Source organism: Schistocerca piceifrons, chromosome 7 (genome assembly GCF_021461385.2).
Source record: "Schistocerca piceifrons isolate TAMUIC-IGC-003096 chromosome 7, iqSchPice1.1, whole genome shotgun sequence".
In the NCBI taxonomy this organism is placed as follows: Eukaryota; Metazoa; Arthropoda; class Insecta; order Orthoptera; family Acrididae; genus Schistocerca; species Schistocerca piceifrons.
The window spans coordinates 28,720,133-28,842,028 of NC_060144.1; the positions used below are offsets into that span (position 1 = coordinate 28,720,133).

At 39.6% G+C, this 121,896-nt stretch overlaps 1 protein-coding gene across 2 annotated transcripts; it reads left to right on the plus strand.

The window, feature by feature from the left end:
* Positions 1–37,385: 37,385 nt before the first annotated feature.
* LOC124805230 (cyclin-dependent kinase 7) lies at positions 37,386–121,623 on the plus strand. 2 transcript variants are annotated; one of them, XM_047265732.1, is made up of 9 exons: positions 37,386–37,514; positions 37,655–37,714; positions 39,815–39,923; positions 52,772–52,944; positions 79,029–79,156; positions 89,299–89,476; positions 112,724–112,896; positions 119,586–119,707; positions 121,364–121,623. In XM_047265732.1, exons 1-9 carry the CDS (start codon positions 37,461–37,463, stop codon positions 121,390–121,392), a joined length of 1,026 nt encoding a protein of 341 aa, XP_047121688.1. In that variant the 5' UTR covers positions 37,386–37,460; the 3' UTR covers positions 121,393–121,623. The 2 variants fall into 2 exon arrangements, with proteins under 2 accessions (XP_047121688.1, XP_047121689.1); XM_047265733.1 differs by having other exon boundaries at positions 119,586–119,704.
* Positions 121,624–121,896: the final 273 nt, after the last annotated feature.

Sequence of the window (121,896 nt, forward strand, 5' to 3'; positions counted from 1 at the left end):
TCCATTAGAATCTAATGTGATGAAATAATAATGATTTATGGAATAAGAATATCAATCTATTTTTATTTTAGATGCAAGAGAAAGAATCCTTTTGCAAACATACATGAAGAGAATGAGGTAGATATTTTGATAAAATTACATGACCTAGAAACTTAAGATCAGCAGCACTTATTCCACCTATCATTGATTGATGTTCATATTGTAAAACAGCAAGGAGGATGTTGCATGGAAGAACAGTCACTCATTGAAGTATCTCATCTTATTGGTGACCAGCAAATTGAGGTTTGTCTTCATTTTACGTCTTATATCCCATCACAGTATAAAGAGAGTTAAAAAATAGTGGAACTGAAGGTTTTAGAGAAAATTCCAATGGACAATAGAGGTAAGCATGTTAAACGAACCCTTCCAGCAGAAACAAGAGAAGCTACCTGGCAACAAATTGAAAGTTTTCCACTTAAAGAAAGCCATTATGCTAGTAAGGATATAAAATATTTAGATTCTAGAGTTAATATTCTAGTCATGTATAAGTTGTTTAAGGAAAAACATTTCCAGATTATAATCAGCTATTAATTTTACATGAAGAGTTGGAGGTGAAAACGAGAAACCCTTGCCTTAATGATGGTCGAAGATGATGTGTCACTGGAGAGCTAAGGGCCAAAGAAATGTATACAAGTTTACAGAAGAAGCTAAGAGGACATACGAGTCCCATGTATTTGCTTTTAGCTTTGATTGCAAATGTCCAAATTCCACAGATTGCTGTCCAGGATACATTTTATCTGCAACAGTTGACAGCTCACATATTTTGTATTCATGACATTAAAAAAATAATGCATAGTCACTGAGGTGACAAAAGTTGTTGGATAGTGATATGCACATATACAGGTGGCTGTAGTGTCACATATACAAGATAGAAAAGAGCAGTGCATTGGTGGAGGTGTCATTTGTACTCCAGTGAGTGATACGAAAAGTTTGCAAAATGATTATGGCCACCCAACAGGATTTAACAGGATTTGAATACAGAATGGTAGTTGGAGCTAGACATATGAGACATTCCGTTTCAGAAATCATTGGGGAATTCAGTATTCAGAGATCCACAGTGTCAAGAGTGTGTTCAGAACACCAAATTTCAGTCATTACCTCTGGCTTATGGACAGCATAGTGGCCGATGGCCTTTACTTAATGACCAAGTGGTGTTTGCTTAGGGTTGTCAGTGCTGACAAGCAACACTGGATGGAACAACCAAAGAAGTCAATGTGGGATGTACAATGAACATACCTGTTAGGATAGTGCAGCGAAATTTGGCATTAATGGGCTATGGCAGCATAGGACCAGTGAAAGTGCTTTTGCTAAGATCATGACATCACCTGCAGTGCCTCTCCTGGGCTTGTGACCATATCTGCTGGATCCTAGACAAATGGAAAATTGTGGCCTGGTGAGACAAGTCCCAATTTCCATTGTTAAGAGCTGATGGTAAAGTTCAAGTGTGGCGCAGACCCCATGAAGCCATGGAACCAATTAGTCATTAAGGCAAGGTGCAAGCTAGTGGTTGTTCCACAAAAGCAGCAGCCCATGATGGGGGAAGCAAACTGGGTGGTGCAGGTAAGGAGGAGGCTGGCACAGAGAGGGGGAGGAATAGCAGGGTGAGGTGGGGGACAGTAAAGTGGTGCTTGTGGAAGCATACAGGGACGAGGTGGAGAAACAGTAGGGAAGTTAGGTGCAGTCACGAGGACAGATGGTAGGCAGGGGTGATGGGGTACGGCAATGGACTAGGAGAGAAGTAAAAAGACTGTGGCTGCATTGGTGGAATAGAGGGCTGTGTAGTCAGAATGAGAACAGGGAAGGAGATAGGTGGGTAAAGGATAATGAGTAACGAAGGTTGAGGCCAGAATGGTTACGGGAATGTAAGATACATTGTAGGGAGAGTTCTCACCTGCACAGTCCAGAAAAGCTGAAGTTTATGGGAAAGATCCAGATAGCACAAGCTGTTAAGCAATCATTGAAATGAAGAAAATGCCATGTTGGGTAGCGTGCTCAGAATCTGGTTGGTCCATCTGTTTCTTGGCCACAGTTTGTCAGTGGCCATTCATGCGAACTGGCAGCCTGTTGGTCATTAGGCTGACGTAGAATGCAGCACAGCACAGCTTAGCTAGTAGATCACATGACAGCAACCTGTGAAACCAGTCATGTGATCTACAAGCTAAGCTGCAACCGCTATGCTGCATTCTACGAGGGGATGACAATTAACAAGCTGCCTGTCTACATGAATGGCCACCGACAAACTGTGGCCTAGAAACAGCTAGTCCACTCAGTTGCTGAGCAGATTATGCGAAATGACATTCTTCATTTTAATGACTGCTTCAGCCTGTGCCATCTGGATCCTTCCCACCAACACCAGCTTTTCGGAATTGCGCACTTGGGAACTCTCCCTACAAGATATCCTACACTCCCGTAACCCTTTTCACCTCAACCTTCAGTAGTCATTACCCTTTACCCTCCTATCTCCTTCCCTGTTCCTATTCCAGCCCAACATAGTCTTCTACTCCACCAAAGCACCCATAGTCTTTTTATTTCTTTCCTTTTCTGCTGCCCCTGTCCTCCGTGCCATCTGTTTAACCTCCTGACCACACCTAGCTGTCCTACCCTATCCCCACATCATCTTGTCCCTGTGTGCTCCCACAAGCAGCCCTTTACTGCTCCCACCCCACCCTGCTATCTCTCCCCCTCCCAGCCCGACTCCTACTTGCCCCACCACCCAGTTTGCTTCTCCCATCATGCGCTGCTGCTCGCGGTCTGCCCTCGGCAACGAGAGACGGTGGTCATGTGCATGTGAGTTGCATTTGTGTATGTGTGTGTGTTGTCTATTCCTGATGAAGGCCTGTGTGGCCAAAATCTTTGTTTGACAGTCTTTTTGTTGTGCCTATCTTTAAAACTTTTCATTATTTATAAACATATTAGTATTTTCTGCAATATAGCGTAAGTATATAACTTTGTTGACTTCCTCTGTGTTTGCAAGATTATTGCCTAAATTAATGCAGGCTACTAATATTTATCACTGCTGTGGATTATTAATAATTTTTTTCTGTGTGATTTTACTGTTTCTACAAAAGCTGGTTACTATTATTATCTGTTATCATTACTGTATAATTACTCAGTTTTTATCTTTGTGTATTGCTGATAAATGTATAAGAAATTGTGTTCATTCTGTATAAAACATACAATATGACATGCCTTATATCATTGTAAAATATGATCTACGGACAAAACTACAAGGTGTACAATTTGCTTCCACCATTTGCCGATAGGTCGCAACAGTGGTAAGTAATGGTTGAAAGAAACAGATCGCAGACGTCAGGCAGTTAGCTTGGACCTTGGTCAACATAACCTTATTCAAACATTAGTCGATTTGTGTCTGCATCATAAAGTTGTTCTTGATTGACGAGCCTAACTCTTGTCATTTGTGGGAGGTGTTACTGTTTTGTTTCAATATGAAGAAAACAGTGGCTGAGTCTCATCGAATGCTCTCAAGCACACATGGTAAGGACGCTATTAGTAAAAGAATGTGTTGTGAGTGGTTTCAGTGCTTCAAGAATGGTGATTTTAATGTTGTAGACTGGCATAATGGTGGAAGAGAGAATATTTTTGAAGATGCAGAATTGGAGACATTGCTAAGTGAAGACTCGTATCAAACTCAAGAAGAATTGGCACGATTAGTGGGAGTGACACAGAAAGCCATTTCAAAACTTCTCAAGGCTATGGGTATGACTCAGAAAGAAGGAACTTCGGTCCCATGTGAGCTGAAACCAAGAGATGTTGAACGGCGTTTGTGAACAGTGGCTTCAGAGGCAAAAGCGGAAGGGATTTCTGAATCGCATTGTGACCGGGGATGAAAAATGGGTTCATTACGATAACCCTCATCATCATCATCATCATTTAAGACTGATTATGCCTTTCAGCGTTCAGTCTGGAGCATAGCCCCCCTTATAAACTTCCTCCATGATCCCCTATTCAGTGCTAACATTGGTGCCCCTTCTGATGTTAAACATATTACTTCAAAATCATTCTTAACCGAATCCAGGTACCTTCTCCTTGGTCTGCCCCGACTCCTCCTACCCTCTACTGCTGAACCCATGAGTCTCTTGGGTAACCTTGCTTCTCCCATGCGTGTAACATGACCCCACCATCTAAGCCTGTTCGCCCTGACTGCTACATCTATAGAGTTCATTCCCAGTTTTTCTTTGATTTCCTCATTGTGGACACCCTCCTGCCATTGTTCCCATCTACTAGTACCTGCAATCATCCTAGCTACTTTCATATCCGTAACCTCAACCTTATTGATAAGGTAACCTGAATCCACCCAGCTTTCGCTCCCATACAACAAAGTTGGTCGAAAGATTGAACGGTGCACAGATAACTTAGTCTTGGTACTGACTTCCTTCTTGCAGAAGAGAGTAGATCGTAGCTGAGCGCTCACTGCATTAGCCTTGCTACACCTCGCTTCCAGTTCTTTCACTATGTTGCCATCCTGTGAGAATATGCATCCTAAGTACTTGTAACCGTCCACCTGTTCTAACTTTGTTCCTCCTATTTGGCACTCAATCCGTTTATATTTCTTTCCCACTGACATTACTTTCGTTTTGGAGATGCTAATCTTCATACCACAGTCCTTACATTTCTGATCTAGCTCTGAAATATTACTCTGCAAACTTTCAATCGAATCTGCCATCACAACTAAGTCATCCGCATATGCAAGACTGCTTATTTTGTGTTCACATATCTTAATCTCACCCAGCCAGTCTATTGTTTTCAACATATGATCCATAAATAATATGAACAACAGTGGAGACAGGTTGCAGCCTTGTCTTACCCCTGAAACTACTCTGAACCATGAACTCAGTTTACCGTCAACTCTAACTGCTGCCTGACTATCCATGTAAAGACCTTTAATTGCTTGCAAAAGTTTGCCTCCTATTCCATAATCTTGTAGAACAGACAATAACTTCTTCCTAGGAACCCGGTCATATGCCTTTTCTAGATCTATAAAGCATAGATACAATTCCCTGTTCCACTCATAACACTTCTCCATTATTTGTCGTAAGCTAAAGATCTGGTCCTGACAACCTCTAAGAGGCCTAAACCCACACTGATTTTCATCCAATTGCTCCTCAACTAATACTCGCACTTTCCTTTCAACAATACCTGAGAAGATTTTACCCACAACGCTGATTAAAGAGATACCTCTGTAGTTGTTACAATCTTTTCTGTTTCCATGTTTAAAGATTGGTGTGATTACTGCTTTTGTCCAGTCTGATGGAACCTGTCCCGACTCCCAGGCCATTTCAATTATCCTGTGCAGCCATTTAAGACCTGACATTCCACTGTACTTGATGAGCTCCAACTTAATTTCATCCACCCCAGCTGCTTTATTGCACTGCAATCTATTGACCATTTTCTCCACTTCCTCAAACGTGATCCTATTTCCATCAACATTCCTATCCCATTCTACCTCGAAATCTGAAACATTACTGATCGTATTTTCACCTACATTGAGCAACTCTTCAAAATATTCCCTCCATCTGCCCAAGGCATCCACAAGATTCACCAGCAGTTTTCCTGACCTGTCCAAAATACTTGTCATTTCCTTCTTACCTCCCTTTCGAAGACTGCTAATTACACTCCAGAATGGTTTTCCAGCAGCTTGACCCAATGTCTCCAACCTGTTTCCAAAGTCTTCCCAAGATTTCTTCTTGGATGCTGCAATTATCTGTTTGGCTTTGTTTCTTTCTTCAACATAACTTTCTCTGTCTACCTGAGTTCTAGTATGTAGCCATTTTTTATACGCCTTCTTTTTCCTTTTACAGGCTGCCTTGACTGTGTCATTCCACCAAGCTGTTTGTTTCCTCCTACTTTTACACACAACTGTACCAAGACATTCTTTAGCCACTTCTAGTACTGTGTCCCTGTACCTTGTCCATTCCTTTTCCAATGACTGCAATTGACTACATTCAACTAACTGGTACCTTTCTGAGATCGCTGTTATGTACTTGTGCCTGATTTCCTTATCCTGAAGTTTCTCCACTCTTATCCTCCTACATACGGACCTGACCGTCTGCACTTTCGGCCTCGCAATCCCAATTTCACTGCAGATTAAATAATGATCAGTGTCATCAAAGAATCCCCTGAATACACGTGTGTCCCTCACAGCCTTCCTGAGTTCCTGATCTGTTATTATATAGTCAATGACAGATCTGGTTCCCCTGCTTTCCCAAGTATACCGGTGAATGTTCTTATGTTTGAAAAAGGAGTTTGTGATTACTAAGCCCATACTGGCACAGAAATCCAAGAGTTGCTGCCCGTTCCTGTTGGCCTCCATATCCTCTCCAAATTTACCCATAACCTTTTCATACCCTTCTGTTCGATTTCCAATCCTGGCGTTAAAATCACCCATGAGCAGAACACTGTCCTTGTCCTTTACTCTAACAACTACATCACTGAGTGCCTCATAAAAACTATCCATCTTATCTTGATCAGTCCCTTCACAATGCGAATATACTGACACAATCCTAATTTTCTTGCTAGACACTGTCAAATCTATCCACATCAGTCGTTCGTTTACATACCTTATTGCAACTACGCTGGGTTCCATTTCTTTCCTGATGTAAAGCCCTACACCCCATTGTGCTATTCCTGCTTTGACTCCTGACAAGTAGACCTTGTATTCTCCCACTTCTTATTCTTTCTCACCCCTTACCCGAATGTCAGTAACAGCTAAAACGTCCAGCCCCATCTTACTTGCAGCCTCTGACAGCTCTACCTTCTTCCAAGAGTAGCCTCCATTGATATTAATAGCTCCCCATATCATTACCATTTGTTTGCCAAGTCGTATCTTAGGAGTCCCTGGTTTGTCAGTTAGAGGTGGGACTCCGTCACCTCCAAAGGTCCGAGGCATTTTGCTCTGATTGTTGCCAGCATCATATTTAAAGTACCAGGGAAGCAGGTTGCTGGCCTTACTTGCCCCGAGTCCCATTGGGTTTTACCCCTAACGGCTGAGGAACTAACCGGTGGATTTGGTAGTCTTTGCCGTATGAGCACAAAGGTGACCACGACTCAGAATATGTCCGAGATGCCCAGCCTTATTCCAAAGTAACTGGTATCCCGACTGTCGGGACCACTTACTTGGCCACTCATACGTTGCCCGTGGTTCATGAACTAGGACATGACTACAGGAACCCACACCATGAACCACTACGATAACCCTAAATGCAAAAAATCTTGGGGATATCCCGGCCATGCTTCCACGTTGACGGCCAAAGCGAAAATTCATGACTCCAAGATCATGTCTGCATTTGGTGGGACCAGCTTGGTGTCGTGTACTATGAGGTGTTAAAACCAAGTGAAACAATCACAGGGCTCGTTATCGAATGCAATTAATGCATTTGAGCAGAGCATTAAAAGACAAAGAGCCACAGTACAGCGAGACGCACGATAAAATGATTTTGCAGCATGACAACACTCAACCCCACGTTGCAAAAGAGGTCAAAACGTACTTGGAAACATTAAAATAGGAAGTCCTACCTTACACATTATATTCTCCAGACATTGCTCCCTCTGACTATCACCTGTTTAGATCAATGGCACATGGCCTGGATGACCAACACTTCCGATCTCATGAAGAAGTCACAAATTGGATCGATTTGTGGATCGCTTCAATATATGAACAATTTTTTCGACGTAGGATTCATGCACTGCCCAAAAGATGGGAGAAAGTAGTGGCCAGCGATGGAAAATACTTTGAATGATACATACGTAACCAGTTTGTTTCATTATAGCCTCAAATGTTGGGGAAGAAATGGCAGAAGCAAACTTGTACACCTTTTAAACTAAATCATTTTCAAATACAATCGACGGACAAAAATAAACTAAAATAAACTCTTCTTCAGTTGTCACCTGCTAAGTGGAATGCAAGAAACTGAAATTTTATTTATTTAATTCACTGCTTAAGGGTTGGTTGATATTTGAAGGAATAGAAATGGGTGGAATGCAGTGTCAAAACTTTCCACAATGAATTTCAAATGGTGCCATTCACACAGGCTGCCAAGAGAACTAAACAGGATGGGACAGAACCTGCTGTCAAGGTCACAGTATGGAAGTTTTGACATTGATGGGCAGGGGAGGGAAAGGGAGGGGGCAGTTTCATTGTCTACTAACATCAGAAGCCAACTTGGTTTTGCCACATCCCCACTTTACAGCTGTGTATTTCATTCTTTTGTGGCTTCTTAGTGTTTATTTTATTATTGTGCTTTGTATTTGTATTTATTTACTTGTCCTGTCAATCATGATTTAGTATGCAGTTTATACAAACAATATAGGATAAGTTTTTGCGATATACTGGTATTAAATATGTTCCACAAGAGAAACCAGATATCTGAAAGCAAAAAATAATTCAGGTTTTACAATAACTGAATAGAGATTACACCTGCACTCAGGGATGTAGCCAGAATTTTGTCAAAGGGAGGTTCTGATTAGTTAAAGAGGATCGTACAAAGACTCACATTTTTCATTTATTCTGAAAATTTCCGTAAAGAACAGTAAACCATTATATTTGAATTTGATCTCGGAAGTTTACACCAAGCAGAGATACAGGGTGTTCATTTTAACTGGAGACACTGAAATATCTTGAAAACAACACATCAAATAAAAAAAAAGTTATAATTCAAATTTTTTTCTCTTGGATGGGAACATCTGACATGACATGATATGCCACCACACCCCATGCGTGGCTGACAGAAGGCAACTTTGAAGTCTTCAATGGGAACCCTGTTTTTATTGCAGATTACAATTCTATGGCAAAATCTACATATGTTCTGTCTGAAACATTTTCTTCATTTTGCCACAAATGGGGCTGTAATCACAGGAGTAGAAATGGATACAGAATTGTAATTTATGACATGCTAATCAATGGCCCTTGAATATCCAGTGGCACATGGGACTTCATCTGCATGCTGTGAGGATAGGACAGGCCAGTATTTCGTAACTTGTAATTGGAAACCCCATTTGTAACATTACATTCCTCCAACATATCAAACAGGGGACTATTCAATGCGGCACCGTGGCCATGTAGCAAACTACGACGTATCATAACAGGCAGTGCCCTGTGACTGGAGCTCACATATTGTGCAGACATAGAACAATAGCAGCTCTAAATATTATAGTACTTGTGTAGTGTTTATTGCCCGGATACCTACCTATAATTTGGAGAACAGACGTGCAAGTGGATGACGAACATTGCAACCACAAAAGAAAAAACTGAAATGATCCTGATTTACAGAGGACGTAGGAGAAATTTTGAAACTGCTGTTGCCTTGTATGTCAAGTGTTTTCCAGAGAAAGCTTGCTCTCATTCATTCTTTTATAAGGTTGTGAATACCTTTATGTCTGTTGGCAGTGTAGAGACTGGCAAAAGGAAACAAAGCAAACTTCTTATGGGAGAAGCTAGTGAAATAATTATATTAGTGGCAACCCATGGATAAGCACATTGCAAATACTTCATGATTCCGGTATGTCCATATGTAATATTGTCACAATACTGCATCATCATAAGTATCATTCATACCTTATGTCACTGCGTCAAGAACTTCATGGTGCCAATTTCCATAACTGGGTACTTTGTTGATAGACATGTCAACAAATGTAAATGAACCCAACATTCTTTGCTGAGGTACTATTTTTTGATGAGTCTACAGTCACGAAGCATGGTAGCGTTAACAGACATAGCCTGAATTATTGGAGTGTAGACAAACCCCACTGGTTACAACAAGTTGACCATCAATGTCCTTGGTCGGTTAATATATGGCTTGGCATCACAGGGAACAAATTCATTGATCTATATTTTATTGAAGGCAAACTGAATGGACACAAATATCAATTGTTTTTGGAATAGGAACTACTTGCACTATTGCAGGATGTTACCCTGGATGTTCGACAATGTATGTGGTTTCAGAATGACGGTTACCCAGCACATTACGCAACTAATGCACGGGAAGTGTTAGACCTCATTTACACTAGTCAGTGGATCAGCAGAGGTAGTCCCCCTATTAATTGGTCCACTAGGTCTCTGGATCTGATGTCGCCAGATTTCTTTCTGTGGGGATAGTGTGGATATTTAAAAGATAATGTGTACTATTAAGAGCCAACAGGCTGTAAAGACACGGTTGACTGCATCAAAAATGCCTGTGCTGATATTCCTGCAGATATGCTTCCGTCCTGTGAATGGTCAGTTAAAAAGCAGAAGTTGGCAGTACTGCGATTGAACACTACTCTAATTGAAAAAGTTGAGCAGCGTTCTTCTCGAGACATGGCCACAGTGGCACATTGAGTAGTGCTCTGTTCGAAATGTTGGAGGGATACAACATTGTGAAAGGAGTTTCCAACTAGAAGTTATGAAATGCTGCCCTGTTCTACTCTCACAGCATGGAGGTGGGGTTGCACAAGCCATTGGATATTCAAGGGCCATCAAGTAGTATGTCGTAAATTATGATTGTATGCCCAGTTGTATTTCTTCGATTACAGTGCCATCTGTGGTGAAACAAAGAAAAAGCTTCAGACAAAAGTATGTAGATTTTGGTATAGAATCTTAATCTTCGTTAAAAAAACGAGGGTTCCCATTGAAAATTTCAAAGTTTCCCCCTGCCCTCTACACACGGGGTGCGATGAGGATTGAGTGTGGTATCATTGGATGTCCCCCTCTTGAGACAAACAAATTGGAATTATAACATATTTTTGATCCAGCACGTAGTTTTTGAGATATTTCAATATCTTCATTTAAAATGAACACCCTGTACAATCTTGTTACTTGGGAGTGCTGTTTGTTGGCAAACCACTTAGAAGCAGTTGTGCTCCAATCTCCTTTCACCATCCAAAATCATTTTACAATCTTTCTCTTTCAGTCTGGATATTAGCTGAGGAAATGGCCAGGAATGCACAAGCGCTAATTTTTTGGGACACTGCGATTGTTACTGACAGGGCTTTTGGAATAAAGAGATCTCTGTTTGACAGGGAAGCTGGAATAATTTTTGGTCAAAGGATCTGGAATTGTTCAACCTTGCACTTTCCCCAATTTCCTCATTTAAGTACGCATCTATCACTTTTTGCAACGTAAGAAAGATCATTTCCTGCATTAAATAATGTCTCGGTAGACAGATACACAAACGTAAATGAGGAGCATTTGGATTATTATTTATTTATCAAATGGCTTTTAGTGCCAGGAGTCTCCGAAGACATGCTTAGCTCATTTTAATGCAGTTCTTTTACTTCAAGCAGAGGGACTGCATCTTTAAGGGAATTGGAATTTGCCAGGAAAGAAAGGTGTTTGGAAGGAACTGGCTGTGGGATATAGTAAGGGAACACTCTCAGCATTTGCCTAAACTGAAAACAGGAAGCCACTGAAAATTACCTTCAAGGTTACTGGTGGATGGATTCAAACCACCTTGCCTCCTGAATCCAGGGATTGTCCGTGCAGCAGCTTAACACTTAGAGCTACCCAAAGGTGGTGGAGAATTTGGAAAAATTGGGTGTTGTAGATTGTTGTAAAATAAAATAAAATGCATCATAACAAAAACTGAATTCTCACATTGCATGTTTCTCCTTTAATTGTGCATGGTTAGTCATTTGATAGTGCATGAATAAGGGCATATTTTAAGGTTTAATAGTATATGAATTGCTGGATTCATTTATTGTAGTATAAAAAGAACATAAATAGATTTTGAACGAAAGGGGGAGGGAGGGATAATAATAATGGTTTATAATAATTTGTCCATAATAACTTTTACAGTCGTGGACATAGTCAGTCAGCACATACATGAACAATAATAATAGTTTAGTAGTAGAAATAAAGTACATATGACATTAAAAATCCTTGATGGAGTACAAACATTTAGCAATTAACAGCTGCTTTAATTTTATTTTAAATATGTTTCCTTTTAACATTTTTATGGTATTTGGCAGTCTGTTGTAAAAAAATCTTCCAGCAGAAAATGGATTATGATCGACTGCTTTTTTATTTCTGAATTTTATGTGGTAATCCTCTTTCTTCCTTGTATTATAACTATGGATATCACTATTTATTATACTGTGCTCCATATTTTCTTTTATAAACAGTATAGCCCTTAGAACATATAATGAATACACTGTTAGTATATTATACTTAATGAGGTATTCTATACATGATTGACATTTACTAATATTCGCTATTATCCTAATTGCTCTCTTCTGGGCTCTAAAAGCCCTATCCATGAATACCGTTGGTGCCCCACCCCAAATCTCAATACCGTATTGTAGGTGGGAGTGTATAATACCAAAATAGATTTGTCTTAAGACTGGTGACGCATTTTAGCAGGTAGGTATGAGACGAGATTTTTTTACACATGTAGCTGATGTGCTCCTTCCATGTAAGATGTTCATCAACTATAATACCCAGGAATTTATGTTTATCAATTGTTTTAATTGATAACTCTGGCTCAGTATCCACTTGTCTTGATTTATAACTTAGCAAAAACTCCATTAGAATTGTCTTTTCCTTATTTAATGCCAATTTATTTTTAGTCATATATTCTGTGATGAGGCTAGTGTTATTCATATTATTTTGCACTGCTAGCTGTTTTGTAGGGCCCCAGCTTACGAAGGAGGTGTTGTCGGCATAATTCACAAGGTCTGCATTTTTTGGAATTATTATATCATTGATGTACACAATGAACAGAAAAGGCCCAATAATACTTCCCTGAGGCACTCCACAGTTAAGAATTTTATAAGATGATTTTACTGTTTGTATAAGTCCCCCAGGTGTATGATACAACTTAACACATTGTCTCCTGTCAGCAAGGTACGATCTTAACAAATCTAATGCCACTCCTCTGACTCCATAAGTCTTTAACTTATGTAGAAGAATGGAGTGATTTACAGTATCAAAAGCCTTAGATAGGTCTAGAAAGGTGCCAATAACTTTGTTTCCATTATAAAGTTATCCTACCCCCATGAACCATGGACCTTGCCATTGGTAGGGAGGCTTGCGTGCCTCAGCAATACAGATGGCTGTATCGTAGGTGCAACCACAACGGAGGGGTATCTGTTGAGAGGCCAGACAAACGTGTGGCTCCTGAAGAGGGGCAGCAGCCTTTTCAGTAGTTGCAGGGGCAACAGTCTGGATGATTGACTGATCTGGCCTTCCAACAACAACCAAAACGGCCTTGATGTGCTGGTACTGCGAACAGCTGAAAGCAAGGGGAAACTACAGCCGTAATTTTTCCCGAGGGCATGCAGCTTTACTGTATGGTTAAATGATGATGGCGTCCTCTTGGGTAAAATATTCCGAAGGTAAAATGGTCCCCCATTCAGATCTCCGGGCGGGGACTACTCAAGAGGACGTCGTTATCAGGAGAAAGAAAACTGGCATTCTACGGATCGGAGTGTGAAATGTCAGATCCCTTAATCGGGCAGGTAGGTTAGAAAATTTAAAAAGGGAAATGGATAGGTTGAAGTTAGATATAGTGGGAATTAGTGAAGTTTGGTGGCAGGAGGAACAAGACTTTTGGTCAGGTGAATACAGGGTTATAAATACAAAATCAAATAGGGGTACTGCAGGAGTTGGCTTAATAATGAATAAAAAAATAGGAGTGCGGGTAAGCTACTACCAACAGCATAGTGAACGCATTATTGTGGCCAAGATAGACATGCAGCCCATGCCTACTACAGTAGTACAAGTTTATATGCCAACTAGCTCTGCAGATGGTGAAGAAATTGATGAAATGTATGATGAGATAAAAGAAATTATTCAGGTAGTGAAGGGAGATGAAAATTTAATAGTCATGGGTGACTGGAATTCGAGAGTAGGAAAAGGGAGTGAAGGAAACATAGTTGGTGAATATGGATTGGGGGAGAGAAATGAAAGAGGAAGCCGTCTGGTAGAATTTTGCACAGAGCATAACTTAACACTTGGTTCAAGAATCATAAAGGAAGGTTGTATACCTGGAAGAATCCTGGAGATTCTAAAAGGTATCAGATAGATTATATAATGGTAAGACGGAGATTTAGGAACCAGGTTTTAAATTGTAAGACATTTCCAGGGGCAGATGTGGACTCTGACCACAATCTATTGGTTATGAACTGTAGATTAAAACTGAAGAAACTGCAAAAAGGTGGGAATTTAAGGAGATGGGACCTGGATAAACTGACTAAACCAGAGGTTGTACAGAGTTTCAGGGAGAGCATAAGGGAACAATTGACAGGAATGGGGGAAAGAAATACAGTAGAAGAAGAATGGATAGCTCCGAGGGATTAAGTAGTGAAGGCAGCAGAGGATCAAGTAGGTAAAAAGACTAGGGCTAGTAGAAATCCTTGGGTAACAGAGAAATATTGAATTTAATTGATGAAAGGAGAAAATATAAAAACGCAGTAAATGAAGCAGGCAAAAGGGAATACAAACGTCTCAAAAATGAGATCGACAGGAAGTGCAAAATGGCTAAGCTGGGATGGCTAGAGGACAAATGTAAGGATGTAGAGGCTTAACTCACTAGGGGTAAGATAGGTACTGCCTACAGGAAAATTAAAGAGACCTTTGGAGGAAAGAGAGCCACTTGTATGAATATCAAGAGCTCAGATGGAAACCCAGTTCTAAGCAAAGAAGGGAAAGCAAAAAGGTGGAAGGAGTATATAGAGGGTCTATACAAGGGCGATGTACTTGAGGACAATATTATGGAAATGGAAGAGGATGTAGGTGAAGATGAAATGGGAGATACGATACTGCGTGAAGAGTTTGACAGAGCACTGAAAGACCTAAGTCAAAACAAGGCCCCGGGAGTAGACAACATTCCATTGGAACTACTGACGGCCTTGGGAGAGCCAGTCCTGACAAAGCTCTACCATCTGGTGAGCAAGATGTATGAGACAGGTGAAATACCCTCAGACTTCAAGAAGAATATAATAATTCCAGTCCCAAAAAAAGCAGGTGTTGACAGATGTGAAAATTACCGAACTATCAGTTTAATAAGTCACAGCTGCAAAATACTAATGCGAATTCTTTACAGACGAATGGAAAAACTGGTAGAAGCCGACCTCGGCGAAGATCAGTTTGGATTCCGCAGAAATGTTGGAACACGTGAGACAATACTGACCCTATGACTTATCTTAGAAAATAGATTAAGGAAAGGCAAACCTACATTTCTAGCATTTGTAGACTTAGAGAAAGCTTTTGACAATGTTGGCTGGAATTCTTTCAAATTTTGAAGGTGGCAGGGGTAAAATACAGGGAGTGAAAGGCTATTTACAATTTGTACAGAAATCAGATGGCAGTTATAAGAGTCGAGGGGCATGAAAGGAAAGCAACGGTTGGGAAAGGAGTGAGACAGGGTTGTAGCCTGTCCCCGATGTTATTCAATCTGTATATTGAGCAAGCAGTAAAGGAAGCAAAAGAAAAGTTCGGAGTAGGTATTAAAGTCCATTGAGAAGAAACAAAAACGTTGAGGTTCACTGATGACATTGTAATTCTGTCAGAGACTTAAAGTAGTGAAGGAGTTTTGCTATTTGGGGAGCAAAATAACTGATGATGGTCGAAGTAGAGAGGGTATCAAATGTAGACTGCCGTAAGTACTTGGAGATGAAGAAGCTTGCACAGGATACAGTAGCATGGAGAGCTGCATCAAACCAGTCTGAGGACTGAAGACAACAACAACAACAACAACAACATCAAGTTTATTCAATACTGCTTGAATAAATGTGGCTATGGCTGTTATTGTTGACTTGCCCTTCCTGAAACCGTGTTGAGAACTTTTTAATATATTGATTCCATTTGATCAAGAAATAGTCTTTCCAACGACTTACGAAGTTCTGATGTCAATGAAATAGGCCTATAATTTTGTACATCAGTAGTTTTTCCCTTTTTAAGCACTGCTCTTATTTCAGTGACTTTTAACAAGTCAGGAAATGACCCCTGTCTGAAAGAGCTGTTTATTAAATGTTGCAGTGGCTTTATTAACTCATTACTGCATTCTTTCAGAAATTTTGCTGAGATGTCATCCCAGCCACTGGGTGTACTTGCTTTTAAGTTGGAAATGGTTCTCAGGATTTCCTGTTCTGTAACACACCTCAGGAAGAATGAATTACTGACATTACTGGGATTACTGGGATTTAGCACCTGCGGTGGGTTGATCACATCCTCCTTACTCATCTTACTAAATTGATCTATGAATCTCTCGCATACTTCTTTTGGGTCACTAACCAATTTTTCATTGCCCCTTAGTATTATGTTGTTACACAATGCCTTGTCATGCATAAGGGGCACTGTTGGCTCAGCCCACTGAAAAAATCTTTTAGAAATGAACAAACTACAGAATGTGCTGTCATCACACACCCTATTCACTCTCCACAAATCCCTCCCCATTGTTCTGTATCAGAACTGATTTTCATAACTGAGTACTGCTGGGTGACCAGATTGGATGATATTTTGCCATTTCAGCTACTAATGCTACATTATTGAACAAAATTTTTAAAGATATGCAAACAGTCACCATTTGGATGATATTTTTAGTGATCAACACAATTTTGGAGTGATACAGCCAAATCCAGTTGTATTTTTATGCACTAATTTTAATTTTATGTCATTTGTTATGCCTTGTGGAATACTGACATATTAGAATCTCAAAGTTCTATCAGCCTCCAAATAACAACTCCAATGCTAACATTAAACTGCTATAGATAGATAATTAGGCTATTATAATACTGCATACATAGTTTTAACTTATCATAATGGTAGTGGATGAATCAAAACTGGTTTTCCTCTTCTTTCTTGTTACAAACTTATCTATAATTAGAAACTATCACAACAATATGCAGCACAAAAACAGTAAAGAGTAACACTTACATTACATTAAAGTGGAAGTAAGAACTGAACTGATTAAAGAGAGAGACAGAGAGAGAGAGAGAGAGAGAGAGAGAGAGAGAGAGAGAGACTGAGCTCAAGCAAAGCAAACAATTGTTCTTGGGTAAAACAGGGGTGGGAGATAGCTGATGTGTAGATATGGATGTATAGATAGTTCAGATCTATTGTTGGCCTTGCTGACTATTGATAGTGCAAATTCCATTTCCATCATATGACTGAAAATCAAAAATCTTTCAATTTCACTTCATGGCAACTAGCTCTCGTGTAATTTTACGTAGTTGATGGGGGGCAGTCTGGACACCTTGGAACCCCAACCCCCCTTTGGCTTAGTCCTTGCACACTGAGAAGAAAAAGAGCATGGCGAAGCAGTTTTTATTAAAAACCTTTTTTAAGAGAAAAGTAGGTTGTATAAGAAATACTATGGTTTCTGAATTATATGCTACATAGGAAAAAAAAGACACAATTTATAAGATAAACAGGCTCTATGTATTCTCTCACAAAAGTTATTTGATGGATTCGTATGTAATCCTATACATTTTTACTGGCAAGTAAATGTTGAAAAGTTATTTCACTTCACATCAGTTACCGTACGAAATTGATCAAGAATATCCATTATGAAGTTCACTTATGCCATTAATAAACTTTATCATTTCTAGTTACTGTAGTTTGACGTTTTGTGTTACAAATGGTATCATCATAACATCACCTTTGCAGTATTGGGCTAAGCAGATTGACTTGTGTTGATGTTATTATCTGCTGTGGATGTGGTCTTCACAGCTGACTGCTGGTTAGTGTGCCTCAGTCGGGCACTGTCGGAAATGTTCATCAGCTCTTGAGGCTCGAAGTCCTTGTGCATCTGTGGAGAATCCTGTGTAGCCATTAAATTTACACAGGGAACATTATATTGTTGTTCTGCTCCCTGTCATTGTCATGGAATTTCATAAAGTCTGTCAGCCAAATACAAATTAATCTCCTTCGAATCATATTCCCTCGGCTGACCAAAGAGTGTTGTACAGCATGATACTTGGAGAGACAGCCTCTCATATGTGCTGCCACAGTTGTGAAAGTTTTTTTCCTACCAATTCTGTCTTACCATGTCGTTGAAGTAATTAAGATTTTCTGATGTTGAATTTTCCAATGGTTGGAGGAGCATGGATGATATCACTGATTACATGAGCATAGTTTGCAATTGTATTCCGTAAGGCCACAAACTTAGGTGTGTCTTCTATAATGCTATGGCTTTCTAAAATAAATTCAGGAATTTGAAGCCACAGTGCAGTATATTCTGGTTGAAAGGCCAGTAATTTAAGTATATCAGGAGGTCATAATGGAAATACATTAAAGTTCAGATTGCACTGTGATGGCATTTTCAGTCCAAGCTTGTGGCACATTCATGGTGCGGAAACAAATGTTGAATAGATCTTGTGAGGCCCAGCCGTCTGGACTGCGTATTGTGTAACGAATGGATTCGACTGGAATGGAACCAACATGTAAATATCCATATGTATTCCTTGCACTGTCATACTTTTGTCATCTGAACTGAATGCTGGTGATGAGTAATACTAAGAGTTTTGGGTGAGACATGGCTGAATAGGTCCATTTGATGTGAATGTTGTACTTATCTTTGTTCGGCATTTGTATTCTTGATAAAACGATGCTTTAGCACAACACATTCATGTTTCAGTTCTGTTCTTTGTTGTTCAGGTGGCCCAAAAATGTTTATCTTTTCACTGTGGAAGAGGTTACCCTGAAGCATCTGCACAAAGAATGGGTGTCCTCTTATATTCTCCATAGCTGGTGTAGACACTGGAGCTGTAGAGCATATTTGAAAGGTGGAGTCTAAATTTGTTGCACTTTCAGGTCTTATTTTATTGATCACTTTAGTATACTTTTATTGCATTATAATTAGATGTATGTAACAAACAAGGAAGTTCCTAGACAATAGAGTAGAACAAAAGACAAAGATAAATGATAACACACTTCACCAAAGCAAAGTGTGTTATTAATTTAAGAACTGTAATCTAAGATTAAAAGTGTTTTGTTGTTGGCTATCAGTTAAAAGTTTGGGAAAATTGCTTGCAATAAATAAGGAATTGTTGTCCTCAGCTTGTTGATGTCTTGAAAGCTCTGATTTACAACACTTCTTTTGTTTACTGTTTAAGCTTTGCTAGTGTAAGTTTATGTCATGGTCTTGCTTATGAATTTCTGCTTTTCGTTTCACAAAATCATTTTCCACACACTCCACATTGTTTTCAGAGGTTTTTTCACTTCATTTTACAAACCACTTAGATGACTGCAATTAGTATTTTTCTGATCTTGCATTTGAATTGAGGACTGTGTTTAGCTTTGTATTTATTGCTGAGCTATTTGATTGCTAGTTCACTTTTTAACTGAACAAGATTTTTTGCTAACTAGTAATTGTTAGCACAATTCTCTAACCTCTGTACCTTTTTCTCCAAAAAGTTTGTCTCACCTGCCCTTGCCGGGTTCACAATGAAACTTAATTCTCATGTCACAGCATGAATTTCACACACGTGTGTGAGTTGCATTTGCATGAGTGTGTGTACATGTGTCTGTTATTTATTTTTGACGAAAGCCTTGCTGACTGAAAGCTTATTTGTGACAGCCTTTTTGTTGTGCCTATCTGTGACTCATCATTTCTGCTATATGATGACTACCAACTTTCCTTTTCATAACAATAAAACTTACTATTAAATTCATATGCAATAAATTCTAGTTTAATACCTTTAGATCTCATCTCTAAATAACAGGTAGGTGAGTACATATTTTAACTTAAAAACTTTTAAAAAACTATATATGACAGGAAAAAGATAACTTTATTTATTTATTTATTTATTTTTTTCCGACATCTGTCTTGTGGCTGTTTTCATGGGGCGCATGAAGAGTTCCTCTTCTGTGCCAATCTTTTTACCTCAGGGTAACATTTGCAGTTTACATCCTCAATTATTTGCTGGATGTATTCCAATCTCTGTCTTGCTCTACAGTCTTTACCCTCTACTGTTCACTCCAGTAGACTGGTTCCAAACCTTTCTTAGAGCATTACCCCTGAGTGCAACCAGATATTAAATAGTACTCCTCCCTTCCCACCTTCCCCCTACAACCACTCTGCCCACCGTCACCAACTTTAGCACCTAAATAAACTTAAGAATGAAAAAGAACTTCCTTTGAACACTTTTATTTTAAAAAGAGCAAAAGATGAATGATAGTTTTGTGGGTGTTTTACAGTCACAAACTAATGAGTCAATGAGACAACTGATAATGCTTATGTTTAATAACCATTTTTATATTTGAGTTGCTTTCAGTAAGTGCACTTCATAAATCATGCTGCAGATCCATTCAGTTACTTGTTTTAACAAGAATATTGTTATTCAGTCCTGGGCATTGCAATTACTTGTTTTTATTTCCATTGCTGACATAGTCAAATAACTACTTTCACATCTATAAATCTTGGAATCCCACATTTCTTTTCCACGTGTCATGTGTCGTGTTTGGGTAGAGAGAGAGAGAGAGAGAGAGAGAGAGAGAGAGAGAGAGAGGTGAAGCAACTCCCAGTGTAATGCGAGTACTATCTGCTCCTCTTTCTCAGATAAGAAAGCTAACTAGTAAAGTGAGGGTAGGCACTTGTTACAAAACATGCTTTTCCTGTGCTACTACTTTCTCTAATGGCACTTGCTCCACTTGCATCTCCATTTAAAATGTGCCAAGTTAAACTGTATGCACTACACTTACTGTTTGTAACTCATTTGATTGCTGGATTCCTTAATTCTGAACTGGGAAATTGGAAGACTTCAGGCTGTTACTACTTTGTGTGTGCCCACTCTAATAATAATTAATAATAATAATAATACTGTGTACAGCACTATAGTAGCCCTTATGCAGGGTGTCCCAGGAGGAATGGCCAATATTCAGGTATGTGACAGGAATGATCATTTGAAGCAGAAAAGTCTAGTGAACATAGGCTCTAGCATGCATACCTTAAGAGCTACGAGCACTTCTTCATCTTAGATACTGTGAAGCAAATCTCTTCTACTGCAGGCTCCTTCTTTCCATATTTTGGGAGGAGACAGCATCAAGCAAAACAAGAAAAACTTGTTTAGTACACAGGGCTCTAGAATGCATAACTTGAAGCTCTATGGGCACTTGATCAGTGATAGAAGAGTGTGTTTGACACCAGTAAAGATGAACCAGTGCTCGTAGCCATTAGGTATGCAGTTTGCAGCCCATGTTTACTTGACTTTTTGTCTCATTTTGGTCCATACTACCTCTTCGCAAAATATGTGAAGGGGTTTGAAGTAGAAGAGATGTGCATCACAGTGTCGAAGATGAAGAAGTGCTGATAGTTCTTAAGGATGCATTTATACCCTATGTTTACTAGACTTTTTTTGCTTCAAATGATTGTTGCATTTATATCCCAGAAATTGACCATTCCTCCTAGGACACACTGCATATTGTTGTCCAACTGTCAATTAGTTTATTTATCTATTTTTAAGTGAGTAATGGAGTAATTTCTGGTCTATTGCAGAAGCTGTCTACAACTTGGAGAAGACGTTTTCATGAGATATTTAGCATTGGTTACATATCTGTCTCACTTTTACCATGATCAGTGTGTGGCACAAAGCACAAAGTATGTGTGTAGCAGGTGGACTATGTGTGAAACTTGTGATCTCCATAAACCCTAGTGATTGAGAAAAAAAATAATTATTGATATCTTACATATTCAACATTAATCTTACAAAATTGTGATAGTAGTAAAAATCCTATAAAAATAATTTACTTTAATCACTGAATCACAATCAAACCCTTTTGTTTTAATCCCTCAGAAAATTTCATTTTACCCCTGGGGATATATTACCTCTAGGTTGGGAACCACTTCTCAAGTAGCATGGAAGTATTATTTCCTATCATCCCATTCCTACTTCTTGTCAGTGTTTTCTATATATTCCTTTCTTCACTGATTCTGCAGAGGAACTCCTCATTCTGTACCTTATCAGCTCACGAAATGTCAACGTTCTTTTTGTAGCACCATAACCCAAATGCTTCAATCATTTTCTGTTTTGATTTTGCCACAGTCCATATTTCATGACCATAAAATGCTGAGTTTCAAATGTACATTTTCAGAGATTTCTTCATCAAATTCGGGCCTATGTTTGATATTAGAAGACTTTTCTTGGCCAGGAAAGCACTTTTTACCTTTGCTAGTCTGCTTTTTATGCCCTCCTTGCTCCATCCATCATGGGTTATTTTGCTGCCTGTTGTTGTTGTTGTGGTCTTCAGTCCTGAGACTGGTTTGATGCAGCTGTCCATGCTATCTATCCTGTGCAAGCTTCTTCATCTCCCAGTACCTACTGCAACCTACATCCTTCTGAATCTGCTTAGTGTATTGATCTCTTGGTCTCCCTCTACGATTTTTACCCTCCACGCTGCCCTCCAATGCTAAATTTGTGATCCCTTGATGCCTCAAAACATGTCCTACCAACCGATCCCTTCTTCTAGTCAAGTTGTGCCACAAACTTCTCTTCTCCCCAATCCTATTCAATACCTCCTCATTAATTACGTGATCCTACCCACCTTATCTTCAGCATTCTTCTGTAGCACCACATTTCGAAAGCTTCTATTCTCTTCTTGTCCAAACTGGTTATCGTCCATGCTTCACTTCCATACATGGCTACGCTCCATACAAATACTTTCAGAAACGACTTCCTGACACTTAAATCTATACTCGATGTTAACAAATTTCTCTTCTTCAGAAACGATTTCCTTGCCATTGCCAGTCTACATTTTATATCCTCTCTACTTCGACCATCATCAGTTATTTTACTCCCTAAATAGCAAAACTCCTTTACTACTTTAAGTGTCTCATTTCCTAATCTAATCCCCTCAGCATCACCCGATTTAATTTGACTACATTCCATTATCCTCGTTTTGCTTTTGTTGATGTTCATCTTATATCCTCCTTTCAAGACACTGTCCATTCCGTTCAACTGCTCTTCCAAGTCCTTTGCTGTCTCTGACAGAATTACAATGTCATCGGCGAACCTCAAAGTTTTTATTTCTTCTCCATGGATTTTAATACCTACTCCGAATTTTTCTTTTGTTTCCTTTACTGCTTGCTCAATATACAGATTGAATAACATCGGGGAGAGGCTACAACCCTGTCTCACTCCTTTCCCAACCACTGCTTCCCTTTCATGCCCCTCGACTCTTATAACTGCCATCTGGTTTCTGTACAAATTGTAAATAGCCTTTCGCTCCCTGTATTTTACCCCTGCCACCTTCAGAATTTGAAAGAGAGTATTCCAGTTAACATTGTCAAAAGCTTTCTCTAAGTCTACAAATGCTAGAAACGTAGGTTTGCCTTTTCTTAATCTTTCTTCTAAGATAAGTCGTAAGGTCAGTATTGCCTCACGTGTTCCAACATTTCTACGGAATCCAAACTGATCTTCCCTGAGGTCTGCTTCTACCAGTTTTTCCATTCGTCTGTAAAGAATTCGCGTTAGTATTTTGCAGCTGTGACTTATTAAATTGATAGTTCGGTAATTTTCACAACTGTCAACACCTGCTTTCTTTGGGATTGGAATTATTATATTCTTCTTGAAGTCTGTGGGTATTTCGCCTGTCTCATACATCTTGCTCACCAGATGGTAGAGTTTTGTCATGACTGTCTCTCCCAAGGCCATCAGTAGTTCCAATGGAATGTTGTCTACTCCCGGGGCCTTGTTTCGACTCAGGTCTTTCAGTGCTCTGTCAAACTCTTCACGCAGTATCATGTCTCCCATTTCATCGTCATCTACATCCTCTTCCATTTCCATAATATTGTCCTCAAGTACATCGACCTTGTATAAACCCTCTATATACTCCTTCCACCTTTCTGCCTTCCCTTCTTTGCTTAGAACTGGGTTGCCATCTGAGCTCTTGATATTCATACAAGTGGTTCTCTTCTCTCCAAAGGTCTCTTTAATTTTCCTGTAGGCAGTATCTATCTTACCCCTAGTGAGACAAGCCTCTACATCCTTACATTTGTCCTCTAGCCATCCCTGCTTAGCCATTTTGCACTTCCTGTCGATCTCATTTTTGAGACGTTTGTATTCCTTTTTGCCTGCTTCATTTACTGCATTTTTATATTTTCTCCTTTCATCAATTAAATTCAATATTTCTTCTGTTACCCAAGGATTTCTATTAGCCCTCATCTTTTTACCTACTTGATCCTCTGCTGCCTTCACTACTTCATCCCTCAGAGCTACCCATTCTTCTTCTACTGTATTTCTTTCCCCCATTCCTGTCAATTGTTCGCTTATGCTCTCCCTGAAACTCTGTACAACCTCTGGTTCTTTCAGTTTATCCAGGTCCCATCTCCTTAAATTCCCGCCTTTTTGCAGTTTCTTCAGTTTCAATCTGCAGTTCATAACCAATAGATTGTGGTCAGAATCCACATCTGCCCCTGGAAATGTCTTACAATTTAAAACCTGGTTCCTAAATCTCCGTCTTACCATTATGTAATCTATCTGATACCTTTTAGTATCTCCCGGATTATTCCAGGTATACAACCTTCTTTCATGGTTCTTGAACCAAGTGTTAGCTATGATTAAGTTATGCTCTGTGCAAAATTCTACAAGGCGGCTTCCTCTTTCAATTCTTCCCCCCAATCCATATTCACCTACTATGTTTCCTTCTCTCCCTTTTCCTACTGACGAATTCCAGTCACCCATGACTATTAAATTTTCGACTCCCTTCACTACCTGAATAATTTCTTTTATCTCATCATACATTTCATCAATTTCTTCATCATCTGCAGAGCTAGTTGGCATGTAAACTTGTACTACTGTAGTAGGCATGGGCGTTGTGTCTATCTTGGCCACAATAATGCGTTCATTATGCTGTTTGTAGTAGCTAACCCGCACTCCTATTTTTTTATTCATTATTAAACCTACTCCTGCATTACCCCTGCTGCCTAGATAGCAGAATTCTGTAACTTCGTGATCATCACTTGTGATATTAAGTTTCTCACTACTCTCATTTCTGTTACTTTCCATTACTTTCGTTTACTCTCAATCGATATATAATCATAAGACTGTTCACTCCATTCAGTAGATCTTGTAATTCTTCTTTACTTTTACTGACGATAGGTATGCCATCAATGAAATGTACGACTAATATATTTTCACCTTGAATTGCAATGCCACTCTTGAATTTTTCTTTTATTTCCATAAATAATTATTCAATGTATAGATTGAACAGTAAGGGCGAAAGACTACCTCCCTGTCTTACACAGTTTTCAATCGGAAAACTTTCTCTGGTATTTCAGCAGATATTTGCAATTTCATTTTTGCAATGTGTAGATAGAGGCAACCCAAGGAAATGCTGCTCAACACATCTTTCATGCGACGCCAGCATCAACGGAAAGCATGTTTGTTTCCCATTACAAACAAAATAATTTGCACTAGACTAACGTGGAACCGCTCTTTCGAATGAGCACATAAGATTCCGCTTTAAAAATAATTTTGTTTGTAATGGGAAACAAACCTACACTTTCTGCTGACACTGGGCATTGCATGAAAGACGAAATGAGCACTATTTATATGGAATAACCCGAGCTGCTCAACCCATGAACTAAATTTCAAATATCTGCTGTAACACTAGAGATTTTTCTCCTGAAATCTCTTATGAGTGACGGCCTGTGTAAGACTGTGCTCTCTCAATGAGTTCTTTCCTTTTTGTTGACTTCACACAGAATACGGCTCAAATTTCTGTGAGTAAAACGAAGGGAACTCATGTTTATTGTCTTACTTGTCACAAGTAATTTGCTGTTTATTTGGAACATTCCGCGACTTTCAATGGCGTGGTTAATAGGAACCTAACAGCACAACTTAGAGTCTAACGCAGACTGTGGCACAACTAGAGTGATTCCGCATCATACTGCAGTTGCATTTGTCAACTCTCAAGTTTTTAGTGGCGCAACTTACGAGACGCAACTTTTCTCCATGCCACAAAAAATTCAACTAGGTTGTACCACAGTCTAACATAACAGTCGCGACACTTCGCCTCGATTTTGTTGCCTACCGCGCCGGCAGCGCCCAAAGTGGCCAGTAACTTAAACTGTGAGTTCGGCGCGATCGTGAAAGCGAACAGTGGTTGCTTATTTTGATTTCTACAATGGCATTCACATGCGGGAGCGTCTGTAACGCAATAAATTGCAGCAACAACAGGAAGAAGACACCACAGCTGTCTTTTTTTAGGTTTCCTAAGGATCCTGAGAGGTATATACCATCATGTTACTGTGGCAGACCACAGCTGTCTCTTCTTAGGTTTCCTAAGGATCCTGAGAGGTATATACCATCATGTTACTAAACTGTATCGTCAGAATTCACTTGCAAACTACATGTGTGTTAATAATTAATGTTAATTTAATCCGGTATTTTTTGAAATTAAACGTGTTTTCCAGCCTCCAGCACGAGTGCAAACAAGGCTGGGCTCTGTTAAAGACAATCTCGGCCGGAGGAGACCAGGAATATATAAAATCCCGTGCCACTGTGGGAAGTCTTGTATTGGCCAGACGTGTCTTACGGTTAAAGACAGATGCGACGAACATAAACGTCACACGAGGTTGGATCAGCCAGAGAAATCTGCGTTTGCTGAACACTGCCTTGACACGAGACATGGCATGAACTATGAAGAAACCAAGATCCTCTCGTATGCTTTCACATACTGGAACTCCGTCATCAAAGAGGCGGTCGAAATACGTACAGGCAGTTACCTAATAAACAGAGACACGGGGTTTCACCTGAACAAAGCCTTGGAGCCAGCCTTGGCGGCACTAAGGAATCGTCAGCCACAGATTAGCAACTGCACCGAGTCAACACAGATGGGAAACCTTAGCGCAGATGCTTAAATCGCGCGCCAACACCTCGCGCGCGCAAACGGGTTCTGTCGCTCCCGGCCGCACTTTCCCGCGCCACCGCAGACCGAGACTCATTTCTCCAGCAGAGGGCTCTGGTATTCGACGCCGTCTACGATTGGCCTTCGATTATGTTATGACCCCGCTGGCGCCTGTGCTGTTCTAGAAAGCCAACATATAAATTGGCGAGCCTCTCAGCGACGCGACAGTAGAACCTGAAGATGGTGGGCAGTTGTCTCGCTGAAATATTGTGCGGTTTTTACAATACTATCCGGCGTAATTCCCGGGAACCTATTAAGCATGGTAATTGGATGCTTCTATAAGCCCCTGGCTCAGCAGGTGTTGTGGCAGAGCACCTGAAGGAAAATTTGGAAAATATTTCGAGTAGATTTCCCGATCATGTTATAGTTCTGGGTGGAGATTTTAATTTACCAGATATAGACTGGGAGACTCATACGTTTATAATGGGTAGGATGGACAAAGAATCCAGTGAATTTTTTTTAAAAGTACATTATCTGAAAACTACGTTGAGCAGTTAAACAGAGAACTGACTCGTGGCGATAACATATTAGACCTTGTGGTGACAAACAGACCCGAATTATTTCAAACAGTTAACTCAGGACAGGGAATCAGCGATCATAAAGCGGTTACTGCATCGATGATTTCAGCCATAAATAGAAATATCAAAAAAGGCAGGAAGATTTTTCTGTTTAGCAAAAGTGACAAAAAGCAGATTTCAGAGTACTTGACAACTCAACACAAAAGTTTTATCTCAAGTACAGATAGTGTTGAGGATCAGTGGACAAAGTTCAAAACCATCGTACAGTATGCATTAAATGGGTATGTGCCAAGCAAGATCGTATGATATGCAAAAGAGCCACCGTGGTAGAACAACGGAGTTAGAAAACTGCTACGGAAGCAATGGGAACTTTACAGCAAACATAAAAATAGCCAAAGTCTTGCACACAAACAAAAATTACACGAAGCAAAATGTAGTGTGAGGAGGGCTATGCGAGAGGCGTTCAACGAATTCGAAAGTAAAGTTCTATGTACTGACTTGGCAGAAAATACTAAGAAATTTTGGTCTTATGTCAAAGCGGTAGGTGGGCAAAAACAAAATGTCCAGACACTCTGTGACCAAAATGGTACTGAAACAGAGGATGATAGACTAAAGGCCGAAATACTAAATGTCTTTTTCTAAAGCTGTTTCACAGAGGAAGACTGCATTGTAGTTCCTTCTCTAGATTGTTGCACAGATGACAAAATGGTAGATATCGAAGTAGATGACAGAGGGATGGAAAAACAATTAAAATCGCTCTCTTGGGCTAACCTGATTATCAAATTGAGTAATAATGATGTCAGCTGCATCAATTCTTCCATTATCGTTTTCATTCAATATCGAAAGTGTGAAACCTCCTGGATCAAATCGTAGCCTCTGTAGAGCTTCTAGTCTGCCAAGATTAGCACAGTGAAACAATAAACATCACATGCTGCACCTTCGCCAGCAAACCATTACAGAGTTTACAAATGTGAGACTTGAAGGTTTTGACGAGAATGACTGTGTTACAGGCATACATTTAGACTTGTGCAGGACTTTAGACACTGTTAGCAATAAAAAAACTACTAAACAAATTGAGAAATTGTGAATGTTTAGTCAGTCTTGCCTGAAAAATAGGAAGTAAAATTTAGAGATAATTCTCATGTCTCTTGATGATAAATTTTTAGTAAAGCCATTGTGAGAGAAGAGAAATAAAACACTGACATGCCTCAGGGTAGTGTATTGAGCTCATTTCGGTTCTCAATGTATATCAGTGACATCCCAGACAGTGTGAGATATGGAAGAAAATTCTCTTCGCTGATGACAGTAACATCAAGTTCCCTGATAAAACACCAGAATTCCTCATAGAGACGACGAATGAAACCCTGAAGGATGTTTACAAGGGAGAGTATTTAACAAATTACCGTTGGTCAGAAAGAAAACAAAAAGAATGCACTTCAGCACAAAGAGGGAAAACAACTTTTTCACATTCAATGTAGATGATAAACCTATAGATCATGTAACAAACACTAAGTTTATAGGGATGAACACCGATTGTCAACGGACGTAGAATGAACACACAAAAGCAAAGCAAATCCACGCAATCTTGCCCGGATAGGCCAGTCGTTACAGACTGATCATTGTATCATCTACTGCCAAAGGCATCCGTGGATGGGGTACAGAGGGACATGGGGTCAGAACACTGCTTTCCAGGACATAGTTGGCTTTCTTCGCCTTGGAGCCGCTACTTCTAACTCAAGTAGCTACTCACTTGCCACGTAGAGGCTGAATGCAAACCATTCCATTGTTCCAACCAAGGATAAATCCCTGTCTGTACTGGGAATCTAATCTGGGTGCTCTGCGTAATAGCCAAGTATGCTGACTACTAAGCTACAGAGGCAGACAATGAACACACAAAAAATGTCATCAGCATGCTTGAACAAAACATTTGTTTAACAGCAGTTTGTAGCAGCCAAATATCTTGCGATGACAGACTCACTTCTTAGCGATGAGATTCTTTTTCTGGGGATCAAAGGCGTGAAATGTGGGCATACTTTTCAAACTGCAGAAAAGCATCATTAAATAATAACTAAGAGCAGCTGTTGGGCTCTTTTTGAAGAACTGTTTTAAAAATTGGGCATCACTATTGCACCACATATATCTATCAGTCTCTTGCACATATAAGAGAAAACATTAATAAATCTTTCACTACATATTAGTTCTATACTTAATCGTGGAATATGAGCCAGTTTGGACTTGCATTTACTTGCAAAACCTCGAAAAAGCGTTTTCTACTGGCGAATAAAATTGTATAATAAATTGTGCAAGGAACTGAGAAAGATTACTTAAATATATCTATTTAAAAAGCCAGCTATAGCATACCTCATAAATATGCCATACTATACGATTAAAGATTAATTAGATGAGTCAGAATAGGATTTAATAACCAAATAGACATCTGCAACACCTTGTCATGTTACAATAATTAGTCACTGATGATGATGATGGTTTATGGTGGAGGACGCTAGTTAGTAGACTGTGGTGCAATTTCTTGTAATACCAATAGTCGCAATGTAATGCTATTACAAGCAATTGTGCCACAGTCTATAGTATCCTGTCACTCTCTTGAACTCTATGCCTCACTCATCAGATACCACGGGGGGTCCTTAGTATATGCAGTGATACAGCGCAAAACTATGTTTGATATCTTATCTGGCGCGTAATGTGTGTAAATTAAAGAGCACTGTAGAACAGAGACACACTAAATAAGGCCATGTAATTGTTGAGAAACTGACCTGATGGAGTTTGCTCTGTCTAGTCATAATGGTTCCTTCAACAAAGCAATATCTGACCTTCTGTCCTGTTCTCATAAACATATTTATATATTTTGTGTGCATGTGAGTTGGAGCTATATTTGGTTTCATTGTTTTTTATTTTATTTTTTTATTTACTCGTCAAGTTCTGTAGGACCAAATTGAGGAGCAAGTCTCCAAGGTCATGGAACATGTCAGTACATGAAATTACAACATAAACGTAATAACAGATAAAAAGATTTTTCATGAACCTTAAAAAAGTCAGTCCATAAGTTTAAGTTCAAATGGTTCAAATGGCTCTGAGCACTATGCGACTTAACTTCTGAGGTCACCAGTTGCCTAGAACTTAGAACTAATTAAATCTAACTAACGTAAGGACATCACACACATCCATGCCTGAGGCAGGATTCGAACCTGCGACCGTAGCGGTCACTCGGTTCCAGACTGTAGCGCCTAGAACCGGAAGGCCACTCTGGCCGGCCATAAGTTTAAGTAAACGCTATCAGCAATACAATAAAAATCAGCTTAATTTTTCAAGGAACTCCTCGACACAATAGAAGCTGCTTATTCTTGGGAATAAACTAATATTGGTAACTAGAAACGACAATGAGGAATATATGTATTGAGAGGCCAATGTCAAAATACCCAGACTCGTGAACAGAGGTCAACAAGAGTTTCATGAACTAATACCATTTATTGCCTGAACCGCCGGTTTCTGAGTCAAAAATATTCTTTTAGAATGAGAAGAGTTACCCCAAAATACAATACCATACGACCATAGCGAATGAAAATAAGCAAAGTAGACGAATTTTCGTGTCGAACGATCGCTCACTTCCAATACTGTTTAAGTAGTAAAAATGGCAGTATTGAGTCTTTGAACAAGATCCTGAACGTGAGCTTTCCACGACAGCTTACTATCTATATGAACACCTAGAACTTTGAACTGTTCAGTTCCACTAATCATATGCCCATTCTGTGAAATTAAAACGTCAGATTTTGTTGAATTGTGTGTTAGAAACTGTAAAAACTGAGTCTTACTGTGATTTAGTGTTAGTTTATTTTCTACAAGCCATGAACTGAGGTCATGCACTGCACTATTTGAAGCCGAGCCAATGTTGCACACAACGTCCTTTACTACCAAGCTAGTGTAATCAGCAAACAGAGAAAAATTTTACAGTTACCCGTAATACTAGAGGGCATATCATTTATATAAATAAGGAACAGGAGTGGCCCCAACACTGATCCCTGGGGCACCCCCCACTTGACAGTACCCCACTCAGACACTATATCCCAGCCGTTATCAACATTGTGAATAATGACCTTTTGTTGCCTGTTGCTAAAGTAAGAGGTGAACCAATTGTGAGCTACTCCCTGTATTCCGCAATGGTCCAACTTCTGTAGCAATATTTTGTGATCAACACAATCAAATGCCTTAGTTAAATAAAAAAATATGCCAAGCTTTCGAAACCTTTTGTTTAACCCATCCAGTACCCCACAGAGGAAAGAGAATATAGCATTTTCAGTTTTTAAACGACTTCTAAAGCCGAACTGTACATTTGATAGCAAAATAGCAAATTGTGTGATATAAAATGATTAATTATCCTTACATACATAACCTTTTCAATAACTTATGCAAGCACTGATGGCATAGAAATAGGTCTAAATTATCTACATTATCCCTTTCTCCCTTTTAATAAAGTGGGTTTACTACTGAGTACTTTAATCGCTCAGGAAACTTACCATTCGAGCGGTCTAAGATGCTGCAGTCATGGACTGTGCGGCTGGTCCCGGCGGAGGTTCGAGTCCTCCCTCAGGCATGGGTGTGTGTGTTCGTCTTTAGGATAATTTAGGTTAAGTAGTGTGTAAGTTTAGGGACTGATGGCCTTAGCAGTTAAGTCCCATAAGATTTCACACACATTTGAACATTTGAAACAGACCATTCCTAAAGAAAAATTACAAATATGGCTAAATACAGGGCTAACATGTGCAGCACAGTACTTTAATATCCTGCTAGACACTCCTTCATAACCATGAGAGTCCTTAGGCTTCAGTGATTTAATTATTGACGCAATCTCCCTCTTGTCTGCATCACAGAGGAGTATTTCAGACATCAATCTCAGAAAGGCATTTGCCAAGAAAGTTATATGATTTCCTGTAGAAACTAAATTTTTATTTAATTCACCAGCAATGCTCAGGAAATGATTGTTAAGCATTGTACATATATCTGATTTATCAATAACAACAATATTTTCACTGTGAACTGACTTTATATCGTCGACCTTGTGCTGCTGACCAGACACTTCCTTCATAACTGACCATATGGTTTTAATTTTGTCCTGTGAATTAGCTATTCTATTCGCATACCACATACTCTTTGCCTTCCTGATAACATTTTTAAGCACCTTACAATACTGTTTGTAATGGGCAACTGTACCTTGATTGTGACTACTTCTAACATTTTGATATAATTCCATATAATTCCCACTTTGTTCTACATGATATCCTTATCCCACTAGTCAGCCACCCGGGCTGCCCATTACTGCTAGTACCCCGTTTAGAATGTTCTAATGGAAAGCAACTCTCAAAGAGCATAAGAAATGTGTTAAGGAAAGCACTGTATTTATCATTTATGTTATCAACACCATAAACATCCTGCCACTCTTGTACCTTGACAAGGTTTAAAAAACTCTCTATTGCTGTCGAATTAACTTTCCTACATAGTTTGTAATTAAATATGACATTGGTGTGAGTACAAAAGTCTTTAAGTGTTAAAATTTGTGCATCATGGTCTGAAAGGCCATTCACGCTTTTACTAAAAAAATGCCCAACTAGTAATAAAGAATGAATAAAAATATCTGTGGCTGTGCTACTGTTCCCCTGCACCCCAGTTGGAAAAAACAAAGTTTGCATCAGATCATATGAATTTAGGATATCTACCAACATCCTTTTTCTTGCACCATCATATACAAAATTTATATTGAAGTCACCACATATAACTAGTTTCTGGTATGAATGTGATAATACAGATGCTAAATAAATAAATAAATAAAATGAATCTGAGATTTATAGCTACAAATTCAGCAACCACACAGTCTTATGAGGTGCCTTTATACAGTATTTCCCAGATATACACGCTGTCGTTGTTCAGAATATGTTCTACCATTCTACAACAAAATGAATGTCAGAGATATTGGGTGGTAGTTTTGTCCATCACTTCTGCTACCATTCTAGTAGATGGTTGTGACTTTCCAACCACTTGGAACGGTGTTCATTTCGATTACAAATTTAGAATACCTGGCTTGCCATCTGCACTCCGTGAAATCTAAAATATAATCTTGTCCTAGCCAGGCCACTGATGGCACAAGCTATACTGTTGGCTGCTTGATGACTGCAGCCCAGAGGTAGCCGTGTCTAACCTCGAAGATTACGAGATATCTCGAACACAATGACCTCTTTCATTTCACTCTGCATGGATTCCGGAAGCATCAATTGTGTGAAATCCAAGTTGCACCTTGTTCATGTGGTATACTGAAACCTTTGGACCAAGGCAGTCATGTGGATGGTGTAGTTTTCGATTTCTGGAAAGTTTTTGACTTATTACCACATCTACACTTATTACCAAAAGGACGATAACATGGGTTTCAAACGAATTTTGTGACATGACTAAGGATCTTCTGATAGTGAGAACGCAACAAATTGATGGAAAGTCACCTGGAGAGGTGGCAGTAACTTCAGATATGCCCCAGGATTGTGTGCTGGGACCCATGCTGTTCATGTTGTATGTTAATGACCTTGTGAACAATATTAATAGCCACCGGAGACTTTTTGTAGATGATGCAGTTATCAATAACAAAGTACTGTCTGAAAGAAACTGCATGCATATTCAATCACATCTTGATAACATTTCAAATTGATGCAAAGATTGGCAATTTGTTTTTAATCTTCAGAAATGAATAACTGTGCCCTTCATAGAAAGAAAAAACGTAGTATCCTGTGAGTATAATATCAGTGAGTCACTGTGGGATTCGGTCAACTCAAACAAAAATTTGGGTGTGACAATTTGTATGGAAATAAAATGAAACGATCCCCTACTTTTAGTTGTTGATAAAGTAGGTGACAGACTGCTATCCTGTGGTAGAATATTAGGGAAATGCTACCAGTCTATAAACCAGACTGCATGCTAAACACTCATGTGCCCCATCTTAGAATAATGCTCAGATGTGTGGGACCAATACCAAATGTGTTGAAGAGGGGATATTGAACAGATACAAAGAAGGGCAGCGTGAGTGGTTTCAGTTTTGTTCAAGTGATGAGAGAGTGTCACGAAGATACTGAAAGCATTGAACTGACACACACTTGAATATAGATGGAAAATATCCACAAGAACTAATTAGAAGGTTGCTAGAACCAACTTTCAATCATAAATCTAAAAAGATATTACAACCCCTGCATATTGCCCCATAGAGATCGCGAAGACAAGGTAATTCTAATAATGGCGTGCACAGAAGGACTTATGTAACGAAGCTTCCAATACTCCATGTACATCTACATGTATAATCTGCAAACCACCATGGGGTGCATACTGCATGGCAGAAGGTGCATCCCTTTGTAGCAGTAATTACGGCTTCTTTCCGTTTCATTCTCTTGTAGAGCGCAGGAAGAATGAGAGTTTGAATGTCTCTGTGTGTGCAGTAATGATTTTAATCTTATCCTCACGAAGCCTGTGTGACCGATACATAGGAAATTGTAGTATATTCCTAGAGTAACCATTGAAAGCCGATTCTTGAATCTTTGTTTCCTCGAGATAGTTTATGTGTATCATCAAGAGTGTTCCAGTTTAGTTCCTTCAGTATCTCTGTGGGCTCTCCCACAGATAAAATCGACCTGTGATCATTTGTTCTGTCCTTCTGCGTGTACGTTCAATATATCCTGTTAGTCCTATCTGGTATGAGTCCCATACACTTTGGTAATATCCTAGAACCGTGATTTGAAAGTAATCTTCTTCGTAGACAGCACTTCCCCAGTGTTCTAGCAATAAACCGAAGTCTACCACCTGTTTTACCCACATATGAGCCTATGCAATCATCTCATTTCATATCCCTAGAAAGTATTAGGCCTACACATAGGCATTTGTATGAGTTGGCCGATTTCAACAGTGACTCATCGATATTATAGTCATAGGCTGCTACATTTTTATGTTTTGTGAACCGCACAATTTTACATTTTTGAACATTTAAAGCAAGGTGCCGATCTTTGCACCATATTGAAATCTCATCAAGATATGACTGAAAATTTATGCAGCTTCTCATTATATAGGTAACTGCATCATCTGAAAATCGTCTGAGGTTAGTATTAATATTGTCTGCAAGGTCATTAACACACCATGAACAGTAAGGGTCCCAACACACTTCTCTGGGGTGCACGTGAAGCTACTGCTACATCAGACGATGACTCTGCATTGAAGATAACATAATGCGGCCTCTCTACCCAAAAGTCATCAATACACTCACAAATTTCCCTTGGTGCCACACATGATTTTACTTTGACAATAAGCATTGGTGTGGTATTGAGTCAAATTCTTTTCGGACAATAAATACTGCATCTATCCGACTCCATACACGACTGGAACGAGAAAAAAAGTCTTATTAACTGGTATAATGGGGCGAACCTCAGCCACGCACTTCACTGTAGTTTGCTGAGAATGGATGTAGGTGTGGATTACCTTGATGTTTGCATCAATTTTAAAACAAAATGAAGTTGATATGTTCTTCGAGGAAAGTGTTGTATTAATGAGGATAGATCCAATGTAGCTGATGTCCTGTGTGGTGTGCCTCAGGGCTTGGTGCTTGGCCCACTGCTTTTTCTGATTATGATTAATGGTTTACCATCTAATGTAAGTTATCATTCTACGATACAACCTTTATCAACAATAACCCTGACATTGAATTGTTAAAAAATATAACAGCAAATACCAGCAGTGAAGCATCAAAATGGTTCAGAGCAAACGGTTTCTTATTAAATGAAAATAAAACACAGTTCATGTTTTTCAGCTTAAGAGATACCTTATTTCCGAATATTTCAAATAATGTTAAATTTCTTGGTATATATTTAGATAGTAAACTTAATTGGAATTACCATATTAACTATATATCTGCTAGGCTTTCTAGAGTAATCTATTTGTTGAGAAGGTTAAAAGGTTGTGTATCAGATCAGCATATTAGATCAGCATATTTTACCTTCCTTCAGAACATTATTTCTTATTGTTTACTATATGGGGAAACTGTAGCCATGTACATGATATTCTTCTACTCCAAAAAAAGTTGTAAGAATTATCACCGATTCTGGTAGACTAGATTCCTGCAAGCCATTGTTTGTGAAACTTAAAGTTATGACTGTTGTTAATCTCTCTATATATACTATTGTTCTACATAACATGAACAGTTTACCAAACCAGCAATTAAGAGAAAATATACATTCGTATAATACGAGAAACAGGAAACACATTGATGTACCTTTTCAACGTTTAACTAAGTCTTTAAAAAGCTATCATGTAATAGGTTCCAAATGTTGCAATAAATTTTCTCTTTGTAAATTCGATTGTCCTATTGAAAAGATCAAGCCAAAACTGTATGAGTGGCTGGTCGAGCATTCTTTTTATTCCCTTGATGAATTTCTTGATAGCAGTCAAAAACAAATAATATTATAAACTTTGGCTGCTCCTGATATACTATATTAATTATGTCATTAGCAGTTCTCGTTAGCTATTTGTTAGTAACTAGTAATAAGCATTAATCTGTTTTTCTCTGCACAGTTGCAAAGAGAAGTTATTATAATCTGATGTAATTTTTCTTTGTGTATAATATGTTTTCCTGTCTTGGTATTATGACTTTTTCATGTATTTTGTACTGGTACATTCTGGTTGATTTGGTTGTACTACCTCCTGTCAATTTACTATTTATAAGACTATTGTAATATTCTACCTACAACTCCTGCATATGATTTTATCTATATTTTGCAGTTTGACGTTGTCTATTGCTTCTGTAAACTTAACGAGAATAAAATCTTCTTCTTCTTATTATTATTATTAATAGATTTGTTCGGATGGGAGTGCAAACACTTTTGCGACCCCCTTCGATTGGAGAAGGTCTTGCAAAGTCGATTGTCCTTTCGATTAGACCATGATCGAGAGGCATTGACGAAGTATCGAAGAACTCGACTGTCGATTGTCGAGGGTGACACATGTTTTGAAATTTCGAAACGTGTTGCTGTGAGATGGAGAATAAATCTAAGCGATATGAAAAAATTGAATTTTTAGGGGAAGGCCAGGTACATTAATAAACACACAAATAACAGTGTAAAAAATTTCATTCTTCATTGACGGTTACTGTGTGCGATGAAAGCACGTGTATTATATCTGTCATTGCATTTCCAATTATATCTGATACTTCCACTGTTTACTATTTCAGTTTGCAACAGTTTATAAGGCGAGAGACATAGTCACTGATACAATTGTTGCCGTTAAAAAGGTAAGACATAGTTTGAAGGCATGACAATGTTTCTCGTAATCATGATCCGTCAATTTTTCGTTTCTACTCATTTTGGACCTGTGATTTTTCGTCAGTGTATTTTATTGAGCTTTATTTTTCGCCAACCGTTGTTTCATTCGTTTTGTGATCCTCTTGACTTTCTTGAGTTCATTTCTCGTCGGAATTCAACATCTTGTTTATTCTTGAAAGGATAACGCATTAGATCGTAATCATGAAAAACCCATCCAAATCTTAACTAAGAGTAGATCGTAGAAATGAAGTAATCACACGCTAATCGTTAATGTTTCTTCTGTTTGATTGCGAACACTTACTTAAAAAAAAAAAAAAAAAAAAGGGGGGGGGGGGGCAAGGCAAATCGACTGCTATATGTGGTCAATTGCATATTTCTTTGAGTTGCAGAAAACAGCTGTTTAAGTATTCCATTGAGCTAGCAGCTGTTTAAGTAATTCATTAAAATGATGTTGCTGGTTAATCGATTGATATTAATGTATTAGTTCATTTGGTAAATAATAACCAGCACACACTATGTACTGACATGCAGTATGTTAGGTTGCATCTGTGGCTTGCATGCTATACTGTGGAAAGTATATCAACCAAGTTGCGTATTTATTTATGTGTGAAAATGCGTTGTTTTACTATGTTGACCTGCGATAGTCCACTTATCTTGTAGAAAATGCCGTATAAGGACCAATCCGTTTTTTGTTTTAGAGATCCACAATGTATTAGGGTTAAGAGACGGGCTAACTAGCTACAAGGTTTTTGAGTTCCACTGACATTGATGTGTGTGTAATTTATCTTTGTAGTTGTGTGAGATTGGAATTGTTACAGTAGTTCTTGAACTTCCTTTTAAATATTTATTCTTACAAATATTTAATAACTGAGTTCAGTAGTTTTACCTTTTTTGCAACACTTCCCAGAGAGCTGCGTCAAACCAGTCTCTGGACGCAACAGCAACAGTAGGCCTTTTGACAGCCAAATATCTCTCTTTTACTGTCTCTTCCTGTTGAAAATTTAGATTGACTATAGCTAACTAGAAGAAATGATTTGTTTATAGATTATAGTTTGCCTTGTTTTGCAACATACACTCAACTGTGTCTGCTGTACTCAACATCTCCGCACCCTTGTTTTAAAGTTAACATACTACGAGTGTTTCTTGAATCTCATTTTCTGATGCATTATTAATAGGCTAATTTAATAATATTGCTATGTTCCTTCACAGATTTATATATCGTACTAAGTGTCGATATAATGTCATTTACCATATTGTTGGATGAACAGCTACTGAACCACATAAGTTGAAGTAGTCGGCTCTCATTGCTTAGTTTGAATACACTGTGCTGTTTAAGAACATCCATGAGCTTCATAAGTCACTCTAGTCTTTTATGCATCAAAAGTTGACGATCAGTTCTTGGAGATTCATCCTTGTCTCCCCTTGTTCTAACTACTAGTAAGTTCCTCTCACTCAGGGGTCTGAGTGACCTCTCCTTCCTTTTAACCTTCCTCTAACTATCCCTCTTTCCTTGCCAAGGAAGGAATGGATAGTTCTGAAAGATAAAACAGTTTTCTGTACACTCAGATGTGCCAATATTTTTTCTTTCCTTTCTCTTTTTCAGCAACAGTGACAAACTTTACAATAGCAGTTTCATTTGAAATTTGTTTTTTAAAACTGCCTAGCACCATTCCATAAAGGTAACTTTTACCCCATTCTGATGCCTACTTGATTGTCAATTCTTAAATCATTAACTGAGCATGAACATATGGCAATCATTCATTGCTGTGAAAGGGCATATGAGCATATGAGGCAATGGTGATTGTTGGACCATGTTCTTCATTCTTTAGAACTCCTGTACCATTCATAGATTCATAGTGATGATGCATATGTCTCAAGCGGTCCTTCTGTACGTCTGTTTAAGCAACTAAAATGAAAATATAACTCACCCCTCTCTCTCTCTCTCTCTCTCTCTCTCTCTCTCTCTCTCTCTCTCTCTGTGCGTGTGTGTGTGTGTGTGTGTGTGTGTGTGTGTGTGTCACATAGACAGTACTTTCACAAATGACATAAATTATTATGTTCTGCTTCAGATTAAACTTGGAAGTCGAGATGAAGCCAAGGATGGTATCAATAGGACAGCCTTGCGAGAAATCAAATTGCTTCAGGAAATTAAGCATCCTAATATAATAGACTTAATGGGTGAGTTGCGTTGCTCTGTACCTGTTACTGAGATGTTTATAAGTAATAAAATTATTTGGTTTGTTCCATTTGATTGTTGTGCATCATGTATGTTTGTGATATTGGGAATTCACTAACTTATTCTAATTTTTTTAATGTACAGTATATGTGGCATAGTACAAAACTATTAACAAGGCATAGTACAAAACTATTAACAAAAATTTCAGCAATAGTGAAACGTGTGGACACTGTATGGGCAATCTGCTGCAAATGTTAACAAACGAGAACATGGCCATCAGAGGGTGAGGAGTGGAAAGGAGAAACAAGGCCCGCCTCCCTCTCACAGGACTGGCAGCCAGTGTTCTGTGCTTCTGTAAAGGCAGAACTGACATGTAGCCATACTGATCGCCATCTCTTCTGATATTTTGAGAGCCTTGCTAGAACCTTGTGATGTATGACAATTGATCTCTACACTTACAACAAAATAAGAATAGAAAACAATGAACAATGCGTAACAAGCAGCAAAATGAAGTACACAAAACTTTCTGCAATGGCTGCTGCACAGTTGTTTGTTGAGATTTGCTGTGTCATGAACTTGGATGTCTTACATTACCATAGTTCAAAACATAGCCCACATAAACTGCCTCCTTAAAGTATCCACATATCATATACTAGTATGCAAAACTGAAGGACACAATTAACTTTCGGATAATTTGTTACTGCCACGTTACATAGCTTGCTGAAACTTGGACCACAGATAGAAATAAATGCTACAGTACAGTGACGAGGGTAACTGAAAGAAATACACAATGAGATGAACAGAAATGACAATTCAAAGACAATAATTACACTGAACTCACTGCGATTTATGATGGTTTCCTGGACATGAAAAAAGGTGGGACATGGTTCTTACCAGGGCGTACGATCACCACAGATGGCAGCACATGCTCCACAATGTGCTCCCCTGATGGCCACAAAGTTGGTAAAGAGCTGTTCCATTCCTCCAACAGTGAGTTTGACTACTGCTGGATGCATCTTGCAAATAAGAAAACCTCTTCAGCTGTATGAAAATCCTTTTTATTGGGTTCATGGCCAGTCCTGTGGCATTATACCACATCTTCAGACGAACATCTAGATATAAACACATATACATTATATTTACCCTATAGTATAAGCGCATAATTTAAAACATAATTGTGATAGAAGGTACTCGCATATCTCAGGTCATAAGATGATCAACACTTGGAATATATGGCAGACACAATATTAATCATCAATTTAGAATGGAAACAAAACCGCCAACAAGGCAGTATGTCAAAAATAAAAACTGCAATGTAACAATCCAATCCCTGGTTAATTGACAAGGCCTACAATAAAATACTGTGTGATAACCATTGAAACACGTGAACTGTGTGTATAAATAGCAAGTTAAATTTGATCAAACAGAAATAACTTGCCAAAAGCTATTACCTGGAAGTATAAGTCAACTAGTTGAAAAGATAAATAGCGAAAATCAGTGATAGATCAAATGCTAGATTTGTACTGTAGAAAGACAAGTATCTGAGATCAAAATAAGTGCTGACAGTAAGAAGGAACAGTAACTTGCTATTTACCTACATAATATCTGTATGGGTTTATTAACTGTCACAAAATATCTTAACGTATGTCTTACCAATTAATTGGGAATTGGATTGTTATGTTGCAACTTTTATTTTTAACATACCACCTTCTAAGTGATTTATTTTTCATTCTAAATTGATAATGAATGTTGTGTTCCATACATCTGTAGTGTTGGTCATCTTATTACCTAAGGTACACGAGTACTTTCTGTTACAACTATGTGTTAAATTAAACTCTTATACTAGAGAGTAAACATAATGGTTGTGTGTTTATATGTAGATGTTCACCTGAAGATGCGGTTCTAATGCCACAAAACCAGTTGAGAGTCCAATAAAAGGGATTTACTTACAGCTGAAGCGGTTTTTAATTTCCAATATGTGAATTTGCAACTCTGGTTGCTCTGACTATGTAGTCTTTTGCAACTGCTGGATGGTTGTTTGTACGTGTGGACATGCTGCAATACATCTTCCCAGTTCATCCCACACATGCTGGAAGGGAATTTAAGTTGGGGGGAGAGGGGGTGTGTTCATTTCCCAAATGCTGTCTTGTTCCAAAAGCTGCTCTGCCTGCACAGTTTGATGCATTTATGTATTGTCGTCTATAAAAATGAAGTTAGGCCAAATGCACCTCTGCCAAGCGCACACGATAAATACCACAGTGTCACGATGATGTTGGCTGGGGAGTGTATGGAGCTCAAAGATTTGGAGGTTAGTATGCCCACGCAATATTATGTCTCCCTATACTGTAGCACCTGAACCACCATTCGTTCCATTTGACTATGTTCCTAGGTATGATAGGTGTTCCGACCTTTCGCGATATGAGGGTAGTCCAGAATCAATATTGAGACTGAATCTGCTCTCATCTGTGAAGAGCATGTGACCTCATTCCTCATTTTCCAGTCCTTATATTCTTGGCAGCATTGCAAACATTGTCACTGGAACACAACATATATATTAGTCATCAGGCAAAGAGACCATATCCATGCAGTTGTCATCCACTGTGCTGCATGAAATTGCTTACCTTACAGTTCTGTTAAATGTGGTTTCAGTTGCACCTGCTGTTTGACGTGGGTTCCTTCTTGCCTGTTGCACAGTGTAGCTGTCATCTGCTGCTGTAGTTGACCGGAGTTGACTACCTCATCTCCTTCGGGCAGCAGTGCCTGTGGTTCAGAATGCTCGAGTTGCTCACGAAAACAATACTGTGAGCAATACCTAACTCCTAGGCTATACTCACACACTTAGTCCTTTTTCCAGTTTCCTGATCAGTTATTCCAGTGTGCATTTAAATGACAAAACCAGCTGAGACAAGTGTCACATAGTGAGAATTCTTGAGCGTGCAACTAGTAACATGCCAGAAAGAGTCTGCAGTGCAATGAGAAGTCTTTTCCAGTGGTGCTGGAAGACTACTGACCTTTGTCTCCAGGCGGTGGTGCAGTGCACAGCATCAGAGTGCACCATAACTGATCACCGATTGACACACCGTCTTTTCCCCTTCCTTCAACTGCCCCATGTTGTGTGTGTGTGTGTGTGTGTGTGTGTGTGTGTGTGAGGGGGGGGGGCAGGGTGCAAGCCGCATTTTTCACTATAGTCATGCCGACCTCACTCCATGTGATGTCTGGCTTTTTGTGGACGACTGGGCGACCTCTGACAACGTGCTCCTGCATTATTTTCATTCATTTCCCCTGAGTTGTTAATATGTTTGTTATTTTATCTGTCTCGTCCTTAAGTTTTTCAAAGCAGTGTAGATTTGTCTGTAATTGTTTATTTAAATGTTAATGTCATAAAGTGACATAGCCATTTTCTTGTCTATTGGCACACTTTAACACGAGTAATTATACAACATATCACTTCATTTAGTTACACATCTCCATTGTAAACTTTTCGTTCCATTAAGTAGTCCTTCAGCACCACTGGAAATCTTCTCACTTACAATGCGCTGTAGACTCTTTGTTAGACATTTTGGATAAATTCTAGTGTCAGATACCACTTGACGTCATACCTAAGGCAAAGACGCTGCATAAAGGCAATCTATGAAAGGAACAGATCACACGTGTAAAGAAGTGAATGTATAGCATGTGATAAAATTACTCTCACATTTAATGCAATTATTATTTACGCACACATTACATCCAAACAAGTTGAAGATAACGAAAATAAATAAGAACAACAATGGAAAAATATTATGTGTCACTAGAATTATCATAATTTATACAAGTGGAGGGACACAGAGAACCATTAAACTGTATTACGGTACAGAGCATGGCGAAATCATAAAATTGCATTAGTTTTAATATTAATTATTCATTCAAATGGGAGAAGTGCAGGAAAATTGGGGTTTTGGGTGGGGAGAAACTAAATTACAACAGAAAAATTAAGCAGATTGTAACTAGTATGAATTACTAACATGAAATATGGAGGCACGAATATCCTAAATCCTAAAAAAAAAAGGAGGTACATAAGTAAGGAATATTACATTTAACACACGTCCTGGAAAAATGATCTAATTGATGGGCCATCGAATAGTTGGAATCGGTAACTAGAATTGACGTATGTAGGAAGTCAATTCTAGTTACCGATTCCAATGTTTGTAGGTGTTTTGCAGTAATTCACAGATCAATCACAAGGTGAAAAAGAATATCACATTTGACACACCTGCTGAAAAGACAGATCCGGTTAATAAGCCATTGAATAGTTGGAATCGGTAACTACAACTGACCTATATATAAGGTCAATTATAGTTACTGGTTCCAATGTTACAAATTTTCTTGCAGAAGTTCAGAGAGCAATTATGAGTGCAGGAATTGTATTGTATTTGACACACATTGTGAAGAAATGATGTAATTAATCAACCATCAAATAGGAGGTCAGTTCTAGTTACCTACTCCTATACTAATAGTACTACGGAAATCCCATCACATTTCACTGCACACATCTGCTACAAAAAGTTCTAAATTATGAATGATAGAATAGTTGGAACTGTGACTTGAATTGACCTACGTAAGAGGTCTGTTGTAGTTACCAATTCCAACTATTCAACCGCAGAATGGTGGTAAGTAGAATTGAGCCATATATGGAAAAAACATGGAATGTTTGGAATCGGTAACTACAGTTGACCTATATACCTAAATTCCAGTAATCAGTTCTATGCTTTCCATGGTAAATAATACATCAATATAGGTCAGTTGTACTTATCAATTCCACAAATCATTTCTTCTCAATGTCTTATTATGTTGCAGTATTTCTGTTTTGCTGTTACTTTCTGTAACACTGCAATAAATAAATTATCATGGTAGAACAGAGAGAAAAGAAGCAATGAAAATACTGAAAGAGACCCCTGAAAACACATGTTGTAAAAATGCAGAACTTGCATACCTTGGAATCGAGAAAAGAATTCTCCTATACAGGACAAATTTACTAATCCATTTCAAAGAACATTAGCCTCCAAAGTAGTAAAGAAAACATTTCCGAAAATGAAAGTCTTTAAAAACATCATTACATCAAAAAGTGATACACAAAAACAACAGAACATTGGAACCAATAACTACACTACACGTATCTCACACCAGCGACAATAGCTCGAAAATGACAAACGATAGAATGAAAGTCAAATTGGCAGAAGTATAGCAAAAACATCGAAATGGAAAACATAAAACTGGCCACATAAAAAGGAACTTATCACATATAGACTCCCAAAGGAGTGAAAGATCGAGGCTGGCGTGAACAACAAAATAAGGACGTAACAAGAAATAACAATATTAGAAGGTCAAACTGGAACTAAATATGCAAAAACCAGAATAACTAATCAAAAAAATTAATAAGAAACACTGCCAGGCATGAAAGAGGCAGCACTCAAATCAATTTTTCCCCTTCTTTCCCCCTGGACCCAAAATTTTAATATACTAAAGACAAATAATATCACAGGTCAGTCACATAAACCCATAGGTACAAGACACAACAACCAAACACTTGCCCCACTGTTGTACCCAAAAATTATTAAAATGACAGAGAAACCCCCCCCTAGAGAAACCAAAAAAGTACCAAACCCACCGATTATGGACAAAAAAATTAGAAAACAAGAAAAAAAAAATGAAACCCACCCACAGCTAACATACAAAACAAGGCTAGTACATTTTGCTGACTATTTTCGTAAATGCTAGAAATACACAATGACCTTTAGGAATATTCTTCCTCCATCAGTATTCATCCAAATGACCTTGCAACACTGAGATCCTTCTCTTTTCCTGTCTGACAACAGATTTTAAACCCCCCCCCCCCCCCCTGCCATACCCCTTGATAGTATTTGTACATGACCCTGTCTTGTAATTTTTAAACTCAATATTTAAACACAATAATAGCCCCTGTCACCCAATGCCTTGTAGGAAGCAAACCCATATGACATTACTATTGAACCTTCTTCCATATAATCTTCAACTGAAAATGTTAACACATCTTTTGCACAGTTTGGAAGACCCTAAATACATCATCAGCATAATCTCCTACAGAAATTATAACTCCAAAAATCCAAAGCCCAACAAACTTGTGCTCACTTTCATACTTTCTGCTTCCAAAATGTGACTCACCACTTCCACTGTAAACCCCCCCCCCCCCCCCAAAAAAAAAAAACAAAAAAAAAAAAAAAAACAACAACAACAACAACAATTGATCGCTCTGTACTTTGTAAATTCCCCGCAGAATTCTCTACAAAATGAAATGTGCATTTAAAAGTAGAAAAAAAAAACCTGTATCCAGCATTTAAAACTGTTAACTGTTCTTCACCTAGGAAAGAGGGGTAGTTTAGGGAAGATTGTGAAAGAGGTACAGGTCACTCAGATCCTAGGTTGGGAGGCAGCTACCTATTGTGGCGTTGTGAGGAGGGGGGGGGGGGGGGGGGGGGGGAGGCAGACACAGATGAAGCAAAGGTGTCAGAGAGTTGGTGAAAGATAATATAATGGATAATGGATGTGATCTCCGGACTGAAACTGGCAAAGGTTTTACCACTAATGTACTATCTTTGATGTCTTGGCTGAAGTCTAGATCAGGGCCAGTGGCAGTCGTCCACTGGTGCACATCTCGTGGGTTAGTTGCAGACATGCGAAAATGAATCAGATGTGGTGGTGAAATGACTACGTAGCATACCAAGTTAGTGGATCAACGTTATTTAATTAAATCATTGTAAAAGGTAAGTAGATCAATGTTTATTAGTAACAGAGTCACAAATTTGAAATATTAATAAACATTTTTCCACCTACCTTACCCCATGATTTAATTAAGAAATTTTGAACCACTTACTCAGTGTGCTCGTGCAAATCGATTGCGTAACAACACAGAGTGGAAAAACATTTCACTGGTTTTTTGAATATATTGCGGGTTGTGATACTGTCCTTCGTTTGCAGACACTAACACAGCTTAAGTATCTGTGACTCAAACAAGGAGCAGTTAAATATATAATCCTTGTTTACAGCAATTTTTCACCTTTTGTTTTGAATATATTACTTTGAAACATGTTGTCTGCCTGCTGCTCTCTCATTGGTTGTGTAACACAAATGGCTGACACACCTTCTGTTGTTCCCATCATCCTTCGTGGCAAGCACTGACATCATTTCTACACGAAACATGTAAGTACACCACTGACTCTATTGTAGACATTATCAGTGCTGATGCATAACTCTTTACTTTTCTCTCCCATCCTCACAACAGGTTGGACTCTCTGAATCTATGTTCTGAATGACATTGCTCTCCTTTCCAACCTTCATCAGCCTATCCCTCTTTCCTCCCTAGTGAAGAAAGTGACAGCTCCAAATTCTAGTACAGCTCATTCGACTTCAATGTGTATCAGAAGGACTTGAATTTTCACCATTCTGTCTTTCTATGATTTTAATATCAATACTTTTACATTTTGAAGGCATTTCCCTATGAATAATTAAAAAACTGGACTGTCTCAAAAAGTCTCTTTTTGCTATATAAAAATAAATTTTGTGTTTGTTGATGATGCATGCTTTGATTATTTGTTGTTATATCTTTGCAATTTTCAAGCTGCTAGGTTAGTTTCGTTATCGCTGCCGTGCTGTTAATCATGGCTGCTCTGCTATCTATTTGCAACAAAGAAGAGCAAAGTTCAGTAATCCGTTTTTTGTGGTCAGAAGGCATATCAGGGGCTGAAATTCATCGAAGACTTTTGGAACAGTACGGGAACAGTGTTTTGCTACAGTGTAGTGTCTACAAATGGATTGAAAAATTCCGAAATGGTTGCACAAGTGTTATGTATGATGAAGGAGCCGGACGACCGTTTACCGCCACAAATGAAGACACCATTGAGCATTCACGTGAAATGATTCTTGTAGTCAAACTATAAACTATTGACGAAGTGGCACATCATCTGCAAATTAGTCACGGTTCTGCCTTCGAAATCATCCACAACAAATATGGTTTTCAAAAAGTTTGTGTAAGATAGGTCCCAAAACAACTCTCACAGTTGCATAAACAAACATGCTTGGACATTTGCAAAAAAAAATTTGGATCGCTATGGTAATGAAGGGGACAACTTCTTAGACAGGATCATTACTGGTGATGAAACATGGATCCATCATTATGAGCCAGAGAGTAAGTGGCAGATTATGGAATGGAAACATCCAAATTCGCTGTGCAAGAAAAAGTTCAAGACCCAACCGTCCACAAGAAAACTGATGCTTACAGCTTTTTGGGACGCACAAGGTCCAGTACTAGAACATTGTGGGGAAAGGGGCACAACAATAAACAGTGTATGTTACAGTGAGACGCTTGCTGCCAGGCTAAAGCCTGCAATTCGAAGCAAATGTCAAAGATTGCTGTCAAAAGGTGTTCTGTTGTTACACGACAATTCCCGTCTGCATACTGCTGCCCCCACTTCTGAAATGCTCCAGAAACTCAAATTTGAAGTACTGGATCATCCTCCATATAGCACCGATCTTGCCTCTTCTGACTATCACTTGTTTGGTCCACTCAAACAGGCATTAAGGGGCCATCAATTTGCATTGGACAAAGCAGTGAAAGAAGTGGTGCATTCCTGGCTCGCAGCTCAACTGAGAACCTTCTTTTATGAGGGCATCAGGAAGTTTGTACAATGATGGATCAAGTGCATTGAAATGCAAGGAGACTATGTTGAAAAATGATGTTCTTATAAGTTACCTATTTGATTACAATAAAATTTTATAACTATTTTGTGGATAATAACTGACTTACCCTCGTAGTTTTATGATATAATTCCTAAAATTTTTGGAAGCATCTTCCTCCAAACTCATTTTATCAATAATTGTCTTTCGTTCCTTTGTTACCCAAAACTTTGAATACGGTCTTATTCGCATGTAATTAATTTTCCCTGTGACTCTGCACTGTATGTGTTGGACAATATTTGACTGAAATTGATCCCTATGACACTCTATACTTGACTGCTCTGACTTCAGATATGCATCTGTTCTCTGTAGTCAAGCAGCTCATTCTGCTCCATAGCCATACTTGCTGCAGTATCTTGGTTAATACAAGAGTTACAAAGAGTCAGCAAAAAATGGTACTATGCACCGGCCAGAGTGGCCGAGCGGTTCCAGGCGCTTCAGTCTGGAACTGCGCGACCGCTACAGTCGCAGGTTCGAATCTTGCTTCGGGCATGGATGTGTGTGATGTCCTTAGGTTAGTTAGGTTTAAGTAGTTCTAAGTTCTAGGGGGCTGATGACCTAAGATGTTAAGTCCCATAGTGTTCAGAGCCATTTGAACCATATTTGAATGGTACTATGCACCCTTCTGCATCCTACAGTTTTCTGAAAAACTAGCTTTGACACCTTGTACAGTTCATATAACAACATCGGTGTTATCACCTTGTATTCTTGTTACTAGTCTGGTACATTGTCACTTTTTTCTTGGATAAGATGATGCGTTCACTATGCTGTTTGTAGTAGTTTACCCACATTCGTATTTTCTTGTTGATGATTAGGTCACCTCGTGGATTACCTCAATCTGATTTTTTGTTGATAGCTCTGTACTCACCTGAGAATCTCTGTTTCTTCCTGCCACTGAGCTTTACTAATTCCCATTATACAGTGTGTTTGAGAAGTCCTCGTACCATAGGTCAAAACAGTGAACATGTGATGGAGTACTAACATATAAAAGTTTTGTATCCATCAGATCTCCATGTATGCCATTGTGACTTAGACCTATGTACGCCTTGACATATTATGGACCATATCTGGAGGTCTAATTTGAGCAGCTTTCTCAACACCCATGCACAATCCTCTATTATTCTTGTGCTGACATTGAGCCACATCTGACTTAATTATTCCCAAGAATGAGATGTCTGGTGCAGTAGATAGCAGGCTCCATGGTGACCATTTCTGTGGGGTTCATGTTTTCCTGTGTTCATTAAATGGCCTGTATATGACACTTCCTGAAAGAAAAGCACATTCCTCCTCATCAGGCAGAGTTGGGCCTTGTTAAAGCAACTCTGTCATTATTTGCCCTGACTGTAATGTTCGTGCACCTTTAAATATGCCACTAATTGCTCATCAAAATTGTAACTGTGTCCACTTACATCAGCCATGGGTTAAAAAATAAAACAATGCAGTACTGGACCAACTGCACAACACAATACTGACAACTATGTTTTTTGGCAGCAACTAAGTGAGGGATACCTACAAAACAACTATTTATCCCCCAGGCTGTGCTGAAGTCAACAGAGGAGGTTCTTCTTGGACACCCTATTAACTTCAATGTATCCATTTCTCTCTTTGGATACTTTCCTTACCTACTTGATTATGGAGTGTAACAATCTGCACATTGATCTATAGTGCAGTACTAGGTTCCCCCCTCCCCCCTTGATGATATCCCCCAGAGCAGTCACTGGTCAGAGATACAAGTAGTGGGGTATATTACCTCCAGAACATTTTGCTTAAGGGGATGTCATCAGTAAACCATGCAGTATGACTGTATGCCATCAGGAAATGTACAACTGTAGTTTAAACTTGCTTTCAGCTATCTACAGAACTAACAAATGTTGGCTAATGTTACAAAGGCCAGATCAGTCTGGTGTCTAGATTGCTGTCCCTCTTCAGAAACTACATATACTCTCTACAGGTACTCCTTGAGTGTGGTATAGTTACCTATGTTGTTCCTGTAGGCAAGTCTTCACACCATGATGAGGCCTGTGACTCATAAGGGAGTACAGCATTGTCACAAACAAATGTCTAACTGCTCCTGTGCAATGCAGTTATTTCAAAAATTCAAACTGAGTAGTCATTCATCTTATTTTTATTTAAAAGTGCTGATTATTATAATTAACTAACTGAACTGCAAGTTTAATCCCTTGTGTTAAACAGTTGCTTCCACATAGAATAACAATATCAGTATTTGGAACAGTAAATTTTGGTACACATGGAAAAATTACTTCGTACATTATGTAGCTTGAATTTGGTTCTACATGAATGGGTCAAGATTACAACCAGGCAAGATCCTGTCCATCACAAGTGGTATAATGCTGTGGTTTTAACAGTCAGTGACAAAGCTGCTTCACTGCACTAATTTCCAGAACAATTAGCAGCCCCCAGTTTTAATTGACAGAGAAAAAAATGTACACTTTAAAAAAAATGCACCACAAAGGAATTAATTTGAATGAGACTGTAATTGGTAGATGTGATGTGTATGTACGGACAAACAAATGATTACAATTTTAGAAAAACTGGACGATTTATTTAAGAGAAAAAGCAGATTCACAAATTTAACAAGTCAGTAATGCTTTGGTCCATCTCTGGCCTTTATGCAGGCGGCTTGGCATTTACAGTGTATTACAGGATTTTATGGGATATTACAGTATCTTGTAGATTTGAAAATATAGTATGGAGTGTAGAGATTTATTAGCATGTCTGATTGGCATACTTGCATCTACCCATCATCCATGAGGGTGGGAAAGTGGAAGGGGCATGCAATATGATCAGTGTTCATGAATAATGCATACAGACACATTTCCAAGAAAATATTAAATCACAAACTTGTGGAACTGATTCCTTTATTGAAATGCGTATGTGCATATATAAAAGACGTGGCAAAGTGTGAAAAGATATTGGTGTAAAAAAAATCTCATTTGGAATGTGGTAAGGAGAGAAAATATCATTTATAGTGAGCTGCTAAATGAGAAATACAGTAATATTCAGCTCTTATGATTACTCATTGCGCATAGGATAAACTATGTTTTAGTTGTAGCAACTGCAACAGCTTCTCCAGGAGTATGGTTACTCAGACTTATTAACTTTTCTAAGTGTTTGTGTTATTTGTCTGCTTGTGCTTATTATTTAAAAAATCCCTCATTACTGCTTTCTTTCCATCAATCCAAACTTGTTCCTTTGTTTCTTTAAGTTAAGGTAGTTATGCAGTTTTCCCCCTCCTCAAGATACATTTTCTTTACTCTACCCAGTGCTCTTCATCTTCTGAAGAAACGATTTGAGTTCTGATAGTAGATGAAATGTTAGAATTGGTTTCGTTATGATAAAGCATGGTCTGCGAAGATTTTGATCGTCAGTTCTGTTATTGTATTAACGTAAAAAAATTAATCATGTATTAGATAAATTTCCACTCAAATGAATATTTTAACTAAAAGGCTGCCTTTCAATTGAAACATACAGCTGACAGGAAATTTATCTTTTGTGTAATTAATAAAATGCAGCTTAAAGCCCGCCAAATATATCTGCAAAGATACTTTTTTCAGAGTCATACATACTTCATTTTCAAATGGGTGCTAAAGGAGAAGGAAATGTAAAATAGTTTTGTCTGTGTTGTAAAATAGAACTAACATCATATTTCTACTTTTTTTTGTCCAACCTAGTTATAGTTTTATATTCCATATAATTTACCACTTGTCTGTTAATTTCATTACTGTTTTCAGTTTGACACCTTTCGACTTCTTTGATATTTTCTTCTTTTTTATTTGAAATGTACATAAACAAGTTATCGTTATTCAACTGAGCAGCATCTGAATCAACTTGTGTCTTTGGTAACTTCCTTGCATGTCTTCATTGGGCATATATCTGGATTTTCACGTCAACTATTAATCTCAGGATTATTTCTCTTTGCATCCTTAGAAATTCTCTCTCTCTCTTTTTTTTTTTTTTTTTTTTCCATAACATGTTATCTAGAATTTTCAAACAATGTATTGATGTATGATTAGTTGGAGTAATAGTATAAAGGCATTTGCGTATCTGTGATCAATTTAGCAAGATGTTTCTTTTCTTACAGATGTATTTGGCCATAGGTCTAATGTTTCACTAGTCTTTGACTTCATGGATACTGATCTAGAAATTGTAATAAGAGATAACACTATTGTAATGACACCAGCAAATATCAAGGCATACATGCTTATGACTCTTCAGGGGTTAGAACATCTTCATTTGCACTGGATCCTACACAGGGTAAGAAAGAAATTCATAATACATGTGATCAGCATATAAAAAATTTCCAATTAAAAAGCTTCTCATTGCTGCATCATTATTTCATTAGTTGCCAGGACATTGGATTTATTGCCACAGCCTCAGACAAGTGAACTGCACTGAGTGGTTCAATTTGAGTTTTGTGTGATAATTGGTTTTTCTGTAACTGGTTTCATACTGTGTCATAAGTGTAGCTGTTGTTATATCTGTCATTACTTGGTTGAGATAATTAAGGACTGATTTGTGAAAGTTAATTTTTTTGATGCTTTTTATCTCCTTGGAAAATTATTAGATTGCTGAAAAACATAATTTGTAACATTTTTTTGCAGTTTACAAATCATCCTAAATCTTCCTACTTGTATTTGAGACTTTTTACAATAATCCTTTCCAGATTATATAGCTGTCATGATAGGACCTACTTTATATATTTCCTTGGCTGCTCCATTTTCAGAATGCAGTAAAACTCAGAAGAGTTGCAAAAACTTTCAAAATTCTCATTCTTATTGTAGTATTGTCAATTTATTTTTTCAAATGAAGAATTAATTTGCAACAATAACAGTAGGGTGTAACAACAATAATTAAAGGTCTGAATGTATATCATTTGTAGTTTTAAGATCACATTTTCACCTGCATGATCCACAGATTCTATTTTTCTCTCAATATGGTTCATGGAGGGGTCCATAAATCTTTGATGAGCAATTGCTGCTGAAATTTTTGGGATGGGTGTGTGTTTTGATGTTTTATGCCAGGATTTGGATTAAGCATTGACAAGATATTGAATAAATCAGGTTTTTATATACCGCACTTTGAATCTAGTGCAGGGTCATTATATAGATCACTGAACAAAATCACTGTTGCATCGTGTTCTGGTTTTGTTTCTGGTTGAAGAGTTGTAAGTTCCATAGTAAAATAGTGGTATCATCGGTTGATGATGCTCCCTGTACATTTGTAACTGCTTTCTTTGGCTATTGTTTCTGTTCCTAACTGCTTTCTTTGGCTATTGTTTCTGTTCCTGATGCTAAGATGTGAATAAGCAAACTTGCATTTAATTTAGGTGCAGTTGTACCATAAAATCCAGAAATGGTAAAGCTATTTGGAAGTACAGCTGCTTACAATAGGAAGAAAATAGACCAGTTCCATTTAACGTGTAAGGAAGACTTTCTATTAGCACATATTTTAAATAATTTTATGTAATTTATTCACACTGGTAGACCAAGTCAAGACTAGGAAAATAACTTGGATACCTTGCTTCACTGCATTCAGTATTCATACTACATTCACTGGAAGTACTGAGATTATTTCACGTGCAACACAGGGAAACGAAAAGAGAAGAAAATCTTTGGCATTAATACTGGAGAAATGTCTGAAATTTCCTCAAAAATAATAAATACTTCAGTCTCTTTAATTTCTGCTTCAAGTACCAAGTGTGTAAGTAAAGAATTTACCTTATTTCAGCAGTGCTAAGAATTAGCCTAGTTGGTGCATATTATAATAATGCATTTCTTTAAAATAAGTGGTTCTCCCTACCATTGAGACTTGATCAACAGAGACATATTAAAATGAATTAACCATTTTTCTCAAATAACTTTGATGTTATATAATTTTTTCCTCAGAAATTTGCCTTTGGTTGTACGTTAAAGAAATATTTCTGCCAAAGACTCCATTGATACATGTCTCTAAAGATATTCCTTTTCCCCCTGAATGTTCAAAATGCATTTATTTTGTTGTTGGAAATAATGACATTTCAGTTGTACTGGAGGCATCAGTGATATTTCAGATGCTTGTTTTGAAAATAGTTTGCTTTTCTGGCACAATTACATACAATTATATCTTATTGAAATTATGGGGAAGAAGCATATTTTATTTGTGGCTCTTTCTATTACATATTTTTCCTATTTGAATTTTGCACCCTATGCTTTCTTTTCAAATGGAAATATATTTAATCTTCTGTCTTCCAGTTTTCATCATCTGGAAATTCTTTGATCAGCAACTAATCACTTTTTAGTCTCTAAGACCCGTGAGTATACAAGCTTTCATATCTCCTGAAAATATCACAAACAAACAACATATGGCCCCCCCCACCCCCCCCCACTCCCCCGCTCTCTCCCTTAGTTCACTTTAATTCACTTTCTGGTAGTACCCTTTTTGTGTTCTTTTGTCTTGACTGCCTTGACTGTCAGCACCTGGCTCATATCGATGCTTGTTATAAAATTCACTTATTTGATGAATATAATAATGGCAATAATAATAATAATAAACCCCGTGGAGGCCCGGGAAAAGAATAGGCCTCTGGTATGTTCTGCCAGTCGTAAAAGGCGACGAAAAGCACAAACCACTAATAGGGCTAACCCTCCTTTTAGTGTGATTAGTTGGTTCAGGACAGAACTAAAGAAGCCTCGGACAAGCGCCGTCATGGTCGGGGACGACGTTTGAACCCTATGCCCGCCCACAATGGTAACGACACTGCTAGCCAACTGGAAAATGATTTAAATCCAAATAGAGGTGTTTTGCAAGATATGCTTCCTGCAACCACCCTAGAAGGAAAACAAAGACAGAGGATGAGATGGTCAGATGAAGTTAATCGACACCTCATGTTCTGTTATTACCAAGCAACAAACCTAGGGACCAACACAACTGGATACAGATCACAAGTATACACAACATTTATTATCAGATACCCAGAATTAAAATTTTTAACAGAACAACGACTAGCTGATCAGATCTGTGTAATAATCAAAAATAACAGGATACGCCAGTCAGAATTAGAAAACTCACTCATATAAATACATCGGCTACACCACTGCAATTTCATAACCACATCTACAACCCTTTAGATCACATAACATCAACAGATATGAAAAAAGTAAATTGGAGAAAGAAAACACTACATGGCAAGCACCTGTATCATCTAACACAGCCACACATCGATCAAGACGCATCCAACACATGGCTAAGAAAAGGCAATATATACAGTGAAACAGAAGGATTCATAATTGCAATACAGGATCAAACAATAAACACCAGATATTACAGTAAGCATATTATTAAAGATCCCAATACCACAACAGATAAATGCAGACTTTGCAAACAACAAATAGAAACAGTAGATCACATCACAAGCGGGTGTACAATACTAGCAAATACAGAATACCCCAGAAGACATGACAATGTAGCAAAAATAATACATCAACAGCTTGCCTTACAACATAAACTTATAAAACAACATGTTCCCACATACAAGTATGCACCACAAAATGTACTGGAGAATGATGAATACAAATTATACTGGAACAGAACCATTATAACAGATAAAACAACACCACATAACAAACAGATAAAACAACACCACATAACAAACCTGACATCATACTCACCAATAAAAAGAAGAAATTAACACAACTAATCGAAATATCCATACCCAATACAACAAATATACAAAAGAAAACAGGAGAAAAAATTGAAAAATACATCCAACTGGCTGAGGAAGTCAAGGACATGTGGCATCAAGATAAAGTTGACATTATACCAATTATACTATCAACTACAGGAGTCATACCACACAATATCCACCAGTACATCAATGCAATACAGCTACATCCAAACTTATATATACAACTACAGAAATCCGTAATTATTGATACATGTTCAATTACCCGAAAGTTCCTAAATGCAATATAACATATACCATACAGTTAAAAGGAAGTCACGCTTGATCAAGGTCCGTGTCACTTTCCATTTTTAACCAGACATAACGCCTGAGTAAAGATAGAAATAATAATAATAATAATAATAATAATTATCATTATTATCATTCTGTCTTGCTCAGAGGCCTGGTGCAAGTCTCTCATTTGGACACCACAAACCCAGTACTCTCACCAGGGGAAGGGGATCTACAGTTGAACGTTAAATCCAAACCATGTGTTCTTTCTGGGAAATCTTCACATAACTGAGAAGTGGGTAAGAGTAACATGAGATATTCCATGTTCTGACTGGGATTCGATTCTGTGATCTTTCGGTTTCCAAGCACGCTCTTTACCACACTTTACCAATAGACTACTGGAGCCAACACTCTCTTTACAAGTAGTACAGTTAAAAACACACACACACACACACACACACACACATACACACACACACACACACAGAGAGAGAGAGAGAGAGAGAGAGAGAGAGAGAGAGACAGAGACAGTACTGACACTGAGTGGAATTATGCAGCTGTTGTGGCACTGAATTTGTATCTCTGAGAAGTGTGGTTCAGATCCACTTCCAGCCATTCAGATTTAGGCTTTTTTTTGTGAAATCATGTCAGGAATGCTGATCTGCTCCCTTTGAGATATCATGAGCTATTTCCTTCCCTATCCTTGTCTAGCGTGAATTTCTCTCCTATGATCTCGACATGAATAAAATGGTAAACTTACTAACTGCCCTTCCATTCTTCTTTCGTTATCAGCATATGCAGACATTGTACTTTGGTGTTAAATTTAGCAACTATTGTTTTATCTCTGCTTACAAATGTCAAGAAGTGAGAATGTTAATATGAAACATTGTAGAAGATTAACACTGACAGCACAGTAAGGAAATGTCTAGAGGTTTGTAGTTTTTGCTGTTTGGCATTCATTTATGAGGAACTGTATAAATGTAAGGGGATGGTATTGATGCATTCAGCGAAACACAGTGAAGAACTCTAACGTTCCATTGTAATAGAACTAGGGCACAATGCTGCTTGCATTTGTACCTTACTATTTTGTGTGTCCCATGGGTCATTTTAAAAAACAGGCACTTCACAAGGCTCAACCAATGGGTTCATTCAATGTGGCAGTGGATTGCTGACGTTTTTGGGATGTAGTGGTGTTAGCTTAACTCTTTGGATTGGTAGCATGGTACAGATCTCTATAAAAACTAGGAGCATTGTAAGTAGCACACCAGTTTGTTTACACTCTGCAAATGCTATGTGGTGGGGATATTTTGTACTCAAAGTATGATAAGCTTGCTCAGTTATGCAGGCCTGTGTCTGAAGTGAGTTCTGTTTTCCCAATATTTTGGCAACTGAGTTGGAATCTGTTTGGCGTAACAAAAAGATTCCTCATGTTTTGAGTAAGCCATTGATTAGTACACACACCTAACCAAAAGACTTAATGCAGATTTTCCTATTCTGGAGAGTTTTAAGACAAGGTATTTTCGTACATTCATAATTCAGAAAATACCTGGTCTTCTTTATTTACAGATTGAGCCGTTAACATAGAGTTCCAAGTTTTTATTATTTTAACAGAAAATTGAAATCCTGAGTACACTCAAGCAACTTAAGAACAGACCTTTGAAAAAATAAACCCTCACATACATCCATTTCAGCACTGATAGTTAAGTGTTTAACCGCTACAGAATGTCCACTCCTACGGCAGAATTCCATTTTGGCCACAGTAGCTGGAGATGTTGGTCGTGCATGTGTGTGTGTGTGTGTGTGTGTGTGTGTGTGTGAGGTGTGCGTGCGTGTGCAAATGTGTTCATTTTCTTTTCTGTATAAGGCTTTAGCCAAAAGCTCAATGTGTAACTGTCTTTCCATTGAGCCTGTCTGCAAATCAACATGTCATCTTTCCAGTGAATAGCAGTCTATTCTTTTCGTAATATTATTGATACTCCGTGTACTTTCCATTGTTCAAATGCGATTAAAGTATGTTTTGAAATACAATAGCATTAGCCAATACCATAGCTCTCTCTAGGTAAAGTATTCTGTTCAAGCCAGGTTTGTGCATTCCGATTCATTGCTGACCACAGACAGCGGAAAGGATTGCTTTTTATACTGGGCTTAAAACAGAAAGACCAAACTGATGCAACAAAGTAGTCTCTTCTCTATTTGATTTTCTCAGAAACCTTGAAGTGTGCCAGCCAGAAATTGGTCCTAATGAAATGCATTTATTTTATGACTTCTGTACCACTTAAAAATGGACACCAATGCCCTTCGTGAGATAAAGAACGTTTAATGAACTGGTATATTATTTCCTTATTCTTGGTCACAGCTATATGGCTCCTGATAGTGTATGTGGTAGAGTGGAAAAAGACTACTGAAAAAAAGGAAGATATTCTTCCACATGAAATTTCCTGGCAGATTAAATGTGTGTGCCGGACTGAGACTTGAACTCGGGACCTTTGCCTTTCGCAGGCAAGTGCTCTACCAACTGAGCTACCCAAGCATGACTCACGACCCATCCTCACAGCTTCAATTCTGCCAGTACCTCGTCTCCTACATTCCAAACGTCACAGAAGCTCTCCTGCGAACCTTGAAGAAATAGCACTCCTGGAAGAAAGGATATTGCAGAGACATGGCTTAGCCACAGCCTGGGGAATGTTTCCAGAATGAGATTTTCACTCTGCAGTGGAGTGTGTGCTAATATGAAACTTCCTGGCAGATTAAAACTGTGTTCATATCAGCGCACACTCCATTGCAGAGTGAAAATCTCATTCTGGAAACATCCTCCAGCTATGGCTAAGCCATGTATCTGCAATATCCTTTCTTCCAGGAGTGCTAGTTCTGCAAGGTTTGCAGAAGACCTTCTGTGAAGTTTGGAATGTAGGAGACGAGGTACTGGCAGAATCGAATCTGTGAGGATGGGTTGTGAGTCGTGCTTGGGTAGTTCAGTTGGTAGAGCACTTGGCCGCGAAAGGCAAAGGTCCCGAGTTCGAGCCTCGGTCCGGCACACAGCAATTTTGAGGCGAATGTTTCCTGGAAGGCTTATCTCTCGGACGGGGGATCTCAACTGGCCCATACGATCACTGGACTTAGCCCCATGTGATTTTTTTCTTTGGGGTTGCCATAAGGCAAAGGTGCATTATTAACATCCCAACAACCTGGAAGACTTACAGAACAATATTGAGGCTGAAATTGCAGGCACACCAGAAGACATGCTTGAAAGAGTGCATGAGAATTTCAGAAAATGACTGTGGCAGTGTGTGGTTTGTGAAGGTAGACTGTTATAACCTTTAATCACCAATAATTGCGTGGATATTCAAACACACTTACTTAGAAACAATATCTCGTTACGTGATAACAACTCAGTATCTCTTATTCGACTGGCGTGCCGTGACATGCGGCCGGTGCCGTTCGTAGCTAGGTGGCGCTCCCGCACTGAGCCGAGTTGCGGAGCGCCTCTATCGCCGTTTGCGCGTACTGTTGTGGCGGCACTGTTAAATGTCGTGGCACTGTCACAACACTTTCCCCCCTTAAAAACCCTCACTTCCTTGGAGACATGGACAGTGGGGAGACATCCATGGCCTCTTGTGAGGCCCCGAGAAGATCCCGCGTAGAGACACCAGAGTGTGGTCGAAAATGTCCAGGACGGAAGCTCGTGCGTGGAACGTGCCTCCTGGACGAGATGATGGGTGAAAACTCCGGAGCAGCATCCAGAGGTGTCGTGGACCTGGGGGTGTGCTCCAGCAAAATGGGTCCCGGAGAAGGCGGCGTCGCGACTGGGGCCGGTTCCGGTGTACTCGGAAGCGGTAGCAACGTCGGCTGCATCAACACGTACGGTAGATCAGCAGCAGCGACAGGACTGGCTTCTCGGGCTGGTGGAGGCAAAGGAAGGGGCGGTGGCACCGGCGTGGCCACCACCCGTGGGCGCATCTGGTCGTAATGGCGAACCACCATGCCGTCGTCCGTACGTATTTCACAAAGCCGGCGGCCGCGAAGAGCCTTGACCACCCCTGGAATCCATTTAGGGCGAGATCCATACCCTCGTGCCCACACGTCGGCGCCCACCGAGTATTTTCCCGCACCAGGGGACACAGCACAAGGCCTGACAGGGTAAAGCAGGTGCAGTAGAGTGCGTGGTTGGCAGCCAGGCAAGAGTTCAGCAGGGCTGCGATCACCCAGAGGCATGAAGTGGTAAGAACTCAGAAATTGCAGCAGAGCGTCATCTGTGGAAAAATCACTAAGGAATTTTTTCATCTGGCTTTTGAAAGTGCGGACAAGGCGCTCGACCTCCCCATTCGATTGCAGATGGAAGGGCGGTGCTGTAACATGATGAATTCCGTGTCCAGTACAAAAATCACGGAAGGCCTGCGAAGAGAACTGAGGGCCATTGTTCGTGACGATCATGGATGGAAGACCTTCTAGCGCAAAGATTTTGGACAAAGCCAGCGTCGTCGCCGCAGTGGTGGGCGACGGACATCGAACAACAAACGGAAACTTCGAGAAGGCGTCAATCAACAGTAGCCAATAAGTACCGAGGAAGGGGCCGGCAAAGTCAGCGTGCACCCGTTCCCATGGCTGCGCCGGATCAGGCCACGGAGAGGGCATTGTACGAGGTGTAGCCAGTTGTTGAGCACACTGACCACACGCAGCAACCATGTGGGCGATGTCCAAATCAATACCGGGCCAATAAACGTGCCTGCGGGCCAGGGACTTAGTCCGAGAAATACCCCAATGGCCTTCATGCAACAGTTTGAGAACATCTTTGCGAAGAGAGGCTGGCACCACGACCCATGGCCAGAAGAACAACACCATCACGAACAGACAGACGAAGGCGCAAGGCATGGTAGTTGCGAAGGGGATCTGATGTCCGGCCCTTGGTCCTGTCCGGCCAACCCCATTGAACAAAACCGATCACCTGACGCAGGACCGGGTCCTGCGCAGTAGGCGACGCTACCTGTGAACCTGTAAGTGGAAAACCCTCGACCGCACGACGTTCTTCCTCATCAATGGGGGAACAGAGTAGTTCATCACGATCGAAAATCAGGTCGGGGCCCATTGGCAATCGCGACAATGCGTCAGCGTTGGCGTGCTGGGCCGTGGGGCGATAGTGAATCTCATAGTGTAAACGAGACAAGTATAAGGCCCAATGTTGCAGGCGGTGAGCTGCCTTATCCGGAAGCGACGCCAGTGGGCTGAACAGAGAGACCAGCGGCTTGTGGTCGGTGATGAGGTGAAACTTAGAACCATACAAAAAAACGCTGAACTTTTTGAGAGCATAAATGATAGCGAGCGCCTCCTTTTCGATTTGAGAGTAACGCCGTTGCGCATCGTTGAGGGTCTTGGAAGCATAGGCGATGGGTCGTTCCGACCCATCCTCATACCGATGGGTGAGAACAGCCCTTAGGCCATACAGTGACGCGTCAGTCGCCAGAACCAAGTGCTGACCCAGACGGAATGTGGCAAGACAAGGCGCCGACTGCAAATGAGCCTTCAGGTGGACAAAAGCCTGCTCACACTCGCCGGAGCAACAGAAAGGGACGTTTTTGCGTAACAGCTGATGCAGAGGATGAGCTACCGCCGCTGCGGATGGAATGAATTTGTGATAATAAACAATCTTGCCTAGAAACGCCTGAAGTTCTTTGACTGTAGACGGCCGGCATAGAGCGTTAATGGCCACAACGTGCTGACGTAGAGGACGTATACCCTCACGGGACAAGTGGAAACCCAGATACACAATGGAGGGTTGGAAGAACTGTGACTTGGCCAGATTGCACCTCAACTCAGCCGAATGCAAAACCCGAAACAGTGAACGCAAATTGCGAAGGTGCTCCTCAGTGGAGGCCCCCGTGACAACAATGCCATCCAGATAGTTTATGCAGCCGGGAACGGAAGCCGTGAGCTGTTCCAAAAACCGCTGAAAAATGGCCGGCGCGCTAGCGACGCCAAATGGTAACCGCTGGTACTGAAACAACCCACAAGGAGTGTTGATGACGAGAAATTCCTTGGAAGAAGCATCCAACGGCAACTGATAGTACGCCTCCGATAAGTCAAGTTTGGAAAAGAACTGGCCCCCAGCGAGCTTGGTAAATAACTCCTCAGGATGGGGAATAGGATAAGTGTCAATGAGGCTCTGAGTGTTGACAGTGGCTTTAAAATCACCACACAATCGCAGACTCCCGTTTGGTTTAGAAACCACTACGATTGGCGATGCCCATTCGCTGGAGGTAACAGGAAGGAGAATCCCTGAAGCTGTTATCCTGTCTATCTCAGCCTTGACAGGTGCACGCAATGCCACCGGAATAGGGTGCGCCCGGAAAAACTTAGGGGGAGCTGTAGGTTTAAGAGTAATGTGGGCTTCAAAATCCTTGGCACGACCCAGACCAGCAGAGAACACGGACGAAAATTCAGAACACAATCCATCCAGCTGTTGATACGGAATATCCTCAGATATGAGGTGCACATCATCGATGGAGAACCCGAACAACTGGAAAGCATCATAACCGAACAGGTTTTCAGTGCCCGCATGATCCACCACATAAAACGTGAGCGGCCTAACAACAGACTTGTAGGCAGTGGAAGCATCAAACTGGCCCATGATAGGAATTTTCTGTTTATTATAAGTTCTCAGATTTCGTGTAACTGGAGACAAGGGAGGGGAGCCCAACTCCAAATACATGCGAGAATTAATGAGAGTTACTGCAGAGCCAGTGTCCACTTGCATGCAAATGTCTTTATCCAGAACACGAACAATAACCAACAACTTATTTGTTTGAGAAAGCACACAGTTAACAACCATGTCCGATGCCTCGTCCTCGTCGACAGGAACTTTAGGGGACTGACACACAGAAGCAATGTGGCCTTTTTTCCTACATGAATTAGGAACGAACCTGCTTCTGTGGTTGCTGTTGTCGCTGCGAGCGTTGCGGCCCAACGCGATGTTGTTTACACGAGTGAACTGCCGCCACATCTTCGTTCTCCTGTGAAAGAGGCAAATTGTCCGTGTCGAAAGTTGACTGTACAGTGCCTACATCACACCACGCGTCTATTTGCGCGCCAGCAGCGTGAGACACTTCAAAGGATTGAGCGATGCTTAGAACTTCCGACAACGATGGGTTTGGCAGTTGTAGGGCACGTTGCCGGACTTCTTTATCAGGAGCAAGCCATAGAATAGCATCCCTAACCATTGAATCAGCATAAGACTCATGATGAGTGTCCATGATAAACTGACATTTCCTACTCAGACCATGTAGTTCCGCCGCCCAAGCCCGGTAAGATTGATGGGGCTGTTTACGACACCAGCAGAACGCCATGCGGGTGGCAACGACGTGGGTGTTTTTTCGGTAATAGTTAGACAATAAGTCACACATTTCTTGGAAGGACAGAGAGGCAGGTTCCCGCAGAGGGGCTAACTGAGATAGCAGCTGATAGATCCGTGGGGAAATCCAAGATAGAAATAACAACTTACACATAGGAGTGTCGACAACGCTGAAAGCCAAGAAGTGTTGCTGCAAACGCTTCTCATAATCCTCCCAATCTTCAGCGGCCTCGTCGTAAGGAGGGAATGGAGGCGGAGAAGAGGAATACAGACGATGAGTAAGCGACGTCGACAACGCCTGAATAGCAGCCATCAGCTGTGTTTGTTGTGCCTGTATAGCAGTCGTCAGCTGTGTTTGTTGTTCAGTGAGCGCTTGCATAAGCTGTTTCATGTCTGCCCCGTCACGAACACACAAATCCACAACACAGTGAAAATATCTGACCTCGTCACCAAAAAGTGTTATAGCCTTTAATCACCAATAATTGCGTGGATACTTAGAAACAATAGCTCGTTACGTGATAACAACTCAGTATCTCTTATTCGACTGCCGTGCCGTGACATGTGGCCGGCGCCGTTCATAGCTAGGTGGCGCTCCCGCGCTCAGCCGAGTTGCAGAGCGCCTCTATCGCCGTTTGCACGTACTGTCGTGGCGGCACTGTTAAATGTCGTGGCACTGTCACAACATAGACATTTGCCAGATACACTGTTTAAACCATGTAATTAGAAACTTCCATTATTGTCCAGTATGAGGAAAATAAAAGTGTAAGTTTCTAAGGGTTCATTTTTTATTTCATTTCCAAATCAACAATTTACCACACTCCACTGTATAGAAATGTATGATACTAAAGTGATACATTGTAGTATATTATTGTATTTCTATAAAAAATTTATTGTAGCTTTCTTTGTAAATAATGTTAAAGGTAAAAAAATCACTTTCAATGAGTATATTAACAAAACTTTTAACTTTCAATTATCAACTTAAGAAGCCCTTTGAAACTTTGTCCCCTTACTCTGATGTAAACAATGAAATGTTTAGAAAAGTGAAAGATACAATTTTAATAGTATCTACAAAAGTAGTGAAAATGTGAACTGTCTCATGAGTGTAATTTGTATTTTGGTGTGATATTTAAAAACTTCCTTTCTTCAAAAAGTTATTTTTTGTGTATTTACAGACTGTTGAATAAACATTCCTGAAGTATATTATTTTCCCTTTTTTCTTGATAGGGAGCTATGATTCACTCTCCCTGCACACAAAATCAGATCTTGATATGCGAGTATTCCCAGTTTTTATTTATGAATTGTGTTATTCATGCCAGCTAAACAATGAGACACACATGGTGAGTGACGTTGGGAAACATCGCAACTATGACAGTAAGCAGGAACAACGGAGTGTATCTGTTGGCTGACAGGTGGCAGTATGTGACTTGCAATTTTGTTGTTTTTGTTGTTGTGGTCTTCAGTTCAGAGACTGGTTCGATGCAACTCTCCATGCTACTCTATCCTGTGCAAGCTTCTTCATCTCTGAGTAACTACTGCAACCTACATCCTTCTGAATCTGCTTAGTGTATTCGTGCCTTGTTTTCCATCTACAATCTTTACCTTCTACATTTCCCTCCAATACTAAAATGATGATCTCTTGATGCCTCAGAATGTGTCCGACCAACTGATCCCTTCTTCTAGTCAAGTTGTGCCACAAATTCCTCTTCTCCCCAACTCTGTTCAGTACCACCTCATTAGTTACGTGATCTACCCATCTACTCTTCAGCATTCTTCTGTAACACCTCATTTCGAATGCTTCTGTACTCTTCTTGTCCAAACTATTTATGATCCATGTTTCACTTCCATATATGGCTACACTCCATGCAAATACTTTCAGAAAAGACTTCCTGACACTTAAATCTATGCCCGATGATAACAAATTTCTCTTCAGAAATGCTTTCCTTGCCATTGTCAGTCCACATTTTATATCCTCTCTATTTCAACCATCACCGGTTATTTTGCGCCCCAAATAGAAAAACTCATCTACTACATTAAGTGTCTCATTTCCTAATTTAATTCCCTCAGCATCACCTGCTTTAATTCGACTACATTCCATTATCCTCATTTTTCTTTTTTTGATGTTCATCATATGGGCAATGGCCTTGCAGCAGTGGATACAACGGTTCCCGCGAGATCGCCGAAGTTAAGCGCTGTGGGGCGTGGTCAGCACTTGGATGGGTGACCATCCAGGCCGCCATGTGTGGTTGCCATTTTTCGGGGTGCACTCAGCCTCGTGATGCCAACTGAGGAGCTACTCGACTGAATAGTAGCGGCTTCGGTCAAGAATACCATCATAACGACCGGGAGAGTGGTGTGCTGACCACACGCCCCTCCTATCCGCATCCTCCTCTGAGGATGACACGGCGGTCGGATGGTCCCGGTAGGCCACTCGTGACCTGAAGACGGAGTGCTAAGGGATGTTCATCATATGTCCTTTCAAGACACTGTCCATTCCGTTCAACTGCTCTTCCAGGTCCTTTGCTGTCTCTGACAGAATTGCAATGTCATTGGCAAACCTCAAAGTTTTTATTTCTTCTCCATGTATTTTAATTCCTACTCCAAAATTTTCTTTCGTTTCTCTGCTTGCTCAGTATACAGATTGAATAACATATCAGTTAGGCTAAAACCCTGTCTCACTCCCTTCTCAACCACTGCTTCCCTTTTGTGCCCCTTGACTCTTATAACTGCCATCTGGTTTCTGTACAAATGCTAGAAACATAGGTTTGTCTTTCCTTAATCTATCTTCTAAGATAAGTCTTAGGGTCAGTATTGCCTCATGTGTACCAACATTTCTACAGAATCCAAAATGATCTTCCCCGAGGTCGGCTTCTACCAGTTTTTCCATTTGTCTGTAAAGAATTCATATTAGTATTTTGCAGCCGTGACTGATTAATTAAACTCATAGTTCAGTAAGTTTCACAACTGTCAGCACTTTCTTTCTTTGGGATTGGAATTATTATACTCTTCTTTAAGTCTGATGGTATTTCGCCTGTCTCATACATCTTGCTCACCAAAAGGTAGAGTTTTGTCAGGGCTGGCTCTGCCAAGTTTATCAGTAGTTCTAATGGAATGTTGTCTACTCCTGGGGCCTTGTTTCGACTTAGATCTTACAGTGCTCTGTCAAACTCTTCACGTAATATCACATCTCCCATTTCATCTTCATCTACATCCTCTTCCATTTTCATAATATTGCCCTCAACTATATCGCCCTTGTATACACCCTCTGTATACTCCTTCCACCTTTCTGCCTTCCCTTCTTTGCTTAGCACTGGTTTTCCATCTGAGCTTTTGAGATTCATACAATTGGTTCTCTTCTCTCCAAAGATCTCTTTAATTTTCCTGTAGGCAGTATCTATCTTAACCCTGGTGATATGTGCCTCTGCATCCTTACATTTTGTGCTCTAGCCATCCCTGCTTATCTATTTTGCACTTCCTGTCGATCTCATTTTTGAGACATTTGTATTGCTTTTTGCCCGCTTTATTACAACTGCATTTTTATATTGCAATGTTAAGCAGTCATAAAATTTGATACAAAGGGCAGTGTCTGTCTGAAATTTGGTCTTTGAAAGAAATAAGACTATACACAGTATTGGACTTCTTCTGTGAGCATTTGGGTTGAGAATTGTTGTTAATAAAGGATGGAGGAGAAATCTTAATTGTAAAATATATCTTGTTTATTAATATTCACTTTGACTGTTGTGAAGAAAAAATATAAGATCTATTGGAACAGAAATCAAACAGCCTTCTGATATATAATGTTTGCTACACTGAGTGTAAAATGAAGTAAGATGTGTCATGACCCTATCGCCAGAAATATCATATGTATCCCAATATGAAGACATCCATCTTACTCACAATGGATTAAAAATCTTTCTTTAATATTACACGATAATCTACTGAACACAATGCTTAATTATTTGTTCTGTGGGGCTTGATACTCCAGTATAGCTGCCTATGTGTAGTGGCAGCGTACACATTTATAGATATTACTATTAATAAAAAACTGTACCTCTGGCCTGATATGAATTGGAAAATATTACAAGACGCCGTTTTCAGTTTATTGAGATTATTCTTTTTAATACTTTTAGCATTAAGTTACTGTTAAAAGAACTTATATGATTTTTGTTATCAGTGGTGTCACTACAATAATGAGCCTACACAAAATGGCCAGGGCAACATTTAATTATTACGTAACTGAATCATATGCGGAAAAGGTACCCGCTACTGACAAAAAACACATATTACCGTAATTAATTTCATATATATTGAACAAAATGCTATTATTAGTACAGATAATTTTATCAGTTACAGAATGTGAACAATAAGCGTCCGTCAGCTAGAACATCAGAACCGATAAGACAGTGAAACAAAAAAATACACTCATTCTTCTTCTACAAAAAGGACAAAGATCATAATACAAAGTGCTATTCTGAGAGCGCAGATCACACTTCCATTGTTGAGTATCGATAACTCATTTATACTCTTTTTTACTGGAGGCTATGCTGTAAAAGTGCACTGGAATGCCATTTGCATAGCTACATACAGTCTTGTAAATGGCATTCCATGATAGTATATTCCCGTTTATTATTGGTGTTCATCCAAACAGGTGACTGCAGACGTATTTGATGTAATAACGGTATTAATACATTCTTAGTTTATCTGCGTCCCAACAGATGACTACAGACACATGTAATTTCAATAGTTATGATGATACAGGTGCTTTATTGTAATTCTTGCACATGGATGATTTTACTCTGAAGTTGAGTACAGACTTTTTTATTACTTCTCCTCAGACTATGTTTTGTGCTCCCCCATTTGGGTGAAAGCCGCTGGGAAACCGAGGGAAAACCAGGGTAGAGCTATAAAGATTGTCCTCTTATTCAACACTTAAATACATAAATACAGAGGTAGTTAATTTCAATTCAGTTCATTGTAGAGGTTTTTATAAAATTTAGAATGTTCATTATTAATTTTCTTTCGCGGTAAGCTGGTGAATTGATGAGTTTCGCGGTAAGCTGGTGAATTGATGAGGGAGAGGGCACCGGATTTCTCTCCCATCAGCGCGTACTGCAGGTTGTGACATCACTGAAGCGAGCAATCAGTTGACGCTCAACAGCGACTAGCTGCACACAACCGCATACCGGATGTGGGTCATCTTCTACCCTCCTTGCATTTGTTCTCCAACACCTCCATAGCAAAATTTCGTGAAATTCATGAACTGCATCAGCATCAGTTCATTATAAATAAATAGATTTTCATTCCTGCAGATGGGAAAAAAACACATGATTATTAGTCCAGCTTTTTATGCTTCACCCAGTACCAGCTTATGTCATTTTGTGTATGAAGTAATTGTCCACTTGTTAATATGTACAAAGTCCACTGTATGACACTGTTCAAGTACAGTTCGTGACGCTCTTGCTGCAGCTTATATTTCAGTTTCTTATTGCTGTATGACACTGTTCAAATTCACCGTCTGTCACACATTAATGTTTGCTTCATACAGTTGCTGTGTCCCAGAGTAGCCTGTTTACACAGTCTCACTACTTCTGTCATGCACCACACTGCCTATAATGTCACGAATAGGTATCTCCAGACACACTTGCACAGATCAACTGTTCTGTTCTCTTGCACGGGCAGATTCCCATTGTTGACTTATTTCACTCTGATCATTGATTTCCTGACATCTGTTTCGATCAGCTGTGCTTCGACTGTATTAAATAATGCCCTTGGCTGAAACACACGTATTAGTTCGCCACGGTCTGTAAGCTATTCACTACATTTAACCTTAATACACTATAATAAAACCAACATCTCTGGTGTTGTACCGTTTAGACTGTTTCATGAACACTATTTATTACACTATATTCCCATGACTAATGTTACGTTTGTTCACACTGAATCCAGTTTATTGACACAATGTTCATTCGGGTCTATGCACATACAGTCACTGTTCCTCACAGTTTCTTGTGGCACATTAAATTGTTCATGAAAACTTTAACATTTTATTTACATGACAAAATACACAATGTGTTCATATGCACATTATAGCTCATTACAATGCATATTAAGTATTGGTAGTGTTAGTACCTTCCTGCTGCATGTGCTTGGCCATTTAGACCATTTTTTGGACTTTTCGACACTGGTCTTTTTTATACAACAACTCAGTTTGTCACATATTAAGATACATATAAATATATAAATGCTGAATACAGGACACCTGAATATGTCTCTGCTTCTGTGATATTTTTTAAAATCACTGTACTTGACAGTCCAGTTCACTCAAAATGTGAACGTACCTTAATGACAACCGAGCGAGGTGGCGCAGTTGCTAGCACACTGAACTCGCACTCGGGAGGGCGACGGTTCAGTCCCACTTCCAGCCATCCTGATTTAGGTTTTCCGTGATTTCCCTAAGTCGCTCCAAGCAAATGCTGGGATGGTTCCTTTGAAAGGGCATGGCCGACTTCCATCCCTGTCCTTCCCTAATCCGATGAGACTGATGACCTCGCTGACTGGTCTCCTCCCCCAAACAACTCAACCCTTAATGACATTCTATCTTCATGAATTTGGTAGATGAAACTACCTCTACTTATTGATCTTAACCCTTTCAGACCCGAAATATTTCTGGAAGAAGAAAAATTTTTATTTATGTGGTAGTGGTCTTAGGTGATTTTTTAATGATTTTAGGAGCAAGATGTATACAAAAATATGTACCCATTTCCAAAACGTACTTTGTTCACTTGGCTTCACTTTAAGGACTAAAATAACTAATTATGAAATATTCTCTATTGTAATAATTAGTAAAATGCTCATTCAATAATTTCCATGTAAAACAACAACAACAATATTCAATTATACACTGGAATATAGCGAACCATATATTCTGGTGGTCACGAGTTGCTGCGCTCTGGTACATTGACTTGCTGATATTTTTATAGTGATGCCCAACGGTTGGCAGCATTTGCGCGTGATGAAAAGGTTGAACATTTACAAGTGTGTAGCTCAGGTTTGCTTAGGGAACAAGTACTTTTGTTGCAGCTAACAGACGGTAAAAGTTAATGTACACAATTGCAGCCAGAGGGTCTGAAAGGGTTAAATTCTTTTTCATTCAGTTGATTCATGGCTTGTACTATTAGGTGTACTGTTAATAGTCATGACCAATTAACTAGTCTCTTTAAAATTCTAGATATACCATTGCATTTGTCATTACATATTTCTAACAAATTCTATCATGACGTTAAGTGCATGGAACTTTTACTACATACCAGGATAAAACTTTCATCTTGATTACACATAAATTGAAAATTCATACATGAAAAGAAATATTATCAAGCCTAAACCTACATCTATTACATGCATATATATTATTCCTAATTTTTTTTCAAATCCTTATATGGGTGTAAATCCACTGGTTTCTTATTCTCAGGATTAATTAGAAAATAACTACAGCCATAAGGTATTTTTTCACTATCTTTTGTGACCACTAGTAATGGGCTGCTATACGGTGACACTGACGGCTCAATTATTCCCCATTCTAGCATATTATGTATCTCTAGTTTCACTACCTCCTTCATCGACCATGGAACAGAGTAAGCAGTGTTACAAAATGTCTTGTGTGGTATCACATCAGTATTATATGTATAACCTCTGATGGCCCCTGCTCTCTCAGAGAATACTTCTATATGTTCCTTCAATAACGGAGATAATTGTAATTGCTGTTCTGGTGTCAGATGTGTGGATTCCTCTACTTTATCTTCTATTGTGCAGACAGGGCTTTGGTACTAAACATTCTCTCCACTGTGATGGCTGCAATCTCGCCCCCCAAAATACTGCTGCATATGCAGTATTTTTGGCAGGCTACACTTCACTTTAACATTCTGACAATACTTGGCATGTATAGCTTTAGTGCACAGAAATTCCAGTTGCACTCTTGCTGCTCCAGTCTCCAGACTGCAAATACCATGAGAGAGGTCCATATAGACATTCCTTTCCCTCAAAAACTCCCAACCCAGAATAAAGGTGACTCCCAATCCCTTTACAACCAGGAACGTGCAGTTGAATGCTCTATTTCCCATAAATACGTCCACCTGTACCTGGCTCTTTGTGGCACCCGACACTTTGCAATTCTGAACTGGCAGCACTGGCACTTTATGCAATTGGCACATTTTCCTATAGAAATCATAACTCATCACATTAACTGTAGTTCCTGTATCAGTCATGATATTGACAGGTATACTAAGAACTTTAGCCTGAACCACAGCCTGTACCAACTCACTGTCTACTGGTTACATCTCTTATCCTCTGATAAAAGTTCCTCCTTCATTCCAACACCATCGTTATATCTTAACATATTGACTACATCATGTTTCTCCCTCTGTCCCACAGCTGACAACAGAGAGCTAATTGTGGCCGTCTTTAGTTTGCCGAATCAGTTGATGTAGGACGATTGTCGTTCGTCATATCAACTATTCTCTCACTTTGATTCTGATTCTGCCAAGCTGGGTTGTTTGAAGTACCTGGTTGCCCATGTTCGTTTCTATTATTGTTATTGTTAGGATATCTCTCTGTATTATTCTGACTATCCTGTTTCAGATACCATGGCATTGCAAATCTATTCTTCCCTTGTGGCCCTGCGTCTGGCATTGGCTGTTTATTGCCACCTCCTGGGCCAAACCTTTCCTCATACCTTCGTTCCCTCCTGTATTGAGGTGAACTGTTTCCCCAAGACTGTCTATTGTTGTTACCTTTGTCATCATTTGGATGACTATTAAATGACTGGTTTTCGTTCATAGGTTTACCATTGTGTTTTTGCCCATTAGAACAGTTATTTAAATTCTTGTCTGGTACATGGTTTAGTTTTTCTCTTATATTTGGTGGAAGTCTGGTTTTTAATAGCCTGATCACATCACGATTTGAAAGTGGTTTGTCCCAATGTCACGTTTTGTTAATATATTTTTTGAAATACTTCCTTAGGCTTCCTTGTTTAGGACTATGTGCCTCTGGACTGTACACTTCTTTTCTAAGTCTTTCCTGAATACAAGGTGACCAGTATTTATTTAGAAATGCCTTCTGAAATTGTTCACAGGTGTAGCTGTTTTCAGTTGCACCTGTCGCCCATAGAGCAGCATCTCCTACTATGTGCGAAACAATAAACTGTATCTTTTGTTTCTCGTTCCATGCTCTGGGCAGTATGTTTCGAAAACTCTTTATAATTACAACCAAGTGAATATTTTTCTTGTCTATGGAGAAGGTCTGAAACTGGCGGCGGTTAATTAAACTCTCCTCCATCATTATTGATGGTACAGTGGGCACAGCCCCCACACTATTCAACATTCCACTGTTGGGACTACTCGTTCTTGCCTGCACCCCACAAATTGTACTATACGTGGCAGAGAATAATGGATTTTCGGGTGCAACATGTGAAGCAGGTACATAATTGTCCTCCATTCTCATGTTACTCACTCTTCCCTGTTCTGTATGATTTACCTGACCAGTCGAGTGAACTGCACGAATTGTACGTGTCATTTCTGTCTGTCTTTTATTGCCTATTTGTTTCAATTCTGTATTCTTTCCCCATTTCCTATCTCTCTATTTTCTACCCTCTTAGTTATGTTTTCAATATCTTCCTTCATGCTATTCTGCTCTATTTGCAGATTTTGTACATCTGTGGTTAAACTAGCTACCAAATTTGGCAATTCCTGGTACGCTTGTTTCAAACTGGCTATGTCTGCTTTCATGACATCTAAACATTTAAGCTGTTCATCTATTCTGTTTTCCCTCTCTTTTTCCTTTCTTCTCTCACTTTCTCTTTCCTCCTGCTGTCTCTCCCTTTCTAACTGCATTCTCTCTCTCTCTCTCTCTCTCCTCCTGCTGTCTCTCCCTTTTTAACTGCATTCTCTCTCTCTCTCTCTCTCTCTCTCTCTCTCTCTCTCTCTCTCTCTCTCTCTCTCCTGCTGTCTCTCCCTTTCTAACTGTATTCTTTCCCTCTCTCTATCTCTCTCCTCCTGTTGCTTTTGGAACTGATCTAACTTCATCAAAATTGCAGTCATGGTGTCGTAACCAGGCGCGGCGCATGTAACTGTTTGCTTAGTTGCGGGCGCAGTTGTTTCACCCGCAACAGTTAGCAACATGCTGCTGTCAACGCTACGCTCGATTTCTGCTCACTGATGTGCAGTTTCTATTTCATGATCTGTAATATTTTCTCATATATTTCTATTGGATGTAGATCCCATGGGGATTTCCTCCAATTCGTTATCACTACCCTCTCGTGAATCTGCTTCTATATCAACTTCTCTCCTAGTCTTGCTACGTAATCTCATGCACTCTGAACGAGGAATTATTCTATCACAATTATTTTCACACAGCAATCACCACAAAAATAATAATACAATATAAAAGTTCTAATTCTCCTCAAATTTAGAGCAAATATAAATTTTCTTGTGTTTGAATTACTATTTGCAAAACACTACCGCACGGTACGAACCATGAATATTGGCAAACTACATGACACATGAAAGCAAGAGATACTTTCAGAAGCCCTTACCTTCATTTTTATTGTCATCTTTATTCAAATCTGTTGTGGGTTACAGGTCTCCTGTTCCTCTTTAAATCGAAAATAATATTACTCATACACGTGAAACAGATTACATATACAAGCATTAATTTTCTTACAGTAATAATATTTTCTTCCCACATACATAAATTTTCTGGAACATCAAGCACCACGTTGGGCACCAGTTACTGCGTAATTTTTAAAATGAATTAAAATTGAATACTGCTTCATATAACAATAACTGTGCTGTTATTCCTATAGTATGAAATGTTTGTTTAAAGCCATGGCTAATTTTTCTCATGGCGCTATCGCCAGAATATCATATGTATCCCAATATGAAGACATCGATCTTACTCACAATGGACTAAAAATCTTTCTTTAATATTACACGATAATCCACTAAACACAATGCTTAATTATTTGTTCTGTGGGGCTTGATACTCCAGGATAGCTGCCTATGTGTAGTGGCAGCGTACACATTTATAGATTTTACTGTTGTTGTTGTTGTTGTTGTTGTTGTGGTCTTCAGTCCTGAGACTGGTTTGATGCAGCTCTCCATGCTACTCTATCCTATGCAAGCTTCTTCATCCCCCAGTACCTACTGCAGCCTACATCCTTCTAAATCTGCTTAGTGTATTCATCTCTTGGTCTCCCTCTACGATTTTTACCCTCCACGCTGTCCTCCAATACTAAATTGGTGATCCCTCAATGTCTCAGAACATGTCCTACCAACCGATCCCTTCTTCTAGTCAAGTTGTGCCACAAGCTCCTCTTCTCTCCAATTCTATTCAATACCTCCTCATTAGTTATGTGATCTACCCATCTAATCTTCAGCATTCTTCTGTAGCACCACATTTCGAAAGCTTCTATTCTCTTCTTGTCCAAACTAGTTATTGTCCACGTTTCACTTCCATACATGGCTACACTCCGTACAAATACTTTCAGAAACGACTTCCTGACACTTAAATCTATACTCGACGTTAACAAATTTCTCTTCTTCAGAAACGATTTCCTTGTCATTGCCAGTCTACATTTTATACCCTCTCTACTTCGACCATCATCAGTTATTTTACTCCCTAAATAGCAAAACTCCTTTACTACTTTAAGTGTCTCATTTCCTAATCTAATTCCCTCAGCATCACCCGATTTAATTTTACTACATTCCATTATCCTCGTTTTGCTTTTGTTGATGTTCAGCTTATATCCTCCTTTCAAGACACTGTCCATTCCATTCAACTGCTCTTCCAAGTCCTTTGCTGTCTCTGACAGAATTACAATGTCATCGGCAAACCTCAACATTTTTATTTCTTCTCAATGGACTTTAATACCTACTCGGAACTTTTCTTTTGCCTCCTTTACTGCTTGCTCAATATACAGATTGAATAACATCGGAAACACGGAAACAGGCTACAACCCTGTCTCACTCCCTTCCCAACCGCTGCTTCCCTTTCATGCCCCTCGACTCTTATAACTGCCATCTGGTTTCTGTACAAATTGTAAATAGCCTTTCGCTCCCTGTATTTTACCCCTGCCACCTTCAGAATTTGAAAGAGAGTATTCCAGTTAACATTGTCAAAAGCTTTCTCTAAGTCTACAAATGCTAGATTACTATTAATAAAAAACTGTACCTCTGGCCTGATATGAATTGGAAAATATTACAAGACGCCGTTTTCATTTTATTGAGATTATTCTTTTTAATACTTTTAGCATTAAGTGACTGTTAAAAGAACTTATATGATTTTTGTTATCAGTGGTGTCGCTACAATAATGAGCCTACACAAAATGGCCAGGGCAACATTTAATTATTACGTAACTGAATCATATGCGGGTAAGGTACCCGCTACTGACAAAAAACACATATTACCATAATTAATTTCATATATATTGAACAAAATGCTATTATTACTACAGATAATTGTATCAGTTACAGACCGTGAACAATAAGCGTTCGTCAACTAGAACATCAGGATCAATAAGACAGAGAAACAAAAAAATACGCTCATTCTTTTTCTACGAAAAGGACAAAGATCACAATACAAATTGCTATTCTGAGAGCGCAGATCACACTTCCATTGTTGAGTATTGATAACTTATTTATACTCTCTCTCTTTTTTTTTTTTTTTTAACCAGAGGCTATGCTATATCATTCACATCAGCTTTATTAACCACATTGGTGGTAAAAGATATATACCATTGCAAAAAAGGTATTTCATTTTAAATGCTTAAATAGAGCTGAAATTCACTGTATGTTTTTACTATATTATTGCACGTGACGCTCTGGCATGGAGCCAAGGATCTAATCTAAAACTGGAAACTTTTGTCTTGCAGACTTAATAAATATTTTTACTGCCAGTGACATACAATAGATGACAGTTTTATAATACTAAATTGGCACTGCTGTTTGTGATTGTTCAGCATCCGTTGAGATGTTCTTAAATCAACATATTTTCAATAAAATGACACTTCTGTTTCATGCATATTATTTCGTGTTAATTCCATGTTTTTCCTTCTCGGTCTAGATCACTTAACACTCGTGAAGCTTAAACTGGTCCTTGTAAACATCATTGTAAGTACTTGGCAACATAAATAATTTTTTGTGTGGATGACTACAGCAGCTAATAACACAGTTCAACATTGGTTATGATATTGCCTGCTTCACACGTAGTGGTTGAAGTAAATCTTTCTAGCTTTTGATGCATGGAATTTCACAGATATTGGAACCAAACAGATGAACACAAGCATGGAGATCCTTGTCGACAGTATATAACTAAACTCTCGCTCGTTGGTGTTAATCATCATCCCTCAAGGGAGTGATGAAACACTTACGTCTTCTTTACTCTGCCACCTACAGCAGACTGTTAACATTCTCATAAGCCAAAATAATAGTATTCTGTTACAATATGAAGAATGGTGATCAAGGGAGGAAGAACTTGTAGGACAAGATCATGGTGAACTGTCTTCCAGGAGTGCTATTTCTGCAAGGTTTGCAGAAGAGTTTCTGTGAAGTTTGGAAGGTAGGAGACGTGGTACTGGCAGAATCGAAGCTGTGAGGACACGTCGTGAGTCGTGCTTGGGTAGCTCAGTTGGTAGAGCGCATGCCCGCGAAAGGCAAAGGTCCCGAGTTCGAGTCTTGGTCCTGCACAGTGTTTTAATCTGTAGGGAAATTTCATATCAGCGCACACTCCACTGCAGAGAGAAAATCTCATTCTGGATAATCAGAAATACTAGAATGGCAATGGATGACCTAAAGGAAGCCATGTCAAAAAAATCAAGATAAGATTGAGTGGAATATCCAGGATGGAATAAAAACAATGTTATGAAAAGGAAGGATTGCTACTCACAATATAGCGGAGATGTTGAGTCATAGACAGGCACAACAAAAAGACTTCTAAACAAGTAAGCTTTCGATCAAAAGGACTGCTTCGAAGTAGACAAAACACACACACACACACACACACACACACACACACACACACACACACACACACACACACACAGCCACAACCACAATCACAGTATCTGGCTCTCAAGGCCAGACTGTGTGCATACGTACGCATTGTCTACTTCAGAGATAGGTCTTTGGCCAAAAGCTTACTTGTTTAGGAGTCTTTTTGTTGTGCCTGTCTGCAAATCAGCATCTCCACTAAGTGGTGAGTAGCAATCTGTCCTTTTTTAAAAAAATTGTCAAGATAAGATGCAAGATTCCCTGAGTGACTAAGTTAACACAGCTAAAAAGATAAACAGGACATAGTTTATAACTGAAATGTTATTTAAATGCCATGTATTGTCAGCTGCTTTATTCACATTGTCATAGACAAAACCCTTTTAAACAGCAGCTGTTAAATAATATTTTTGGAAAGAATGCTATTTCTGTCATAATGGAGGTTACTCTCTGATCGATATTCTCTTTAAAATTGTTTATTTGGTGGTATAATCATACAGAATTTCAAGAGAAATTGCCAGTTGCTGTGTTCTTCAGCTAGCTGGAGATGTCCAGTATGAAAACAGCGAAACACTGAGAGAACCACATTTTCAATCCACATTGTAAATGTAGGTGCACCTTATTCCACAAATATTTTTAATATTCGCTACTGCTCTCCCATTTTGCATCAGATTTGAATAAGAAAATACAAAAAAAGACAACGTGGGGAAAAAACCACAACATGCTGTCATGCTGACAGCAATTTTTGACATGATGACACCAACTTTTTAGGAGGAGGTAGAAAAAGATGAAAGTAAACTTTGAGTGAAGGCTCTTCTAGTTGCATTTATACAGATATAACAGTTATACAACTGAATTGTTAACTAACAGCAACGGAGTGAGATCTGTTTGGATTATATTGGTATTTTACATTTAATGTGTACAGTATCCTTATTGTTGCAGTTGTAATGGCTAATACAGATACTTACCTTTTTATCAATATATTCTTTGTAGAACATTAATATTTAATGTGATTGTTTGATATTTTGTTTAGGATTTGAAACCAAACAATCTCCTTGTGAACAGTAAGGGAGTTCTCAAGATAGGAGATTTTGGTCTCGCAAAGTTTTTTGGGTCGCCAAATCGAATGTACACGCATCAAGTGGTGACCAGATGGTACAGGTAAGTACCACAGGAATAGTGATATTCATATATAATGTTTAATAATATCATATACATAGTGAGTTAGGAGGAAAGGTACGTGTTTTGACAAGGGATAGCATTAGTGATTCTGAACAGAAAACTTGATGTGGACATGTGCCCTATTCCAAATGGTTTCCAAGATAGAACACTTGTAATGTAAATTTTTATTTATTTTATTTTTTACAATGTACCACAGTAGTATAGAGGAAGTTGAGATGAACATTTTGGTACAGATGCTTATGGTCTATCAAGTCGGAGAACTACCTCAAACTGGCCTACAAAAAGGTACTTAAGCTATAGCACACACACGTCACATGAGGTTTCCAATATTCTTGGGATTTCTTCATGCAAACTCTTAGTCCTAGACAAAAAATAAACAGGACCTTTTTTGGTTGCAAATTTAATTTACTTTGACTGTGTACCGAGACGCGCTTTCGTTGGAGTGTGTGGTTTTTGAGTTATTAATGAATTTAAATTGAATACTGCTTCATACAACAATAACTGTGCCGTTACTCCTATTGTATGAAATGTTTGTTCAAAGCCATGGCTTTGGATGTTACACGTGTTCTATCTCGGAAACCATTTGCAATAGGGCGTATGTCCATATGAAGTGTTTTTGTTCAGAATCACTAATACTATCGCGTCTCAAAGCATGTACCTTTCCTCCTGACACACCCTGTATAGCATGGTTGTAGACCATGGCTGTTATATAAAATAAATTGTTGATGGTGTACAGCAACAAGCCACAAATTGGTTTTAGGTTACTTTATTCAAAAATACCATTACTGGTTTTGAATTTTTAACAGTTGATTTTCAGACGGTTTTTCATGCTTTTATCAATACAGGTTAGAGATTGGTTTCATGTGAGTTGCCCAAGGAGAAACTATAATTTACAAACTCGAAACATGTGACCCAGATGGATGCGCTACATCCATGTAGCGATATGTCAGCACCAGGTAATCTGCATATCAGATTACAAGTAAAAAATACAGGATGGAATAATGATGATAATATGAAAAGGATAGAAGCTACTCACCCTATAGTGGAGATGCTGAGTCGCAGATAGCCACTGCAAAAAGACTGCCAAACAAAGCTTTCAGCCAAAAAGGCCTTCATCAGACTTAGACAACACACACACACACACACACACACACACACACACACACACACACACAGGTGTGCACGCACCAGAGACTATGGTCACAGGTGTGTGTGTGTGTGTGTGTGTGTGTGTGTGTGTGTGTGTGTGTGTGTGTGTGTGTGTTTTGTCTAATTCCAATGAAGGCCTTTCTGGCTTAAAGTCCTAGCCTTGGCAGCCAGGGACAGTGGTTTTGTGTATGCATGCGGATGTTGTCTGTTGTCTATTCTGATGGCCCGTTTGGCCAAAAGCTTTCTTTGACATTGTTTTTGTTGTGCCTATCTGTGATTCAGTATCTCTGCTACATGGTGAGTAGCAACTGTCCTTCCCATAAGACTGCAAGTAGATCATTATTTATTATTAGTTTTTGCAAATAATGTTAATCCTGTCCATAATCTTCGTAACACCACACTCTGTCGTCCATATATTCTGTACATCAACTCTACTGCTTGCCTCTTGCTGATGTATTCTACAATGCTTATGGAGGAAAAAGCTTTGCCATCTATATTGCAGGGTCATTACGTGTTAGACATAGAATACTATGGGACAGCCATGTGCAAATCTTGCCCGTGATTTAGTAAGTGTAAATGCACTTTGTGTTGACTTGTGGGGATGACTGCATAACATGCATGTCGAGATGGATGCGTAACTTGCACTAAAAATGACTAAATATTGACACCTGGTAGTCCATGATGCTAGCTCTCTGTACCAATATTCAGTTATTGTTTTCATGTCCAAAGGATATACAACATATCATAGTTTTCTCTGTTGTATTGCCACCACTTTTTCGAACAGCTTGTTATTCCATTAGTCAAAATATTCTGTACTATCTGTGGTTGTATTTTGTGTAATTTTCCTTATTTCCGCTCACTACCTGTTCACATCCTCCCAATTTTTAATCAGTCTTGCAATCTCACATACCTAACACCTAGGTCATAATGCCGTCCTCACATGCCTCTATGTGACATTTTTACCTGTGTAAACACATTCTGAATAGTTTTGCGATGACGACGGCGATGAGGAGAAAGCTTGATACCTGCAACTTACTCCTCATGAATATCACCGAGGGGAATGTCATGCCTACTGATTTTGCCTGTGAGAGCTATCACAGTCAACAACACTGTCACTTTCTTTTATTTAATAAGGTTTGTAATTTTGGAATTTATCTCAGGATATTGGCTCACACGCTAGTGATCAGGAATTTGTCCCACCACTTCATCTCTCCGAATCTTTTAATCACTGTGATTTGAAGTTGTTACCTCAGACCCAAGTGCTGCTGTTTGAGTATGTGTTGGTGATGATTGTGAAGGCAAAATCTAGTATGACTGACTAAAAGTACAGAGTAATAAAAAATCTGTGTGATGCCAGTATACTTAAAAAAGAACGAAGAGTGACCAAAAAAGGTAACGCTCTGTGTCACAGGTTGCTTAATTTGGCAAAAAGAGGATGTGGTTGGAGAGTACAATACTCATCAGGAAGTTATTAGGAACATTACAGTAGTTTCACAGTTACTCTCAATACTCTCGACTTGATCAGTCATGCTCTAGGCAATGAGCTATTGGGGTACTATGAGTGTGGGAAACAAGTTTGGCTTAAAGGTCTTGTATCTTAACTTACGGTTCATGTATCATATTTCCTTTTATTTGCAACAAGAGTAGATCAGGACAGTGTAAAATGTTAAGATGCCTTACTCTGTACGGTTGACGTCTCCTAAAAGACTGAACATTTTATATGGTGGCAGAAACTCGAAGTTACATATTATTTACCTCTGTGGTGAGGGACTGTATCATTACTTGCCGAAGATAGATAAATCACAGCTGCACGGGGTAGCCACACCATCTGAGGCACCTTGTCACAGTTCGCGCGACTCCTCCCGTCGGAGGTTCGAGTCCTTCCTTGGCCATGGGTTTGTGTGTTGTCCTTAGTGTAAGATAGTTTAAGTTAGAGTAAGTAGTGTGTAAGCCTAGGGACCGATGACCTCGGCAGTTTAATCCCATAGGAACTTACCACCAAATAAATCACAGCAGTAGATTGAGATGGCACTCTGGACTTTGGTTTTTGTTACTGTGTCAAGACCATACTGTTGTTCCAATGTTTGACATACTGTGCATGATATTGATTTTCCTGCTGCTGACTGCAGCACTCAATGTACTGGGCTAGCTGTTGTTCATGAATTTATCATTATACTTGTCGTAAGTTGGAGTTTGTTTCCTAAGAATTAGTTCGGCTTCTTTTAACGATTGCTTCAAAAATTCAGCGTTTCCTGAGATTGGCTGGATGATGCTTCTTGGTTGCAGTCTGACTGGTAATTTCATTCTTAACTGCCTGGCACTTGAATGTTTCCATGACTGAGAGAGTAATATAGTGAACCCCGCCTTTACTCTTTTCATTGTGGGAAAATGTAAAACGTGGGAAACAACATTTTATCTGTAAAAGTTACAGATTGGATCCCCCTTTGCATTTTTGCACTTTGTTTGATGTATACACAAATAGGCATCAAAATACTTGTTAGAGACTTGTTTATTATCTGATAAAGGTTTATTATCTAATAAAAACCAGTGGTATAACTGGAACTGGTAACTAACTGGGAAGTAGAAATGTCTGACTTAATTTGATAAAACATAATTGATGTTTTTGGAAAGCCTGCAGCTGTCATTCATTATTTAAACAATGAAGCACTGCACCAGTTACATATTTTTTCATGCTTAACATGCCGCATTTCTAGAATTTTTTCTCATTGTCAAGTGCAAATATTTACGTAAGTATATTGTGTTTTGTTTGCATGTACTCCATCTCTTGCATTGTAGCCACCTTTTTGAGGTTATCAGGTACTATGCATCCTCACTTATGTAGGAAACCACACATATGCAAACTAACACTCACATTGCTTGTTTGTGAAACATCACAAAAATATGTATGTAAATATTGCACTTGGCAATGAGAATAAATTCTTGAAACGTGTCTTGCTAAGCATGAAAAAATAAGTAATTGATGCTGTGTTTAAATAAAAACATCTGAGTAATGCAAAGTCAGTGAAGGTATCAACTAGTGCTACAAGTGGTCGAATGACGAGACATGCTAAATATGGTTCAACAAACGTGTCATACAATCACGAAGCTACGCGCGCGCATAACCATTTGGAAATGTTTGTGATTGGTTATGATATCTTCATTCGAGTAACCAAGTTACTCTGATCAGCCACCCCACCAAATAGAACTTGGCATGGCTGGAGATACAGCACCAATTGTTCCAACTTTTACCCATTTACCTCTGAGAACTGCTGAGTAGAGTGCTCCGGTGTCAAAAAATTTAAACCACGTATCATTTGTAAATATACTTGACAATCAGTGCCATGCCAATGTCATTTTACATCAGTTACATTAATTTTTTCTCCATGGGAAAATTAAAAATATATTAATCCAAAATTGTGTGCAAATTGACATTGTGGACATGGGAAATTTAACGGGAGCAATAAAAAATGTCATAAACAGCAGGAAAAAGTTTATTCCAGAAACATAAAAGCAGGGTTATACATCTCAACATTCTGTGACCAGTCTTGTGGAAAAAGCTCTGAATGCTGCTGCTGTATCCAAGTTAGGGATAAGTTTAAACTTTACACTGACACCCATGTATTTTATAAGTTCTGTTGAACAGGCTGTTTTTAAACTACCTCCAGATGCTGCCAAGGTTGTTAGGAGAAAAGCCTGTCGTTGTTGACTTGGGCACTGTATGTTGTCCTGTTGTAATTTTTATTTATTACATATTCTCTCCCCCAGGCAGCGAAGAACCTCAATCAAAATTTTGTGTTCTTGGCTGTGTATCAAAATTCTTCATTGATCAATAATATTAATTTCCATTTTTATATAGCAGTTTTGGCTTTGTACAGCATGAGAAGGAAAAGATAATAAGATAATGGAGACCAAAGATGATGGCTGTGATAAAGTTCTAATATACAGGATGATTCAAAAAGAAAGAACAGATTTCAGTTGTTTATTACAGACAAACTATGAAAGATAGAAACACACTGCACATGTTACTGAATTGTGGATGGTTCACAGTTTTACGTTTGCACAGACACTATACTGTACACTCAACATGAGCATCCTGCATTACTCGAGAAAACGCGATATGATAGACAATTTCATCCTACGCACATATCAACAGGTCCCTAATTATTGAATCGACAGCTTCAACAGCTCGATTTTTCAGCCCTTATAGAATAGCTGCCAAAAGCAATGAACAAGATGTTGTTGACCACCTCTTTTGCTCAAACCTTACGGGATGTTGTTAAGATAACACCACAGTTTAGTGTGAAAGTGAAGTGGGGTGCCGTCATGCACAAAAATGAAATCATTGGAACCTTCATAAAGTTGAAGAAACAATGAATTCTGTAGCTTGTCCAGGTATTGCATTCCTGTCACAGTATCCTCCACAAAAAAGAAGGGTCCATAAACTTTGTGAACAGAAATGGCCCACGACATGTTCAGTTTTGGTGAGTCTCTTTCACTTTCAACGACGACGTCAGGATTTTTGACCCTCAAATTCTTAGATTATGTACATTACTTTACCTGATACATGAAACATCAGTTTGTAAAAACATATGATGTGTTCAAAAAAGGTGTCCTCTGCCATATCCTGGAGAACTGAAATGCAAAATTCATACCTTCTGTTATGGTCACCAGGATGCGGTTGCTGCAATAAGTGCAACTTTTAAGGCTTTGTATGCAGGCGTTGTTTCAGAACTTGTCACACTGTTTGAGGAAGTTGAAGTTTCTGGCCTGCCCGTCTTGGGGACTTTCAAGGCCTCCACGTGACTGCATCTTGGATACGCTCAGCATTTTTGTCAGGGGTGTCTGACCAACCAGTTATCCTCCCTTTGAGTATGCCACCAGCTTCCAAGAATTGTATATGCCAGTCATAAATCTGCTTGTGCAGAGGTGGCCTTTTGCTGAATTGAAGTGGAAAGCATGTAGCACTGAAGCAATAGATTGACTTCACGCAAATTCCAACACACATTATGATTTCTCTTGTTGTGGTGTAGTAGCCATGTTGCTACAGACAGACAGCAGCCCAGCTGTGTTAAACCTTCGAACCTTCTTCTCTGTAGTCACATGCACATTGTATTTTTATCTTTTGTCTGTAATAAACAACTGAAATCTGTTCTTTCTTTTGAATCACCTGCTATTTGTCATCAGTGGCATTCTTTAAATCACCCCAGAACTTATGTATATGGTTCAAAAATATTAAATCAAATTCTTCTCTCTTAAAGCTGTCTTCATATGACTAAATAACTCACCAACCTTTTGTCATACATCCCATAAATTACTTTCTTGATTCCTGCTTATAATAAAAATTTGTGCGCAGTTTGGATCCATTCTGTGGATTTTTCATGAAAACATCGTGATAAAATCTTGTAGTAATATGTATTTTTATTATCAATGTCTTTAATACAGTGGCTGCATAGCGTAGTATAATGGTTACAGAATAGATAAATTCCAAGTTTGGGCTGGACTGTCACTGGCCAACAATGTAATCACTTTGTGCCGGGTGCCCCCCCCCCCCCCCCCCCCCCCCCCCCCCCACCACCACCACCACCACCACTCTGCCACAGCTCTCACACTTGCTTGGCACTGGACTTTTTGGATTTCTTTTGACACGAGCTTTCCTCCGACTTGCATTTCCCATGATCCTGAGTATATTTACAAGTTGTATGAGTGACATCTTTCATTATTTTTTAAGTTTCAGTTTAATACCAATTTTCACCTATATTCTGGCAAATATTTTTATTGGCTCACTTTGATTCCAGTAGTCCTCCACAAGCTCTTCACAATGACACCCAAATCACTGTCCTAGCTAAACACTACCACACATTTATAAGTTTAGCCAGTGCTAATTTATAACAATCACATTGCATGCACCTACATTGGACTGTTGTCAATCACCGGCAAAAACAAATAATGCATGACAAGCACATACAGATGTGCTCTAACCATTGTGGCTCAACCGTTGTTTACACATTATTAGTCTCATAGTTATTAGTGATCATATTTTGTAACACAAGAAAATTCGACTGATGTGTAAATGGAGATTTTCACTTCAAAATTAAATATAGTTTTTGAATGATTTTCACTTTCCATCTCCCCCATAAAAATTTGGTGTATTTTGTGTATTTACTCAGCTCAATCCATTTCTGTTAACGTAGCTATGAATTACAGTGAAAGTTGCATGGAAAAGACAGCGACACTATGTGAATGTTGCTCTGCTTCAGTACTTTACAGCTTGAGGCCAGCTATTTGACACTGTGGCCTGTCTTCAGAGGCTATTACATGAAAAGAGAAAAATAAAGTTTGCATGGTCACATAACTAACACATAATACAACTTGTAAAAGGGCTTTAACGTACATTGGGTTGGCGATTAAAGGTAGCAAATGCCACCCACAGCTTTGTCATGTGACATCACATTCACCCAAGAGTGATATTATACCAGCTGAAGGGGCTGCTTTGCATTCACGCAGGGTGGAGCCTGATATTCTTATTTTTCTAGTCGACAGAGGCAATGCTATAGTTATGTTGGAAAAGCAGAATTATGTTCAAAAGATGAAGCACATAGTATTTAATCCTGTGTATTGCGGACTCAGTGGTGACACAGCACACAAAAAGTGATTAGTGGAAAGCTAACAACCTTCTGAAGAAAAATTCATTGTTGCAAGAGACTAGCAACAGTTATAATTCTTTTTGTGCTCTCCCCCCTTTCTTACACCCTCTCTTAGATTGTTCATCCTTCTGCAGATCCACTAAGAAAGGGCTCCTCTCGGTCGGTGTGTGGATCACGTAAATAACTCATCAGATATCTTAAGTCAATTAGAGGGATTGCATCTAAATGACTCTAATATTTTAGTAAGTTTTGATGTGATCTCTCTCTTCATTCATCCTCCTCTGCCTGATTTGTTACAGTTAATTTAGGTTAGGTTTGGTGTTGAATTAACAAACCTATTTCAGTACTTTTTATTTGATTACCAGTTCTTTGAAAAGACACATGGAGTTGCCAATCTTTTTATGGAAGATTTTGAGGAAACATGCCTGGGTTGGCAGCATTGATACCTGCTTTCATTGTTTGGCTTCGTCAAAGTGAAGTTGTAAGCAGCTTTTTAGAATGTATAAATTCCGTCCACTTGAATATTCAATTCATGATAGAGGTATAAAAGGATGGCTGCCTTCCCTTCATTGATGTGTTTTGTCAGGAGAAAGGTTGATGGTACAATGGGACATGCTGTATATAATGAGGCCAACTCTCACTGATTTGTATCTTCAAGCTGATGGTTATCACCATCTGGCTCAGTGTGAAAGGGACTCTCTCTACCTAGGTTCATAGAGACCAAGCCATCGCAGATTCTGAAAGTTTGTTAGCAAAGTTATCCTCCCTTGAAGCCATGTTTCGCCAGAATGGTTAGAATGAAAGACAGATCAAGCACACACAGCGCTGTAGAGCAACTGCAAATTGGGTGAGTGATGAAAGTAATGAGGTGGCACCTAAGTCTGTGACCATTTTGCCTTACACAGGTAGCATTTCCAACAAGATTTGTTGTGGAAACACGGTGTGAAGCATGTTTTTCAAGCACAAACTAAGATTAGGGCTGTTTAGGAGTCTATAAAGGATGATGTTGGTTTGCGTAAGGCAAATGGATCAGGAGATTTAAGAAAATCATGAGTCCACAATTTCTATTTCATGGTCTGTATACCATTGTGTGTGACAGACTTCAGTACCGCAAACCCTATGTGGGATGGGTTCCTAAGACGCTGTCTGACCATCACAAAACACAGCTAATGGACACCACTGCAATGTTTCTGGGGTGCTACCATGAAGAAGATTTTTTGAATAAAATTATCACTGGGGACAAGACATCAGTAAATTTCTGAAATGAAGAAACGAGAGCATTCCAAAAAAGTGGATGTGTTCTCATTCCTGAAGTAAATCAAAGAAATGTGAGTGAATATTCTCTGTCAGAAAGTGTATGGCTACTGTGTTCTGCAATCAAGTTTTGTTGATGGAATTCATATAGTGTGACGTGACCATCACCAGCACTTTATACAGCATGACTCTTCAACATCTACAAAAGGCAATTCAGAACAAGCGAAGAGGAATGTGGTCATCAGGCATTTTCCATCTTCATGACAATGCTCGGCCACACGCTGCAGCTGAAACAAAGATACTCCTATAGCATTTTTGATGGGAAGCATTTGACCATACAGCCCATAGTTGATTCTCTCTGGTTTTCATCTCTTTGCTCACATGAAATGCCAGCTGCGGGAACAGCATTTTGGCACAGACAGTGAGCTGGATACCAGCTGGGAGAATTGGCTGAAAGTACATGTGGCTGCCTTTTATGACGAGGGTATTAGAAAGTTGGTACCACACTATTACAGACATATTAAGTCAAAGCAGTTACAATGTGGAGAAGTGTCTAGAAGGTGTAGCTAAATGTTACAAATGAAATATTTTATATTTTTGCTTTGGTTTCCATTTCACAATCGATTGGACCTTTGGGGTTGGGGGGGGGGGGGGGGGGGGGTGAAGTGAAGGTGACATAGTCCTTGTACTGTTATGCGCAGCACTTCCTGAAACATCACTTGTATTGTTTTCACTGCCTCGATCAAAATTTGACTAGCTGCTACTTCCTTTTGTAAAGGCATTATGAAGCCTGCAAAGCACAGATTAAAAAATGTATGATTTTTGACTCTGTTTTGTGAACTTACTTCCATTGCTATTAATTAATGCTAATAAAACACTGATATGAAGACTGTTAGTAAAGCAGTGAGTTATATCTTTAGTATGGTGTGATGCTCGAGTGTTGTAGGGAAACACCGCTGAAAATACTGTGCAGAACTGATTATGGCTGTTGTAAGTAAATAAAAGTGGTAGACATTTTTTCTTCATCATAGTAACTATAGTATGTTAATTTATTTCAGTTGCAATTTATTTCAGGTGTCCAGAGCTGCTGTTTGGTGCACGCATGTATGGCACTGGTGTGGACATGTGGGCCGTGGGCTGCATCTTTGCAGAACTGTTACTGAGGGTGCCCTTCCTGCCTGGCGACTCTGACCTTGATCAGCTGACACGTATTTTCCAGGTTCTTGGTTCACCAAATGAAGAGAACTGGACGGTTTGTAATGATTTTATTCTTGCAAGCTAACTTGAGCATATGTATGTACAGTACAAGCTTTGTCATATAAATTATTTTTTAATTGCTTGATTATACTGAAATATTGTGGGACAGATTTCAGTACATGCACACGTAACAGGAGGAAGAGAGACAGGCTTTTAACAAGTTTGAATATGGTTTCAAATCATCTGACCCATTTTTCAGGCAACAGTTGACTGGGAATAACAGCAGCAGAGAAAACAATGCTAGTGACAATGACACAATATCAATTTTTCTAGATTGGCATGCAGATATGTGAAGGAAGGTGACAGTAAATGATTGTGGGGCATTACTGTCATAGACTTCTATAGTTTGAAGCTCTGTTTCAGTAAGACATTTTCTTTTTCAGTCTGTCTTTATTGGCAGTATCCCTGTTTGTAGAGTACATTAAACTTGTGTTGAGAGAGTTGGACCATATCTACCTTTCTATAATAGTAGATAAATACCTTCTCATTCAGGAAATTAAGATGCACAACAGTGTAATTTGGGTCCACATGCGAGTGTTACTAAAGATGGACCAAGCTTTTGGACATATTGAGCTTGCCACTGATGATAGGTGCTTCTGGTAGTAAGCTTTGATTACAGGCTGCTGTTTACTGCATGCTCGAAGAGTATACAGAAATTTTGCATTGTGTTGAAAGAGCATGATCCATACACAACACTATGAAAGGTTTTAAAGAGAGAAGTCAAACAATGGAAAATCCAGGATGGAATGTAACAATACCAGAGAAGGAAAGTTGCTACTCACCATATAGCGAAGATGCTGAGTCAGGATAGGCACAACAAAAAAGATTCACACAATTAAAGCTTTCGGCCATAAAGGCCTTTGTCAGCAGTACACACACACACACACACACACACAACTCACACACACACACACACTCATGTAAACGCAATTTGCACACACATCTGCAGTCTCAGAGAGCTGAAACCACACTGCGAACGGCCAGCACCAGCGCATGATGGGAGTGGCGACTGGATGGGGGGTAAGGAGGAGAGGCTGTGGCAGGGAGGGGGAGGGATAGTATGGTGGGAGTGGTGGACAGTGAAGTGTTGCAGTTCAGGCGGAGGGCAGGAGAGAAGGTGCGGAGGGGGGAGGGGGTAAGTAGCGGAAAGGAGAGAAATAAAAAGAAATTAAAAGACTGGGTGTGGCGGTGAAATGACAGCTGTGTAGTGCTGGAATGGGAACAGGGAGGAGGCTGGATGGGTGAGGACAGTGACTAACAAAGGTTGAGGCCAGGAGGGTTACGGGAACATAGGATGTATTGCAGGGAAAGTTCTCACCTGCGCAATTCAGAAAAGCTGGTGTTGGTGGGAAGGATCCATGTGGCACAGGTTGTGAAGCAGTCATTGCAGGGTGTATATGACCTGAGACAACCGGGAGATCCAGGAAAAACCCGGGAATTTTTTCATCCGGGAGAAAACCGGAAAAAACCCGGGATATTTTTAGAATTCCGGGAATTTTTCATTGTTTTAGTTTTCAGTTACATTTTTGTAATTTTGACTGGTAAGAACCGATACTCTAACAAAGGATATTACTGTATCCTGCTACTGCAGAATAATACTTCAACAGTAAAACATAAACGAGAGAAAAAAGGAAAATAACTTAAATTGCAAAGGAAATGCGCCATATACAGCGACGACACACAGTGCTCATGCATGCGTCCGCCAATTGAAAATGTATAAAAGGCTTTAGGAAGACTATGCACTGCTTCATAACAACAAATTGCCTCCAATGAGCATGAAGTCGCAACTGTTTACATTCGATTTGGTTTAGCAGTTACGCGTGGGCTCATGCGCATGCACAGTTGAGTCACGTTTGAGTAGTAGATTCTCCCACTTCTGGCTACAGGAATGTGGCTGTTGGCTGTGCAAGCAGTTGCAGCAAGCAGTTAGATGCTACCGGGAAAAGGGGGCACCAACTTCATATTCTTGAGGAAAAAAACTTGTTTCCCAAAGCATCTAGCGCACGATTGCCTATCGATTATTCATATGATTTTGAAACGCTTCGCTGTTGATTTTTGAACATTTTCGAACACATTTTAAGTTGATTTCTGAATGAACCATAAGTTGATTTTTGAATGCGTGCACAGTGTACGTGATGTCACTGTCAGGGGAATCCTCGTTGCATCTAGAAATAAACTTTCTGCAGACAAAAGGGGACGGGGCTATACGAGCTGAGGGAGTAAAGCCGAACGGATGAATGCCAGTCGCTGTCTGATTATGTGGTTGATTGGGTTTGCGAATGTAATAATTACTAGCGAAATCCATAGATTCAGACTACTAGGATGGAAATAAACGACTGACAGGAATAACAGGTGAGAAAGATTATGTATTATCTTCTAGGTGTATCCAAGAAAACGAAATTTTGACAGAAAATTTTTGGTCAGATCGCTACACCAGTAAGGACCAGTAGTACAGTCCCCGGCTAGCAACCGCGTAAGTTCTATTCTGGAAGTAACGTGGAAAACGTGTTGTTCGAACACGTAATAACACCTAACCGGAAAATAATCGCAGGATAGGATAACTAAACCTGTGATTCTGGCAGGGTTAGTGAAGTTAATTGGCGAACAAATTTTGACAGTGGCGGCAATAGCTACAGAATTGGTGATGACAAGATTGTTTGTTAGAACGAGGAAGGAGAAGAAACGGGGACATCACACAAATTATGGAAGAATAAGACGATTCCAAATTTATATAAAAATTTCGTAATACTACTTTTTGATCTCATGCTTGAGAAGCTGGTGCATATGAGTGAAATGTGAGACTATTTCCTAACATAAAGCTTTTTGCTTGTAGTAGGCCTAATAGGCATTTGATATTGGTACTTGTTGGATTATATCCTGTCGTGTTATAAAAAGGCTATTTGTGCCAAAACAGTCTCGTTTATTTGGTGTGTTACAAAATTGCAGCCATATTAGAAAGGCCTATTTTGTTTTATTTAGCAGGTAGTGACAAAATAGACGTAATCAGATCGAGAAACCGTACCAGTCTTGGGTATTATTTGTATTAACAGCTTTTTCAGTATTAGATAATGACATTTCGATGTTTCATTTAGCAAACGTTTGACGAACTTTGATGAGGTAATAGATTCTTTCGCAGAAAGGAAAGCACGCCATGTAAAGCTGTAGCAAGATTAGAGAGGAAAAAATGCTAGGAGATGAGGTTTGAAGAAATGTGTAATTTCTTGCTTATCTCTTGTCAGTATTGGTTTTATATATCCTATATTTAATTTTATGTCACACAAAACAGCAAGTTATTAACTAATAGGCAATGAAGATTTCAGATTTTGTGCAGAGTTCTTGTTCTCTCGATTACAAATAATCCCATCCGCTATTAATTGCGAGATTTTTTTTAAAGAGGGGCAGGCTGTCAAACCGGCCGACTGGGAGCAGGAGAGGCACCACAGGACATTTCAATTTCCACTCTCCTGAATATAGTCTGGACGTGCGGTAGAAAAATGCTTTATGAAGAGGCGTGGCACTGCACTTTGGCATACTTAAGACCAAATAATATATCTTATATTTCCTCGAATACATTTGTTTTATGTTTCAGACTTCTCAGAAAGATGTGCGCTACAAGATGAACGTATTTTAAAATTTGATTTTTTTAGTATTGACCCGGTTCGCAAATGTAGATCCGGGGCTGATGCACAGAGCAATCTGAACTTTAGTGGGTAGTCTCCACGTGACCCGTGTTTACGTTTAGTGATTTTGCTGTTTCCCCTTCGTTTACTCTCACATAAAATGAAAACAAAAGGAATATCTGTGGCTGGGCGGGAGCTATCAAGTGAATTAAAACACATTCACATAATTATGGAAGCCTGAAATATGTCATTAGTTTCAGATTTTATTTTATTTCCACCTTTCTGACAGTCAAGCATTAATCGCCTTGCAGAACAATGAAGTTATTTTTGTCTGTTCGCTAAAGAAATTTGACTTACATTAACCTTTCCCGCAGAGGCAGTCAATGTATGTGAAACGAAATGTTTAATTCCACAGTACTGGCTAGTTTCAACTGTTCGCTGCATTTCAAGTGCACGTTTTCATTTTCTAGCACGTATAACATTATGCCATAATAAAGAACCAAACATGATATAACACAGTACTCGTGCTCCAAGAAAAGTTACATCCCGAAAACCACACTGAAAAGCTTAGTATCAGGTTGAGGTCTACTTCATTGGGAATCTGGACATACGAATGAGCCCTTTAAGTATGCACTTTAAATGTGCACAATTTAATATGGTTCACGAAATTCCGATGCTCTTGCAGTATCCTCGGAAGTCTTCTTTCTTTTGTGACATAATTTATGATCTTTCAATGTTTTACATGTACGTACATACGGGCTTCCTACGTCATGATAGCTACCCAAGCGCGGTGTCGCCTGTTATCTGCGCTCTCTGACAACTGCTGAAACGAACCTATTTCTAACAGGTCGCAGGAAAATATTGCGAATGGTGGTTTGGAAAGCATTACTTTCAAAGTAAGTATCCTTTTACGTAAGTTGAGCTATGTGCAAGAATGTACCATGAATTTATTAACTCACAGAACGTTTGACTCTCATATAAAAATCAACTCTTTGATGACGAGCCGTTTAGAAGAATTTCGAACCCTAAAGATCAGACATTTATGTCATTATTAAAAATTTTACTGGCACATTTGTGTGATATATCTTAAAGTGTAACGCGCAAAAAAGATCAAAAGTATATGCGAAAGCTTAGCTTCTCTTGCAGTTTGAGACCAATATTATATGTGAAAGCTTTGCTTTTCTTGTAACAACACGATGTATATTAATTTAAACTATTAACTTTCCCTGTTTGTGTGTTCGTGTTATGTAACAGTGATGTTGCTGTTGGCTGACTACATCACGTGTCCTATGCTCTGAATATCCATTGTCATTGGCTGGCGAGACCACGTGACATGAGCTATGACCGGCTTACAAAAGCGCGAAATCTCGATTTCAATGATTCGGAAAGTAACATGCGGTGTTTGGTGGAATTCCAATGAATACTTTCGTTATACGAAAATACGCAGCATACATGTTGCTGCACATCAAAGATATTTCCAAAACGTGTCTTTTTCCCTGAGTTTCGTTTTATAAAGTGCTGGGAAATTGTGCACCTGTGTATAAAGCCATAACCATTCAAATAATTGATAAGGGAAAATATACTGTCACCCGGGAGAAAGTGTAGTTTTAACCGGGAAATCCGGGAATTTTTTTTCCTTGTCCACGTATACACCCTGCATTGAGACGGGGATATCATGTTTGGCAGTGTGTTCAGCAACAGGGTGGTCCACTTGTTTTTTGGCTACAGTTTGTCGGTGGCCGTTCATGCGGACAGACAGCTTGTTGGTTGTCATGCCTACATAGAATGCAGCACAGTGGTTGCAGCTGAGCTTGTAAATCACATGACTGGTTTCACAGGTAACCCTGCCTTTGATGGGATAGGTGATATTAGTGACTGGACTAGAGTAGGTGGTGGTAGGAGGATGTATGGGACAGGTCTTGCATCTAAGTCAATTGCAGGGGTATGAGCCATGAGGTAAGGGATTGGGAGCAGGGGTTGTGTAAGGATGGAGGAGTATATTGTGTAGATTCGGTGGATGGTGGAATACCACGGTAGGAGGGGTGGGAAGGATAGTGGGCAGGACATTTCTCTTTTCAGGGCATGACGAGAGGTAATGGAAACCCTGGCAGAGAATGTAATTCAGTTGCTCCAGTCCCGGATGTTACTGAGTTACGAGGGGAATGCTCCTTTGTGGCCGGACTGTGGGACTTTGGGAGGTGGTGGGAGACTGGGAAGATAAGGCACGGGAGATTTATTTTTGTACAAGGATGGGAGGATAATTACGGTCAGTGAAGGCTTCAGTGAGACCCCCGGTATATTTTGAGAGGGACTGTTGTCACTGCAGATGCGACGACCACGGGGGGCTAGGCTGTACGGAAGGGACTTCTTGGTATGGAATGGGTGGGAGCTGTCGAATTGGAGGTATTGCTGGTGGTTAGTAGGTTTGATAGGAACGGAGGTACTGATGTAGCCATCTCTGAGGTGAAGGTCAACATCTAGGAAGGTGGCTTGTTGGGTTGAATGGGACCAGGTGAAGCAAATGGGGGAGAAGTAGTTGAGTTTCTGGAGGAACGTGAATAAGGTGTGCTCGCCTTCAATCCCGATATCAAAGATGTCATCAATGAATCTGAACCAGGTGAGGGGTTTAGGATTCTGGGTTTTTAAGGAGGGTTCCTCTAGATAGCCAATGCATAGGTTAGCATAGGATTGTGCCATGCAGGTGCCCATAGCTATACTGTGGATCCTGTTTGTAGTTAATGCCATCAAAGGAGAAGTAATCGTGGGTGAGGATACAGTTGGTCATGGAGACTAGTAAGGAGGTTGTTGGTTTGGAATCCATAGGGGGTCTGGAAAGGTAGTGTTTGATAGCAGTAAGGCCATGAGCATTAGGAATGTTAGTGTACAGGGAGGTGGCATCAATAGTGACGAGCAGGGCACCGTGTTGTAAAGGGACAGAAACTGTGGAGACTCGGCCGAGGAAATGGTTGGTATCTTTTATATAGGAGGATAGGTTCCGGGTAATAGGTTGAAGGTGTTGGTCTATGAGTGAAGAGATAGAGATTCTCTCAGTGGGGGGCACAGTAACTGGCCACAATGGGGCGTCCTGGTTGGTTGGGTTTGTGGACTTTAGGAAGCATGTAGAAGGTGGGAGTGCGGGGAGTGGAAGGGGTAAGCAGAGAGATGGACTCTGGGGAGGGGTTCTGGGATGGGCCTAAGGATTTGAGTAGTGACTGGAGATCCTGCTGGATTGCTGGAGTAGGATCACTGTGGCATGGTTTGTAGGTGGAAGTATCTGACAGCTGATGGAGTCCTTCTGCCACGTAATCCTTGTGGCTCTAAACAATGGTGGTGGAGCCTTTGTCAGCAGGTAGAATTATAAGGTCGGGTTCTGTTTTTAGATGGTGGACTGCAGTTCTTTCTGCAGATTTAAGGTTATTTTGTATGTTGAGGGATTTGGGGAATGATGTTGAGGCAAGGTTCGAGATTAAGAAATTCTGGAAAGTTAACAGGGGGTGGTTTGGAGGCAGTGGTTGTGGGTCACGGTTGGATGGAGGAGTGAACTGAGTTAGGCAAGGTTCAATATTGGTCTTTTGTTAAGTCTGATTGGTTGGGTTGATGGCAAAAAAGTGTTTCCACTGTAGGGACTGGGAGAAGGAGAGAAGTCTTTAACTAGTCCTGCATGGTTGGATTTGTGAGTGGGACAAAAGGTGAGGCCTTTGGAAAGGACTGATATTTCTGTGGGACTAAGGCTTCTGTAGGAAACGTTCATAACTGTGTTGCGGGTCTGTTTAGGTTCTGGGTTCTGTGTGGTGGTGGGAGGGAGTTTTGGAGTGTGGGGCAAGTGTAGTAGGTCGTCGAGACAGGGTTTGTCAGCTATGAGGGGGCATGTGGGAGGTTTGGAGGTTGTTGTAGAAGTGGTGGACACTGGTACTTCGAGGCGGGAGTAGGAAGTGAGTAGGATGGAGAGCTTTTTGAGGTGGCGTTGTGCATGTTGCTCAAGTTCCTGCAGGGCAAGAGTTTCAGTGTGAGTTATGGGTTCCAGGAATTTGAGATTACGTAGCAGGAGAATTTTGCGGATGGAGAGAAGGTACTGCAAGGATTGGGCTTGGTTGATATGGTTTTGCAGGACTATGTTGGTGAGGGCTAAGGATTGGCGGAATCTGAACATGTGGAGGTCTTTGTTGAAGGAGGGGTGGCAACCAGAGATGGGTAATTTGATGGTAAGGCCATTAGGGGGGATTTCATGAGCCAAGCAACAATGCAGGAACAGTATGTGGGACTGGGATCTGGCTAGGGATAAGGAAACTTCTCTGTATTGACACAGGTGGAAGGAGCAGGGATCCATGGTGGTGCAAAAAATGCGAAAAATTACTTAAGAAAATAGAATTACGCCCGAAAAATTACGCACAAATACACCCAAATAAGTGTGAAAAGTACGAAAAAGAGTAAATGGATACACAGGGCAGGGGGGGGGGGGAGGGGGGGGGAAGATGAAATCTGAGGAAGACGACGATAGTAGAAGGCGAAAACTCACTAAAATCGGCAAGAAGTCACAAGGGTCAAAGTAGAGAATAACTAATCAATAATAAATATATGTATATTACTGTGGGTAGCAGATTTGCGGGTAGATAAGCGTTTGAGGGCGGATAAGCGTAAGGGGGACGGCGGATGTGACTGGATGAGGTGGATTTAGTGGGTGCGAACGGGCATAGAACGGGGAAAGTATGGGGGTGGGGAGAGGTTCATAGTTGGAGATGTAAGATCATGTGGCACCGGAAAAGTGCAGGAGATAACACCCAAAAATACGGGAGCGTGATCAGTTTGAAGGTATAGGCTTCATTATATCGGTGAGAGTAATGTGGGACCTTAGCGTGGTCTTGAGGCCGTCTGTTGCTCGCGGCCAAGACGGTTGATACAGTGTGGCTCATAAGTAGAGCGTGCAGTGCTGTTTGTAGGTGACAAGAGAAATACAGGAAAGAAAAGGAAGAAAGATGGACATTGAGTATAGCGGATACAAAAGAATGTAGTTACAAAGGAAAACAGCACAGGGTTAGGATCGAAGAAAAGCTGTCAGGCAAAAATCAAACAATGGAAAATCCAGGATGCAATGTAACAATATGAGAGAAGGAAAGTTGCTACTCACCATATAGCGGAGATGCTGAGTCGCGATAGGCACAGCAAAAAGATTCACACAATTAAAGCTTTTGGCCATATGGCCTTTGTCAGCAGTAGACACACACACACACACACACACACACACACACACACACACACACGCGTAAATACAACTTGCACACACATCTGCAGTCTCAGAGAGCTGAAACCACACTGAGAACAGCAGCACCAGTGCATGATGGGAGTGGCAACTGGGTGGGGTTAAGGAGGAGGCTGTGGCGGGGGAGGGGGAGGGATAGTGTGGTGGGAGTGGCGGACAGTGAAGTGTTGCAGTTTAGATAGAGGGCAGGAGAGAAGGTGTGGAGGGGGGGGGGGGGTAATTAGCGGAAAGGAGAGAAATAAAAAGAAATTAAAAAAAATTGGGTACAGCGGTGAAATAAGGGCTGTGTAGTGCTGGAATGGGAACAGGGAGGAGGCTGGATAGGTGAGGACAATGACTAACGAAGTTTGAGGCCGGGAGGGTTATGGGAACGTAAGATGTATTGCAGGGAAAGTTCCCACCTGCGCAATTCAGAAAAGCTGGTGGGAAGGATCCATATGGCACAGGTTGAGAAGCAGTCATTGAGATGAGGGATATCATGTTTGGCAGCGTGTTCAGCAACAGGGTGGTCCACTTGTTTTTTGGCCACAGTTTGTCGGTGGCCATTCATGTGGACAGATGGCTGTAGCAGAACATGTTTACCAGGAAGGTGGTAATGAAATAAAGTAGAGCGAGACGAGCGTCATATCAAAAACCTCGCATTATTATGCATGCATGTATAGAGAGGCGATCGAGGTTGATAAACACCATAATAATTTTAGCATGAAAGACGAAGGTGTTAAACTGGATAAAATTTGGATGTCAGCGTTGCACCATATGCGTGACAATCGATTACATTCAATCGAGAATGTTGGCATTACCAGAGACACTCTCATAGCCGACGTCACGTGATCGACAGTGGCGCTTTCTGTACTGCCTATATAATCGGCACTTCCTTGAGTTCTCTTCGCAGTTCGCTGCTGTACCTCCGAGGATGTCTCCCGCAGTTGGACACGAAATGTCAGGGTCGAGTTTTATACTTCGGCCATGACCTATCAGCCCGGAAGTTTTAAGTGAAAACCAATAAGCCATCTGTCCGCATGAACAGCCACTGACAAACTGCAGCCAAAAAACAAAGTGGACCACCCTGTTGCTGAACACGCTGCCAAACATGATATCCCTCATCTCAATGACTGCTTCACAGCCTGTGCCATATGCACCCTTCCCACCAACACAAGCTTTTCTGAATTGCGCAGGTAGGAACTTTCCCTGCAATACATCCTACGTTCCCATAACCCTCCTGGCCTCAACCTTTGTTAGTCACTGTCCTCACTCATGCAGCCTCCTCCCTGTTCCCATTCCAGCACTACACAGCCGTCATTTCACCGCCACACCCAGTTTTTTAATTTCTTTTTATTTCTCTCCTTTCTGCTACTTACTCCCTCCACCCTCTGCACCTTCTCTCGTGCCCTCCGTCTAAACTGCAACACTCCACTGCCGCCACTTCCACCGTACTATCCCTCCCCCTCCCCGCCACAGCCTCCTCCTTACCCCCACCCAGTCGCCAGTCCCATCATGCGCTGGTGCTGCTGCTCGCAGTGTAGTTTCAGCTCCCTGAGACTGCAGATGTGTGTGCAAGTTGCGCTTGTGTGTGTGTGTGTGTGTGTGTGTGTGTGTGTGTGTGTGTGTGTGTCTACTGCTGACAAAGGCCTTAATGGCCAAAAGCTTTAATTGTGTGAATCTTTTTGTTGTGCCTATCGCAACTCAGCGTCTCCGCTATATGGTGAGTAGCAACTTTCCTTCTATGTTATTGTTTAAAGAGAGAATAATATTTGACAGTGATCTATGCCTCTTATGACCTTTCATGGTGACAACTGATGAACATATGGAGAGTGGTCATGCGATGATTTGCACAGTTCATGAACTGACAGGTTGTCAACTAAGAAGGCATCAACACGGGATGGGGCCAGGCAGTTGTAACAAACTAACTAAACAAACAGCACCATTGTAAACTTTGTCTCTGTCTTGCTGATATGGAAAAATAAAGGGAATTAGGTCAGTGTGAATAAGATGATGTCTTAAAGTGAAATTAATGATGAAAACTTCTAAGAAAAAATATTGTCACTTATATTCGGACCACTGAAACATGTCACTTCAAGCCACTTGACAAATGCCTTAAAGTTGGCGGTATGACTAATACACAAATGAGGAACTTGAGGTGCTTCATCTGCTGAACCAAGTACAGCACAGCAATATAAGGCAGGTCCTACATCAATAGTACTATGTTACTGGCTTCCGTGTACATAAACGTCGTGTGTTGATGTTCTACCGCTTGCTGTTAATTGTGTTGTGTCTCTGCTTTGACACAGTATTTACACTGGTGTTCAAAATTAAAGCAAACTGCTATTTCCCCGTCTGTGTCTAATTCACAATATAATCATACGAACTGTCAACAGATGTCATTATGATTGTGTTCTACACGGAATATGGCATTTCTATCAATGAACAACGATGCCAGCAATGACATCAGGGCACCTATCATGCGGGGTAATGTTTGCATGTTAGTCCCACATGGGCAATCGCTGTGTACACAGTCCAGACGTGCAGTATGGCACAGGGAAGGCTCCCCAGACACTCTGCTGTGGAGGGTCATAGGAAGAATGGAAGCAAGAGAGTCATAGACTGATGTGGACCGATAGCCTAATGTGAATCGTCTGTTGCTTCTCGGATGAGGTGATAGTTTATAGAGACCGAAACTGTATCCCCAGATCAGGAAAGGGCTGACATTGTGCGAAATCACAGAGTGAACCATTATTTGACTGTAAGGGCATGACATACCGCCTTAGTACTGCACTGCAACACTGACCCCGAAGGATCCCCTCGACATGTTGTATCGAGGCAAACAGTGTACAGAAGGCTTCAGCAGAATGGCCTTTAGTGTTGGAGATTTGCTGTCTCTTTACCTCTGGCATGTCTTCACAGAAGGGAATGTCTGGAGTGGAGCCGTCAACAAGCCATCTGGATGGTCGAACGTTGGGCCAATGTTCTTTTCACAGATGAGTCCCGATTTAGTCTTGAGAGTGATTCTCATCGAATTAGCATCTGTAGGGCACGTGTCACACTATTTCAGGACCCAAACATTGTAGAAAGAGACCGATATCGAGACGGATCCCTTATGGTGTGGGCAGGGATTATGTTGGCTGCTGGATCAACTCTTCATGAAATTGTATGGGTGAATCAGCATGATTTAACTGCTGTCATGTACCGTGAGGAGATCTTGGAATCTCATGCGTGGTTATTGTGAGGTGCTGTTGGCCCAGACTTTGTATTGATGGACGATAATGCTTGACCTAATAGAGCATGGGTGCTTGATGTTTTTTTTGAAAACATAAGACACTGCATGCATGGCATGGCCTGCTCACTCTGCCAATTTGAATCCCATAGATCACGTCTGTGATGCACTAGGGAGACGGGTTCAACACATCAGCATCCACCAAGCACTCTCCAAGACTTGGGAACAGCTCTGCAGGAAGAATTGGCATTATTGCCTCAACCTGGGATTGATGCCATCATTCACAGCATGTCTCGTCGTTGTCAGATCTTTATTGGTGCCAGAGCTGGTCACACCCCATCCTGAGCACATTAACCAGTTGTCAGAATGTGTGTGCAAATCCGTAAGTTGAAAAAAAAAATGAACATTTTTGCTTACCATTATGCATGTTGCAGTTGATAACATTATGTATTCTTTACATTGTTTCTACTTTACTGTCACGTGCTTATACTGGTTTGTGGAAAAATAAATGCAACTGTGCAAAATTTTCTTTCAATGCATTAATTTTGGACACCAGCGTAGTTATTAAAAAAATGTCACCAAAAGACATACATTTACAAAGTGACAGCCCTATGTATTGTGGAGTGCCATTAAATAGCCAGGTTTTAGAATTGCTATAAAGATCGTGCCAGTTTTAGTGCAAGAAAAAGAATTTCTTTCTGTTCATGGGCAACCATCAATTCCTGCTGATAAAGCTTTAGAGCATACCTTGAAAACCCTAGGACTCAGCAAAAGAATTGTATTAAGGAAGAGAGTGATACTTCAGGACTTAAGAGATACTGAAGTAAACCGTGTGAAACAAAGCCCTCCTAGAGAGAAAAACAAGCAACCTCACCCATTTACGGATCTTGACTCATTCCAAACCAATGAAGTTAGTCGGCATATTTATGGATATTATAGAAGGAAAGAATACCCCACAACAGCGAAGTTGTTAATTTCTTTGAAAGAATCTGGACTTTTCTTAGGCAAGAAAACATAAATTAAAAAGTTAGATGCATAAGAACCGTTGTTTGAAATAGCTCATGCTGTTAAGGTTTGTAGAATCATCTTAAATAAAATTATGCAGAAGGATATCCATTCAATAGCATGTTGTTGTTGTGGTCTTCAGTCCTGAGACTGGTTTGATGCAGCTCTCCGTGCTGCTGTATCCTGTGCAAGCTTCTTCATCTCCCAGTACGTACTGCAACCTACATCCTTCTGAATCTGCTTATTGTATTCATCTCTTGGTCTCTCTCTACGATTTTTACTCTCCACACTGCCCTCCAATACTAAATTTGTGAGCCCTTGATGCCTCAGAACATGTCCTACCAACAGATCCCTTCTTCTAGTTAAGTTGTGCCACATAACTCCTCTTCTCCCCAATCCTATTCAATACCTCCTCATTAGTTATGTGATCTACCCATCTAATCTTCAGCATTCTTCTGTAGCACCATATTTCGAAAGCTTCTATTCACTTCTTGTCCAAACTATTTATCGTCCATGTTTCACTTGCATACATGGCTACACTCCATATAAATACTTTCAGAAACGACTTCCTGACACTTAAATCTATACTTGATGTTAACAAATTTCTCTTCTTCAGAAATGCTTTCCTTGCCATTGCCAGTCTACATTTTATATCCTCTCTACTTCGACCATCATCAGTTATTTTACTCCCCAAATAGCGAAACTCCTTTACTACTTTAAGTGTCTCATTCCCTAATCTAATTCCCTCAGCATCACCCGACTTAATTCGACTACATTCCATTATCCTTGTTTTGCTTTTGTTGATGTTCATCTTATATCCTCCTTTCAAGACACTGTCCATTCCGTTCAACTGCTCTTCCAAGTCCTTTGCTGTCTCTGACAGAATTACAATGTGATCAGCGAACCTTAATGTTTTTATTTCTTCTCCACGGATTTTAATACCTACTCCAAATTTTTCTTTTGTTTCCTTTATTGCTTGCTCAATATACAGATTGAATAACGTCGGGGATAGGCTACAACCCTGTCTCACTCCCTTCCCAACCACTGCTTCCCTTTCACGTCCCTTGACTCTTATCACTGCCATCTGGTTTCTGTACAAATTGTAAGTAGCCTTTCGCTCCCTGTATTTTACCCCTGCCACCTTCAGAATTTGAAAGAGAGTATTCCAATCAACATTGTCAAAAGCTTTCTCTAAGTCTACAAATGCTAGAAACGTAGGTTTGCCTTTTCTTAATCTAGCTTCTAAGATAAGTCGTAAGGTCAGTATTGCCTCACGTGTTCCAATATTTCTACGGAATCCAAACTGATCTTCCCCGAGGTCGGCTTCTACCAGTTTTTCCATTGGTCTGTAAAGAATTCGCGTTAGTATTTTGCAGCCATGACTCATTAAACTGATAGTTCAGTAATTTTCACATCTATCAACACCTGCTTTCTTTGGGATTGGGATTATTATATTCTTCTTAAAGTCTTAGGGTATTTTGCCTGTCTCATACATTTTGCTCACCAGATGGTAGAGTTTTGTCAGGACTGGCTCTCCCAAGGCTGTCAGTAGCTCTAATGGAATGTTGTCTACTCCTGGGGCCTTGTTTCGACTTAGGTCTTTCAGTGCTCTGTCAAACTCTTCATGCAATATCGTATCTCCCATTTCATCTTCATCTACATCCTCTTCCCTTTCTATAACATTGCCCTCAAGTACATCGCCCTTGTATAGTCCCTCTATATACTCCTTCAACCTTCTTTGCTTAGAACTGGGTTTCCATCTGAGCTCTTGATATTCATACAAGTGGTTCTCTTTTCTCCAAAGGTCTCTTTAATTATCCTGTAGGCAGTATCTATCTTACCCCTAGTGAGATAAGCCTCTATATCCTTACATTTGTCCTCTAGCCATGCCTGCTTAGCCATTTTGCACTTCCTGTCGATCTCATTTTTGAGACGTTTGTATTCCTTTTTGCCTGCTTCATTTACTGCACTTTTATATTTTCTCCTTTCATCAGTTAAATTCAATATTTCTTCTGTCACACAAGGATTTCTACTAGCCCTTGTCTTTTTACCTACTTGATCCTCTACTGCCTTCACTACTTCGTCCCTCAAAGCTACCCATTCTTCTTCTACTGTATTTCTTTCCCCCATTCTTGTCAATTGTTCCCTTATGCTCTGCCTGAAACTCTGTACAACCTCTGGTTTAGTCAGTTTATCCAGGTCCCAACTCCTTAAATTACCACCTTTTTGCAGTTTCTTCAGTTTTAATCTACAGTTCATAACCAATAGATTGTGGTCAGAGTCCACATCTGCCCCTGGAAATGTCTTACAATTTAAAACCTGGTTCCTAAATCTCTGTCTTACCATTATATAATCTATCTGAAACCTGTCAGTATCTCCAGGCTTCTTCCATGTATACAACCTTCTTTTATGATTATTGAACCAAGTGTTAACTGTGATAAAGTTATGCTCTGTGCAACATTCTACCAGGCGGCTTCCTCTTTCATTTCTTACCCCCAATCCATATTCACCTACTACGTTTCCTTCTCTTCCTTTTCCTACTATCACCCATGACTATTAAATTTTCGTCTCCCTTCAATATCTGAATAATTTCTTTTATCTTATCATACATTTCTTGTATTTCTTCATCATCTGCAGAGCTAGTTGGCATATAAACTTGTACTACTGTAGTAGGTGTGGGCTTCGTGTCTATCTTGGTCACAATAAAGCGTTCACTATGCTGTTTGTAGTAGCTTTCCCACACTCCTATTTTTTTATTCATTATTAAACCTACTCCTGCATTTGATTTTGTATTTATAACCCTGTATTCACCTGACCAAAAGTCTTGTTCCTCCTGCCACCGAACTTCGCTGATTCCCACTATATCTAACTTTAACCTATCCATTTCCCTTTTTAAATTTTCTAACCTACCTGCCCGATTAAGGGATTTGACATTCCATGCTCCGATGCGTAGAATGCCAGTTTTCTTTCTCCTGATAGCAGCGTCCTCTTGAGTAGTCCCCGCCCGGAGATCCGAATGGGGGACTATTTTACCTCTGGAATATTTTACCCAATAGGACGCCATCATCATTTAACCATACAGTAAAGCTGCATGCCCTCAGGAAAAATTATGGCTGTAGTTTCCCCTTACTTTCAACCGTTCGCAATACCAGCACAGTTAGGCCGTTTTGGTTAGTGTTACAAGGCTAGATCAGTCAATCATCCAGACTGTTGCCCCTGCAACTACTGAAAAGGCTGCTGCTCCTCTTCAGGAACCACACTTTTGTTTGGCCTCTCAACAGACACCCCTCCGTTGTGGTTGCACCTATAGTATGGCCATCTGTATCGCTGAAGCACACAAGCCTCCCCACCAACGGAAAGATCTATGGTTCATGGGGGGTTCAGTTGCATGGTTAGATGAAACCTGGGTCAACACTAGGTAAGAAGTTAATAAATGCTGGGCACACAGATGATACACCAAATAGCGGTCATCAGCCAAAGGGAGAGGAGCCAGATTAATTGTGGCCTGTGGAGGTTCTTCAACTGGGTTTGTGCAAGAAGCACTTTTAGTTTTCCGATCGATAAAAACCAGCGACTGCTATTGGTATACAGACTATCCAAGATTTCTGCGGTGTTTTAAAAATTTGTTGCTCTGGTGTGACTGTAATGGATAATGCACCTTATCATTCAGTGATATGAAACAAAACTTGTACAACTAGTGACTGCAAGGAAATTGTGGTGCAGTGGCAAGAGACATTGCTGCGCACATGAGTATATCAGAGCAGCTGTTAAATTCACTTTTGAAATAAAATAAGAGTATTACACCTACATGTGTTGTAGATGAAATTGCAAAACAACAGTGTCGTATGGTAATCAGTCTACTGCCATTTCAGCACAACTGAATTGGTTTGGAGCTATCTTAAGACTTACATTAGAAATAATAGCAAGTCTTTTACCATAACAGAAGTGGAAAGGCTGTTGTGTAAAGATCTTGCTGCTGTAGATACCACCTCATGGAGCAAGCAAGGTAGATCACATTGTTAAGCTTATTAGAGAATGAAGGAATAATGATTTCTCTTGATGATGATGATGATGATGATGAAGATGAAGACAGTGACAGTGACAGTGACAATGGTAGTTTTGGTGCCAAATCAGATGATAGTGATGATAGGGAATTGGTTGGAATTGCGCCATTGTTATCATAAATTGGTGAGTGTAAAGTTACAGATTTTGCTTATTTATTTTGTAAACTATTTCTTGGATTTCACGTTTTTTGTGTATTGTCCGAAGCATGTTTACAGAATTAATTCTTTCACTCTGCAACAGAGTAAGCTCCTATTTCTTTATTTTGTTCCGTGTTTGTCGATATAGTGTGTTCTTTGTTATACTTAGGTTTACATTATTGTATATTTTATATGCAGCTATTACAGTTACAATTTGGAATGATTTCTCATAGACACTGTCATTAACTTTGGTTGTTATTTATTTCATGTTTTCATATATAATCAAATGCTTTTTGTCTGTAGTTGTTTTCTCCGTTGTCAAAAACATGTTCTTTGTTATACTTTCATATATATTATTTTGTGCCGACATATTTACTCAGTGAGTATAGCCTACATTTTCCAAACAAACTTGGAAGCAATCAGCTGTGGGCATGTGCGGTGGAACCTCACAATTTCAGTATATTAAACACGTGAACATGACTCATATATTTCAGCAGCCTGGGTATAGATGCGATTGATTTGCAAGGCATAGTGCATTGTTAGTTCATACCTAATGGCCATACGATTGGGGGAGTGGGGGGAGGCAGCAAATAGTATATATAGTACATATATGAGGAGCTATCAATAGAAAGAGACCTGAAGAGTGGAAAAAATGATTTTCTTTGTTGCACCAGGACACCACATTAGTTCACAAATCACTTCTGACAACCTTTACCTGGCAAAACATTGCACAGCTGTTGTATCCCATCAATAAAACATTTTCTTCCTCCCCAACTTAAAACAGTTATTAAAAGGCCTTACCTTTCAAAGTAGAGATAACATCTAAGAAGTCTTAGTGCAAGAATTTTATGCCAGACTGAATAATGGAGGTTGGGAAGATATCCATTAATGGAAAAAAAGTTGGACAAAGGTGCACTATAGGAGGAAAGTCTTTTGAAAGAGAAAGTGTGAAAATGTAAGAAACTTGTAAAACATTTACAGCGCATGTAGATATTCCTCCCTCCCTTAGAATATCCTCGTGCAATAATGAAAGATAAATATTTGAGCACACCAATATTATGCAGCTTGTACAGATATGAAGTAGTTCCGAGCCTTCTAGCAGCAGTTTATGGTAGATCATTGGAGCAACAAAGGGTGCCAACAGTTGGGGGAAAAAATGTAGGTCATTCCTTTTTTTCAAGAAAGGTCTCTGGACAAATGCACATAATTACAGGCATATTATTAACAACCTGTTGTAGAATTATGAAAGATGTTTTATGCACCTTTTTGGTGTACAAAAATATGTCCTGTAAAACCATATATGGATTCTGTGAACAGATATCTTGTAAAATTCAGCTTGCTCTGTTCATCTTAGAGATCCCCACAGCACTATAGAAAGTGCAGCCAAGGTTGATGCTGTGTTCCTTGACTTGGGGAAGGTGCTCATTGCAGTTTTTCAGAGCTGTTTAATGAATAAAATTGGAGCTCACATAGTGGCAGACCAGATTTATGACTTGATTAATGACTTCTGTGCAGATAGAACCCTAAACTTTGTTCTTAATGGACAAAATAGATTGATTTAATTTCCGGGGTGCTCCAAGGAAATATTATAGGGCTGCTGGTTTTACTAAGCTAATAGATAACATCTAATGCTCTGAGAGAGTTTCTGTGGATGGTGCTGTTGCCTCTAGAAAAGTTGGAGTGCCAAAACAATTATTGAAAAATGCAGGAAAACCGATGAAATGGTACAGGGACTGGCAGTTGGCCCCAAATGTGAATAAATATAATATATTGTGCAAAACAAATGAAAGAGCTCCATTACTGTTAGATTACACTACTGACAATCACTGGAAATGTTAACAACCACAGAATGCGTAGTGGTAACTGTCCAGAATGATCTGTAGTGGGATGACCACATAAAAGTAGTTACAGGAAAAGCGCTGAAACGTGGAAAGAATATTAAGGAGTCTTCTCATGATTCTAAGCTTTTAATTCATCTGTAAAAGGAGTGGCTTACAAATACTTCTCTACCCAATTCTTGAGTATTGTTCATCAGTTGAGACCTATCATCAGATAGGATTAGTAGAAGAGACAGAGAGGAGCTGGTGACAAGTGACACATGTAGTCGTTCGATTATTTAGTAACGATGTGTGAGCATTATGGAGAGGGCTCAATAAACTCCAGTGGCAGACACTATGAGAGAGGCTCCATGCATCACAAAGAGGTTTATTGGTGAAATTCTTAGTGTAAACTCCGTGAAGTTCCTGTCAGCATATTACTTCCTCTCACATATGAGTTAGAAAATGACCATGATGAGAAAATGAGATAACTTGGAGTATATATGGAGGATTACGCATGATCGTTCTTCCCATGCAAGAGTCAAGAATGGAACAGGGAAGGAAGGAAATAATAACATTACAGGAAGTATCTTCTGTCATACTATAACATGACCATATCGTATTGTGGCTTGGGGAGTATGGATTTAAGTGCAGGAGGACAAGAACTAAGCCACAAAGGAAATTAAGAAGAAATTTGGTGAATGAATTAAAGTCCAGGGAAAATAAATAAAAAAAATAAAGTTTGTCAACAGCATTGTAATTCTTTCAGAGAGGGAAAAGGATTTGGCACATCACTTTAAGGGGATAGACAGTGTCTTGAAAAGAAGTTAAAGGTAAACATCAGAAAAAAGTAAAATAAGGGTAATGCAGTGTAGCAAAATTGGGGCAGCTGATGCTGACGGAATTATATTAGGAAATGAGATGGTAAAAGCAATAGGCAAATTTTACAGAGGGTGGGAGCTTAGCTTTATGTGAAGGTATAGACAGGATGAGAATAGAAGCTTTTGAAATACAGTGCTACAGAAGAGTGTTGAAGATTGGGTGAGAAGGTGAAAGTACTAATGAAGAGTACTGAATTGAAATGCAAAGAATAGAGTTAGAAGGGATAGATTTAGAGAACACATACGGAGACATCAAAGAATAGTTAATTCGATGTGGGTTTTCCAGTTCAGGTTGTGATCTGGCTGTTTTGCCCAGGATTGGACACTATTTACATATCTTTATTTGAATGGATTGTAGTAATAGATAATATAATTCTGTGAGATGAACTGCATATGCTAAATTTTGTGATAATTAATGACAATGTTGAAGTTTTGAAACATATAATTAGCTGTTGTTTTAATAAGAGGACAGGTAGTGTTTTTTATTTCTATACTTGGTTCATCCACAAAATGCCAAGTTGTTATCTTTTGACAATGCAAGAAGATTGTTAATGAATGTTAAAAACAACAAAGCACTTGATAAAGCCTGTGATTGCTTCACATTGCTACGTGATTGACGTAAAACTGATGCACCTTTCTACTGTGCAGAGGAGATTCATCTACACTTACAAAGGAATGGCTTGTAGAACAAATTTTGTCATGGTAGTTTCCTTGGGATTTGATGGAACTTGTGAAACATTTGTTGTTCAGACATGGACTTGACATGGTATGTATCAGATGATACAAATAGTGACAGTTCCCTTGAAGAAGAGTCCGGAATCCAAGTCATGCCATGTAGCAGTAAACATAGGCATTTAAGTACTAAAAGCAACCAAATCCTCACATTGTGCAGAGGCATGAATTACCAAGAATGAGAGCAATGGAAATCCAAGTAACATTCAAAGATTGGTACCAAGAGTTACCTACACATATATCAATACTCTGCAAGCCACCTGACGGAGTGTGGTGGAGGGTACTTCTGATAGCACTAACTGATCCTCCCCCTTCCCTGTTCCAGCGCAAGTTGCACTTGGGAAGAATGATTGTTGGTAAGCCTCCGTATTCGCTCTAATTTCTCGAATTTTCTCTTCATGGTCATTTTACGAGATGTATGTGGGAGGAAGTAATCCATTGTCCGACTCTTCCTGGAAAGTGCTGTCTTGAAATTTCAATAGTAAACCTCTCTGTGAGGCACTATGCATCTGTTGTAGCGTCTGCTTATGGAGTTTGTTGAGCATCTCTGTAACACTTTTGCGCCGACCAAACGACCCCACGCTGAAATGTGCCACTCTTTAATGGATCTTCTCTATCTCTTCTATCAGTTTACCTGGTAAGGGTCCGAAATTGGTGACCAATACTCAAGAATTGGTCAGACAAGTGCTTTATAGGCCACTTCCTTCATGCTGAATTCCTATGAATCTGTCTACCATCTGCTTTCCCTACTATTTTTTATGTGGTCATTCGACTTAAGTTTTCTCTGGATAGTTACTCCTGCATATTTGATTTACAGTAGATATTGTTCCCAGCAGTTTGTCATCAATAGTGTGGTTGTAAAGTAGTGGTTTTCTTTACATATGAAGGCACTATATGTTACGTTTATGTATGTTCAGGATCAACTGCCAGAGCCTGCAACATTCATCAGTCCTCTGTAGGTTATTCTACAAATCAGTATTGTCTTCTGGCATTCCTGCATTCTTATAGATAACATCATCATGTGTGAACAGTCATAAAGAGCTTCCAATAATTTCTACTATATTATTTATACATTGTAAATAGCAATGGTCCTATCATACTTCCATGTTATACTCAGGAAATTACCTTTACATTGGCGAATCTTGTTCGTTTGAGAGCAATATGGTGAGTACTATTTGCAAGGAAGTATTGAGTCCAATCACAAATCTTGTCCAATACTTGATAAGCTCATATTTTTTTCACTAAACTGCAGTGTGAGATGGTACCAAATGCTTTCTTGAAGTCAAGGAACACAACATCAACCTGAACACCATTGTCTACAGCACTATGGATCTCGTGGAGGAACAGAGCAAGCTGAGTTTCGTAAGGTCTCTGTTTGAGGAACCCATGTTGATTTTAATAGAGGAGATTTTAGTTCTCTCAAGATATCTTAATACTTGAGCACAAAACATGTTCCTTAATTCTGCAACAGATTGAGGTCAGTGGTATAGGCCTTCAATTATGTGCATCTGTCCTATGACCTTGCTTGAAAACAAGAGTGACCTGCACATTTTCCCTGTCACTAGGTACTCTTCAGTGCTCCAATGAACTATGATAACTGCTGCTAGAAGGGGAGCAAGTTCTTTTGCATAATCATTTTATGATGTTACAGGTATCTCATCTGGTACTGATGCCTTTCCACTACTAAGTGATTGTAGATGCTTTTCTGTTCTGTGATGGGCTGTCTCAGTATCTGCCATTTTGATGTTCATACGATGATTGAAAGGAGGGACTGTATTACGATCTTCCATGGTGGAATGACTTCAAACACCAAATTCAGAATATTGCCCTTCTCTCTGTTGTCTTCCATGTCAGTGCCTGTACGGTCACTGAGTGATCGAATAGGTGATTTCAAACCACTTATTGATGTAACATAAGACCAAAATCTCTTAGGATTTTAGGGGGTTCAGCTGACAAAATTTTACTTTCAAAGTCATTGAAAACTTGGCTGACTGCTCTCCTTACGCTAATTTTTTCTTCGTGCAGCAGTTGTGTCAGATAGGTTTTGACGCAACAACATGTTGGAACAGGCTGCAGTGAAAGTTATAAAATTTCATTGTAGTGGTATTATATTGCCTATAGTATACTATGAGTGAACTGTCAATTTTAATTGTTAATATGTTTTTGGAATATTAGCTGTATGTCAGTTTGAGGTAGGTATATTGGTATTTCTGCAGAAGTTGCAAAAGATTTGGAGGGCAGTATCAGTGCACACTAGATATCTTTGACTGAAAATACTCTTCTATTTGCTGTACTAGGCATAGGGCTTTTGTGGCATTAGCGTGATTTCTGCAGTGCTGCAATGTAAAGTTGATGTTTTTAAGTATTATCGTGCTTTAATATGATCGGACAATAGCAATACCACTCAGCTGTGATATCTGTATATCAGCTCTTCTGTCAATAGTGTGTGATGAATCCGTAGAAAAGTATTTTAAACTGTAAAAGTAAACTGTGCTGTCAATAAATTTATGTTTACAGGGTGTAACTGCCTTGCCAGACTATATACAGTTCAAAACATTTCCTGGAACACCTTTGAGAGACATCTTTACAGCAGCAGGTGACGACTTGTTAGACCTGCTGCAGAGCTTACTCAGCCTTGATCCATGTAAACGCTGTACATCATCGGAAGCCTTGCAGATGCCATATTTCCGGTAAGTGAATGCACCTTTAATTATCCAAATTGATGAGAATTGCTTGGTTATCTACATCTGTTACAAGGGCCACACAGTAACATTTGAAAATGGTGAATTGTCAGGGATAATAAAGTATAATTTCAACAAGTAGTCTCTGGTTTCGGCTGTCAGCAGCCATCTTCATATCTACAAGATGGACAGTATTGAAAATAAGTTTAAAATTCAAAAGTGAAACTAAGTGGATCAAAATGTCAAAATTAAAACATGTAAAATACAGTAATGTCATACCGTAAGAGGAAGCAGAAGTTCCTATCCATAGGACTTCTGCTGTGAGAGTTCCATACATAATAATTTTTTGTTGCTTAATGGCTTGGCACAAGCTTTTCTATTGGAAGGTACTCCAACCACTTGCGTTTCCCTAACCTACCCCAGTTATCGAATTGGGGAAAGGGAACCCACAGTTTAATGTGGAATTATAAACCATGTGTTGTTCCTGATGATTCCTCACATCATGAAGGCTAGATTAAAACTAAAAGTGAAAAATCCACGGTCTGACCAAGATTCGATCTCATGACCTCTTGGTTTCCAGGCGTGTGCTTTACCACCAAATCACCGTGCATGCCATGTACACTATGTGATCAAAAGTATCTGGACACCTGGCTGAAAATGACTTAAAAGTTCGTGGCGCCCTAGATCAGTAATGCTGGAATTCAGTATGGTGTTGGCCCACCCTTAGCCTTGATGATAGCTTCCACTCTCGCAAGCATATGTTCAATCAGGTGCTGGAAGGTTTCTTGTGGAATTGCACTCCATTCCTCATGGATTGCTGCACTGAGGACAGGTATCGATGTTGGTCTGTGAGGCCTGGCACGAAGTCGGCATTCCAAAACATCCCAAAGGTGTTCTATAGGACTCAGTGCAGGCCAATCCATGTTATTGTCGTTACCACTCTGCCACAGGTTGAGCATTATGAAAAGGTGCTTGGTTGTGTTGAAAGACGTGACCACCATCTCCGAATTGCTCTTTAACAGTGGGGAGTAAGAAGGTGCTTAAAACATCAATGAGGGCCTGTGCTGTGGTAGTGCCATGCAAAGCAACGAGGGGTGCAAGCCCCCTCCATGAAAAACATGACCACACCATAACAACACTGCCTCCGAATTTTACTGTTGGCACTACGCACGCTGGCAGTTCACTTGAGCATTCACTATACCTACACCCTGCCATCAGATCGCCTCATTGTGTACCGTGATTCGTCAGTCCACACAACGTTTTTCCACTGTTTGATCATCCATTGTTTACACTCCTTACACCAAGCGAGGCATCATTTGGCATTTACTGGTGTGATGTGCAGCTTATGAGCAGCCGTTCGACCATGAAATCCAAGTTTTCTCACCTCCTGCCTAACTGTCATAGTACTTGCAGTGGACCCTGATGCAGTTTGCAATTCCTGAGTGATGGTCTGGATAGATGTCTGCCTATTACACCCTCTTCAACTGTCGGCGGGTTCTGTCAGTCAACAGACGAGGTCGGCCTGTACGCTTTTGTGCTGTACGTGTCCCTTCACGTTTCCACTTCACTGTCACGTCGGAAACAGTGGACCTAGGGATGTTCAGGCGTGTGGAAATCTCGCGTTCAGACGTATGACTCAAGTGGCACCCAATCACCTGACAACGTTCAAGTCCGTGAGTTCCATAGAGTGCCCCATTCTGTGCTCTCACGATGTCTAATGACTACTAAGGTCGCTGATTTGGAGTACCTGGCAGTAGGTGGCAGCACAATGCATCTAATATGAAAAACGTATGTTTTGGGGGTGTCCGGATACTTTTGATCACATAGTGTATATACATACTTCATATACAGGATTTGATGAGTGAGGGTGCAAGTATAAAAATATGTGACATATATCCTTTGATTACATTGACTTTTGAAGCTTAAATTGTTTACACTGCCATGGGACTGTAGACTGTTGTATTTGACAAAAATTTCAACGGGACACCTCTATCCATTCCGTAGAAAAAGGGGCGTTAACAGTCAGACAGACAGACAACAAAGTGATTATATAGTACTTCTGTTTTTACAGATTCAAGTATGGAACCCTAAAAACTGCAGTTGGTTTGGGTAAGTGTAAGGAGCATCATGCATATAAAGGCCAGTCTCCTGGTTTAGCATGTAACTAACTATTCATTTCTGCTATTCCACATACATTCAAATGTTTAAACCAATTTAAAAGTGCATATGTAAGTATTTTTAGTCAGGATAACCAATAAAGTTGCATTACAAAGTCTGTAATTTGTTAACATTATGCTCACCACATTGAGGAGGCATTGAGCAACAGAAGACAGGCACATTTTAAAGCACATAGAAGTAGACCAAGATATGGGACAAAGCACTTCTTCACATTTAGAAAAAAACAGAGTTGTCTGTGGGTACTGAGACCTGACTGAGGTCATGAGTGGTGAGGGGTATGAAAACTGGATGAGATGGGGATGATGCAATATTGCCGCCTTTGGGAGTTTGCAGGAGATGGCAGGGACAGGATGGTGAGCTGCTTGGTGCAGCAATAGGGGGCTGTTGTGTGAAACAGGAGGAGGGGAGAGGCAGAAAAGGGGAAAGGAGGACTATTTGGTTGGAGAGAGGGAGGGAGACAGAAGGCATGTGTGTGTTAGGCTGGAGTGGGAGCAGGAAAGGGCTTAAGCAGGTGGAGGAGAGGGACTAGCAATGGTTGAGGCTAGGGGGTTACATGAGTGAAGGATTTGTTGCAGGGAGAGTTCCCAACAGTCCATTTCAGGAAAGCTAGTGTTGGTGGAAAGAACCCAGATGTCATGGCCTGTGAAGCAGTTGATTAAGTTGAGCACCACCTTGTTTTGTGGCATGCTTGGCTACTGGATAGTGGCTGTCTTCCAGTAATTCATTTACCTTTGTCAAACAACACAAATTTAAAACAGCACCCTTAGATGCCACAGAATCTTAATCTTTATTTCATTTCTTTGAAACTGCAGTGCACTTTCCTCCTCATTGCTATTATACATTCAGTTTTTTTGACACACCTTTGCCCACCCTCAATAAAGCCACTCTGTGTTGCAGCCACTATACTTTTTAGTTTCAGGAAACATTGCTTGATTGTTGAATACTTGCACTGTAACGGCATGCAAATGGTTGCTGCTGCTGCTACTACTACTAGTACTACTACTGTCGTCGTCGTCGTCGTCGTCGTCGTCATCTTCAGTCTAACTACTGGGTTGCTGCAGCTCTCATGTTTGTCTGTCCTGTGCGAGCCTCTGTATTTCTGAATTACTAATCTACATTAATTTCAACATACTTACTGTATTCATCTCTTGGCCTCCTGGTGCAATTTTTACCACCCACAGTTTCTTCCATTACCAAACTAACAAGTCATTGATACTGTAAGATGTCTTGTACCGCCCCCCATCTCTTCTTTTAGCCAAGTTGTGCCATAAATTTCTTCTGTCACCTGATTTGATTCAGTACTTTCTCATGGGTTATTCAACCTACTCGTATAATTTTCAGTATTCTTCTGTAGCACCACATTTCAAAAGCTTCAGCTTTCTTCTTGTTCGAATTGCTTAGTGTCCATGTTTCAGTTGTGTACAAGGCTACACTGCAAACAAATTCCTTTAAAAAGCCTTTCTAACATGTAAATTTATGTTAGATGTTAAAAAATTCCCCTTTTTCAAAACTGCTTCTCTTGCTGTAACAGTCTGTGTTTTGTATCCCCTCTATTTTGGTCATCATCAGTTATTTTTTTTTGCCCAAATAGCCAAACTGATTTATTACTTGTATTGTCTCATTTCCTAGGTCAATCCCCTCAGTATCATTTCATTTACCTCTTTTCAAAATGCTGTCAATTCCATACAACTGCTTTCCAAGTCCTTTCCACAGAATTGTGTCCTTGGCAAATGTCAAAGTTTTAATTTTTTCTCCTTCAGCTTTTATTGTTTGGTCATTGTTCAGATCAAATAACATTAGGGAGAGGCTACAACCCTCTAGGCACTCCCTTCTCAACCACAATTTACCTTTCATGTCCTTTGTCTCTTACAATGGCCGTCTGGTTTCTGTAAAAGTCGTCTATATCCTTTTGTTCTCTATATTTAGTCCCTGCTACCTTCATAATTTCACTAAATCTATGGATGCTATATTTCTCCACTCTTCTGTAAATAATTTATGTCAGTATTTTCTGAGCATGGCTAATTAAACTGATGGTTCAATAATATCACGCCTGCCAGCAACTCCGTGCTTTGAAATTGGAATTATTTCATAGAAGTTGAGGATGCTCCTCTGTCTCATGTATCTTGCATACAAGCTGGAATAGTTTTCTCATGGCTGGCTGGCTCTCTTAAGAATCTCAGTAATGCTAGGGAATGCTGTCTACTTCAGGGACCTTGTTTCAACTTCGATATTTCGTTGTTCTGTCAAATTCTTCTCTTCGCACTGTATCATATCTCCATCTGCTACATCTTCTCTTTTCATAACACTGCCTTCAAATTCCCTTGTATATGTTTCCCTTGTATATGTTGTGTCCAGGTGGATGAACATTCAAGAACACGTCAAAACTGTAGAAGGATTAAAATATAAATGTATTTATTTACAATATATTCAATATAAAGCACACTCAATTTTATATCCTGTAGTCCCTAGTCCCCTGCTCTCTCTCTCTCTCTCTCTCTCTCTCTCTCTCTCTCTCTCTCTCTCTCTCTCTCTTTCTCCCCCCCCCCCCCCCCCCCCTCCCCATGGGTACGGGATTTACAATATTCATCAGCAGTGGTAGTAGCACTAGCATTGTGCTAGGCTCATAAAGTTTCAACCGGACGTCAGCAAAGGCACCATTGTTACTGCAGTATGTCCCGTATACATATTCTTTCAACCTTACCTTCTTTGCTTAGTACTAGGATCCCATGTGAACTATTGATATTCATACAACTGCTTCTTTTTTCTCCAAAGGTCTCTAATTTTTCTGTTGGCCATGTCAGTCTTTCTCCCAGTTACGCATGCTTGTACAGTCTTGCATTTGTCTCCCAGCCGTTCCTGCTTAGCCATTTTGCATTTTCTATCAGTCTCATTTGTGAGACTATATTCCCTTTAACTTGCTTCATTTACTGGGTTTTTATATGTTCTCCTTTTGTTAATTAACCAATAAGTTATAGTTAGTCTACATGTGCCCCTGGAAATGGCTTACAGTTTTTAAATCTGGTTTTGAAGTCTCTGGCTTACAATTATATAATCAACCTGAAACTTTACGTGTCTACTGGTCTTTTCCAGTTAGACAACCTTTTGTCATGATTCTTGAACATAAGAGTTGGTGGTGGTGATTAAATGATGCTCTGTGCGAAGGTCTGCTGGGTGGCTTCCTCGTTTATTCATTTCCCCAGCCCGTGTTCTCCAAGTATTTTTCCTTCTCTTCCTTTTTCAACTACCAAATTCCAGTCCCCCATCACAATTAAATTTTCATCTACCTTCACTGTCAGAATAATTTCTTTTATCACATCATACGTTCTTTCAATATCTCCTTATCATCTGCAGATCTAGTTGGCACATATACACTTACTCCTGGGGTGAGTGTTAGCTTCATGCCTATCTTGGATACGGTATTGATTCACTATGCTGTTAATGGTAGCTTATCCACATTTTCATTTTCTTATTCATTATTAGACCTACTTGTACATCACCTTTATTTGATTTGATATTTATAGCCCTGTATCCACCTGACCAAATGTTCTGTTCTTCCTAACATTCCTATGTAATCAAGGGGTCTCACATTCCACATTCCAACCCTAGAATGCCAGTTTTGTTTTTCCTGAAGTTATCTCCCTATCAGGAAGAGTCCCTGCCCATGGATTCAAATGATGGACTCTTTTTACCTCTGGAATATTTTACCCAAGAGGATGCTATCTTCATTTAACCATTCTGTAGAACCAAATGACCTTGGGAAAAATAACGGCTTACAGGTACCTGTAATTGTGGCTGTATTACGGTATGGCTGTCTGTATTGCTGAGGCACGCAAACCACTCCACATTGACAAGATCCTTGGTTCATCTAAAATATTAATATTGGATATCTTCCTGCTAACAATGCAGTCATGTGCAGTCTGTGGACCTCCATGTAATTCATACTGTGAGGCAATGTAATAAAATGAATGAAAAGCAAAATTAATTTGTGTTTCGGATATTTACTCCTTTAAATAAACTTCATTGTTAGGTATTAACTGTGTCTGTATTAAGTCATTTCTTTCTACCTCTTACATCTTTGAGATGTTAGTTTTGAATCTTTCACTTACTTCAATTTTTTTCATTTCCTCGGTTAATGTGATATTACTGTTTGAGCAAGCATAAGGCGTCTACAGTGCCATATCTCAACAGAGTTGGGACAGTAACAAACTCCACTGCAGAGAAGGTGTATCAGAAAATATGAGATCACATTACTCCATTACTGTCCTTAATCTGAAAGTTGATCATTGATCTAATTTTGGTTAATAAATCCTTGGTGTACTTCATTATTGATAATATGTCTTGCAGCAGGAGCAATTGTGTATAGTTGGTTACATATTGTATTGGTTCACAGTTTCATGGCAGTGAATTGTTGTTCTTATTTATAACTATTTTTTCACAATGTCTCCACCTGATTCATTTAATATTTGATGGGGTTTCTCATCCTTGTTTGATGTTCATTGTTTCTCCATTTTCTTTAACAGGAACAAACCATACCCTTCACCAGGTGACCAGCTGCCTCTGCCAGCGTCCGTCAGAGGCAATGACACCAATGATTCAAGCAAACAAAATCTGAAAAGAAAATTGACTGATGGAATGCAAGGTGGTGTGTACCCTGGATATTTATTTTCTTTATTTTTGTGATATTAGATGCATTGTGGAGGACTGATTGTTGTTCCAGTACCTTTGCAAATATGTTGCGTATCATCGTCATGTATCCTGTTGTCCCTCTATGCAATATTTATTTTATTTAGAATAGCATTACCAGTATCTAAATGTTGTGGAAGCATTCATTCTCTTGCCAAAGAGTAAAACTATCATAAATGTGATTCGAACCCAAGGGCATATAATGTAAAACAATGGAAAATCCACACAGAATGTAACAGTATTATGAAAAGGATAGTTGTTACCATATAGCGGAGATGCTGAGTTACAGGAATGAGATGGAGAGAGGGCAGGGCAGCTGTTGATATTGGGAGGTGCGACGGGGCGGCGGGTGGAGGTGAGCAATGGAAAAGGAGAAAAGTAAAAAGACTGTGGGTGCAGTTGGTGGAAGAGAGGGTTATATAGTGCTGGAATGGGAACGGGGGAGGGCCTAGATGGTAAGGACAGTGACTAATAAAGGTTGAGGCGAGGAGTGTTAAGAGAATGTAGGATATATTGCAGGGAGAGTTCCTACCTGGACAGTTCAGAAAATCTGGTGTCGGTGAGAAGGATTCAGATGGCACAAGCTGTGAAGCAGTCATTGAAATGAAGAACATTGTGTTGGGTGTCATGTTCAGTAACAGGGTGGTCCAGCTGTTTCTTGGCACCAGTTTCTCTGTGACCATTCATGCAGACGGGCAGCTATATGGTTGTCATGCCCACAGAGAATGCAGCATATCTTGTAGATAACATGTGAAACCAGTAATGTGATCCACAAGCTAAGCTGCAACCACTGTGCTGCATTCTACGTGAGCAAGACAACCAGCAGGCTGTCTGTTTACATGAATGGCCACCAACAAACTGGTGCCGAGAAAAAGCTGGACTGCCCGATTGCTGAGAACACCGCCCAACATGAAGTTCTTCATTTTAGTGACTGTTTCACAGCCTGTGCCATCTGGATCCTTCCCAGCAACACCAGCTTTTCTGAACTGCCCAGATGGGAACTCTCCCTGCAATATATCCAACGTTCCCGTAGCCCTCGTGGTCTCAACCTTCGTTAGTCATTGTCCTTACCTATCTAGTCCTTTCCTGTTCCCATTCCAGCACTGCACAGCCCTGTAGTCTACTATTTCACCTCCAGTCTTTTTACTTCTCTCTCTCGTCTCCCCTCCCCTCTGCAACCGACACACCCACCAAGACCATCACCACGAAGCCTATCAAGCTATACTTTTATTTTAGTGAAGTCTGAAATAACTGATATTGGACATTTTTGCTGTAGCTTTTTTAAGAATGCCATAAAAATCCAAAACTGCTCAAGTAAAGCTGTTCAGAAAATAAAATTTTTTGCTTGAATTTATGATCACTTCAGTAGCTAGTATGAGTTCTCTTCAACATGTTCGCCATAGAGCACAGTTAAGCATGACTCTCAAAACAAACCATTTTTATTGATTTTCTGAAGATAAATAACACAGAATTAGTTACAGTGCTGTTTTAATTATTGTGAAAAGTTGGATATGGAAAGCAACATGCATTCATTTCTGATATTGATAAATATTCTAATGTATCCTTTGTATACATTCCAAATATGTACTAATATATTTCTCACTTCTTTCTTTAGGCCCCCAAGCAAAGAAGTTGGTGTTTTGAAAATGAGAGGTACCTTCAAGTAGATTTGACACTCAAATTCAATTTCAAAATGGAGCATTCAGCTGCCATTCTGGAAAATGTATTTTATATGGGATACTACTTTGCATCAGAGTCTCTTATGTAAATACCAAATTGTGAATATTTTGTATAATTAGCAGGAAACCTGCATGAACAATCATGAATTTCTGTCCTGTTTTTATGGTCATGTAAATAAAAACAGAGTTTGTTGTATGTTGCAATATTTATTGTATATATATTATTGAGGTGTTATTTTGAGCACTTACAATTTTTAATGTACTGTAAGTTATTGACCAAAATATCAGAAGAAATAACTAACTCTTTTAAAGATGGCTGCTTCATTTCATGTTAACCCATTACCTCCCAGTGATCTATTTTTAGACTCCATCGTTTTAGTTACCGGTACTAATAATGTGATAACTTACATTGAATTCCAATTATTATATTATAAACCTACACTACTAAAAGTAATTGTTGTAATTTTTC

Excerpts from the sequence above, each read along its gene's own strand:
- LOC124805230 (XM_047265732.1), top strand. The coding sequence starts at position 37,461 with ATGGAGAATAAATCTAAGCGATATGAAAAAATTGAATTTTTAGGGGAA. Across the intron at positions 37,515-37,654 it reads AATTTTTAGGGGAAGGCCAG|TTTGCAACAGTTTATAAGGC; the intron begins GTACATTAATAA and ends TTACTATTTCAG. Across the intron at positions 112,897-119,585 it reads TTGCAGATGCCATATTTCCG|GAACAAACCATACCCTTCAC; the intron begins GTAAGTGAATGC and ends TTTCTTTAACAG.